This window comes from Prunus mume, linkage group LG3 (genome assembly GCF_029339155.1).
Source record: "Prunus mume cultivar Tortuosa linkage group LG3, ASM2933915v1, whole genome shotgun sequence".
NCBI classification, from domain to species: domain Eukaryota; kingdom Viridiplantae; phylum Streptophyta; class Magnoliopsida; order Rosales; family Rosaceae; genus Prunus; species Prunus mume.
In genome coordinates this window covers 18,800,826-18,945,004 of record NC_142700.1, presented here as the reverse complement: position 1 = coordinate 18,945,004, position 144,179 = coordinate 18,800,826, and the positions used below count along the sequence as shown (strand labels likewise).

Below are 144,179 nucleotides of genomic sequence, written 5' to 3'. Positions count from 1 at the left end.
TCGCCACTAATCTAGCTTTATATCTTTCAACGGATCCATATACTTTGAGTTTCATAGTATAAATACACCTGCTTCCTACTGTCTTCTTTTCATGAGGTAAGGGCACGAGTTCCCATGTGACATTCTTTTGGAGGGCTCACATTTCTTCATTCATAGCTTCTTTCCATTTTGGGTCTTCTAGTGCTTCAGTTACACTATTGGGGGCATATATGTCAGCCAACTGCTTCACATAGTGCACACGTGACTTTTATAATCTGCTGAGAGATATATAATTATTGATGTGGTATTTCCCTTTATCTTTAAGATCTGCTTCATGTTGTACTTGAGGTTTGCCACGGTTCTTCCATTCTATAAGCTGATATCTAGGCTCTATGCCTTCTGAAATCAAATCATGAAGGGATATTTCATTAGTGTTATTAGTTTCTGGAAAAGATGTTACCTGAATGATTTCCTTAGCAGGTGGTTAGTGCGGTACTTGAGTTGAAGCGGGCAAATTCTCATAAAATGGTTTAATTTCCTCTTCCTGATTTTGACAGCATGGAGACAACTCGATTAGGGGTGGTTGCGGTTCGGTAATCGCAATTTTTACTCAAACCGCAAACCGATCGACTATTTGCGGTTTGGTGATTTTTGAAAGTAAACCAACCGCGTTTTGCGGTAAACAGCAAAATTCGGTCGGTTACCGCGAATTAGCGGTTTAAAACCGCAAGTTCTCAAGCATTCACAAAAATATAAATTCACAACCTAAATAAATAAATACACAACCTCAATTTCTCAAACATATATAAATTCACAATCTTCTCAACTTCTCAAGCATTCACAACCTAAGAAAATTAAAGTTACAATTTCAAGCATTCCAATTAAGGTTAAACTTCTCAAGCATTCCAATTTCAAATTCTTTAAAGTTACAAACCAAAAGGAAAATGCAAAGCAAAATGAATTAAAGTTACAATCAAGAAGAAAAATCCAATTCAAAGTTAATTAAAGTTACAAATTAAAAGGAAAATGCAATGCACCAATGTTACAAACTAAAGTTACAAACTCAAGTGTTGGTGGTGAGTGGATTTGAAGAACCCCGTTGTGTTGTTTGAGCACCAATGTTATTTACAAATAAAACAACATAGTTTAGTACATTTTATTATAAGAAGAAGCATAAATAACATTAGCATAAATAAACTAATTACTTACAAGTTGTCTTATGTTCCATTTCCTTGTAGAATTCAACCTCATCATCCGTGCGGCTATACTTTGCCGTTATGTAACCGCAAGTTTTGAAAATCAAATATCAGAACTGAACCGCAAATGCGGTTCGGTTCTTAATACCGCAAATGCGGTTCGTTTATCGCGATTGCGGTTTCATTGTGTAAATTATCGGTTGGTTTTTGCTGTTTTTCGTTTTTCTCGATCATTTTCCTCGTATCCATTTTGGAGCAGTTCTCAGAGTTGAAGAACTAAGGAGGTGATAGGTTGCTTTCCACTAGCAACAGATCATTTTGATGCAGAGTGACATCCTGGGGAAAAGAATCGAGAATTGAAGCAGTGGTGGATTCTCGATTCTCCTCCTGGGCTATTGAAAAATAGAAGTCATGTTCCCAAAACACAGCATCTATGAAGGTGAAGACCTTTTGACTAGAAGGATGATAACACCCGTATCCTTTCTAATGAGGTGCATAGGCAATGAAAACACACTTTTCAGCTCGGGGATCCAATTTACTTCATTGGTGATCATGTAAGTGGACAAATACAACACAGCCAAAAACTCGAGGTTCCAGGTTTAGGGTGAGAGGTGTTTGGATATGGTGGTGAAGTATTTGAAGTGGTGTTTGGAAATTTAGGATACTAGAGGGAATCCGATTGATAAGTTATACTACAGAGACGACGGCTTTGCCCCAAAAGGATCATGGCATATTGGCACCAAAGAGAGGCATGAACGACTTCCAATAAGTGTCTGTATTTTCTTTCAGCCACCCCATTATGTTGGAGAGTGTAAGGACATGAGCGTTGATATATGATGCCACAATCTTGTAAGAACTGGTTAAGATCATGGTTGAGAAATTCTCCGCCATTATCGAGAACGAAGAACACTGAATTCTGGCTTGAAACGAGTCTCCACCATTTGATAAAACTGTTGAAACTTGGAACTGACTTCCCCTTTAGTTTTGAGAAGGGAAACCCAAGTCATGCATGTGCAATCATCTATAAACGTGATAAACCATTGCGCCCTTGCTGGAGTGGCAATTTTACCAGGTCCCCAAACATCATAATGAACAAGAGAAAACAGAACCAAACTCTTATTTCAACTTAATGGGAATGGGACACGATGGCTCTTAGCCAATTCACACGTATCACACTAGAAGTAGAGTTTGACCAACCTTGTCCTTATTATCTGGTGCCCAGTCCAAGTGATAGAGTTTGCCCTGTTGAGTACCATAACCAATGGTCTGCCTTGTGAAGATGTCCTGAAAAACACAAGGATTCGGCCAAAATGTTACTGTACACCCCAAAGGAGTAGTAATACAGAATCCAGATGTAGGGAAGTAGAAAGAGATAGAGAGCCCTCCCCAACCATAGGGGAGGGGGTACCATTAGCATTAGACACCACAGATAGAGTGGATGATTTGTGACTAATAAGTTGGCTAGGATCTAAAGTCATGTGATCCGTAGCACCCGACTTGATAATCCATGCGGATTTTTGAGATGACATATGAAAAGTAGAACCTTTGGTGGTGGCGATAGAAGCATGAGTCCGAGTAGCCGGGTCAGCTGGATTGACTACATTCTTCTTTGAGTCTACAATAAGGGGGAGAATCGTAGGGGTTCCTGACATTGCAGCGGAAGTAAGATGTGATATGAGAATGTGAGGAGTTGTGATTGGAGGAATTTGAATTGAGGAATTTGATGTAGGAATTAGATTTGAGAGGTATGTGTATAAGATTTGAGGGTATGTGTTTAGGGATTTTGATAAGAGAATTTGAGGAATTTAGATTCGAGGGATTTGGATTTGGGGAAAATATGAGGAATTTGATTTTGGGTTTGGGATTTGAATATGAGAAATTTGAGATAAGGTTTAAGAGGCAATCTAGGATCGATTGCTCTGATACCATGCTAAAATATGAATATGGTTTGAATACTTTGGGTTAAGTTTTATTCTTCTCCAAAAAGAGGTATAGATAGGAGTTTACATGAGTGCTTTACAAGGAAATAGATACATTTATACAATGATTTGTCAACTATATAGAACAGGAAAGTAAATCCCTTAGTTAATCAAGGAAATAAATCTCCTTGATTAATTAGGAGACTCACGTCAACATCTTTGTTCTTTTACTTTCATTTATTTTTATATTACTCCATTTACTTAAGTTTACAACGTAAATAAGGAAGTATACCCCCCCCAAAAAATTTGAATTCAAAGAAATATTCCAGAAATCAAATTTTCACTAAATCAAAAAATGAAAAATTAGTTCTAGTGCAAAATACTATTTAGGCTAAAAATCATGACTCATTAAGTCAATTATATATTTGATACTAAATAGCCAAGCATAGTTACGAAGGATGTTACTTTTTTTTTTTTGGTCGAATTAATGTTGCTATACTGTACACAAGCACACTTTTCTCATGCACTACTTGCCTGACTAAATAGTCAAAGAAGAGAAAGAATAATCCAAAGCATTATTCAATCACCAACGGACCAAGTATAATGTCTGCCGACAGTATCTCTTAAGCCTACCAGCACTAGAATGCATTAATTCCTAATACATTGGTAACAGCAAATTGAAGGTGCTGTTTTTTTAATCCAAAAAACAGCCAGCCCGGTCCTCCAATCAGCCGAAAGTTGCTTCCTACTTGATGTTCCACTTCACTTGGTTCCTTTGCTTTTTACAAAGATGACCCCAGCCATCATTTCCCACTTAGAACCTGACTTTAGACATCTCACACGCCAATTACTTTATTTACATTTGATCACCTAACACATTATGTGCCTCTTGACAATTCCAAGTGGTCACTTAACCAAAGTACAGGGATGGACCCAGGATTTCAAACTTGACTGGGCTAAATTTACCTTACATATAAACATACTAAGTAGATAGAAAACTCGATAGTATGATGTAATTTCATTGATAACAAAAAATTAATAATACATCTACTCAAGAGGGGAACAAAAGATTTGGATGATCCGACATTATAAAGTTAAAGTATAACCTATTGAAAAAGCAAGAACACCAAAATCAATTACAAATCCTATTTGATAATTCATAACTCAAAAACTGAAATTGATAAGCTCCAATTGTAAATCCCTAGAAAACTCGATAGTACGATGTAATTTCATTGAGAAAGAGTTAAAAAATTTCTTCTACTTTTCTTTCCTTTTTTCCACTAGCTGTGTGCATTCTCTTTTTTCTCTTTTTTTTTTCTCCTATGTGTTGTAGGCTGAAGCTTTCCCATTTATTCCCCACGTGCAAAGCAGTGCAAGCAAGGGATTCCTAAGAAGGGTAGGATATTCAATTGGATGGCTGGCTAGGCTATAATTTTTTTTCGGGTGGGTATTTTAAATATTCTCAGTACACACAATTTGCCTCAACTATGTTATACACTCCTATAAATCTTTTGATACATAAAACAACAACGGCAAAAAAGGGCCGTCATTAAGACATACAACGTCATTCCAAAATAAAAATCATGTTACATGTCAAGAACTATTAATAAAGGTTAATTGAAACCTTTTAGGACATCGACAAACCATGGTTGTCGCCTAGCAGCAAGTCACGGTTATCCGAGCTAAATGAGACGTTGTGAAAGAACCTATTTAAATTGGAATGACCGTGCAATTGAATCCTTCTCTTATGTCAATACTCCTTATTCACATTATTAGATCATAGAATCCGATTGTCAATATCCTAATGTGAATTATTCCTTTTATATGATTATTCTGGTAAGATTTGAAGACTTCTTCTTTCAAGTTTTATCCACTATTCTGCGCAGAAATTTACCACAATCATATCTTGGAGTATTCTCTCTCCTTTACTACGAGTAGAGATTCCTTGTTGCACATTCATTTGCTTACATAACTATATTGAGAATCCTGATGAGCACTTATAAGCTACGCCTAATTCAGCATGACCGTATAGTGCCCTCAAAGATTAACAACATAGCCACAAAAAATTTATGATGCCTCAGGTCTAAGGATTAGTTTGCACCATTGTAATTTATGAGTTCCACCTTGACATGTGAGTAAATACTTTCAGGTTGTAACTCATGTGTTGGATCGCGTTCAATGTACTTGTTCTTCTACAAGTACCTACGCACATATCCGTGTGTCTCCACACTTAATGACTTGAGACCTTGTCATTCCCTACATATAGAGACGATACTGTGTGTACAGGTCTTTGCAATCTCATATTCCTATGATCAGGGACATATTCAGGATTTAGGGATGATGAGAAGTCTCTAAGTATGCAATCTCATTACATAGCTCTCATATCCACTTGTGTATTCCTTGGACAATAGTTGTTCTACATATTGAAAGATGATATAAGATGATTTAATGTATAAAACAACATTTCTTGCCTATTGATAACATAATATATCTTTTATCAAAGATGTCCTTAACTCATCCCTAAAGCAGACAATGTCTTTTTGGCCTTGTACATAGAGGAAGGTAGTGTATTCCCTTCTGGAAGCAAATCTCCTTGAAGTATCAATAATTCTGTAAAACAAACATCACTCATCCCATGTTTTCTGTAAAGCAAATCTCCTCCGACGTCTTGATACATTTGTTTTGTGATACAAGTTATGTTTGAACAATTCGGCTGTTTGGCCAATTTTGTTAAGACAATTGCCCATCTGTGGCTTTCTATTGTAGTGAATTTGCGATCAGTTTGGTATTTTCATTGTATTCATATAATTGCATGCTTGCCGTAGATAGTGTATGATGTATCATTAAGGCGTAGTCGAATGCATAGGATAGAAAAGTAAATAATGATGCTGAAAGCAAAGGGTCCACAATTTTAACCGAATGTTGGTTTACTTGTAATAATATTTTAACCCAAGGGTGGCGGGTCGACAGATGCTAACAACTTCATAGGGTCCTTCCCATGAGGGGCCGAGAGTGCCTTCGGTAGGGTTTGGAGAGACTTTACGCAGAACCTAGTCCCCCACTTTGAACGATCGGTGTTTGACTCGGGAGTCGTAATACCGAGCTGTTTCTTATTTGTAGGTGGCATTTCAAAGCTGTGCTTGTGATCGGTGTTCATTATGAGATTCAGATTCAAGGCGAGCTGGTGCCCATTTTGCTTGGGATCGTAAGATGCCGTTCAACATGTGTGCGATTCACCTCCACCTTTGGTACCACGGTCTTTGAAGGCCGGAGAAAGGGGTCTCACTGTTGACCTTTGGTAGGAGTTATTGATGGCCCATAGTGCTTCCGGTAGTATTGCAGGCCAATCACCTTTGGCGGCTTCAAGCTTCTTTTTCAACGTCTTTTTGATGATTTTGTTGATGGACTCTACAAGTCCATTGGATTGTGGATGTGCTGGAGATGCAAAGAATATGTTGATGTTGAATCGGGAGCATAGATGCCTTTGAAGCGGGAGCGATCGAATTGCTTGCCGTTGTCTGTGATGATTGCGTTTGGTAGGCCGAATCGGCATATGATGTTCTTCCAGATAAAATGTTCAATTTTAGTGGCCGTGACTATTGCTAGCACTTCGGCTTCGGTCCATTTTGTAAAGTAATCAACGGCTACGACTGCAAATTTGAGTTGTCCCTTGCCCTGGGGCATTGGGCCGATAAGATCAAGTCCTCATTGCGCGAATGGCCAAGGGCTTGTTATCGGAGTGAGTGGTTCGGCAGGTAGCTTTGCAATGGAGCCGAAGCGTTGGCACTAGTCGCATTTTTGCACAATCATAACAGCGTCAGTGTGGAGAGTTGGCCAATAGTAGCCTTGCCGAACGGCTTTGAAGGCCAAAGATAGGGATCCTGAATGGTCACCACATGCACATTCATGATTCCGATCTTTGGCATGGCTCACCGAGCAGGTCTTTAGCGTCGTTCACATTCCACGTGTTATGACGTGAGTGGAGGGTCAGATATGGTACAAACAGACCACAAAAATCTCATAAATGTATAGATATACCACAAATTCCATAAGTATACGAATAATATAATATATATATAAATAATATCCCTCATGGACGTACCTCCCAGAGGAGACCTTCTCGGAGGTCTATCTCTAAGCCGAGGTGGAGCTCCTCCACGCCAGTGTCACCAAGATGTTCGAGAAGTATGACCATCTTCATGCCAAAAATGTTGAGCTAGAACATGACTACCGCATGCTGAAGCGTAATCTGGGAGATGAATCAGCCTGGGCTCCCAACATAGCCTTACCCAGAACCTAAGCGTACCCAGCCAAACCAGCCGAGCACTCCCACCACAAAGTGCCCCAATCCAACCTAAGCTCAGCAAGGGTAAAGGCCCTTCCACCCGGAGATGACCAAGTCGCAGCTCCTCTGCATCTCCCCACCGAGGGACCGGCCCTATGAACCAATGAAGGTCTACAGGATTACAGGACCGTATCTTAGACCGTCGACGGAACCCATTCTTATCCCGTTAATCTCGAGACAAAGGGTGACGACCTAGGCCCCCACCAAAGCCTACCCACCTACTACGGAGAAGGTATAGGGGACTTGGAGAACTAGGGAAAGATTACTCAGAAGACCACGAGTCTTATCACACCGAGGCGTTCTATGAACCTGAAACTTATCCAACCTCTAGCCACCCACACCTCAGACCTTCAGACCCGAGACTCTTCCTCATGCCGACTCAGCCATGAGGCTTCTCTTTGAGAAGGTCCGGCGCTGGAGAGCGAGCAGCAGAGCAACCACCAACCCTCTGGGCGAAGCCACGACTGGGCCTTTACCGAATGCATCTTTCATTACCACTAGGAGAAAGAAATCCAGCCCTCCGCATCGCCTTCTACACGCACGTAAGATCCTCTCACCCACATACATTCTTTCCAGTTTGCCCTAGGGTGCAAGGGCTTAACGACGAAGGCATGTGCCTCCTCTTCCTTCCACCCTTAGCGGCGAGCCTCAATTGGTTCTACAGCTGAATCCCGCACCATTAACACATTTGATCAAGCAAGCCTTCTGGACCATTTCATGATCCGCATCGATCGCCTCAACTCTCGGACGACCTGCATGTTTAGATAGGGTGAGGACGAGCCTTCGGAGTATGCACCTAGGTTCAGCCACAAATACTCCCGCTGCCCAGATCGATGATCGTGCCGCCTTAAGTGCTTTTAAGGGTGGTCTCCGAGAGTCCAACTTCTGGTACTTGGTGCATAACAACCCTTGGAACACATATGTTGAGCTAATGAAGCAGGCGATTCATGCCAAGGTGAGTACTTCAACTCCAAGCGTGGCCCAGCCACCCCAACAGTATAATCCTTTTGTCGATCCTCCACCTTTAGTACCCACCCGCCCCACCTCAACATTCTACTCCTCCCCATACCCTGTGGTGCCCAAAGACCCAAAATGAAGGATAGCTACCAGATAGCTTCAACAATAACAAAGTGGTAGACATGGCAACCACCACCACCCATGGAGGCAACCCACACAGAGGTGATCGGGCTCTACTCCCCTTCTCATCCAAGCCTAGGTTCGAGGTCTTCACCACCCCGAACACTACCTACAAGAATGTCCTAGTGCACGAGGCACCTATCATACCCAAGCCTCCCCCCTGGAGACCAAGCAGCAAGCCTATGCCTAACACAAGTGTTTTCGTCGCTTTCATCTGTTCGGTGGCCACGATACCGAATCTTGTGTTGCCTTGCGCAACATCATTGAAGGACTTATTCGTGAAGGAAAGCTGGATAAATACGTGCACAACCTAACACCCCCACCTACCCCTTACCAACGGCAGATCAACATGATCTCAACCATCAGTGGTGGTCCTACCATGGCTGGAACCTCCAGTAACTCCATCAAACATTATGTCCGCTCCACATATGCGCACTGTGTCTTCAAGATCGAGCAGGAAGCCTGTCAAGACACAAAAATCAGGTGGGCTCCCATCACCTTCTGCGAGGAGGAGGAGCATGGTGTCATTCTCCCCCATGATGACCCAATCATTATCCGCGTCGACATTTCTAACTACGACGTTGGGCGTATCTTGGTGGACACTAGCAGCTCGGTCAGTGTGATGTTTGCTGATGCTTTAATGAGCTCTAGGTCCCGTCTCAATATCTCAACCAAAGCATCACACCCCTTGTGAGCTTCTCCGGTGAGGTTGTCCAGCACATTGGAAGTATTCATCTCCCCATCTCTATTGGAGCTGCACCCGAGCGACGGTCACAGCTCTTTTCCTCATTATTGACGCCCAACAACCTACAATGTCATCCTTGGGCGCCCTGCCATGGCCCAAATGAAAGTTTTCATTTCCACACATATGCTACTGCTGAAATTCCCTACACCCTATGGCACAAGCACGGTGCGTGGCGACCAACTTGGCCCTTGAAGCTGCTATGCTTCAGCAGTGAGGTCCACAAATCGCCAACATAGGGGTGACGCCCTTGCAGAACTGTGCTCCACCCCACCTCGTGGCACCGAGCGACTGTAAGACCCTAGGGAGGAATTGTCACCCAACAGTCGAACCTGTAGAGTATCTTGAGCTAGTTATTCTCCATGATGACATCCCGGATCGGGCAGTCGGGATCGACACATTCCTCTCACACAGCCTTCTCTTTGATCTTGTCACTTTCCTCCGCCTTAACTCGAGGTCTTCGCTTGGTCATACAATATCATGCCCGGCATATCACCGACATCATCTCCCATCGGCTAAGCATTAATCCGCCGTCCGACCCGTTCGGCGCGTCGTGCTTATGACCCGTAACGGTATGAGGCCATGAGAGCGAGATGGATAAGCCGAGTACCATTGGATTTATCAAGGAAGTTGACTATCCCACTTGGCTGGCTAATGTGGTGATGGTCCGCAAGAACAAAAAGAGTCGACGATGTGCGTGGACTACACCTAATCTTAATCGGGCTGCCCAAGGATAACTTCCTTTACCTCGTATTGACCACCGGTGGTTGACGCCACACCGCCACGCCTCCTCGGCTTCATGGATGCTTACTCGTGGTACAACCGGATCTTCATGCACCTCAAGACCGAGCCTGCACCTTCATTACAAATCGTGGTCCATATGCTACATAAGGTGATGCCCTTCGAGCTCAAGAATATCGGGCTACTTATCGCTTGGTGAATAGCAGTCTCTTCGCTTCCACCGATTGGCAACACCATGGAGGTTTATGTTGATGACATGTCTGGTCAAGAGTCGCACTGACCAGCACATCCCTAACCTCTCTGCCATGTTCACCATCTTGAAGAAGTATAGAATGAGGCTCAACCCCACAAAGTGTGCATTCGGGGTGGCTTCAGGCAAATTCCTTGGCTTTATGATCAGCCAGAGGGGTATTGAGGCCAATCCAGAGAAGATCCAGGCCATCTTAGACATGGCGATACCCAAGACGGTTAAGGACATTCAGAGCCTTATCGGGCGTGTCGCCCTGACCAGATTCATCTCCAAGGCCACGATCGCTGCGCCCCATTCTTCAAAGCACTTAAGGGTAGCAAGCAGAGCATTACCTGGATTGCTAAGTGTGACAAGGCTTTCAACGGGCTCAAGGAGTATATGAGCCGGGCCCTTTATTGTCAACACCTGAGCCGAGACACCCTCATGATTTATCTCTCTGTCTCGGCTACAGCGGTTAGCTCTGTGCTCATCTAGCCAAAGGAAAGTGTTGAACACCTAGTGCATTATGTCAGCAAAGCATTACAAGATGCCGAGGTTCGGTACCCGGACATTGAGAAATTGGCATTCACCTTGGTGGTTTCGACTAGGCGCCTCAGACCATACTTCCAAGCTCACACCATACATGTCTTAACCAACCAACCGCTCTGGCAAGTGTTGCAGAAGCCAAAGACTTCTGGGAGGTTAGTTAAGTGGGCCATTGAACTTGGTGAGTTTGATATCCACTACAAACACCGCCCAGCCACAAAGGGCTAAGCCATGACTGACTTCATATCCGAATTCATCGAACCCCATGCTTTGACCAGTCCACAGATTACAATCGAGCCTACTCCTACCTCGAGCCAGGTCTACGTCGCCAAGAACGGCACCCTAGACCTGACTTAGCCCTTATGGACTTTATATGTGGATGGCTCTTCCAATGCCTAGGGATTTGGAGCTGGTCTCGTTCTCATCTCCCCAGACAAGGTTGTCCTTGAGCACGCCCTCCGCTTAAAATTCCAACCTTCCAACAATGAGGCCGAATACGAAGCACTTTTAGCCGGCCTTCGGCTAGCCAAGGAGATGGGCGCCAAGCAAATTCAAATATTCAGCCACTCACACTCGTTGTCCACCAAGTCAACCAAGACTTCACTGTTAAGGACGTCTCCATGACAACCTACCTCCAACATACTCGCCATCTGCTTATAACTTTCGATGCTTATCTTACAAGCCAGGTGCCACGCTTTGAGAACAACCATGCCGATGCTCTGGCTAGGTTAGCCTCGGCCATAGAGCAAGGCAGCGGCCGTAATACCCACATGGAAATCTTGGATCAGCCCAAAGACACGGGCACCGCTCATCTGCGCCATTGATCCCAGCCCCACATGGATGGACCCCATCCTTCAATTTTTGCAGAACTAGACACTACCTGTTGCTCATGCTGAAGCACGGCGTGTTCGTTATTGCTCCACCCTTTACCTACTCATCAATGGCGCCCTATACAGGCATGGTTTTAGCCTCCCCTACCTTCGGTCCTCCGGGAAATCCATGAAGGCATTTGCGGCAATCATTCAGGCACTCGGTCACTAGCGCATAAAACCATTAGGCAAGGATACTTCTGGCCCTCACTTCACACTAATGCCCAGACCTTCATCTAGAAGTGCGATAAGTGTCAGCGATTTGCTAACATCCCACAACTTCTAGCTGAGACATTAATAGCCATGGTCAGCCCTTGGCTATTTGCCCAATGAGGACTTGACCTCATTGGACCTATGCCTGAGGGCAAGGACCAAGTCAAGTATGCAGTTGTAGCTGTGGACTACTTCACCAAATGGGCTGAGGCCGAAGCCTTAGCCACCATCACTGTAGCCCGCATTGAAACTTTTGTTTGGCAAAATATCGTATGTCGCTTCGGCATCCCCAACACCATCGTCACAGACAATGGCCGACAATTTGACAATGCGAAGTTCAAACAATTTTGTTCCAACCCTCAAGATAAAGCTTTGCTTCGCCTGCCCAGCCCATCCTCAATCTAATGGCTAGGTTGAAGCCGTGAACAAGATCATCAAGAAAACTCTAAAGACCAAGCTTGACAAAGCTAAGGGTTGTTGGCCAAAGCTACTCCCAGAGGTTTTTTGGTCCTACCGCACCACCTTTCGTACCTCCACAGGAGAAACATTGTTCTCTCTTTCCTTTGGTACTGAAGCCGTGGCACCAGTGAAGATTAGCCAACCCACATACCGAACCTCTACTTATGAGGCCGAAGCCAATGACGAGCAGTTAGCCTTGAACCTCGACTTCATTAATGAGCTTCGTGACCAGTCCAACATGTCGTGGCACCGGTGCAGAATGGCAGTCCACATACCGAACCGTCACGTTCAAACAGCGCATCGCTAAGTATTATGACTCCCGGGTTAAACCCCGTGCTTTCAAGATTGGGGACTAGGTCATGCGCAAGGTTTCCTTGGCCACCAAGAATCATACTGAAGGTACCTTGGGCCCAACATGGGAAGGTTCTTATGAGGTTACCAAAGTCTGCCGCCCCGGCACTTATCAGCTTCGTGATACCAAGGGCAAGACCTTGCCTCATCCTTGGAATGCTGATCACCTTAAGTACTACTATAAGTAAACATACCTAGACCCTAGGACATTATGTTTTCTTAGACTTTGGTCTCGAGCCTTGACTCAACCAACTCTTGTACTTTTTGCCTTTCGGCACATATTTAATGAAACACCCGACTCTGGCTCATTCTCATCAATCACATGGTTATCATTTTGCTAGCACAATTGATATCAAATGACAACAAGTCCAATATCATAGCAAATCAAAATAACCTTGCCCCAGGCAAGGCAAAATGTTCATACATAAACAAAAATAAACATAAAGTGTTTTAAGTATATAGCTGAAATACATAAGGAAGGCTCTGACTCAGTCGAAGGGCATCCCAGTGGCTGGCTCACTCGGGTGCAACAACTGCATCATCAATAGGGGGACTAGGTGAAGGAGGCTCGCCACTCGTATCAAAGTTAATCTCAACCGAAGGGTTGAACCTCGTCAACCTTTCCTCCCAACGCAGCTGCATCGCCACCATCTGATCCATGACGTAACTACGCAACTCCTTTGAACTCCGAAACGACTCGACCGCTTCGGCTGGGGCAGCAGCTACCTCTTCGGCCCTCGACCGCTTCAGCTCTTCCATCTCCTTGGCCATCGCCGCTTTCGCAGTAACTGTGGTGTTCTTCTCTTGGATGGCCTCCTGCGCCTCCGTTATCTTGTCCTTGGTCATCTCATGGCGCCTCTTCAACCTTTGGATCTCCTTATCTGCCTTGGCCATATTCACGTACATCTCACCATAGGCCTGCAACACAAAGCATCATCAGTCAAAGGCAAACTAGAATGATAAGAGCAAATTCTTAAGGCAAGAAAACTTACATAGGCATGGGTAAAGAGCGTCTTCTGGGCCCAATCTGCATAGGAGGTGGCCGGGGTCCTCACTAGAACCTCGGGGTCACACTTCACACCTTCCAAGAAGATGTTCACTAAGGGAACCTCCTATTGATGCATGGCCATGTTCACATCCTTCTTCTGCCGACGTAGCTTGGAGAAGTCCTCCTTCTCTACCCCATCGCAAAACGCCCTTCATACCGGCGGGAGCTTCGACGGCGCCTGGTCAAAGGGAGGAAGCCTCGGCTCGGTCCCCATCACACTCTGGTGAGCTTCCTCCAACGCTCTCTTCTTTCCCAAAGACATTGGCAACCAGGCCTTCATCATCTCTAGGCCGCTTACACTCTGGGAACCTCCCTTCTCCACCTTCTTGGCCCGAGACTCCCTTAGCCGTTTTTGCATCTCGGGATCATCCAGATCCATAGCCACCTTCGTCCTTCCCCTTATGATACCTCCCACTGCACATCAAAAGCTAAGTTAGTCTCAACTACAAAAAGAATCATAAGACAATAAAAAACAGTGACCCAAGTACTTACTCTTTTGCAAGAGTCCGGACTTGTACAGTTCTTCTGGGAGACTAGGTTTTTGCACTCGCTCTGGGTATTCGACAACAGTGACCTCACCCTCTCAACCTCGTCTTCTCGCTCCTTGGAGATTGGTCCCCACTTCACCGAACCTGCACCAATCGTTAGATAGAACTCAGCCATTTACACTTGCACAAGCAAAAATGAAGAACCAAGAGTCAAAGCACAAGTAAAAACACTACAAAATAACAACTAGTCTTAAAGGATGGGGCTAAGGGCCTATAGACTGGAAATGGGTTGGAATGTGTCTGGAGACGGTCTTCCCTGGAGGACACTCCCAATCACCATAGGCTAAGCACCGTCTGTTCCTCCAAGACTTATGAGTACTGGGCTTATGCCCAATAAAATAACCCATCTCTTTTGCCTTTCGGCAATTGGCTTGTACCCAACCGAAGGTTCCCTGTTGCTTGGAGATTGAATACAGGTACATAAACTGCTCAAATGTTGGCTCCCCCAACCTAACCAACCACCAAGCAATATAAACTCCATACAGAAGAAGCCAAAAGTTGGGATTGTATTGCCCTAGTGCATACCCCAACTTGGCCAACATCATTTGTACCCAAGGATGAAACAGTAGTCTGAGGCCATGCTGGTACATATCTGTGAAGATCATCACCGAACCCTCCAGAGGGTATCTTACTACATCCGCAGCACTGGATAACCTCAAACCCACATAGGGTGGAACACAATAATCTGTCAAGCTCGCCAATTTTACCTCAGTAAATGTCCGAAGCTCCTATTTATAAAGTCCCAAGGGTACATAAGAAACCCTAGCACCCTTTCACCTTTCCTTTCAAAATCCTTGTACATGCAACATTTTGAAATTCCAATTTCAAGTTTTTCAAAAAAAAAAAAAACGGGCTAGAATTTGGAAAGACCTTGCCGAACGGCAAGGCCCAGGGAAACATTTTTGGGGGTCACAAAAAATTCACACCTTGCCCAAAGCTTTGCTGACCCAACTCCAAGCCTTGACAAACCCAAGCCCTTGAGAAAACTTGACTGAGCCGGCCCCAAAGTTTGACCAAAAGCTCAAGGACTCAGGTCCCTTGCCAAAATCACCAAGTCGGAAGGCCCATCTCTAAAACAGGCCCGGCTCTAATGCCAACGTAGCTCTCAGCCTTCCCAAGCTGAAACACCAAGGAGATCGGGGCCCACGGTCTGGAGAGACCCTTGCTCGCACTGTTCCGCCTAAGCCCAAATCCCACCTACCCTACCTAGCCCACGAAAACCACCACACCAAGGCCCGAAACCTGTGCCCGGGCCAGAGGTTGAGAGGCTCGGTTCCGAGCCACGTGCCGAACAAAGCAGGCCCAGCCTCCTCTTAGATCTTGCCGAAGACAAAGCAAGCTCCAAGGGGCTCACAATGGCACTTCAGAAAATTCAAAATTTTCTCTAGGCACCCACCACAACCTGAAGCTCACCACCTACCAAAACTGCAAATGTCCTACCGATCGGCAGGCTTGGGCTTAGACCCCTACCGAAGCTGGTCTAGGCTCACGACACCATGGCTCGAGTCACGGCTGGTTCACGAGACAAGGGTTGTACTGAGGTCTGCAAACCACATGACATCAAAAATCACCTTGCCCAAATCCACTTGCCAAAGGTGGACGACCCAGCTACCAAAGCCCAGCTTCAGTTCACACACAAAAAAGCCCAGCTCCAATCCTTCTTCCAAGATCCTGCTCAAATTTGAAACAACCAAAAAACCCACATCAAGTTGTGCATACATGCTCTACAAAGGACCTCAATCAACCCTTGCCGAACGGCAAGGATTGTACAGATAACGGAAGGCTTCAAAAAACACACTTACCTCAACAAAAGGCCCCGCCTCAAGAATTCCAAGTTTGCCTTCGCAGGAACCAAAGACCCAGGTCCTTGTCGAACGATGCCCAGCCTCAGGTCACGCATGGAATGGCCTAGCCCAAGGGGTCCACAAGATCCTTCTTGCCAAAATTTCAAGTCTTGCCTGTATCTACATCTGATAACGAGGCCAAGGACACCCACCCAGCTCCAGTTCACGCGGAGCCTCTTTCAGACCTGTCAAAGAATCCACAAACATAATATCATACAGGATGCTCAAAATGGCCTTGCTGAATGACAAGCTCCATGAAACACTTTTTTGAAGGACACGTACAATATACCTTACCAACAATAACGAACGGTATCAGCCCAAGACTTGGAACTAGCTCAAAACAGAGAAGTCACAGTTTGATCAAGACACCCAAATTGCAAGGAGAACTCAGTCCGTTGTCACGAGGCCCTGTTCACGTCCCGACCCGATCAAGTATGTCGAACGGCAAGGCCGAAACCCCTGTCCCGACGTCAAGATCACAAACACCAAACCTCCTTCTCCTTGCCGAGCTCACTGTCTAGCTTCAAGCCTTCCGTGCCAAAACAAGCCCAGGTCAGAGAGGTTCTGAACCAGCTCCAAGTGAGGCCTTGCCGAAGCTTGCAGACCTTCGGTCCCTTTCTCAAAGCCACAGCCCGACTACCATAAGCTGAACCATAAGGAGGCTTGCACTGAAGTGAGAGCCGGCCACCCTTGCCGAACGGCAAGGGTCGTGCGAAGACTAAGTAGGCCCTCGTAAATGAAACACCCTTGCTCTCCCCAAAGGCCCAGCCCCCACAACCCACACCGTGGCCTCGCAAAAACTCAGATAACCCCTGCCGTTAGGCAGGGAGAGTGTTGCTGAACTATTTCAGGGATATGCTCGTGAAGAGTTGGCGACTGATGAACTAGAGACCCAGGCACTTTTTCTTTCACCACAATTTATCCTTTCCCAAGCCTTATAGCCACAGCTCTAAAAAAAAAAAAAAAAAAAAAAACAAGGAGTCCCAGCTACTTCTTGCCGAACGGCAAGGGCTATAAGAATTTATTTATTCCCCTCTCACAAAGGCTGAACCCTAGCTTCAACATATATCACCACTGGCTTTGGCCCAGCCCACTCCGAAAAGCCCAGCTCATAGCTCCCATGCCTACACAAAAGGCCCAGCCTTTTTGACCCTAAGGCCTTACCTAGGCCCAAAAGTGGACCAGCTTCTCTGCCAAAACAAAAAGGGCCCAGCCCCTTGCCTCCCAAAATGAAGGCATGGTCGTGACCCGCTCTAACACCTGGAGGCCCATGAGCTATTCATTTGTTGAAACACTAAATTTCAAAGGCCCAAGGCTTCCAAAAAAAAAAAAAAAAAAAAGCCTGCCACACAGCAGGCATTGTGCAAGAAGAATAAGGGTTCACCATTCAAGGCCCCAGCCTCTTGCAACCTAGCTCCATAGAACCTAAACCCGGCTTCCTTGCCAAACACTTGGGTACCCAGCTACCAAATAGTCCTAGAAGCTCACACAGCTACCAAGTGTTGCCGCAACTTCTAGCTTGCCAACTTGGGGGACTAGGGAATCCCCTACGGCTCCCACTGAACCTGGAATGCTCGATCATGATTACACAAAAACTCACAAGTTCCCAACCTAGAAGACTACTGTTTACACCATAATCAACCGAGCATATCCAACCTCAAAACAACTAACACCAAGGTAGACACACCTTCTCCCCTGCCAAAGGAAGACACTCTTCTAAGGTGCCGAAGCTCCCGACTCTGGAGCTCACAAACTGCCAAACCTAATCTCCATGACACATGTCGCCATCGCAGCGACTTACACAAAGTTCCACATCGAAATCTACACAAACCTCCCACTTTCACTTCCCTATAAATAGGGAACAGTACCCTAGTAAAAACGGTAACTACTTTCTTACATTTTACTGTTACTCTGCTAAAGTTACCACTCTTAGCTGACTTAAGCATTGGAGAACCTTCGGCCGGCACTACACCGGTGTCCAAAGCTTAACGATTGCTTCTCCTATTTTGTCTTCTGTAGGCTAGCCCCTTATTGAAGGCCCAGACCCTTCTCCTGTTGAAGGCAAACCCCTTTTTCCTAAGTTGACCCTCTCTGAAAAAGAGCATCAACATACCCTTTTCGAGACAACCTATGGTTGTACTCGCATTTCTCCCTTCTCTGTGACTGCTCAGAATGCATAGCCTCAAAATCTGGGGATAACCTTGAAGCTTCAAAGGCATCCCATTCAGATTTCTCTATAAAGTTGTAAAGCTAAGAGGGCTCTTTTAACTTCTCCTTCTCATTTGCGAATGGAAGGATAAACTGCCTAGTTAAGGTAGACTTGAAGAAAGATGGGTTGGTTGTCATGGTTGTGCCTCCTCTTCCTGCTCTCTACTACTTGTTAATTCAACTCTACTTGTTCATCATGTAACTCTTCATCTTCTCTTTCTTTAGGGCATTTATGCCATCTCGAAGACAGCTCTGCTTTGCTTCAATTCAAAAACTCCTTTTTTATTGATACCCTTTACTCATATTCTAATAGGACAATTTCTTGGCAAAAAGGCAAGGATTGTTGCACATGGAGTGGAGTTACTTGTGAAAAGATGACAGGTCATGTGATCGGTCTCAACCTTGGTTCTGGTGGGCTTCAAGGCAATATCCATTCCAATAGCAGCTTATTCTCTCTTGGCCATCTCAAGAGGCTAGACCTCTCTTATAATGATTTCAGAGGTTCCCAATTTCCTCCAAGTTTGGTGGCTTTGTAAGTATGACTCACCTTGACATCTCTTACTCCAATTTCAGTGGCCCCAATCCTTTCCGAAATTTCCCACCTTTCCAACTTGGTTTCACTAATCTCTCGCAATATTCATTTTCAACTGTGAGACTAGATACTCTTAATTTTAACAGAATTGTTCAAAACCTAACCAATCTTAGGGAGCTTGTTCTAAACGAAGTTGATATGTCATCAGTTGTACCTGATTCCTTACAAAATCTGTCTTCTTCTTTGGAAACTCTTGAACTCTACTGGTGCCACTTGCAAGGAAAATTTACAGAAAACATTTTTCACCGACCAAATCTTTGACTCGTAGATTTAGGCTACAACTATAACCTCACAGGTTATTTCCCCAAGTCTAACTGGAGTAGTCCGCTCGAGATGTTGGATCTCTCTCAAATAATAATCTCAGTAGATTGGCATCATCCGACAAGAAATTTCAAGTCTTTGAGAGATTTGTCTCTCAGAAATTGCAGTTTTGTAGGATCATCATTTCTTGGTACCTCACACAAATCATGCGGTTGGACCTCTTGTCTAACAGTTTTGGTGGCCAAATCCCATGGTCGTTCTTTTTAAACCTTGAGAGACTCACTCACTTTTATCTTAATGGCAACAATTATGTTGGTCAGTTTCCAAAGTTGAGAGCAACTCGACATCGAACTCTTCATTATATGATTTTTCAAAACAACAACTGGTGGGTCCTATTCCTCGACACTTAACCGTGCTCCATTTATATGAGAACCAACTCAACGGAACGATACCATCGTGGTTAGGTAGTTCACCATCATTGGAAGAGTTAAGTAACCAACTCAGCGGTAATATCATTAAGTTCCAATCTCGCTCTTTGTCATGGCTTAGTTTAAGGGATTACAAGTTGGATGGCCTGATTCCAAGATCAATCTTTGAATTTTAAAAACCTTTGGCAACTTGATCTATCATCCAATAACTTGGGTGGCACTGTGGAGTTGGAAAATTTTTCAAAACTCCAAAGTCTTTATTGCCTTAATCTTTCCTTTAATAATCTATCCTTGAGCTTCAACCATTTGAGCAACAACACCTGGCCTCAACTTTGGTTACTAGATTTGTCGCCTTGTAACATAAGTGAGTTCCCATACTTTGTAACAACCTCACAAAATTTGGAAATGTTATACCTTTCCCACAACCGAATCCAAGTCGACATTCCCAAATGGTTGTTGGATTTGGGGAAAGATTCATTGAGTTATTTGGATCTTTCTCACAACTCTTTGACTGGCACTGTAGGACTACTTCGGTGGAAAGAACTCAAGTATCTTGACCTTCGCAATAATTCTCTCCAAGGAGAGCTTCCAATTCCATCACCTTCCACATCTTACTTTTTCATATCAAATAATCAATTCACTGGAGAGATACCTCCAACAATCTGCAGCCTGAGTAGCTTTCAAATCCTTGATTTGTCTAATAATAAATTTAGTGGCAAAATTCATCAATGCATAGGGAATTTCAGTCAGAGCCTCTCTATTTTGAATCTACGGAATAAGAAATTTCATGGCGTGATTCCTGGGACATTTTATGAGGGAAACGTTTTGAGAAATCTTGATCTTAATGAAAATCAGTTAGAATAGGGTCGTTGCCGCCAACTTTGCTCACATGTAGAGAGTTGGAAGTTCTAGACCATGGAAACAACAAAATTCAATACACATTCCCAAATTGGCTGTAATCTCTTCCAAAGTTGCAGGTTCTTATCTTGAGGTCTAACAAATTCTATGGTGAAATATGCATTCCAAAAACTAAGTTTGCATTCCAAAAACTAAGTTTCCATTCCAAAAATTGCATAACATAGACCTCTCCAAGAATCGGTTGAGCGGTCTTTTGCCAACAAAATATTTTGAACATTTGACGGCCATGATAAACTCACAAGAACATAGATTGAAATATATGGGAGAGGGCTACTATTAGGATACGGTGTAGTGACAATTAAAGGCATCAAATTTGAAATGGAGAAGATCCAGACGTTCTTCACAACTATTGATTTCTCAAACAACACTTTCAGAGGAGAGATTTCAGGTGTAATCAATAAGCTTAAATCATTGAAGAAGCTTAACTTTTCTCATAATGAGCTTAAAGGTACAATTCCACCATCATTTGACGAAATGAGCAATCTTGAATGGTTAGATCTGTCTTCAAACAAACTTGCTGGTGATCTTGCGGAGGAATTGGCAAATTTGACATCACTATCAAAGTTCAATGTTTCAAAAAATCAACTTGTGGGGCCCATACCTCATGGAAAGCAATTTGATACATTTGAAAATGATTCATATAGTGGAAATACAGGATTGTGTGGATTGCCACTTTCTAAAACTTGCAGTGCACATCAATCACCACCATCATCATTCCAACAAGAGGATAATTTGGAGCATGGGAATGGTTTTGATTGGAAGGTAGTGTTGATCAGGTATGCATCTGGTGTGGTAATTGGAATATCTGTGGGATATCTTGTACTCTCTAATGGAACACTAGATTGGCTTGTTAAAGTGGTTGGAAGAAAGCAACATCGTAGAACTGTGAAAATCACAGAGCGACGTGCTTAAAGAAACCATTCCAAAAGTTTATGCATTTTCATATTGTATATCATTTTTTATGAATATTTTATTATGTCAAAGAGCCAATAAATATGCATTAATTTGAAAAGAGGATCCTCTTTACTTTTATTAAATTAGAATAATTGCTTGTGCATCTTGTAATTTGTCAAACATAATTGACAAATCAATTCAATTAATACACGTAATTTGGCTCAACTATGTTATATACTCCTATAATTTTTCTCATTCCAAAAATACAAGGAAATGAAAAGAATTAAATCACTAAATAGCATGCATAATTAAGTTGTATTTGCCCACAAAACTGAGGGTACAATACGAATCAACTTAAAAATTAACTACGACCGTGCAATTGACAATTAATTAATCAATTTTGATTGAGGAGTTGTAGCGGTGTACATGTTTCTTAGCTCGATTGTTTGGATAAGGTGCGATGCTTTTTGACTGATTTTTTTGAGGTGGCAATGAAAAACAAACAACGAAAGTTTTGATACCTCTTAAAAAATCCAAACAATTTTTTTTCTCCTTATCCAAACTTTTTTAGGTCCACACACAGAATGTGAATCATATTTGGACAAGTTTTCACTAGTAGGAATTGGAGGCAAAATGTGAAAACCATTTGAACACACAGAAATTATACCTACCAAGACCAAAGACCAAATATCAAATCAAAGCCTGGTAACTAGTTACAATAATTTCCTAGTTACACCCATGTAAAAATATAGATGCTTCACCCTCGATGTCAATAGATTCCTTGCTGATTTTGCGGGAAACAAAGTCAAGTACTTGCCATCTTAGCACTGTGGAACTCGTGACATTGCAAGACAACAAAGCTTGCTATAAATATCGTCTCAAGTATTACATTTTGGAATTTTTGTTATAAAAAATTTGCATTAAATGGATGGAGTTCGAGAGACTCTATTTGAGAGAGAGAGAGACTATTGCAGAACATGTGACATTGTTGAATAGTTCAAAAGTTGTAAAAAGAGAAATACAAAAATTAATCCACAACAAGTGACTGTGTGCATGACATGTTTTGACAGTAAATTGAACAAACTTAAAAAATTGACCATAAGTCCTCATCTCATTACCTTCATATTAATGAAGTCTTTAATTTACTCAAAACAAATCTCGGTAATAAATTTGTGAAATATGTTGTGGAGAAACACAGTTCGAGTCCCAACAGTTGCAACACCTGGTGGCTAGCGCGACTCAGTTTGAGTAAGGATTAGTTGAGGTGCGCGCAAGTTGGCTCGGACACCGCATGGTACTTAAAAAATATATATATGTGTGATCCACAAATATTGCTAAAACGAATGAGGGAAAAAGGCACAAGCATTCGCAAGTATAGGCCAAATTGTAGCAATGGTCCCTAGACTATACCCCAACTTTACTTTTCATCCCTTCTGTTAATAAATTGTTACCGTCGTACGTTAATTATGCCTCCAGTTGCAGAAACCGTCCTTGCCGTCATCTCTGTCAAATTTTCCGTTTAATTTGAGGGCATATTTGTCTTTTCAAGTGGTAGATTGAACAAAGGCATGTCCATATCAGCAACTTCTCAAACTTATGGCGCTAAACTTGAACCCTAATGCCATGTCAGCCATTTCTAAAAATATTAAGGCATCTGGCGAAAAAAAATTACAAAGGGAAAGGAGAAGAAGAAGATGTTGCAGGGTTCGGGTAGCCGTAACACATGGAAGCTTTGCGAGTGTGGGGGAGCTATTAAAAGATGGACTTCATGGACATATTCGAATCTTGGGAGAAGATTTGAGGCTTGTGAGAATAATCGGGTAAGTCACTTTGTTTGGCATTTTGTGTTTTTTCTCTGGAATTTTGTGGTTTTTGGTCCATGGGTTTTAGATCTAATCCTGGATATGGAAAATTCTTTAGAAGAACAGAGGCAAAGGTCATTATTGGGAGTGGGTGGACGAAGAGATATGCCCACGAGGAAACGAAGTTCTTCCTGGGTTGCTAAGAAGAATGAGAGGTATGGAGCAGGAGCTGAATGAAATAGAAGAAGATAATGAAGGACTGAGAGATAAACTCAAAGCAATTGAGCAAGAAAACAAGGAATTGACAGCAACAGTTGGAAGACTGGGAAGGCAGAGAATGAAGATGGGTGAGAAAATTATGGTGTATTGACATAGAGGGAAACTAATGTGGGTGGGTCTGTTTATGGCATGGGTTCTTGGAGTCATGGTTGCATTGTTGATGATTAAGATCCTAAATTTGTCTGAAAAAATTCCAGAGAATTTATGATCAAATAGTGAAATGTGTAATGTAATGAGTTTGGTACATTTGTGCCCTTGCATAACTTCAATCCAAAGTTGGGTACATTTGTGCCATTTGCATAACTGGAATCCAAAGTTTGGTACATTTCTTCCATTTGTGTCATTGTAATGTGCAAGTGTATAAGAACATCCCTTAAGATAAGATATAATTTGACAATTGCATAACTTGATTCCAAAGATTACATTAATTCCAATTGCATACTCCAAATACATAACCAAATTTCAATCAGATTTCATGCTCAAAATATGCCCTCCAAATACAAAGTTCCAACCAATATCCAATGCTAGCCCTGGATAGCAAAACACCACATTGTTCAAAACATCACTTTCAAATTCCCACCTAACCAAAAACTCAAGCAATTACACATCAAAAACTCCAACCTAACCAAAAAGTCTAGCAATTACACATCATGATGTTTGGATTTAGGAACATAATCATGGTCTCCAAGGTCTAGCCTTCTTTGCAGGAGATTTATATCTAATGCCGTGGCTTGAAACTGGCTAAGGTGAAGATTGGCCAGTTTTGGGTGGTCTAATCCTCTTTGCAGGAGATTTAAATCTTCTATGTGGGCTTGAAAATGGTTGAGGTGAAGATTGGTCAGTGTTTGGTGGTCTTAAAACAGGTTGAGATGATGATTGCACAATGTTTGATGGTGATGAAAAGGATGAATCTCCATTGTTTGGGAAGGGCTGTGAAGCAACTAGTGTTTTCCTTTTTTCATTCTCATCTCCAACCTTCAACAACATATAGCAAAACAATATTAAAAACATAATTTGAAAACACGAAGTTATAAAACAATCAATAAGATGTCACACTTACTGATGAAGAGCTAAGTTGTTTGCCCCTTCCTCTACCACTACCCCTTATTGCACCTCTATGTACACCCCTTCCTCTGCCTCTTGCAGGCCCGCTTGGCTCATTAGATTGGTCCTACAATGAAAAAAACAAGATGTCAGTTATTGGGCCCAATACATATTGCATAGTAACCCTAATACATAAAGCTACCTCAACTACCTTAGTTACCCCTTGGTTGCTAGAATTGGCAGCATCTCCTTGTTTAAAGTGTCCTATTTTATTATGTCCTTCCTAGCCACAAATACAACACCTGATCTTGATAAAAACCCTTCTCAATTTTGCAAAGGTTGGAATGTAATTAGGTGGTATAGGATTTGGGGGGACTGGAGCAAGTACTTCAACCTCAAAAGGGTCTTTGTTTCTTGATTTCTTGGGTCTTCCAGGCTGGGTCTTGTAAGGAGGAGGTCTAATTGGAGGCAAATTTGTCTTCTTCCATTGATCAATGGATGGCACAGGGTGGACCATTGGATCATATGAGGTAGAGGTAAGTAGTTTGGCTATAACACTCATGTGCATAGTCAAACACATTTTCTTGTCTGTGGAAAATACAAGAAATTGCATGTGAGCATGGGATCCCACACAAATCCCATCTTCTGCAAGACCAAGTCTTTGCACTTAGATCCACAACAAACTCAACCCCATACATATGAGACACTTGGTATTTCTTCTCACCTGCTAGCCTAGGAATACATTGATGTGCTCCCTTCTTGTTATTCTCAATGATCTTCACTATTCTAGGCCCAACAGGATGTTTCCAAACCCTGCCAGCAATTCTTCTTTCACACATCCTCAACATTACATAAGTTCTAATTCTTTCAAGGAGTGTTAAAATGGACTTGTCTCTTGCTTCTAGTATGCATGAGTTGAATGTCTCACAGAGATTGTTCAATAAGATGTCACACTTACAGTGTTCATCGAAATGAGATCTGCTCCAATTCTTTGGTGGCCTTTTTAAAAGCCACTTGTAAGCTTCATTATCTTGCACCTTCATTTTCTCCATCTCTGCTTCATACCATGGAACAGTGATGGCCCTTGCTGCTGCCCATAATATGTTCTTTAAAAGGAGCCCAAAATGTTGCCATCTGAAGTTGCTATAAAGGTGCCTCGCACACATTCTATGCTGAGCTGTAGGCACAAATGTTTCAATGGCTGGAAGAAGACCCCTTTGCTTGTCACTTATGAACACCCAAGCAGCCCCATTCTCTATTTTTAAATCAACTACCAACAACTTAAGAAACCACATCCAAGAACTCTTATTTTCAGCTTCAACTACAGCATAGGCAATGGGGAACATTCCATTATTCCCATCAACCCCAACAACTGTTAAAACTTGTCCTGTGTATGGTCCCTTCAAATGGCACCCATCCACGCCAATGACAGATCTAAATCCCTCTAAAAACCCTTTCTTACAACCTGCCAAGCACACATAAATTCTCTGAAAAACAAGTTCACCCTCAACCGTGTCATTCTTAATTACAATTGTGCTACCATTGTTAGAAGATTTCAACTGTTCAGCATATAATACCATAACCTTGCATATTGCTCTAGGTAGCTACCTTCAATGACCACTCTTGACAACCTCTTGGCTCTCCATATTTGATGTTTGCTTACATTCATAGCATACTGTTCTCGCACTTCTGCTTGCATTGCTGCCACATCCCAGTTGGGATTTTTCCTAATTTTGTCTACAAACCTAATGGATAGCCATCTTGCATTGCAATACCCCAACCTGTCAACTCTAGTGCACTCATATTCTAAAGAAAGAGTCTTGATTGCAAAAGTGGGCTGATTCCTATCTATCCTTGAAGCCAACACAACAAATGGGCAATACTTGTGCCCAGCACAATTTGCTCTGACCCAAAAATTATCATTCTTCACAAACTTTATAGATTTGTCTTCCATAATTGCGTACTCCTTAATAGCTTCCTTCATTTCTACTCTGTCAGCAAACTGCATTCCTAACCTAAACTGAAGATTTCTGTGGTCAGTTTCTCTTCTAAATTGTTTAAAGTTTGGTAATTTTCTCTTCTTTATCTTCTTTGACTTCTTAGAGTTTTCTCCATTTCCTTGGTCATCCTCGGAAGTTTCAGCTTTAAAAGGAAGTGCATCAGTGTCTTCACCATCATCTGAGATAGCCCTTGTACCTTCATTAAGAGGCACCATTTGAGGATCAATGGTTGGTTCCTCTTCACCCACATTTGGTGGAACATTTGCTCTCTTTTTTGTTGTCATTCTAGGATCAATGTTTGGCATCTCATCATCAGTGTATTCATAATCACTGTCCTTTAACTCTTCATCCTCCTCTTTTTCTTCCTTTTCAAATTCACTACCATCATATTCAACTTCCACATTTTCCTCTTCATTGTCTGCTTCATTACCTTCAGATTCAACTTCCACATTTTAATCAACTTCCACATGTTCCTCTTCAGCCACATTTGCATACTCCTCAAAATCCAATGATGGCCATACCACTTCTTTTTTATTGCCAAGTGTGTTCTGGCTAGTTGGATCATGGAAATACAACACAACTCTTCTATTTGATGGAATGGTAGCAACTAAGTGTGCAATCCACCTATCATCTAAGACCTCCTTCACAACATCTTCTGCATGCACCCTATATATAGGAACACTTTGGGCTTGTCACCTTCTAGGTTATATCCACTTTATACCCAAGCTCTGCCCCAATTTTCTTCAAACCCAATAGTGAGAAATAGTCATCCACACAGTTGTCTGCAAAGCACACCTTCCCACCCTTATATACACCATTTTCCAACAAACCAAAATAGTGAAGTTCTAAAGTGCATAGCTCGGGTTTATCTAACATAAAAAACAACATTACTTTGGTTACAACATCTGACAGAAAAGCAATATTTTTGACAGCTTTGAAACCACATTTTCTTGTCTCAAACCAAGGACAACAACACAGGACCACACATATAGCCAAACCAAAGACAACAACACAGGACCACACATATAGCCAAACCAAGGACAACAACACAGGACCACACATATGCAAACAAAGCTTAAACCTATAAAATATTAAATGCACTAAGTTAAAGTTGTAGTAACTTACCATACTTTGGATGGTCTCCAGACCACCTAAACACTGTCCCCATGTGAAGTATCTCTGTAAACACTTTGTAAACACTGAAACACTATCACTTTCGACTGTCCCAAAACAGAACCCTCGAATCTTCAATAATGCACTAATACTTCCGACTGTCCCTTTCAAACATGGCACTTTCGACCACAAATCGCACTTTGAAACATCACAATCAAGAAACCCTACCCCCTTTTACCCTTTTGCCCTTTTGCTCGCTTTTTCCTTTGTTTGAAGTGAACTTTCAGTTTCAAAATCGCGAAACATGACAAGGTTTCACTTTCAACATTGGTTGAATCCTTTTAATGTCGAAAATACTTTTTTGCCCATGCCAAGTAGGACTTGTCCATGCCACCTCATCAAATTAAACGGAAAATTTGACAGAGATGACGGTAAGGATGGTTTCTGCAACTGGAGGCATAATTAACGTACGACGGTAACAATTTAACAAAAGGAGGGACTAAAAGTAAAGTTAGGGTATAATCCAGGGATCATTGCTACAATTTGGCCGCAATATATATATGTGATCCACATTGCTTAATGAGTAGGTGAGTGCGTAGATGCAACGTGGCCCAATACGAAGTGGTGGTGACTTTCAATTCAGCCGATACCCTCTCTCTCTCAACTCATCACACGACCAAACATGGAAGCCTCAGTCTCTTCCTTCGCACAAATGGCAACTCCAAGCACCTCCAACAACACTCTCTTAGGAAGAAGCTGTTGGAAAAATGAGTGCTAAATTGCTATAAGATAAACAAAATAAATACTGCACATAAAACAGGTTTTTACAAAAGGAGAATTGAATTAGAAGAACCTTAATTGAGTCGAGGCAAGTGTTGGACACTCTGACCTTAAGACGAATTACGCCCCACACTGGTGCTTATGGTTCACTAGTGTTTGCCTCCCAGGATTCAACGACTCCCCTCCTTGTGAAAAAGCATTGCAATTCACAAGGAACTTTGAATCAAATTATGCAGGAACCTCTCTTTATGAAAACTCTAATGCTCTCTATATATGAAAGTCTGTATGTAGAGAATTAAATTGAATTAATAAAATTGTAGGAGGATTGCTCTATTTATAGATTATGAAATACTCTTTCCAAAAAGGTATCCCAATCTGAAAAGGCAAACAATGCATCCCTTGATTTGAAAAGTTGTCACCCCAAACAATGCATCCCTTGATTTGAAGAGTTGTCACCCCCCCATTGAAGATGTCTTAACCCAAGGGTCATGTCTTTAACCCAATAAATTTTATTAATTTCCATTCAAATAGAAAAATTAATATTAGTTAATATTAAATTTCCAACAGAAGCCTTAACATCTCAAAGCATGCAAGCTTTGCCAGAAAACCATGCAACCAGAACCAGCAGCAAGCTATGAAAAAACCAAGCACAAAAGCTTGGAGGGTTGCAGCAATTCATGATGTTCCGGTTGTAGCGGATCCAACCCCGGTTGCCATCACTTGGCAAATTGTTGTTGGAGCCATAGGTATATTTTCATTCTTAAATTATATAACTACTGTAAATTCTTTTTTAATTATTGAATTTTGACTTATTTTTTTGGTGCATGGGCAGCTGGAGTTACACCTTTTGTGGTGGCTGGGATTGAATTCAGCAAAAGAATAGTAAGTTTTCCAGAGTTCATAATTCATTCATGTATGAGTTTTTTCCAATTAATCATTTATTTTAGTCCATATATAATATGGTACTGATAATTATGCATACATTATATATATTAGATAGCACAGAAAAGATGTGAGGTATGTGGAGGGTCAGGGCTTGTTTTGACCAAAGAAGACTAAGTCAAATGTCCTGGATGTGGTATGTGTTCAGATCCTTTGCTTTCAAGGGGCTGAAAAAATCTGTTTCTCATTATTATTTATAATTTTTCTGGATTGAACTCCTCTGTTTTTTTTGGTCAGGTTAATTCACATTCTTCTTAAATTTTTTTCCAGGTGGATTTCTCCCTTGGCAATCATGGAAAAGATTCTTTTCTGGCTAAGATTTTTTTTTCCTGCCCTTAATATATTTTCCATAAGGTTCGACATTGATGGCCATGATAAAATTACAAGAACATGAACTGAAGTATATGGGAGAGTACGAATATCAGGATACTGTGGTAGTGGCAATTAAAGGCTTCAACATTGAAATTGTGAAGATCCAGACTTTCTTCTCAACGATTGATTTCTCAAACAACACTTTCATAGGTGATATTCCAACGCAATTGGCAAATTTGACATCACTTGAAAAGTTCGATCTTTCAAAAAACCGAATTGTGGGGCCCGTACCTCATGGCAAGCAATTTGATACATTCGAAAATGATTCATGCAATGGAAATGTAGGATTGTGTGGATTTCCACTTTCAAAAACATGTTTTCTACATCAGTCATCACCATCACCATTGCAAGAAGAAAATGATTTGGAGCATGGGAATGGATTTGATTGGAAGATAGTGTTGATGGGGTATGCATCTGGGGTGGTAATTGGAATATCTTTGGGATATCTTGTACTTTCTAACGGAATACCGGATTGACTTGTGAAAGTGGTTGGAAGAAAGCGATGGCATAAAATCACACCGGGGTGTATTTGAAGAAATTGTTCCAAAAGTATATGTATTTTCATATATTGTGTTATTTCTTATCAATATTGTATTATGTTAAAGGGCCCATAGCATGCATGAATTCCAAAAGAGAATGCTTTTTAGTTTTGTCAAACTGGATTGCTCGTGCTTCTTGTAATCTATAGGGAAGGAGATTTGAACTCATGTGCATAATGGGAGCACATATGCTATATTTGCTTTTTAACTATGTTATATACTCCTATAAATCGTCTCAATATGAAAAAAAACAAAAACAAGGAAATGAAAATAATATTTATTAAATCACTAAACAGCATGCATAAGTACCCACAACCCAAAACTACACGAATCAAGTTAAAATGGACAGTTGACAGTTGACTAGGACCATATAGTTAAAATAAAACAAAAATATCATGTTTAGTTAGGGTTCACGGTAGCAATTAATCTCTCATTTTGCAAGTATAAGAATCGTAGCAAGCAAGCCTCAAAAAATTAATCTCTCATCTAGCTCATTTTGCAAGTATAGCGAACGAACTATTGAAAATAAAGTTCAACTTTAACTAAACTAGAAATATAAACAAGAAGAAGGAAAAATGACTACAAGACCTCTTTGCGCACTATTTCCTTTTACATGCAATTTACAACTAGCTAAGAATTTAGGTATTAAGAGCATGATAGTTGAGAGTGACTCTACCTTAGTGGTTCGGTTCATGCATACTCAGTGGGAGTCCTCAAAATTCCTTCTGTTTTTTAAATTATTTATACATGTCATCGTAAGGGGGGGAATTCGAACAAGAATGGGCTATGATAAGGTGTTGGTGCTCCACATTCTCTATGAGCCTTTTTTGATGTCATTAGTATTCTTGATGATAGGAACATGGCCAGTCCTGAGTTTTGTAGGTCAAGGGAGAGAGATTATTATGAGGCCCTTCTGTATAATTCACACTTTTCACATGAAAAAAACAAAATAACAAAGTTTTTCTAAATATATGCCTCTTTTATTGGTTTAAAAATACTTTGATTCAAAATTAAACATGCTAAATATACCATATTTGATGTGTGCCTCTTCTTATTCTCCTCCGTCATCCATCAAGTTGGACTATATTTTGGGTGATGTTTGGCAGTGCTTTGTGGATGTTGTTGCCCGTTGTTCTAGCCCAGAAGTTTAAGCGAAAAAAAAGAACAAAAAATAAGCCCACACAAAATGCCCCTTTTTGGGTGTCAGATTAGCTTTTCCGTATTCATTTGGACTTTATTTCTACCGTTTGATAATCATTTTATTTATTTTTTATTTTCACTTTTATTGAAAACTAAAAACATGTTCGGTAAAAAATTTCATTTTCAGTCTTTGAAAAAGTAAAACTAGTTTTCAAAATTACCCTTATTTTTAAAAACAACTTGAAAGTATTTTCAGTTGTCAGTTTAATTTTTTGTTTTGCCATCCTTTCTTTTTATTTTTTTTGTTCAAATTGGTACTATCATTAACCATGGTCATCCTTTCTTATTCAACAATTTCACATCACCACACATACATTTCACTCTAGTTACCATAAGTTGATATTTGGGACCTCCCGACTTGGATGTTGCTCAACTCTTGCATTTAGCCACAGAGCCAATTTGAGCTTCAAAACCTCTATATCCAAAATTCACCAAAAATTCATCATTACTCTAAAAAAATTCATCCAAAAATACTACGAACTCTTTGTAACATGCATTTCATTTTATGACCTCAAATTCCCAATTTGACCCCAAAAGAAATTCATTTCCAAGTTTCACATAGAACTGAAATCAGTTACTAAACAACTTTTAAAAAGTTTTTCGTTTTCAGTTTTTTTGAAAATTCAATACCAAAGAACCGATTCTAGAAACTGATATAATCATCAAATGGGCCCAAGTTATGAAGAGTATGGCTGAGATCAACTTCATGATGCATTCATGCTCTCAAAGCTGATCATTGAAGGTAATTCATCTTTGATTGCATTGCATGCATTGTAGTGTTCTCTTTTGCATGATTGGTCATCATTGTTTGTCACATGTTACTGCCACATCATTTATTTTTCACATGAGCTTGCTTCTGTTGCCAGCTGTAGTTTTTCTATCTTAACCATTTTTGTCCAATTCTAGCTCTTATCATTAGCTCACGAGTGTCTTTATTTTGTGATGCCCTAATTTATGTAAAGGGTGGCTAATGGTAGAGAGAATCCAACACTTTCATTACTGGATTGTTGAGATGCATCTCTTAGTTCTGCCATTTTCTTTGTGAGAGTGTTCATGGTTTTTAAAATGAGATTTTCAAATAGCTCTTGAAATCTGCTTCTATTTTTGAAATCGACTTCACCCATTAAGAATTTTTTGAGAAAAAACTTTTACAATGCATTTTGTACTTGGTGAGGCCATGGTTTTCAAATTGAGATTTCCGTATTGCTTTTGAAATCTGCTTCTGTTCTTCAAAAATCTGCATCTAGCATTTCATACACTTCATATGTTTAGATCTAAATCAGATTCTCTACTCTTCATTCTCTCTCCTCCTCGATTCCTATAAAAAAGACCAAAGTAAATAGACCACGCCCAGAGGGTGTTGGCCAAAGGCCCTCCGATGCCTAAGTTAGGTCGATTGAATTTAGGAGAAACAATAACTAAAAAAAGGGTACAAAGATGTATTTATGGTGAGAACCGGGTGGCCGGACCCGTGTGTGGTGGCCGAAGCCGTGTGTGATGGCCAAAGCCGTGTATGTAAAATATGGGGAGAGGAGAGTTGGCAGGACTCGACCCAAATTCCACCTCGAAATCCGTGTTGAACCCTATTACCCATCCGACATCAAACCAATGTCGAGCGCACTTATTAAAAACATCCCCTCTCTGAAACAAAGGGAAAAGGGGTTGAGACTTCTATTGAAATTTTGGCAAAATCTCTCTTGAAAAATGGGATTAAACAAATTTTTCCACCTGTATAAAAAAAAAAAAAAAACAGAAATAGAATACCAACTACCAACACACACAATGCAACAACACATCGATTTCAAAATAGGCTCCGTCCTTAACTTCAACCCTACACGGTCAATGTCATAGCAGTTTGAAAATCTCTAGTTAAACAACCAAAGTAAAACTTTCAAGAAATGGACAACAAGTATCCTACAATTAAGCTGAGGCACGAGAAGAGGAAGGCTACTCGTCAACTCTGCTTTGGGGGCACAAAGCAGAACATTACGAGTGAACAAAAAAGTTTTAAACATAAACAATAGCAAAGTACTAACCCCACCGTTTTAGCAAACGATGCCAAAACATGCAATTAAAACAATTTATGTACAATTGCAAGCAGTTCTAAGGACTCAGGCCAAAATCAATCATCATTCCAAAACGGGTTTCAGACTCGTCATAGCCACAAACACACTTTAACCACATCCATTCAGTAAAACTGGAATAAAAACAAGCATTTAATCTCACTCAAGTTTCAATCGGGCTTCAGGCCCACTAACATATTCAAAACCAAACTCAACAAAAATAATAATTTAATTCGCGGCTGCACCTAGGTGAAACCCCAGGCTACCTACGTACCTCTTTGTGAGGGATCAAGCCACACGTAGTTATTATGACATAAATGATCACAATTCAGAAACATACTGATATTGTCCAAGTAAAACCAACAATTAAATTTAGATTCATTCTTAACTTCAATTTCCACAAGGCATATAACTAAATATTTTATAAACTCCTTTCTTCCCATGATTCAAACTCAAAACCATTTCCATGTAGAAACTCACATGAACTATGCATAACTCTTTTAAAACTAATCGTTTTCTCTGAACTCAAATTATCTTTCCAAAATTATTTCTTTCCCACAACCATACCCTATCCAAGGCGTATATTGCAAAACAACACTATCCAAACATCATAACAATGATTACACCTATGCAGACCACTCACCATGCACATGCTCAAGAAACCCCAACCTGAAAACCAATCCACATATTTTCCCACCCAGATAAATATATATATATATAAATACACCCCATAACATCATCATGTACCAGAGGAAAACAATCTAACTGAGGGATTGTTTGACTAGAATGGAAGATTCCTCAATAACCATGTGGCTAGGCAACGAGGTGTCCAACCGGGGGACTACCACTCTACAGCACACACACCGGAAAATCAAGCGCCACGTGTGGCCAAACCAAATCATATCCTACGTGTGCAAACTACCTCGCCAAGGGTCTACGACACACCCGACAAAGGGTGCCTGGACCTTTACCACACGCCAGAAAATCCAACACCATGTGCGGTAAAGTGATAGTAACTAAGTGAGCCCACACGCAAGAAAATCCAATGCCACGTGTAGGTTACGTAACCAGGGAAGCTACATATCATAGTGCACATCATGTACCGGTGGAAAACAATCTAACGCGGGGATTGTTTGACTAGCTTGCAGGGTTTCAACTTTCTATCGTGCGTCTTGGGATGAGTTGTCCAATTAGGGGACTATCGCTCTACAAAACACATGCCGGAAAATCCAACGCCACTTGTGGCCATATCAAAGCATGTTTTACGCATGCAGACTGCCCCGCCAAGGGCCTATGACACACCCAACCAAAGGTGCCTGAACCTTACAACATGTCAGAAAATCCAACGCCACGTGTGGTAAAGTGTGAGTAACCAGCATCCAAAGGAGCCTACACACCGAAAAATGCAACGCCACGTGTGGTAACTAGGGAAGGTACATATGATGGTGAGATTCAGAAACCCATATGTATATATATATAATTTAAAATAATATACCCACCCTTAATTCAATTTTCCCAAATTCTCAATATTCCAAAGTACCCAAATATTTATTCATAGTATAGAAAAATAAACTCTCAAAAGCATAAATTCCATAAAGACCCAAAATATCATTAAAATAATAATCAAAACTTGCTTACACATGCAATTTCCATAAAATCTTTTAGTCAAACCCCATATCACCCAAACTATATACTTTAATAATAACCATAATGATAATTATTACATATTTTCTATAATTCTCAAGTCATAGTGTAAACGCCGAAACCAATCCAATAGCACATTTTCATAACTCCATTAACCAAATGCTAATTTCCAAACCATTCAAGTTTTCACCATCTGTTTGGGGGTGGTGAAAAATTCACCCAACACGAACACGAGCGGCCGGGTTATAGTCTATTACGGCTGGAATGGCTCGAGATTTGGAGAATAGGCTGCCGGGTATTGAATTGCTAATATGCGGCCGAGCTACGTGGCCAGGAGAATGGGCAAGGCTGCATGGCTGAAAGAATGGGTCCGGTAAGCAGCCGGATTTAATGTGGAGAATTCCTAGTGGGCGAGAATTCTTAGTGGCTGAAGAATTCCTAGCGGCCGAGAATTCCTAGAGGCCAAAGTGCTTTCTCAAAAAGGTGGCCAAGGTTTTTTCTTCAAAGGCCATGGTTCTTTCTCAAAAAGGTGGCCGAGGTCTTTTCTTCAAAGGCCATGGTGCCTTCTCAAAAAGGTGGCCGAGGTCTTTTCTTCAAAGGCCATGGTGCCTTCTCAAAAACGCGGCCAAGGTGTTTTCTTCAAAGGCCGTAGTGCCTTCTGAAAAATATGGTTGGGTACTTCCCTTTGCAAAATGTAGCCGGGCATATCCTTACAAAAGTGGCCGAATGCTTCCTTCTCAAAAAGTTGAGTCGGGCACTCCTTAAATACCTTGGTCGGCCACTCCTCTTACAAAAAGCTAGGCCGAGGTGAATTTTCTCCGTGCTCACCTTGGCGCCCTCCTCTCAAAACTTGGGCAAGCAAAGTTGGGCCAAGGGAGTTGAAGTTCGGCAAGAGGTATGTCCGCCGAATTCCCAATATTCGAATATTTGAGAACTCAAATATAGTCCAATGTAGGGCCAAACCCAACATCCAAATATTTGGAGTTTCCATACCACCCATCTTGGCGGATGGTCGACGGATGGTATGCCAACTCTAGAATTCTAAAAACTCAAGGGGCACAAGGTTCCACCTGATGTCAAGATGAAATCTCGGAGGTCAAGGCCCAAGCCACGGATTCACGCTCAAGATTTCCGGAGGTCAGTGTGCATGTGATGGAGGCCTCACAAGGAAACAAATCAAAGAGATTGATGATAGTTCAACATATACCAAAACATGAGAGAATCAAGCAATCAGAATATTTCCGCCAATGTGATCCCACGAATTCAAGGGGCTTCAAAAGGAAAGAGTTTTAAAAGAGTTGACATTTGGCCATTCAATGACCAGCCCATGGGCTGATGGATGCCCTATATAATCCTTACCAAACGAAGGCAGAAGAGACAACATCAGACAGACAAACTTATTTTTCATTTCGCACTTTTCTTTCCCTAGACTTAGGATTTTACTTTTCATGCACCTAGTGTAGCGAGTTCTTCCTTTTCTTAGTATAAGTTTAAATTCTCTTTCAATTTCTATTTTCTTGTCATTTAAATTCAAGTTTATTTCAATTGCTTTACGTTTCATTGTTATCGCACTTCAATTAAGTTTAATTTCAAGTTCATTTTACTTTATCGTTCTTATCGCTTTCATTTCGTTCTTGCTTTACTTATCGCTTTGATTCATTTTATCGCACTTTAATTCTCATCTTTATGTTATTTATTTTTCGCACTTTACTTAATGCATTTGTCTTTAAATTATATTTAAGTTTAAGCACCTTTACTTTACGCACTTGTTCTCCGTTTCATTACGTTTCACCTTCGATCTACATCTCCACCCACTCCACATCATTTGGTCGCTCACATAAAGCCTTGACCCGAGGTAGTGAAAGAACCTAGCCCTTGAGGAGGTTCCTTGCTCGGCCGAACAATCGTTTGATTAAAGTCAGATCTCGGATGCAACACATCCATCTACTCACATTCCATTCGAGCCCAAATTCGGGGCTTGGTGGTGGCACGCTCCACACTCAAAAAAGAAGAAGGACCAAAAGTTCCTTCCGTCGGCCTCCTCGGCCGAAAAGAGGGAAACACCATCACCTTCGAATTCTTGGCTCGCACAAAAATATTGTCATTCAACATCAAATCATGCATCAATTCACACCATCCCCATATCCTAGTTTATATCACACATATATACATACATTCCAATATTCTGAAACACAATGCACATTTAAAACAATTTTTCATTCACTACCTAATAATCGTAGTCGATTCCCAAGACTTGCTTTCACAAACATTCAATCAAATATGCCATAATCATATATTCCACAACTCCAAATGTTTCATAAACTTCAAATATTCATATAACATCCAATAACCACAAAATAACATAATTCACAAGTAAAACTACAAAGAGAGTTCATAATAATTAAATAAACACACGCATATCATACCATCCTTGAAAACAATGATCATTAAAACAAACACAAAGCTCACTCCGAGAGGGCTCTTCCTTTGGGTACGCGAAGTGTGGGTACCTCACTTCAGAGCATACACAGATCTAATTAATAAGCGTACCCAATAAAGAATTCTGACTCAACACTCAAGTTCTCGGGTCTCCAAGTGTGCTCAACCTTTAAGAAGGTTTATAAGGTCATTCTAATACTTTTCAAAAGGTTAAAGTACCTCAGAAGACTCACGATCGGCCAAGGGGTAAAACTTCCCTTATTGGTCAAACGTCCAGTGGAGCCAGTGACCTCCGATTTTTTATCTAAACGTTCTTACGCATTCAACACTATCCACTAAAAAAGTCCTGTAATTTTGGTCTCGATCGAGCGGTCGGATGTAAGCCAATCGCATGATCAGACGATGATTGCTTCGCCCACACTAGAACCATCGATTCAAAGTATCCGGGACTCCAATTCTCGATCTGCAAGTTCCCACACTATCGCAGAGGTACAGAGAACAACATATTTGAAATTAGGACCAATCCAACGGTCTGAACCTATCGAACTCGAATATTGCATATTGGGTGCAATATTCGTTCGACTGTCACATGGTAACCAATTCCAAATTCGAGCATATTTTCATGCTTAGGACGATAAGGAGAACATTGTAGAATGTAATGGGCCTCCACACAGAGGCCCACGCACGACCCATAGCCGCCGACAGTGAGTGGGTGTCTTGGGAAATTTCCGGCGACGAAAATTTCTCAAAACACCCTACAATACCTATACAAATACGTTCACTACACCTAAGGGAGAATTTTTGGTTCTTGGACCAGGGCCAAAAAATGGTCGGAAATGGGTGAAAAATAGCCAAAACTGTCGGCCCAGTATGGGTATGTAAATCATTCTCCAAAACTCCAAAATTAACCCAAACTAACTACATAAACAGGTAGAGCATAATGAGGGGATGAATTTCCATACCTCACTAGATGGATTTGGTGAATAGGCCAATGTAGGATGACTAAAAATGCTTAGAGGGGGGTGAATAGGCCAATTTAAGATTATAATCAATAAATAAAATAAACTTCGATAGAAGGATTGATATGGCTTATCAGTCATGAAACATGCAGATCATAAAGTAAAAGAACACGCATAGAATTATTGTACATGGAAGTACCTAAGAAGTACTCACACACTTATCCTAGACACAATCTACATAATGTTTACCGACTTCTTTGTAACCCAACTTCTGTCATGGGATGATCTTTCGACACTTCTTATGTTGAACGCAATAATGGTCACGATTGCTTCAAGCTCGCCAGATACAAACTGCCAAAACGATTTTGGTGCCCTCAATCGTATGAGTCACAGAACATGTAAATGAATGCAATATGAATGATGAAAGTATTTGATAAATCACCAAGTAAACATGGAACACTTGATGACTTATCTCAACTATATGCACAACAACTTTTCTTGAGAAATTTAGATGATCAATCAAAACATATGAAAGCTGTGTAAAAAATCAAGAAGTCACGCCATGTCTTTATACAGACATATTCTCCTTTTACCAAGGGAATTGCTTAAAGCCGAGAGATCAAATATTGCCTAAATAGATTTGATTCTTTTAAACAATAACGCCAGCTTACGCATGCTTTTCAATAACTTCCAATCTCATCAATTTATATAAGGAAACAATATAAACCAAGATGAAAAAAAATGAAATAAAATAGGACGTACTCTCCAAGTTAAAGATGAAAAAGGATATTTTAAGTTTAAACCAAAATAAGGTCCAAATAGTAAAATACAGATAAAATCTAATCCTATTAAAAAGAGGACTAATATAAAAGCATTTGAGTGAAAATAACTCCAGCTAGGAATCCTATAATAAATGCATGATTATGTCATGATTGACCTGAAAATCAAGTTTTTCATATCGATCCAGCCATACTTTGAAATCGGGAATTGAATGTGTTGCGACAAAACTTCCAGTAAAACATATTCACACACTAATTCCCAACTTATGCTAGAGTTTAGGAAATTTCACACTACTACAAAAAGTTACAAAGACGACTAGAAAAAAACGACGGTCTAAGTGAAAACCGTTGTTGTTTTTTAAAAGACAACGGTTTTATAAAACCACCGTGTAATAACACCTTAGACAACTAAAAAATGGAGATTCAAATGGCTGTTCCTAAAACACGACGTACCTAATTAAAAAACCGACGTCTTATTGAAATAGGATTTCCAAGTAGTAAAATCATGGCCAACAAATAACGGCGGAAGTTATGAACCGACCGACGTAGAAAGTAAAGACGATGATTTCAAAAAAAGCCGCCGTTTTACAGAAATTAACACGACCAAGTTTTCGTATAAGGCGCCGTATAATTACAAATAAATCCACGGCGGTAAAATACAAAATACCGCCGTATTAAATTAATGTACAACTACGGCAAAGATAAATATAACGACGTCTTTCTCGTATTTCTACAACGGTATCTTTAAATCTCACCACGTTAGGGTTTTCATTTAACGACGTATTATACAATTTAACGTCGTATTTATTCACTTTATACGTCATACATTATATTTAAACCGTCGTCTGAATAAGAATTTTTTTTAACAATTTATTTCTTGGATTTTGTTATCCTACGTCGGTAGATACACTTAATGACAACAATTGAAATAACCACGATGGTTTATATAGAAAACCGCCGACATAATCAGATTTTTCTGAGATCACAAGGGTTAGGAAATCTTACAAGATGGAACTCTGTTCCTCATCATAATCTTACCAGAAAGACAATATTTTAGAGTTTAATGATGTATGTGTATTTGTGTCTTTGAGATACACAACGCACATACACATTAACATCAAAAAAAATTTGACTGGCGGCCTCATTTGCAATCGGAGAGACTGTATCTACACAAACCTCCTAAAACTTCACGACGGCAGCCACAGTTTGCAATGACAATTTTTTGAAAGTGGTGTGTGTATGTTTGTGAATCACACAAACATAGATGCACACCCAAGGATTGAAATATGATGATATATCGGCGATATATCGATATTTTGAACTGTCGACACCGATATTGGGGGGTAAGGCCATATCTTCCCGATATCGACGATATATCGATAAGTGCGATATCTCCGATATTTTGCGATATTTCGATATTTCCCAATGCCCATAACAAAACCCAAAAAAATTCAAAAGTTTTGAAGCAAATTGAAACTGAAAAGATTTTTTGGAGGTATATGTGCAGTGATTAGATATATGTGTGAAGGCTTTTGGCAATATTCAATTCAAAAGATGTTTTGGAGTATGCATGTTTTAGAGTATGCATCAAAAGAATCTAGACCTAGTACTAACTCAAATGAATCTTATGATGACTATGGTTATATCATGTCGATTATAAACTAGATATGGAGCTCAAGATGATGAAACAGATTATGGACTTACTAGTTGGGTTAATCATAACTATCCCATATATGGGAGGACAGTAGGGAGCTCAGAGACATATGTGCACCATGTTCAAACATGGCTTACAAACTATTACATGACTTGGTATGATTATTGTATGAATCTAGATGGTTGATTGTTTGAACCTCATAGGAGCTCTTCATTTATGTAGTTGGACACTCGTCTAAATTGTAATTCAATGATAAACTATGGATTTATGCATGGTTTATTCATTCTAATCAACTTTTTATTTTTAAACTTTTCATTAACGCGTATTACATACCACTTATATTTCATCATATATATATATATATATATCTTATTATTAGTAAATTTTGTGTTCAATACATTCATTGACAATGTACATAACATCTATGAAAGTTTTACACTAAAATTATGTGTTTCAATGCCTATATCTTTCATTTTTGTTGATTTTTTCCCGATACCCAAAACGATAACGATATATCCCTCGAAATATCCAGTAAATTGGAGGCCCGATATTATTACGGCCGATATTTTAATCCTTGCGCACACCAACATTCAAACAATTGCCTCCTAAGAGATGAGGTGAGACAGAGAAAGGGGCAAGAAGAAGTTGAAACCTAATCGAATACTAAAACTGAAAGCACCCATGAAAAAAAACCCTATTTATAATTAAAAAAACCAAATCCACGTCGGTTATATTACACCTAACGATGTTTTACAAAAATAATCCACGTCGGGGAACAAATACATTACGTCGTCTTAGTTTTACTTAAGGCGACAAAAAAAGACGACGGTATAACAAAAAACATTCGTTGTTTTTATATTCGTATTTGATTTAAATAGTCACCCAGAAAAGAAACTTTACAAATTCTAGAACATTAATTTCCTCAGGAAAAAAAACTCTATTTATAAGACACTGTTTTTGAAAAATAAACTGAAAGAACAGGGGAAAAAAATTCTATTTATAATTATAAAAATAAAATTCACATCGGTTATATTACACATAATGACGTTTTAAAAACGAATCCACGTCGCGAAAAAAATATTGCGTCGTCTTAGTTTAAAAAAAGACGACGGTATAACAACAAACAGTCGTTGTTTTTATATTCTTATTTGATTTAAATCAGTCACCTAAAAAGATACTTTACAAATTCTAGAACATTAATTTCCTCGGGGAAAAAAAACTCTATTTATAAGTCATTGTTTTTGAAAAATAAACTGAAAGAACAAGGGAAAAAAAATTTTATTTATAATTGTAAAAATAAAATCCACGTTGGTTATATTACACATAAGACGTTTAAAAAACGAATCCACGTCGCGAAAAAAAATATTGCGTCGTCTTAGTTTAAAAAGCGTCGGTAGAACAGAAAACCGTCGTTGTTTCAATTTCTTTAACTGTTCTCTTTCTGCAGGACTTGGATAGTTCAAAGCATTGTGGTGAAGCCATCTGATTCGATTACTCAGGCTTTAGAGGCCATCTGAAGCCATTTCTATTCTTTATCACATTCTTGAAAACCCATCTTCTTCTTGAAGCTCTACGGATAAAGGAACATCTTCTTCACTAATGCCGATAACCCATCTTCTTCTATCACAAACCTGTGGATCTTCTTAGCCAAGAAAATCGAGCAGAGGCTCACATCGATCTTGAGTTTCCACAGAAGCGAACTTTCCTTGGCAGTGGAGGCCAGCTTGCATCTCTTTTGATGGAAAGTAAGGAGTATTGAAGCACTAAGTCTCTTATCAGGATTGACAAGCTTCCTCTTGTGGACATAGATTTGTTGGAGAGTAAGCTCCATTTCTCTTTAAGAAAGACATCCAAATTATTATCTTGAGATGTGAGAGAGAGTGTCGTGAGAGAGGAAGAACTTGAAACCTAAATAAAAACTGCTGAGAAAGCGACAAATTTATACAATAAATTTTTAAAACCCACGGCTGTCCTTACACAAAACTGCCGTCTATTTATAAATTCCACGTCGGTATATTACAAAAAAATGACGTATATTATAAAAATAAACGTCGGTAAATTACAAAAAACCGTCGTGTTAAATACTTCTACCATGACGCGAGATATTAATTTATCGACTTTTATTTAGGAGTTTACTACGGCGGTACCTACAACACTACTGTCGTATTTATTTACCACGTCCTAAGTTCAAATTATCGTCGTTCTATGTAAACCGCCGTCTTATTACTATATGGTTTGTATATATATACAACTTTTCGTCTACCTGACTTACACATGCACTGTTTCCAAACCCGAGAAAAAATTTCAATCTCCCAAAGAAAACTTTTCGTCTTTTTTCCTTGTCAGAGCACTGTCGAGTATCTCATCTTCTTTCTCTCGTCTTCATCGTCGTCTCTGAACTTAAACACCAAACTCTGAGAGAAAGCTTTCATTGCACGCAAAAAGTAAGCTTTCATTTCTCACTATTTTGTTGCTATTTTGCATGCTCATACGGTTTTTGTTTTGAAAATCTTTTTACCTTTTTTCTGGCGAAAATCATTTTTATTCTTTCCAAGTTTGATAAAATACACAGACAAAGAGGGAAAGTTTCCAACTTTGAACACAACTACTTCAACTAAATAAGACGACGGTAGCTTCTTATTTACATGGTTAAATATGTAGACCACGACGGTTCGTCAGTCGTCCTAGCGTCGTCTTAAAATTGATCTAAGTTGTTTTTAAAATGACGGTCAATTTTTTATTTGCTTGTTTAATTGCAGGTTTGATTTCTCTGAACCATGGTTTTCGTTTTTCCTAATTTGATAAAATACAAAGACAAAGAAAGTAGGGTTTGGTATCTTATATAGACAACGGTATCTTATTATTGACGCCGTGCGAATGTTCATACCACGACGTTATAATAAGATACCGTCGTCTATAAAAGATGCCAAACCTTTCTTTCTTTTTCTTTGTATTTTATCAAATTAGGAAAAACAAAAACCATGTTTCAGAGAAATTAAACCTGCAATCAAACATTCACAGAGAAAGAAAAAGGTTTTTGGATTCTTATAAAGAGGACGGTATCTTATTATATACGTCGTGTGAATGTCCATAACACGACGTTATATTAATATTTACGTCGTGTGAATTTGAATATCACGACGTCGTGTAAATATCACCGTAATAAGTTCTTATTACGTCTTCTTTAATATTGTTTCGTCGTTGTTTATGTACTCTCGTTTTAAACATTTATTACGTCTGATGTTATGTTATTGCGTCGTGTAAAATCTTATCATACGTCGTATTTTATAAATAACCATCGTTTGTGTTCTTATTTTTTTCCTGAAATATTTTCACTTGTAGGTTTGTTTTTTCTGTAACCATGGTTTCTCAAGCCCAAAGTAAGGACTCTGGCTCCAAAAAAAATGGAGGTAAGGAGCTTGGAATGGTAACTCCTCAAGACAAGCCCTTGAAGAAGATGAAGTTTGTTTCATCTGCTGAGACAGAACCAACCAGCACGACAACAATTTCGAGGATTCAAAGTCAGGTCGAGTATGAGCACAATGCCTCGTGTTGTGAAGAGAAAATTGCAGAAAATCAAGCCAGTTGTTGAGTACAATAAAGGGAAAGGATATGGCCCTGCACATCTTGAGATGCAGTCCTACATTGGTGTGTTGGCACGCTCGAGTCCCACTTGTGGACAAGAAATGGGCTGAAATCCCCAAGGATATAAAGGAGCAGATTTGGGAAGCCGTTGACATGACTTTTGTGGTAGGTCAAGGGGGCAAGACCTCGGTGTTATCTTCTGCTGCCAAGAAATGGAAGGATTTCAAGTCTACACTGACGAGGCATTATATCCTTCCATACATCAAGGAGAGTGAGAAATTAAGCCAACCCCCTGAAATATATAAATTCATAGAAAGCGAGAATGGGATGCCTTTGTAGCTTCAAGCGTTATCCAAAGAATTTGAGTCTGTGCATTCTCAACATTCACAGATTAGAGAGAAACTTGAGTACAATCATCGATTGTCTCGAAAAGGATATGCTGGTTTGGAGGATCAATTGGAGGAAACCATGCCTAGGGTAGAAATTGATCGATCTACCTTATGGAAGAAAGCTAGACAGGACAAACATGGTAACATCCCGGATCCAAAGGTGGCAGAAAAAGCAAAATTAATTGTAAGCCTACACACTCTGTTTTAAATTTGTTTTAAATTTTTATTAAACTGTGTATAATTCTTATTACGTCTTATGTTATATAATTCTTATTACGTCTTATGTTATATTTTTCTGTCGTGTGAATGATATTACTACGTCGAAATGTTTTAAAAAACGTCGTGAAAGATCTAAATCTGGAATCACAACTTTGTTTTCTGTAATTATAGCATAAGACATCGGTGGTTAATTTTTGCGTCGTGTGAATGATATTACTACGTCGAAATGTTTTAAAAAACGTCGTTAAAGGTCTGAATATGGAATCACTGCTATGTTTTCTATAATTATAGCATAAGACATCGGTGGTTTATTTATTGCATCGTTTGAAACAACTAACCACGTCATTATTTAAGTAACGTTGTTATAAATATATTATAATGTCGATTTCTATGTTATTGCGTCATGTGAAATTATATAATGCGTCGTTTGTTTATAAATAACCGTCGTGTGTTTTCTTGTGCTGACTTTTTTATATGTATTTGTTTTAGGATGAATTGCAAAAACAAGTGGCTGAAAGCAGTCTTAGTGTATCTGGCAGTAATGATGTGTTGACCTTGGCTTTGGGTCCCGAGCATCCAGGGAGAGTAAGAGGGGTAGGTGCTGGGATTTCCCCTAGGCCATTCTTCAATTTACCTAGACAACAGAGGGTAAAGTTTGCCGATCAATTGAAGGAAAGTGTAAGAATTGTCCTTCAAGAAGAGACTAAGAAGATGGAAGCTAGATCAAGAGAAGAGACGTTAAGGATGAAGGCTAGAACCAAGCAATTGGTAGAGGATGAGAGGGAACATTTACTAAGTCAGCTTTCCCAACTCATCCCCAATTTTGATCCAAACATGCTTAAACCAAAAACTAGCCCCTGTCAAAACCAAGGTCTAGAGCAAAGTCCCAAAAATCCAATGTCGACAAAGCAAGCTGTTCTGGGGCTGATGTGAGATCCCTACATTTAGAGGATGATACTGCCAAAAATGGGGAATAGCATGAAGAAACGGTAACATATCTGAACTTTGAATTCTCTATTTTTTTTTTAAACTATTAGACGTCATTATTATGAAGAAACCTGTCGTTTTAAAATCATACCACGACGATTTTGTAAATAAACCGTCGTTTGTATTTAAATACCACGTCGTATTTAGTTTACTTGTTTTACACGCCATTAGACGTCGTACTTTGTGGTTTTTAGACGACGGTTTTAGTCCTTACCGACGTAATAGACAAATCCCACGACGTTTATTATTTACCATCGTTTAATAATTTTAAGACGTCCATAATTCTTACATACCGTCTTATGTTATGCCTTACCACGACGTTTTGATTTAATTTTTTTACTTTTTGTACAATCTGTCTTATATATATATATATATATTTCTTTATTACTTAAAACAGAAATCTGGGGCTTTAGAAAATCAAGATGAAGAGAAGAAAGAAGAAAAAAAAGATGAAGAGAAGAAGGAAGAAAAAAAGAAAAAAAGATGAAGAGAAAAAGGAAGAGAAAAATGATGAAGAGAAGAAAGAAGAAAACCAAGATGAAGAAAAGCATGACGAAGAGGTATATTCTCATAACTTTGCCTTTTTTATTTGTTTTTCAAATTTCAGACGTCGATATTTTTCTTTAAACCGTCGTTTGTTTTCAAATTAGACGTCGGAATTTGTTTTCTATGACGTAATAAATTATTTAACACGACGATTTTTTATTACCGCCGTTTAAATTATTATCAGACGACGTTTTTTTATTTAAACCATCGTTTTTATTGAATTACCACGTCATTTTCTTTTGTTTTATGTCTTTAAACAGGGTAATGAAGTAGTTGATTATTCAAATGTGGAGGTGCCATCTTCCTTACAATCCCTTTGTAGTTATGTGGAAACGACACTAAAGCCACAGGGGAAGATCATGACCTTCAACATTGAGAAGGAGGTGTTTGGTGCAGATCGCAGTACCTTCGTCTTGCATGAAGATATTACACAGTTTGCAGGCATGGAAGAAATTGGGGCTACTGTGGTTGCAGTATATATGAGGTTTGTCCTTATCAAATAGTTAATTCACACTCAAATTTGTGTTTGAGAAAAAAAAACATTATAGCATAAGACGTCGGTGGTTTGTTTATTGAGTCGTTTGAAACCACTAACCACGTCGTTCTTTTTTTACCGTCGTGATAAATTAGTTATAACGTCTGTTTCTATTTCAGTTCGTCGTGTGAAATTGTATAATACGTCGTTTGTTTATAAATAACCGTCGTATTTTTTTGGGCTGACTTTTTTTATATATCTTTGTTTTATATATTTAGGTGCTTATATGATCGTTTGAGAGAAGCAAATATGTGCAGCATGGTTGGCTTTATCGACCTTGCTCAAGTTAGTGCCAATTGGGTCACTAAGCGATAGATCACAATTGTAACCGATCGACTTGAAAACGGATGGTGAACATATTTTCATGATGCCTTACAATCCAGGGTTAGTCTACTTAAAAGGATTTTGTTTGTATGATTTTCACTAACTGACCTCTATAAAACTGTTTAACTAATTTTGTGTCGTTTGAAACATCTAACCACGTTGGTTCTTTATTTATTGAGTCGTTTGAAACCACTAACCACGTCGGTAGTTAATTACCATCGTGATAAATTTATAATGACGTCGATTGCTACGTTATTACGTCGTGTGAAACTATATAATACGTCGGTTTTTATAAATAACCGTCGTTTGTTTTCTTGTGCTGACTTTTTATATTAACCGTCGTTTTTTACGTTAATTTTGTGCAGCCGTCATTGGGTCTTGTTGATTGTGAGAGCAAAGAGGGAAACCGTCTATTTTCTGGATCTTCTGCCTGGAAATCGTGTGGTTGATGAGGAGGCAAAAACATCGTGAAGCGTGCTTTAAAATTTATAATTCCCACATAGGCGGACCAGGCCGTAAAGCACCAATTTGGAAAACTCTGCCGGGCACACCAAAGCAACCCAGCAATGTCGAATGTGGGTATTATGTGATGCGCTTTATGAGGGACTTCATCATGGATCCTTCCTTGGAGTTTGAGAAGAAGGGAAAAACAAAATTTTCAGAAACATTTTATGTGGTTTTTTGTATTATCAACGACGGTCCTTTAAAATTACCGTCGTTGAATCGATATACTACGTCGGTTATGAAAAATAGCGTCGTCTGTGACTGAATTTCTTTTTATTTTGTAAAGCTTAATAATCATTGTTTATGGATTGCAGTTTGCCAAGGGAAAAGAGCAAGCGACATACCCCCAAGAAGCCATTGATGAAGTCCGAAATGAATGGGCAGATCTTGTTTGCCTTCATATGGAATAGAGGATTTTTGGAACACTTGATATTTTTATATGTACAAATTTTGTCTATAATATATAATGTACAAATTTTGTCTATAATATACATCCTTTTTTTCCCTGAAAATTTGTTGAGGTTTTCATAATTTAAAAGAAAAAACAAATTGCGTAACCGACGTGTAATAACTTTCCAACGACATAATTATGTCAAAAACCGACGTAAAATGATATTTAGACGTGATATACCGTTTCAACGTCCATGGGACGTCGTTTTAGTGAAAATTTCGCCATGGTTTCGCTTTTAAATGACGTCTTTTTTACAAGTGAGTCGTTTATTATTATTTACAACGTCGTTAATTACTTAACTCCGATGTGGTTTGTTGTTGATAAAAGAATATTTTATTATTTTTAATTCAAAATATTCAAAAAATAAAATAAAATAAATCAAAAAAATGCAACGTCAACTCTTATGAAGTCATTGATATATTTTCTTCCCCCTAAACCTAAAAAAAATGCAGTTTGAGTAATAAAAGTTTAAAATGACCACCCAAAATAAAATTGTTTTGATGAGTCATAACATCACTTATATAGTTTGATGGTTTAGGGTTTAGGGTTGTTATTTATTAGGGTTTAGGGTTAAAGTATAATTTTTGGGGTTTAGGGTTTATGTTTGTTATATATTAGGCTGTAAAACCATAAACAATTTTATAAAATTATATTTTACAAATATATAATTTACGGTTTTAAAGTTTAGGGTATTACTTTTACCGACGGTAATTGAGTCGTGGAATATTGAGTTTACGTCGGATGGTAAAAAATCCGTCATGGTTTCTCTTTTAAACGACGTTCTTTTTACAAGTGAGTCGTTTATTATTATTTACAACGTTCGTTAATTACTTAACCCCGACGTGGTTTGTTTTGATATAAGAATATTTTATTATTTTTAATTCAAAATGTTCAAAATAAATTTAAAATAAATCAAAAAAATGCAACGTCAACTCCTATGAAGTCATTGATATATTTTCTTCCCCCTAAACCTCAAAAAAATGCAGTTTGAGTAATAAAAGTTTAAAATGACCACCCAAAATAAAATTGTTTTGATGAGTCATAACATCACTTATATAGTTTGATGGTTTAGGGTTTGAGGTTTAGAGTTGTTATTTATTAGGGTTTAGGGTTAAAGTATAATTTTTAGGGTTTAGGGTTTATGTTTGTTATATATTAGGCTGTAAAACCATAAACAATTTTATAAAATTATATTTTACAAATATATAATTTAAGGTTTTAATTTAACGACGGTGATTGAGTCGTGGAATATAGAGTTTACGTCGGATGGTGAAACATCCGCCATGGTTCGCTTTTAAACGACGTACTTTTTACAGGTGAGTCGTTTATTACTATTTACAACGTCGTTAATTAATTAACCCCGACGTGGTTTGTTGTTGATATAAGAATATTTATTATTTTTAATTCAAAATATTCAAAATAAATTTAAAATAAATCCAAAAAATGCAGCGTCAACTCCTATTGGTTCAATAGACGACGTGGTTTCTTCAAAATAAACGGCGTTATGTTCAGTGTTTGAGTCATGGAATACTATATTTACGTCGGTTTTGGTAGAACTTTCGCCATGGTTTTTCATAGTTTTGACGACTTCTGTTTGATTTTGCGTCGTACATAGTTTTACCACGACGTCTTTAATGTAATAAGCGTCATGTTTAATGTGAAATTTTAACGACGGTTGTTTTTTCGGTCGATGTTTTAAAGAGCGTGCTTTCTAAAAATATTCACGGGATCTAAAATTTTCAGTTTTGGCTCTTAGTTTTATACTTCTAACCCTGAACCCTAAAATTTTCAGATTTCGCGCAACATAACATTTCGCTCTCTCACTTCATCTCTAATTCAAAGTTGGGCTCTCCAGGCTCTGTCGAATCCAAGTAGGCCATAATTTGTGAGCTCTGCCAACCTGTAAGTTCAAACCCTCTCTTCCCCTTGTAAATTCATTGAATGATATTACGTTGTCTTGTTAAAGGGTTTTAGATATATGTTTTGCGATCTGTTAATAATGTTGTTGGAGGTATGGGTTCATGGATTTTCTGTTTAATGTTTTCTTGATCACTCTCTGTTATGTTGAATAGGGAATGGATTTAATTTTGTCGGATCTTTTAATCACTCTCTGTTATGTTGAATTGGGAATGAATTTATTGTTTTCATGCTTAGTATATGTTGGTTTCATGCTTGGTTTCATGTATATGTTGTGTTCTTAATAGGGTTTTGGGATCTTGAAAATAAACTAGGATATCGAGCGTTTTTAGGCATACGACGACGGTTCGTCGTTTGTATTACTTATACACGACGGTGTTATTTAACTACCGTCGTGGTTATAATTAGACGACGTTTGTTGAAAATCCGTCGTCTATATATGTCAAATACGTCTGTTTTTGTTTAAAAACCGTCGTCTGTGTTATATATTACTTGCTATTAGAACTTTATATAATCTGCTATAGTGATGGTCATTACTTGTCTTTTCACTTTATTATATATAATAGGGTATAGTGTCGGAGATGGATAAGTCATGGATGCACTCGGATAGAAGATCAAAGGCATATGAGTTAGGGGTGGAAGCATTTTTGAACTTTTTTGTAGAAAATCTTCTAACTACAACACATATCCATTGTCCATGTGTTAAATGTGCTAATTTGAAATTGTTTGGGGTTGGAATTATAAGGGATCACTTATACTTTAATGGAGTTGGCCAAAGCTATAAGAATTGGACATTTCACGGAGAACCTTGGGAAGTAACTACTAATGCTAGTAGAAATGTTGAAGAAGATGATGACCATAGTAGGTACAGTTTTGTGTCTGAAGAAATAGAGATGGATGATAATGATTTTGGTGATTTTGGATCTGATCCTTATGAGTTTGCCAATGTGATTGGGGATGGAGATCAACCATTGTACCCTGGTTGTAGAAAGTACACGAAGTTATCGGCATTAGTGAAGTTGTATAATTTGAAGGCAAAACATGGGATGAGTGATGTTTGTTTTACAGAATTATTGATACTTCAAGGCGATTTGCTTCTAGAAGGAAATACAATACCGGCCTCTATGTATGAGGCAAAAAAGACTTTGTGTGCATTGGGGCTGAGTTATGAGAAAATGTACGCATGCCCCAATGATTGCATCTTGTATAGGAAGGAGTATGAGGATTCAACTAATTGTCCTCCTTGTGGTATCTCAAGGTGGAAGAAAGGCAAAGATTCAATCTTGAAAGAGGGTGTGCCAACGAAGGTGGTGTGGTATTTTCCTCCAATTCCAAGGTTTAAAAGGATGTTTCGATCACATAAGACAACTAAGAGTTTGACTTGGCATGCTGCTAGAAAATCAATTGACGGTCAGATGTCTCATCCGGCAGATTCCCTGTCTTGGAAACTTCTTGATGATAAATGGCTCGAGTTTGGTAATGAGCCGAGAAACTTGAGATTGGCTCTTTCATCTGATGGATTCAATCCCCACAGTTCTCTAAGTAGCAGATATAGTTGCTTGCCAGTTATCTTAATTACATATAATCTCCCTCCATGGCTGTGCATGAAACGAAAGTTCATGATGTTGACCTTATTGATTTCCGGTGACCGGAAATGATATAGACGTCTACTTGGAGCCTTTGATTGATGATTTAAAATCTTTGTGGGATGGGATTGGAAGAGTGTATGATGCACATAATAGAGAATACTTTACACTCAGAGCTGTATTAATGTGGACAATTAATGATTTCCCCGCCATGGAAACTTATCTGGTTGTGTTGTTAAAGGATATAAAGCTTCTCCAATACGCGGCGATGATACACCTAGTCACAGGTTGAAAAATGGCCACAAAATTTGTTACATTAATATTGGGCATAGAAAATGGTTACCAATCAATCATCCATATAGGAGGCAACGTGCAGCTTTTAATAGGAAATCTGAACATGGCACGCCTCCCGAGCTATTAACCGGAGAAGAAGTGTTGCATATGGTTGAAGATGGTGACAGAGTTTGTTGGAAGAAGAAATCAATATTCTTTGATCTCGAGTATTAGAAATACCTTCCTGTGAGACATGTCCTAGATGTTATGCACATTGAGAAGAATGTTTGCGATAGTATCATTGGTACATTGCTGGAGATCCCTGGAAAAAATAAAGATGGGATTGCTGCTCGATTAGATTTATTGAACATGGGGGTCAAAAGCTGATTTGCAACCCGAGTATGGAGAAAGACGTACTCGTTTGCCTCCCGGGCCTTGGAATTTGTCAAGATGAGAGAAAAGAGAGGTTTGCAATTCTTTCTATGGTATGAAGGTCCCTGAAGGTTATTCTTCAAATATAAAAAATCTTGTATCTTTACAAGATTCAAGACTTCTTGGCCTTAAATCACATGATTGTCATACCTTAATGCAACAATTGCTCCCTGTGGCAATTCGTTCTGTTTTGGAGAAGCCTGCAAGGTATGCAATAACTCGTTTGTGCTTCTTCTTCAATGTTATATGTGCAAAGACTATTGATGTTTCCAAGCTAGATAAGTTGGAAGAAGATGTAGTAGTTACTTTGTGTTTGCTTGAGAAGTACTTTCCCCCTTCATTCTTTGATATCATGGTTCATCTAGTAGTACATCTTGTCAGAGAAGTTCATCTATGTGGGCCAGTATATTTTAGATGGATGTATCCGTTTGAAAGATATATGAAAGTGCTAAAGGGGTATGTTCAGAATCGTACTCGTCCCGAAGGTTGCATTCTTTGAGCGGTATATAAGCTGAAGAAGCTGTAGAGTTTTGTACCGAGCATTTATCTGATGTTAGTACAGTTGGAGTGCCTTCAAGCCAAAAGATGGGAGTTTCAAAGCCATTATCAGGTTGCATAGTGAGCGTAGTTAATCGGGACCTGTTGAACCAAGCACATATATATGTCTTGGAGAATACGGAGGAAGTCCTACCTTATATCGAGTACATATGAGTTTTATTCTTTAAGTTTCCATTTTAAACTATTTCTTATGTTTATCTTATATGTTTGGGACCGTAATACTTGAATTTTTTTTTTCATGAAGGCAACATATAATCCACATCAAGACCGCTTATCCAAAATTTAGAAAGAGAACAAAGTGGCTGCAGGATAAACACAATAGCACTTTCATTCAATGGCTACGCTTTAAGGTATATGTTATTGAATAACATATTGGACTTTTAATTTTCTTCTTTCTATGTTAGATTGAATTAAGTTATGATTAATTTGCAGGTTCAAAGTGAACTTAATGAGGAAGACAATCATGGCGTATCAGAAAATTTAAGGTGGCTAGCAATTAGTCCAAACATGGCAGTGCCATTATATAGGAGCTATCTTATTAAAGGTATTAAATTCAACATCAAGGCACAAGATGATGTGCGGACAACTCAAAATAGTGGAGTTTATTTACTTGCACATACTATGCAAGTTGCTAGTGCCAAGGATAAAAACCCAATTCTCTCAAATATAGGTTTCTATGGTGTCATTCAAGAAATTTGGGACCTTGACTACCAAAAGTTTACAATCCCAGTCTTTAGGTGTGATTGGATAGATAGTACTTCTGGTCTTGTAGTGGACGAACTTGGATTTACCCTTGTAGATTTGAGTAAAATTGGACATAGGAATGACCAATTTGTTTTGGCTTCTCAAGTCAAACAAGTATTTTTTGTTGTGACCCGATGCATGGTGGTTGGTCGGTAGTGTTATCAATGCCTAATAGAGAATATAATGATGTTATTGGTGATGATGTCTAAGGTGATGTGAGAATTGAGTGTGAGCCATTTACTAGAGGGATGCCAAATGTTGACACATTTGATGAAGTGGTGGTTGAGTTAGGGAGTCAAAATATTCAAGATGGGTGTGAAGATATATGGGTTCAATGATGCTTTATGTAATTGGCAGTGTATGACATTAATTTTATAATATATTGTAATGTGATTTCTTCACTTTCATTATACAGGTTTTAGCCACAAAACAATCAGTACAAAAATTACTGGTTCCATATTACAAATACGACGGTTTTGATAAAAATGTGAAAAATAAACGTATGTTCTAATAAATAACGACGTTTTGGAGCATTCAACTACCGCAATATATTTACCGACGTCTTAAAGCAACGTAACAATGAAGAACCACGACGCTATTGTGAAACAGTTATCCAGGATAACACGTCGGACAAGCATAAAGAACCGCCATGTAATTCAAAATAACACGACTCCAATCCCATAATACCGACGTCTAAAAGACGAGATCTTTAACCTGAACGTTACAAAAGACGACATCGTCATGAATTTACCACGTCGCATGTTCTTTCATAAACGAAGTGAAAAAGGATGAATTTCACGACGGTATTTGAAGTCCATTAAATTTGTCAACGTTAAGATATATAAATTAGGACGTTAATTTTTTTAATGAAGACGTATAAATTATGAAACACGGCGGTCTTTTTCATGGTAATGACGTTGTATATAGACGACAACGTCTTTATAAATTAATGTGTCGTAATTAATGACCCCATCATTTTTTCTACATCGTTTATTTTCATATCCTGTCGTTAAAATTATTTTACACGGTGGTGGAATTAGAAACGATGCCGTTTCAGAGTCATTACACAACGATTATATTTCAAAATATGACATATAAATTATGTAATACGACTTTCATTTATTTTGAACCGACGTTGTTTATTTATTTCAACGTCGTCTCTGTACATACATGCGTCATAAGTAATGACTCTAACATATATTTCCACATCATAATTCATAGAAAAATCGAAGTGGAAAATTTATTTTACGACGGTTGTTGGAAATGTTGTGACGCAGTAGGTGTCAATAGCGTCGTCTATTATGTATGTAAAGACGTCATATTTCTATTTGTCGTTAAAGGCTTATTTAACGGCATTAAGTTTTAGTCCTCGTCGTTATATGTTTATCTTGCGGACTAATATAAAAGAGGACTAATATAAAAGCACTTGAGTGAAAATAACTCCAGCTGGAATCCTATAATAAATGCATGCTTATATTATGATTTACCTGAAAAGGGGAGAATTCGAACAAGAATGGGCTATGATAACTCAACACTAAAAACGAAATGGTTACCAAAAGTATAGGAAGAGATTAAGACTTGAAGTGAAGCAATGAAAAAGAGACGAATGATGGCATCAGGCATCTGAGGCTATTAAAATTGGATTAGGACTTCGTTGATATTCGTTCCCAAGTCCAGTGTTTCAAGTAGAGGCAACGAAAGTCGAGAGGGGCCTTTTTTTTTTTTTTGTCAAGTGGGTCCATTTGGTTGAGATGAATTCCAGGATTTCTTACCCAAATATCTTGCCTGAGAGTCGTTATTACTTATTTTTATATAAAGAAAATGAGTCGAAATTACTTATTCTTAATACATTACGATATGAAAGGCTTGCTTGAATTAATTTTAAAACTTCCATCAACATATAGTTACCCTTAATGGAGATTTTCATTGAGACACAAATTATGGAAAAAGAAATTGCTAGGATAGATTTCAAACGTATATATAAAGATAGAAAGCCACATATCTTATACATGGTATGATATGAGAACTAGTACAAAGATAAACCTTAAAATCCTAATTAATTATGATTGAGAGTTTTATTAACAACTCAACCAATACATTACATTAACCTTTATTGACAAAACAACCTCTTATTACCACATAATTAATTGAGAGTTTTATAGTACCTGCAATATCCACTAAAAAAGGGTTATCTATTTAATTCCCAGTTTCAGTCTCAGCAACACCAAGTCCTGGTTTTTCATGATGCCCTTGGCCGTGGCTATACTCTCCCAGAGACGGGGGCATGGGCACGGTGGGCGGGGGCGGGGTCATGTGACATGGTCTAGTATACGGATGGCATCTGGGAGTTGTTGTACTTAGTCGGCCTTTAAAGGGATAGGTATTACCCCCTGAAAGAAAAGTAGTAATCTATATAAGTTTAAAGAATTTATATCACTTTGACAAGCATAGATCGGCTTGTATTTTGTACGGAGCAAAGCCATGCAAACGGCAGCCTTGTAAAATGAACTTTAACATCGAGAAGATCATATGATTAAGAAATTATTGGGACTATTGGGACTATTAATTCACATAAAGGTAGAAATTAAGAAATTAAGAAATTAAGAAATTAATTCATATAGATTAAGAAATTTCATATGATTTTGTAAAAAAATAAAATTATTGGGACTATTAATTCACATAAAGGTAGAAATTAGAATAGAGCTACAGTTGGGTCTAGTCTAGGAGGGTAAAAGTGAGTGAGTGAAGATTAAGGGTTTGCTAATTACTATTTGCCCTTAATTTTTAAATTTAATATTAAAATTGTTTTATCTAGACTAGGGACATAATTCACATTTATACTCAAACCTACGAAGAAACTTCTCTTAAAAAATGGCATAGATGCCAATAAGTACTTAGTCTAATAGTACATTTGTTCTCAAGTAAAAATATGCATCTCAAATTTGAATCCCTTCCTCTCGGATAAAAAGAAATGGCATAGATACATATGTAATGTATATATTTCTATGATTTGAATGGTAAAGTTTGTGGGTTGAAAATGTGTTGAAATATTCATTTTTTAGGTCCTTTTATTAAATCATCCCTACAAATGATCAACAAATTTAATGAATGATATAGTTTATCTTTAAGGTCATTTTAATGTTTGCCGAAATTTTTTAGTTTGTTTATGTGATTTATGATTTGACTTGATTATTTGTAAGGATAATACAACACCCACGAAGAAAATAATATGAGTTGAGTAACATGAGTAGAGGTCATAAATATGAACATCCACATATACCCACACATAGATATATTTTCACAGATCGGTGGAATAAAAAATATAAACATACATCTCAGTTAAAAAAACAAATTAGAAACTCACTAATGGGAATTGCTGGCTTCGTAATTTCCGCTAGCTCACGAGCTGAGACCTCAGAGGAGATGAGGATCACAAGAGCAAACATAAAGTCAAGAAGAAGAAAAGACTTGGAGGATGATGCCATGTTTTTCTTAACAACACAATTAAGGTGAAGACAAGATTGTTGAGTGAACTTAATGTGGCTTGGCCTCAACCAATTTATAGACCCTTGATTGGGCTAAATTTACCTTACATATAAACATACTAAGTAGAAAGAAAACTCAATAGTACGATGTAATTTCATTGAGAAACAGTTAAAAAATTTCTTCTACTTTTCTTTCCTTTTTTCCACCAGCTGTGTGCATTCTCTTTTCTCTCTCTTTTTTTTTTTTTTTTTTTCTCCTCCTATGTGTTGTAGGTTGCAGCTTTCCCTTTTATTCCCCACGTGCAAAGCAGTGCAAGCAAAGGATTCCTAAGAAGAGTAGGATATTCAATTGGATGGTTGGATGGGCTATACTTTTTTTTTGGGTGGGTATTTTAAATATTCTCAGTTCACAAAATTTTGCCTCAACTATGTTATACACTCGTATAAATCTTCTCATTCCAAGAAAAAAACAAGGAATTGAAAAGAATGAAATCACCAAATAGCATGCATAAAAGTAAGTAGTATTTGCCCACAACTGAAAACTGAGGGTACGATATACGAATCAATTAAAACTATGATCAATCACACTGAAGCATGAAAGGTTCAACTTTAATAATTTAACTAATAAATAGAGAAATAACACCTGAATTTTGGGTATTTTTTCCTTTCAAATATCGCATAAAACTAAACTAAACATTCAAAGCACGTATAAAATTTATATATCATTTTTTTTAAAACTCATATAAAATAAAATAAAATAATTTAAAACAACTTAAAATATAAAAAAGTTCAAAAAACTAACAAAGTAGATTGAGAGAACATGGTGGTCAATTATTTATTAATATGAACAAGAGAGTGAGTGAGTAAAATTGCTGAGCTAAAAACAAAAGAATGCTCAATCAACCCAAAAAACAAACAAGGAAAGTTTTGATACCTCTTAAAAAATCCAAACAATTTTTTCTCCTTATCCAAACTTTTTTGCATTTTTGGTCTCACAATGTGAATCATATTTGGACAACTTTTGACTACGCAGAAATTATACCTACCAAGACCAAAACCAAAGACCAAAGACCAAATATCAAATCAAAGCCTTGGTTGCAAAATTTTCCAAAAGCTGCTTGCTTGCTTGCTGATGTACCAGTTACAATAATTTCCTAGCTAGCTAACACTGGGACCTACACCCATGTGACGATATACACTGGCAGAACCACACTAATGATTATAGTGGGTTGTAGCCTAGTGTGGTTTTTTAAGGAAAAAAATATAAAACCTATATATTGAACTTGTTTTCAATATTAGCCCAGTTATTAAGGTGTAAAAAGGTGCAGCTATACCTTCCCTTACTGGAAAAATCATTGTAGGTGCTTCAAATTGCCCCTTTACTCAAATGGTGGTGGTCCACTCCAAGTGTACAGATTACCTTACTTTCATTTTCAGCATTTAAGTAAATGTCTTTTGCTAAAATATGAATATGGTTTGAATACTTTGGGTTAAGTTTTATTCTTCTCTATAAGGAGGTATATATAGGAGTTTACATGAATGTTTTATAAGGAAATAGATACAGTAATGAATTATGATAGTATCTCCTAATTATAAAATGATTTGTCAACTATATAGAATAGAAAAGTAAATCCTTTAATTAATCAAGGAAATAAATCTCCTTGATTAATTAGGAGACTCACGTCAACACTCCTCCTCAAGTTGGTGCATATATGTCACCAATGCCCAACTTGGTAAGTGAGTCATGAAATACTCTGCCACAAATAGCTTTTGTTAAGATATCTGCCAGTTGATCTTCTGATTTTACGAATGGTAGGCGAATGATCTTTTTCTCAATTTTTTCTTTGATAAAATGTCTATCCACCTCAACATGTTTGGTTCGATCATGTTGAACTGGATTATGGGCGTATCGATAGCTGACTTGTTGTCACAATGCAACTCCATTGGCTTTTCTAGCTTAAAGCCAAATTCTGTCAAGAGTCTTCTGATCCATAATAATTCACAAACTCTGTGAGCCATTCCTCGATACTCTGCTTCTGCACTAAACCGAGAAACCACATTTTGCTTTTTACTCCGCCAAATGACTAGGTTACCTTCCACGAATGTAAAGTAACCTGAAGTAGAGCGTCTATCTGTAATGGAACCAGCCCAATCAGCATCTGTGTATCCAACAACTTCAAGATCTCCATTTTTTGAGAACATTAATCCTTTCCCAGAAGCTGACTTTAAGTATCTTAAGATCCAATCAACTGCATTCCTATGAGAAACACTAGGCGAATGCGTGAACTGACTAACCACACTCACAACATATGCAATATCTGCTCTTGTGTGTGCCAAGTATATCAACCTTCCAACAAGGCGTTGCTACTGTTCCTTATTGGTTGGTTCTTGGTCCATGTCTTCACACAACTTGTGATTCATCTCAATGGGTGTGTCAACAGGCTTACATCCAAACATTCCTGTTTCAGTGAGTAGATCCATTACATACTTCCTTTGCGACAGAAATATACCAATTTTTGATCTTGCTACTTTGGTTCTGAGAAAGTACTTCAGATCACATAAATCCTTCATCTCAAATTCTTGAGACAAATACTTTTGCAACTTCAGTTGCTCTTCTGTGTCGTTTCCATTTATGATTATGTCATCTACATAAACAATCAATACAATAAGTTTTCCTTCATCACACTTCAAGAACAGGGTGTGATTTGAATTACTCTGTGTATATCCAAAATTCTTCATAGATTTAGTAAATCTGCCAAACTATGGCCTGAGAGATTGCTTTAACCCATATAATGACTTTCTGAGCTTGCAAACTTGATTTTTCTTGTTAGGAGCTGAATTATATCTTGGGGGTAAGTCCATATATACTTCTTCTTCCAAGTCTCCATGTAAGAATGCATTTTTGACATTAAACTGATGTAGTGGCCTATTGAGATTTGTTGTTAGAGGCAATATGACTCTAATAATGTTAATCTTGGCTACTAGGAAAAGGTCTTCTTGTAGTCTATCCCATATCTTTGTGTGTACCTCATCGCCACCAATCTAGCTTTATATCTTTCAACGGATCCATCTGCTTTGAGTTTCACAATATAAATCCACTTGCCTCCTACTGTCTTCTTTCCATAACATAAGGGCACGAGTTCCCATGTGACATTCTTTTGGAGACCTCACATTTCTTCATTCATAGCTTCTTTCCATTTTGGGTCTTCTAATACTTCAGTTACACTATTGGGGACAGATATGTCAGCCAACTGCTTCATATAGTGCACACGTGACTCTAATAATTTGCTAAGAGATATATAATTATTGATAGGGTATTTCCCTTTGGCTTTAAGATCTCCTTCATATTGTACTTGAGGTTTGCCACGGTTCTTTCTTTCTGGAAGCTGATATGTAGGCTTTGTGCATTCTAAAATCAAATCATCACAGGATATTTCATTAGTGTTATCAATTTCAAGAAAAGATGTTACCTGAATGACTTACTCAGCAGGTGGTTAGTGCGCATCTTGGAGTGAAGCAGGCAAAATCTCATAAAATGGTTCAATTTCCACATCCCTGATTTTGATAGCGTGGAGACAACTAATCGTTGTCCTCTGGCGACCAGTCATTTTGAAGCAGGTTCTCTGTAGTTAAAGAACTAAGGGAGGTGACGGTTGCTTTCCACTAGCAACCGATCATTTTGATGCAGAGTGGCGTCTGGGGAAAAAATCGAGAATTGGAGCGGTGGTGGATTCTCGATTCTCCTCCTGGGTTGTTGAAAAATATAAGTCATGTTCCCGAAACACAACATCTATGGAGGTGAAGGCCTTATGACTAGGAGGATGATAACACCGGTATCCTTTCTGATGAGGTGCATAGCCAATGAAAACACACTTTTCAGCACAGAGATCCAATTTACTTCGTTGGTGATCATGTAAGTGGACAAAAACAACACAGCCGAAAACTCGGGGTTCCAGGTTTAGGGTGGGAGTGTTTGGATATGGTGGTGAAGTGTTTGAAGTGGTGTTTGAAAATTTAGGATACTAGAGGGAATCCGATTGATAAGGTATGCTGCAGAGACGACGGCTTTGCCCCAAGAGGATCGTGGCATATTGGCACCAAAGAGAGAGGCACGAACGACTTCCAATAAGTGTCTGTTCTTTCTTTCAGGCACCCCATTCTATTGGGGAGTGTAAGGACATGAGCGTTGATGTATGATGTCATGATCTTGTAAGAACTGGTTAAGATCATGGTTGAGAAATTCTCCACCATTGTCGAGCGAAGAACCTAAATTCTGGCATGGCGAGTCTCCACCATTTGATAAAGCTGTTGAAACCTGGAATTGACTTCCCCTTTAGTTTTGAGAAGGGAAACCTAAGTCATGTGTGTGCAATCATTTATAAACGTGACAAACCATTGCGCCCCTACCGGAGTGGCAATTTTAGCAAGTCCCCAAACATCAGAATGAACAAGAGAAAACAGAACCAAACTTTTATTTCAACTTAATGGGAATGGGACCCGATGACTCTGGGCCAATTCACACGTATCACACTAGAAGCTGGAAACATCAAGACTGAAAAATAATGATGGAAACAACTTCTTAAGATAACCAAGTGAGGCATGCCCAAGACATTTATGCCATAACCAAATTTTGTCTCTCTCCCCCTCAGAACAAGTTCCACTAGTTTTGAAAGCTTGACCAACCTTGAACTCATTATCCGGTGCCCAGTCTAAGTAGTAGAGTTTGCCCCGTTGAGTACCACAACCAATCGTCTGTCCTATAAGGATGTCCTGAAAAACACAATGATTCGGCCAAAATGTTACGATACACCCCAAAGTAGTAGTGAGTTGTGCAACATATAACAAGTTATGGTCCAAAGATGGAAGAAGTAATACAGAATCCAGATGTAGGGAAATAGAGAGAGATAGAGAGCCCTCCCCAATCACATGGGAGGGGGTACCATTAGCATTAGATACCGCAGACAGAGTGGATGATTTTCAACTAATAAGTTGGCTAGGATCTAAAGTCATGTGATCCGTAGCACCCGACTCGATAATCCATACGAATTTTTGAGATGACGTATGAAAAGTAGAACCTTTGGTGATGGCGATAGAAGCATGAGTTCGAGTAGCCGGGTCAGCTGGATTGACCGCATTCTTCTTTGAGTCTGCAATAAGGGGGAGAATCGTAAGGGTTCCTGACATTGCAGCGGAAGTAAGATGTGATATGAGAATGTGAGGAATTGTGATTGGAGGAATTTGAATTGAGGAATTTGATGTAGGAATTAGATTTGAGAGGTATGTGTATAAGATTTGAGGGTATGTGTTTAGGGATTTTGATAAGACGATTTGAGGACTTTAGATTCGAGGGATTTGGATTTGGGGAAAATATGAGGAATTTGATTTAGAGTTTGGAATTTGAATATGAGAAATTTGAGATAAGGGTTTAGAGGCAACCTAGGATTGATTGCTTTGATACCATGCTAAAGTATGAATATGGTTTGAATACTCTGGGTTAATTTTTATTCTTCTTCATAAGGAGGTATATATAGAAGTTTACATGAGTGCTTTACATGGAAATAGATACAGTAATCAATTAGGATAGTATCTCCTAATTATACAATGATTTGTCAACTATATAGAATAGGAAAGTAAATCCCTTAATTAATCAAGGAAATAAATCTCCTTGATTAATTAGGAGACTAATATCAACATCTTTGTCCTTTTACTTTCATTTATTTTTATATTACTCCATTTACTTAAGTTTACAATATAAATAAGGAAGTATACCCTCATATTTGGATTCAAATAAATATTCTAGAAATCAAATTCCCACTAAATAAAAAAATAAAAAATTAATTTTAAGTACAAAATACTATTTAAGCTGAAAATCATAGCTCATTAAGTCAATTATATATTTGATACTAAATAGCCAAGCATAGTTACGAAGGATAATATTTTCTTTTTTTTTTTGGTCGAATTAATGTTGCTATACTGTACACAAGCACACTTTTCTCATGCACTACTTGCGCCACTAAATAGTCAAAGAAGAGAAAGAATAATCCAAAGCATTATTCAATCACCAACGGACCAAGAATGCATTAATTCCTAATACATTGGTAACAGCAAATTGAAGGGGCTGTTTTTTTCCAATCCGCCGAAAGTTGCTTCCTACTTGATGTTCCACTTCACTTGGTTCCTTTGTTTTTTACAAAGATGACCCCAGCCATCATTGCCCACTTAGAACCTGACTTTAGACATCTCACATGCCAATTACTTTATTTACATTTGATCACCTAACACATTATGTGCCTCTTGACAATTCCAAGGGTCACTTAACCAAAATACAGAGATGGACTCAGGATTTCATACTTGACTAGGCTAAATTTACCTTACATATAAACATACTAAATAGATAGAAAACTCAATAGTACGATGTAATTTCATTCATAACAAAAAATTAATAATACATCTACCCAGGGGGGGACAAAATATTTGGATGATCTGACATTATAAAGTTAAAGTATAACCTATTGGATAAGCAATAACACCAAAATCAATTACAAATCCTATCTGATAATTCATAACTCATAAACTAAAACTGATGAGCTCCAACTGTAAATCCTTAATTGATAAATAAATCATAAGTCTCAATTGCAAATCTGTAATTGATACTAAATAAAATCCAAAAAAAATCTCAAATTTCAACATCAACAAATTGAGAGAAGCTTACCGTGCCTGACAAATATAGGAGCTTGGTTCTCTTCTTGAATTAAGCCTTGAATGTGAGTGCAACAACAACAAAAGTGTTCATTTACGTGTGCAAAGGTGCAATCTGAGTTTAGTGATAAAGTCAACAACTCTGAGAAACAGTTAAAAAATTTCTTCTACTTTTCCTTCCTTTTTTCCACCAGTTGTGTGCATTCTCTTTTTTCTCCTTTTTTTTTTTCCTCCTATGTTATGTAGGTTGCAACTTTCTCTTTTATTCCCCGCGTGCAAAGCAAAGCAGTGCAAGCAAAGGATTCCTAAGAAGAGTAGGATATTCAATTGGATAGCTGGCTGGGCCATAATTTTTTATTTTGGGTGGGTATTTTAAATATTCTCAGTATACACAATTTGCCTCAACTATGTTATACACTCCTATAAATCTTCTTATTCCAAGAAAAAACAAGAAAATGAACAGAATGAAATCACCAAATAGCATGCACAAAAGTAAGTGGTATTTGCCCACAATGAAAACTGAGCGTACGATATACGAATCAATTAAAAATATGATCAATCACACTGATGGCTGAGATCAACTTCATGATGGATCCATGCTCTCAAAGCACATACTGAAGATAATTCATCCTTGATTGCATTTCATGCATTGTAGTGTTCTCTTTTGCATGACTAGTCATCAATGGTTGTCGCGTGTTACTACCACATCATTTATTTTTCACTTGAGCTTGCCTCTGTTACCAGCTGTAGGTTTTCTTTCTTAACCATTTTTGTCCAATTGTAGCTCTTATAATTAGCTCGCAGGTGTCATTGTTTTGTGATGCCTTAATTTATCAAAAGGAATCACTACTACAAAAATTAAAATAGACACCGAGAATCCACCGTCGTCTAGAAGGTTTTTAAATGTCGAAATTGACCACTCTTTTGATACATAAAACAACGACGGCAAAAAAGGGCCGTCGTTAAGACATACAACGTCGTACCAAAATAAAAATCTATGTGTAATTAATATATAAACAGCGAAAAATGAAAATTTCGACAACCTTATACGACGGTTTTAGGAAAATAGGGACGTCTAAAGCGTGTTACATGTCAAGAACTATTAATAAAGGTTAATTGAAACCTTTTAGGACATCCACAAACCATGGTTGTCGCCTAGCAGCAAGTCACGGTTATCCGAGTTAAATGAGACGTTGGAATGACCGTGCAATTGAATCACTCTCTTATGTCAATACTCCTTATTCACATTATTAGATCATGGAATCCGATTGTCAATATCCTAATGTGAATTATTCCTTTTATATGATTATCCTGGTAAGATTTGAAGACTTCTTCTTTCAAGTCTTATCCACTACTCTGCGCAAAGATTTACCACAATCATATCTTGGAGTATTCTCTCTCCTTTACTAAGAGTAGAGATTCCTTGTTGTACATTCATTTGCTTCCATCATTTGCTTCCATGACTCTATTGAGAATCCTAATGAGCACTTATAAGCTATGCCTAATTCAGCTTGACCGTATAGTGCCCTCAGAGATTAACAACATAGCCTCAAAACATCTATGATACCTCAGGTCTAAGGATTAGTTTGTACCATTGTAATTTCTGAGTTCCACCTTGACATGTGAGTAAAGACTTCCATGCTGTAACTCATGTGTTGGATCGTGTTCATTGTACTTGTTTTTCTACAAGTACCTACACACATATCCATGTGTCTCCACACTTAATGACTTGAGACCTTGTCATTCCCTACATATACAGACGATACTGTGTGTACTGGTCTTTGTAGAATATTGACGCCCAATCAATGTTCCTATGACCAGGGACATATTCAGGATTTAGGGATGATGAGAAGTCTCCATGTATACAATCTTATTACATAGTTCTCATATCCACTTGTGTATTCCTTGGACTATGGTTGTTCTATATATTGAAAGATAATATGGGATGATTTAATGTATAAAACAACATTTCTTGCCCATTGATAACATAATATATCTTTTATTAAAGATGTCCTTAACTCTAACTATTACATAATTAGTTGGCTTTAAGGGCATATTTCTAACACCGGAGCCATGTGTGGTGGCATTTAACCGTGTGGGAGAGAGAAATTTGGGAGAACTCAGCCGCTAGGGAGGCCATTGGCTAGGAGAGAGAGAGAGAGAGAGAGAGAGAGAGAGAGAGAGAGGTCTCAGGTGTTTTAGGGTTCAGTTTTGGAATTACCTTGTGTGTTGAATGTGGCTATGTATTTATAAGGCTCTAGCCATCTAGGGTTTTTCAAAAAATATCTTCTTATTTGGAAGGAATATATTATTTCCCCAAAATGTAGAGATTGAGTCAATTATGGGTTTGATTAGGGTCAAATTCCTAATTGATGATAATATCCCCAAAATAAGATATTATCATAAGTTGGTGATATTATCTTTTAATTTGTGATTTTATTCCCAAATAAAGATAATATCTCATATTTATGATAATATTCCTATTTTTGGTATCAATTAATTGGCCAAATAAATGGGCTCAATTAATTGATCTAGGAGATATTTTTTTTGTCCATGTGGAGCCTTGTGATTGGAAGCCGGAATATTTGCTCCCACAATGTTAATATGAGAGTGCTAAAAGATTTAGTTGCCATATTTTAGTCTTTCTGAAAGCTTTGATAGCTCATGCCTCATGGGCAAACGGCACAGGGCTGATTTTTTTGAGGTGACAATGAAAAACAAACAACGAAAGTTTTGATACCTCTTAAAAAATCCAAACAATTTTTTTCTCCTTATCCAAACTTTTTTTGAGGTCCACACACAGAATGTGAATCATATTTGGACAAGTTTTGACTAGTAGGAATTGGAGGCAAAATGTGAAAACCATTTGAACACACAGAAATTATACCTACCAAGACCAAAGACCAAATATCAAATCAAAGCCTGGTACCTACCAAGGCAAAGTGTAAAAATATAGATGCTTCACCCTCGATGTCAAAAGTGCCCTGCTGATTTTGCGGGAAACGAACTCAAGTACTTGCCACCTTAGCACTGTGGAACTCGTGACATTGCAAGACAACGAAGCTTGTTATAAATATCAACGTCTCAAGTATTACATTTTGGAATTTTTGTTATAAAAAATTTGCATTAAATGGATGGAGTTGGAGAGACTCTATTTGAGAGAGAGAGAGAGACAGAGACTATTGCAGAACATGTGACATTGTTGACTATGTGCGTGACATGTTTTGACAGTAAATTGAACAAACTTAAAAAATTGACCATAAGTCCTCATCTCATTACCTTCATATTATTGAAGTCTTTAATTTACTCAAAACAAATCTCGGTAATAAATTTGTGAAATATGTTACGGAGAAACACCAGTTCGAGTCCCAACAGATTTGCAATACCGGTGGCGCAGACTCAATTTCGCGAGTAGGTAGCTGGAGTTACACCTTTTGTGATGATGTGTTCAGATCCTTTACTTTCAAGGGGCTGAAAAAATCTGTTTCTCATTATTATTTGTAATTTTTCTGGATTGAACCCCTCTGTTTTTTTTTTGGTCAAGTTAATTCACATTGTTCGTAAATTTTTTTCCAGGTGGATTTCTCCCTTGGCAGTCATGGAAAAGATTCTTTTCTGGCTAAGATTTTTATTTTTTCCTACCCTTAATATATTTTCCATAAGGTTCGACATTGATGGCCATGATAAAATTACAAGAACATGGTTTGTACCCAATTTTGGTAGATGGGCCAAAAATGGTCACACAATTTGAAAGATATTTTAAAAATAGAGTCAGGCCCATTAATACCTGTTTTTTCCGAAAAAAACCATCCTTTTCACAAATGGGCCTCTTTGATTGGATGAATAAAAAGGCCCAAGGTCAGGTCAGGAAAGTCAGACCCCTATCTCACGCTACACGTCAAAAATTGGTAAGTGTGTTTTCTGAACCCACATGGGAGGCCGAAGGAGGTTATCGCATTTAATGACGACTTGACCTCTTGCTCATCCAGCAAGAAAGCAAGTCGTACTAAAGCCCCCAAAACCAGAAGATCAAAATTGCCAGCCATGTTTTCAAGTACAGGAAGTCAAATCAAGAAAGCTCCGCAAGGGAAACCGACGGTTCTTGCCAAAAATCCTTCATCGTTCCCTCTACAAACTGGTTAAGATTAAAGAACTAGCAACTGACCTTGAACCTTAAGAGAAGGGTCTTGTCATAGTTTCTTTCATTACGAGTTCATCCACCTCTATAAATAATAAGGGTCTACTTCAGGAGAAGAGGACTCTCTCTCCAAAACCAGACGCAAAGTCTCCAAAAAACACTCTCAAGTTAACAATTTGCCTACTTTGTCATTAAGATAACCAGTTGATGAATCTCGTGTTTATCTCTCGTAGCTCTACCATATCCATGGTATGATTTTCTTTTAAAATGTATGTTGTTTCAATTCATGTAATCTTTGAACTGGATTGAGAAATTTCCAATCCCTTTTCTTTACTCTGCGACTCGAATTTAAGGATAATAAATGGATTAACCAAAGAATCTCCTGTTGTTTAATTTGAAGTTTCTAAGTAAGATATAAATTGCAGAGGACTCTTTGTGTAGTTAAATTTCAATTAGCCACTTAAGAAAGCGAGTTATGGATGATTTTAATACTAAAAATTGGATTCCTGCCCTTCTACTCTTTGAAAAGCCCAGAAAAGCTGATATCCGAGCCCGAAAAAGGATAGGAGCCTGAAAGATATATTAAAGAAAAGATAGGGAGCTGAGTTGGGACAGAATATTACATCACTGGGCCCGAACTAATCACCAATTTGGTCCGAAGACAAGAAAAATATTGAAATAGGTTAATAGAGCCCAGGCAGGGTCTTTACTAACCACAAACTTGGTCTTATATTTTGTCGCTTGTTCAGGTATTGCTCATAATTGTTATGTTCAGTACCCCCCCTGGAGCACAATGGCTTGGTAAGGAGTCCAGAAAAAAGACGCAAGATCCTTCAGCATCAATCACTCACCTCCATACCAGATTTATTGGGCTGGTTATAAATCCAATAGTGGCACGCCTACACAACAACAACAATCGGTATCGAGAAGAAGTGACAGATAGGGCCTTGATTGTGCCTGTTCGCTTATGACAAATCGATTCAACTTTCAATTTTGTTCAGAAATTGAAAGAATTCTTCTTGCGAGCCAAGAAACACCATCCGATCGAGGCATTGGTGTTGATCCAATGATTCCTCCTCGTCCCTCAGAGCTGAACTGACCCCTGAGGTTAGTAAAAGGACGAGAGACGGAAAAAAGGACCAACAAACATGAACTTAAGTATCTGGGAGAGTACGAATATCAGGATATTGTGGTAGTGGCAATTAAAGGCTTCGACATTGAAATTCAAACTTTCTTCTCAACTATTGATTTCTCAAACAACACTTTTATACGAAAGATTCCAAACGTAATCAGTAAGCTTATAAGTCATTGAAGGGGCTTAATTTTTCTCATAATGAGCTTATACGTAATCAGGAAAAATGACTACAAGACCTCTTCGCGCACTATTTCCTTTCTGGATTACATGCAATTTACAACTAGCTAAGAATTTAGGTATTAATAGTTGATAGTGACTCTGCCCAGTGGAAGTCCTCAAAATTCCTTCTTTTTTAAAATTATTTATATGTGTCATCGTAAGGGGAGAATTTGAACAAGAATGGGCTATGATAACTCAATACTGAAAACGAAATGGTTACCAAAAGTAGAGGAAGAGATTAAGACTTGGAGTGAAGCAATGAAAAAGAGACGAGCGATGGCATCAGGCATCTGAGGCTATTAAAATTGGATTAGGACTTCGTTGATATCGTCCCAAGTCCAGTGTTTCAAGCAGAGGCAAAGAAAGTCAACCGGGCCTTTTTTTTTTTTTTTTTTTTTTTTTGTCAAGTGGGTCCATTTGGCTGAGATGAATTCCAAGATTTCTTACCCAAGTATCTTGCTTGAGAATCGTTATGGGCGGGGGCTTGGGTTTGGGCGGGGGCGGGGTCATGAGACATGGTCTAATATGCGGATGGCATCTGGGAGGTGGCATACCAAGTCCTGGTTTATTTAATTCCCAGTTTCAGTCTCAGCAACACCAAGTCCTGGTTTTTCATGATGCCCTTGGCCGTGGCTATACTCTCCCAGAGACGGGGGCCTGGGCCAGGTGGGCGGGGGCGGGGTCATGTGACATGGTATCTTATACGGATGGCATCTGTGAGTTGTTGTACTTAGTCGGCCTTCAAAGGGATAGGTATTACCCCCTGAAAGAAAAGTAATCTAAATAAGTTTAAAGAATTTATATCACTTTGACAAGCATAAATCGGCTTGTATTTTGTAGCAAAGCCATGCAAACAGCAGCCTTGTAAAATGAACTTAACATCGAGAAGAAAAAATTTCATATGATTTTGTAAAAAAAAAAATTATTGGGACTATTAATTCACATAAAGGTAGAAATTAGAATAGAGCTACAGTGGGGTCTAGTCTAGGAGGGTAAAAGTGGGTGAGTGAAGATTAAGGGTTTGCTAATTACTATATTGCCCTTAATTTTTACATTTAATATTAAAATTGTTTTATCTAGACTAGGGACATAATTCACATTTATACTCAAACCTACAAAGAAAGTCCTCTTAAAAAATGGCATATGCCAATAAGTACTTAGTCTAATAGTACATTTGTTCTCAATGTTAAAATATGCATATCAAATTCGAGTCCCTTCTCCTCTCGGATCAAAAGAAATGACATAAATACATATATTTCTATGATTTGAATGGTAAAGTTTGTGGGTTGAAAATGTGTTGAAATATTCTTTTTTTAGGTACTTTTCTTAAATCATCCCTACGAATTTAATGAATGACATATTTATCTTTGAGGTCATTTTAATGTTTGCCGAAATTTTTTAGTTTGTTTTTGTGATTTATGATTTGACTTGATTATTTGTGAGGAAAATACAACACCCTCGAAGAAAATAATATGAGTTGAGTAAGTAGAGGTCATAAATATGAACATCCACATATACCCACACATAGATATATTTTCACAGATCGGTGGAATAAAAAATATAAACATACATCTGAGTTATAAAAAAATATATTAGAAACTCACTAATAGGAATTGCTGGCTTAGCAATTTCCGCCAGCTCACGAACTGAGACCTCAGTGGAGATGAGGATCACAAGAGCAAACATAAAGTCAAGAAGAAGAAAAGACTTGGAGGATGATGCCATGTTTTCCTTAACAACACAATTAAGGTGAAGACAAGAATGCATTAATTCCTAATACATTGGTAACAGCAAATTGAAGGTGCTGTTTTTTTAATCCAAAAAACAGCCAGCCCGGTCCTCCAATCAGCCGAAAGTTGCTTCCTACTTGATGTTCTACTTCACTTGGTTCCTTTGCTTTTTACAAAGATGACCCAGCCATCATTGCCCATTTAGAACCTGACTTTAGACATCTCACATGCCAATTACTTTATTTACATTTGATCACCTAACACACTATGTGCCTCTTGACAATTCCAAGGGTCACTTAACCAAAGTACAGGGACGGACTCAGGATTTCGAACTTAACTGGGCTAAATTTACTTTACATATAAACATATTAAGTAGATAGAAAACTCAATAGTACGATGTAATTTCATTGATAACAAAAAATTAATAATACATATACTCAAGAGGGGGGACATAATATTTGGATGATCCAACATTATAAAGTAAAGTGAAACCTATTGGATAAGCAAAAACACCAAAATCAATTACAAATCCTATTTGATAATTCATAACTCATAAATTGAAACTGATAAGCTCCAATTGTAAATCCCTAATTGATAAATAAATCATAAGTCTCAATTGCAAATCTGTAATTGATACTAAATAAAATCCAAAAAAAATCCCAAATTTCAACATCAACAAATTGAGAGAAGCTTACTGTACCTGACAAATATAGGAGTTTGGTTCGCTTCTTGAATTAAGCCTTGAATGTGAGTGCAACAGCAACAAAAGTGTTCTTTTACGTGTGCAAAGGTGCAATATGAGTTTAGTGACAAAGTTAACAACTCTGAGAAACAGTTAAAAAATTTCTTCTACTTTTCTTTCCTTTTTTCCACCAGTTGTGTGCATTCTCTTTTTTTTCTTTTTTTTTTCTCCTATGTGCTGTAGGCTGCAGCGTTCCCTTTTACTCCTCACGTGCAAAGCAGTGCAAGCAAAGGATTCCTAAGAAGGGTGGGATATTCAATTGGATGGCTGGCTGGGCTATAATTTTTTTTTTTTGGGTGGGTATTTAAATCTTCTTAGTACACACAATTTGCCTCAACTATGTTATACACTCCTATAAATCTTCTCATTCCAAGAAAAAACAAGGAAATGAAAAGAATGAAATCACCAAATATCGCATAAAACTAAACAAAACATTCAAAGCACGTATAAAATTTGTATAAAAAAAAAATTTAAACTCATATAAAATAAAATTCAAAAATTCAAAACAACTTAAAATATAAAAAAGTTCAAAAACATGGTGGTCAATTATTCATTAATATGAACAAGATAGTGAGTGAGTAAAATTACTGAGCTAAAAACAAAAGAATGCTCAATCAACTCAAAACACAAACAACAAAAGTTTTGGTACCTCTGAAAAAATCCAAACAATTTTTTCTCCTTATCCAAACTTTTTTGCATATTTGGTCTACACACAATGTGAATCATATTTGGACAACTTTTGACTACGCATAAATTATACCTACCAAGACCAAAGACCAAAGACCAAATATCAAATCAAAGCCTTGGTTGCAAAATTTTCCAAAAGCTGCTTGCTGATTTTCCATGAAACAAACTCAAGTACTTGCCATACTAAAAATGGCAACTAGTTACAATAATTTCCTAGCAAGCTAACACTGGGACCTACACCTATGTGACAATCTACACTGACGGAACCACACTAACGGCTACAGTGGGCTGTAGCCCATTGTGGTTTTTTAAGGAAAAAAATATAAGACCTATATATTTAACTTGTTTTCAATATTAGCCCAGTTGTTAAGGTGTAAGAAGGTGCAGCTATATCTCCTCTTATTGGAAAAATCATTGTAGGTACTTCAAATTTCTCATTTGCTCAAATGGTGGTGGTCCACTCCAGGTGTACAGATTACCTTATTTCCATTTTCAGCATTTAAGTAAATGTCTTTATCCTTTTACTTCCATTTATTTTTATATTATTCAATTTACTTAAGTTGCTATACACAAGCACACTTTTCTCATGCACTATGCCTGACTAAATAGTCAAAGAAGAGAAAGAATAATCCAAAGCATTATTCAATCACCAACGCACCAAGTATAATGTCTGCCGACATTATCTCTTAAGCCTACCAGCACTAGAATGCATTAATTCCTAATACATTGGTAACAGCAAATTGAAGGTGCTGTTTTTTTAATCCAAAAAACAGCCAGCCCGGTCCTCCAATCAGCCGAAAGTTGCTTCCTACTTGATGTTCCACTTCACTTGGTTCCTTTGCTTTTTACAAAGATGACCCAGCCATCATTGCCCACTTACCTGACTTTAGACATCTCACATGCCAATTACTTTATTTACATTTGATCACCTAACGCATTATGCGCCTCTTGACAATTCTAAGGGTCAATTAACCAAGGATAGAGTGGGGTGGTGGGGGAAGAGAGGGAGAGAGAAGAATTTCTGTGGACATCGTTGAACTGAAGACGCCTAAAGGAGAGGAACACTTGAAACCTAGTTGATCACATTTTGTGGACTTAATTTGACAAAAAACACTAAAAAAATATACAAATAAATCACCACACTTAATGACTTCAGACTTTGCCATTTCCTACATATAGAGATTGATACTGTGTGTATTGGTCTTTGCGGAATATTGACGCCCAATTAATATTCCTATGACCAGGAACATATTCAGGATTTAGGGATGATGAGAAGTCTCCATATATGCAATCTCATTACATAGCTCTCATATCCACTTGTGTATTCCTTGGACTATGGTTGTTTTACATATTGAAAGATAATATAGGATGATTTAATGTATAAGACAACCTTTCTAGCCCATTGATAACATAATATATCTTTTATCAAAGATGTCATTAACTCTAACTATTACATAATTAGTTGGCTTTAAGGGCATATTTCTAACACCGAAGCCGTGTGTGGTGGCATTTAGCTGTGTGGGAGAGACAAATTTGGGAGAACTCGGCCGCTAGGGAGGCCATCGGCTAGGGGAGAGAGAGAGAAAGAAAGAGAGGTCTCAGGTGTTTTAGGGTTGAGTTTTGGAATTACCTTGTGTGTTGAATGTGGCAATGTATTTATAAGGCTCTAGCCATCTAGAGTTTTTCAAAGAATATCTTCTTATTTGGAAGGAAGATATTATTTCCCCAAAATTTAGAGATTCAGTCAATTATGGATTTGATTCATCAAATTCCTAATTGATGACAACATCCCCAAAATAAGATATTATCATAAATTGGTGATATTATCTTTTTATTTGTGATTTTATTCCCAAAACTCTCCCTACCCCCCAACCGATCCCAGTACAATTTTTGTTTATGAATTTTCTCTGAAAGTTCATTCAGAGATTGGACTAAAGGCCTAAGGCCTATCAAATGCTTAAGGGAGGAGACAGAGAGTGAAAAGACAAGCAAAGCCGTGGAGAAGAATTAATGAGCAAATCAATGAAAATTAAGGTGCCCATTTTAACATGCAGAAATGTCTACGTATGTACCAAGACAAAAGACGACCAAATATCAAAGACTTGGGGCAAATTTTTTCCAATTAGATGACAAGACAAGCAAAGCCGTGGAGAAGAATTAATGAGAGCATGAAGAAGGGGGCAAAAGTCACTGGTGAAGACAAGAACGATTTTGATGGTCAATTTATGAATACTCATTCCCGGCTTCTTCAATACACAAATTTGGACAACTTGATTAGTATATGTTGCAGGTAACAAGTGGAACCCAAATTAGCAAGTCTATGAAAATTTAGGTGCCCATTTTAACACGCAGAAATCCCTATTTACCAACACCAAAGATGGCCACAAACCAAAGACTTGGTGCAAATTTTTTCCAATTATATGAACATATTACCAAAATAAAAAATAAAAACAAAAGAAGCGAGCTAACATTGGTGTAGCAGGCCTTCACCCTCAATTTCAATTATCAGCACTTCAAATTGGGACCTACACCTGTGTTACAATGGGACCAACTATGTGAAGAGGACACCCAATCGTTATACCTACGAGGCACAATGATGCTTGATTATCTTTAAAGATGATAAATTACTATTCATTAAGCTTGTTATAAATATCAACATATCCAGTATAGAATTGCTCACAACTATCTTATCACATAACTATATACTTTATATTTTTAAAGAAAGATGGGTTGGTTGTCATGGTTGTGCCTCCTCTTCCTGCTCTCTACTACTTGTCAATTCAACTCTACTTGTTCATCATCTAACTCTTCCTCTTCTCTTTCTTCAGGGCATTTATGCCATCCGGACGACAACTCTGCTTTGCTTCAATTCAAGAACTCCTTTTCTATTGATACCTCTCTTGAACTTGAATTACTCAATGGAACAACTCTTTATTCTAATAGTACAATTTCTTGGCAGAAAGGCACGGATTGTTGCTCATGGAGAGGAATCACTTGCGAAAAGATGACTGGTCATGTGATCGGTCTCAACCTTGGTTTTGGTGGGCTTCAAGGCAATATCCTTTCCAATAGCAGCTTATTCTCTCTTGGCCATCTCAAGAGGCTAGACCTCTCTTCTAATGATTTCAGAGGTTCCCCAATTCCGTCCAAATTTGGTGGGTTTGTAAGTATGACTCACCTTGACCTCTCTTACTCCAATTTCAGTGGCCCAATCCCTTCCGAAATTTCCTACCTTTCCAACTTGGTTTCACTCAATCTCTCGGAAAATTCATTTGTGGGACTACATACTGTTAATTTGAACAGAATTGTTCAAAACCTAACCAATCTTAGGGAGCTTGATCTGATTGAAGTTGATATGTCATCAGTTCTACCTGATTCCTTCAAGAATTTATCTTCTTCTCTGACAACTCTTGAACTTTCCTGGTGCAACTTGCAAGGAAAATTCCCAGAAAGCATTTTCCACCAACCAAATCTTCAACTAGTAGATTTAAGCAATAACTATAACCTCACAATTTATTTCCCCAAGTCTAACTGGAGCAGTCCCCTCGAGGTGTTAGATCTCTCTCATACTAGAATTTCAGTGGATTGGCATCATCTGACAAGAAATTTCAAGTCTTTGAGAGATTTGTATCTCAGCAATTGCAGTTTTGTAGGATCATATCTTGCATTTCTTGGTAACCACACACAAATCAAGTTGTTGGACCTCTCGTCTAACAGTTTCGGTGGCCAAATCCCATGGTCATTCTTTTTAAACCTTGAGAGCCTCGTTGAGTTGGATCTTAGTGGCAACAATTATGTCGGTCAGTTTCCAGAAGTTGATAGCAACTCGACAGGGATTGCTTCTTTGTATGATTTTTCAAAACAACAACTGGTGGGTCCTATTCCTCGACACTTAACCTTCCTCCGTTTAAATTGGAACCAACTCAACGGAACAATACCATCTTGGTTAGGTAGTTTACCATCGTTGGTGGGGTTAGAACTCGGAAGAAACCAACTCAGCGGTAATATCATTGAGTTCCAATCTCGTTCTTTGTCATGGCTTTTTTTAAGGAATAACAAGTTGGATGGCCTGATTCCAAGATCAATCTTTGAACTTGAGAACCTTAGGCAACTTGATCTATCATCCAATAACTTGAGTGGCACTGTGGAGTTCGAAAATTTTTCTGAACTCCAAAGTCTCAATCATCTTAATCTTTCCTTTAATCATCTATCCTTGAGCTTCAACCATTTGAGTAACGAAACCTGGCCTCAACTTTTGATTCTAGATTTGTCGTCTTGTAACATAAGTGAGTTCCCATACTTTCTCAGAGCCTCACAAAATTTGGACATGTTATACCTTTCCCACAACCGAATCCAAGCCGACATTCCCGAATGGTTGTTGGATTTGGGAAAAAATTCATTGAGTTATTTGGATCTTTCTCACAACTCTTTGACTGGCACTGTAGGACAACTTCGATGGAAAGAACTCCAGTATCTTGACCTTCGCAACAATTCTCTCCAAGGAGAGCTTCCAATTCCATCACCTTCCACATCTTACTTTTTCATATCAAATAATCAATTCACTGGAGAGATTCCTCCAACGATCTGCAGCCTGAGTAGCCTTCAAATCCTTGATTTGTCTAATAATAAATTGGGTGGCAAAATTCATCAATGCATAGGGAACTTCAGTCAGAGACTCTCTGTTTTGGATCTACGGAATAATAAATTCCATGGTGTGATTCCTGATACATTTTTGAAGGGAAACGTTTTGAGAAATCTTGATCTTAATGGAAATCAGTTGGAAGGGTTGTTGCCGCCATCTTTGCTCACATGCAGAGAGCTGGAAGTTCTTGACCTTGGAAACAACAAAATTCAAGATACATTCCCAAATTGGCTGGAATCTCTTCCGAAGTTGCAGGTTCTTATCTTGAGGTCTAACAAATTCTTTGGTGAAATAGGCATCCCAAAAACTAAATTTCCCTTCCAAAAATTGCGTATCATGGACCTCTCTTACAATCAGTTTAGCGGTCTCTTGCCAACGAAATATTTTGAACATTTGACAGCCATGATAAACTCGCAAGAACATGAACTGAAATATATGGGACAGGGCTACTATGAGGATACTATGGTAGTGACAATTAAAGGCTTCGAAATTGAGATGGTGAAGATTCAAACTTTTTTCATAACTATTGATTTCTCAAACAACACTTTCAGAGGAGAGATTTCAAACGTAATCGGTAAGCTTAAATCATTGAAGGGGCTTAACTTTTCTCATAATGAGCTTACAGGTACAATTCCACCATCATTTGGCGATATGAGCAATCTTGAATGGTTAGATCTCTCTTCAAACAGACTTGTAGGTGATATTCCGAAGCAATTGACAAATTTGACATCACTTGAAAAGTTCAACGTTTCAGAAAATCGACTTACGGGGCCCATACCTCAAGGCAAGCAATTTGATACATTTGAAAATGATTCATATAGTGGAAATACAGGATTATGTGGATTGCCACTTTCTAAAACATGTGGTGCACATCAATCACCGCCATCGTCATTCCAACAAGAGGATGATTTGGAGCATGGGAATGGTTTTGATTGGAAGATAGTGTTGATGGGATATGCATCTGGGGTGGTAATTGGAATATCTATGGATATCTTGTACTCCCTAACGGAACACCAGATTGGCTTGCGAAGGTGATAGGAAGAAAGCAACGTCGTAGAACAGTGGAAATCACACAGCGACGCGCTTGAAAAAACCGTTCCAAAATTTTATGTATTTTCATATTGCATATCTTTTCTTATGAATACTGTATTATGTCAAAGCACCAATAAACATGCATGAATTCCGAAAGAGGATCCTCTTTACCTGTGTCAAAGTGGAGTAATTGCTTGTGGATTTTGTAATTTGTCAAGCTGGCAAATCCATTCAATCAGTACAAGTAATTTGCCTCAACTATTTTATATACTCCCATATATCGTCTCATTCCAAAAAGTAAAAGGAAAGGAAAAGAATATTGTTAAATCAGTAGAGTAAATAGCATGCAAGTAGTTAGTCCAACTGAAAACTAAGGGTACAATATTCGAATTCCTTGACAATTTATTCGAATTTTATGTATTTTTATATTATATGTCATTTCTTATGAATATTGTATTATGTCAAAGCGCGAATAAATATGCATGAATTCGAAAAGTGAATCCTCTTTACTTTTGTTAAAATAGAGTAATTGCTCGTGCATCTTGTAATTTGTCAAACACAATTGACAAATCAGTTCAATCAGTAGTACAGGCAATTTACCTCAACTATATTATATACTCCTATACATCTTCTCTTTAGAAAAAATACAAGAAACTGAGGGTACAATACGAATCAACTTAAAAATTGACTATGACCATATAATTGACAATTACTTAATCCATTCTGGTTGAGGAGTGTACGTGGCATGCCCTTTAGGAGTGCAAGTACATCTTTCTCAGCTCGTTTGGAAAAGGTACGATGTTTTGACTGGTAGGAGTTGGAGGCAAAACGTGAAAACCATTAGAACACGCAGAAATTATACCTACCCAGACCAAAGACCAAATATCAAATCAAAGCCTTGGTTGCAAAAATTTTCAAAAGCTGCTTGCTTGCTTGCTGATTTTCCATGAAACAAACTCATCGCGTACTTGCCATACTAAAAATGGTAACTAGTTACAATAATTTCCTAGCTAGCTAACACTGGGACCTACACCCATGTGTTACAATAAGTGATTGTGTGGGTGACATGTTTTGACATCAAATTGGACAAACTTTAAAAAAATGGGTTAAATGCTAAAATGGTGTCTGTGTTTTACTACGTTGGCTAATTTAATTCCTATGTTTTCAATTAATTAGTCAATTTGGTCATTGTGTTTATGACTATTAGTTAATCTGATCCATTCCATTAAATTTCAGTTATTTTTTTAAAAATTATTTAAATATTCATAAATAAAAAAATAAAGAACTAAACAAAAATAGAAAAATCCGCCTCTCTCAGCCACCACAACCTTTTTCTCTTCCCTCTTTCTCCCCAGCAACAACCCACAACCCTGTCCTTTTTTTCGGTTGGAATCAAGTTTCATTGATAGATTAGGCAGTGCCAATTACAAGATAGTGGAACTCATAAAAATGAGTCCAAACAAATGCTATAGTAAAAGCCCACTAGAAATAAAACTCAAACATGCATAAAATCAACAACTGACATAAAGCCAGAACACAAAATTGACATAAAGTCAAGAGTACAAAACTGGCATAAAGCCAGAGCCAACCAAAGGCAGAAACACTACCAAACGCCAAAGTACCGCTACAGCTGCTTCCTTGAAGACCGAGACATCACCATCAGGACTAATGATGATTGAAAGAACTGCATACACACCGAAACACACAAAACAAATACAAACACTACAAATATGAAAAACCCTCGCAATACATAAATAGATTATCAAAGACTCAATAACTCCCACAAAAATGAAACCACCAAAGCACCTAGAGGGAAACAACAGCCAATCCAAGAACAAACCAGGGAAAACACTTCCCAAAGCCAAAGAAACCAACATCCTAAGCAAAGAAGGAGATGTAACAACCCAAGAATGGAAGGAGGTGGTGCAAACACCCAAGCAAGAGCTCTAAATTACATCTTCCATAGGGGACACGAAAAATCGTGTTTGGGATTAGTCGCTACAGGCCATGGGGGTCGATATATCCAAGAGGGAGATAGAGTATTTGAAGAAGGCCATATAAGGAGGGAGGAATTTAAAGGGAGCCGGGAAATTAAAAATAAAAAGGAAGATAACAGAGATTGAATGAAGGGGAAGATGGAAGATGAATGATAACAGAGATGGAATGAAGAGGAAGATGAAAATTGAAAGGGGTATCAGGGGAGAGGGAAAGAGGGGTAGTGACCACCTCCCCCCTTGCTGCATTGAAAGACTGAGGGTTTGAGAAAGAGGCCTGTCTATCCCTACCCCATCCTCTTTCTCCCCACCCAAAGGCCCAAACTCTAATCCATCCCACCCCTAATCTCTCTCTCTCTCTCTCAAAAACAGAAAAAGGGCCATTACCCCCAACCAACTCCTACCGAGATCTTCCCCAACCCAACATTGTGTAGCCATTTTTCCACTACTCCACTTGCTAAGCAGCACTTACCCTCCCTGACTACGCCCATCCTTCTTTATTTTTCAAGTTTTTTTTAATTTTTCTAGTGTTATGTTATTGATATATTTTTAGTCAATTCAATTTTTTTTTAATTAAAAAGCTTTATAGGTTTTCAAAAGAAAAAAAAAAAGATTATCATGTTCATATATAACGGCAATTTTAACAAAATAACCAAATTGAATAACGGTCTTAAACACAGGGACCGAATTTGCCAAATTAAAAAAACAGGGACTAAATTGGCCAACGTAGTATAACACAGAGACCATTTTAGCATCTAAACCTAAAAAAATTGAACATAAGTCATCAACTCGTTACTTTCATATAATTGAAGTCTTTAATTTAGTCAAAACAAATCTCGATAATAAATCTATGAAATATGTTATGGAGAAAAATAAATGCTTACCCTTAATTCGGACTTAATTGGTAAAATTATAAAACTATAAGATTATAATTATCAAAATTGAAATGACATTGAGGGAATTTTCTTTTGGGCAAAAACGAGGGAAAAAGGCACAAGCATTTGCAAATATATATGTGTGATCCACATTGCCTGCCTAATGAGTGGGTGAGCAACGTGGCCCAATATGAAGCGGTGGCGACTTTCAATTCAGCCGATACTCTCTCTCTCTCTCTCTCTCTCTCTCTCTCAACTCATCACACGACCATATATGGAAGCCTCAGTTTTTTCCTTCACACAAATGGCAACTCCAAGTACCTCCAACAACACTCTTAGGAAGAAGCCTTAACATCTCAAAGCATGGAAGCTTTATCAGAAAACTATGCAACCAGAACCAGCAGCTAGCTATGAAAAAACCAAGCACAAAAGTTTGGAGGGTTGCAGCAATTCGTGATGTTTCGGTTGTAGCGGATCCAACCCTGGTTGCCATCACTTGGCAAATTGTTGTTGGAGCCATAGGTATATTTTCACTCTTAAATTATATAACTACTGTAAATTTTTTTTTAATTATTGAATTTTGATTATTTTTTTGGGTGCATGGGGAGCAAAAAAATAGTAAATTTTCCAGAGTTCATAATTAATTCATGTATAATAATTAATTCTCCAACTAATCAGTCCTCCACCACAAGTGAAAACATACCCCGCGGTATATATATATATTAGATAGCACAGAAGAGATGTGTGGTATGTGGAGGGTCAGGGCTTGTTTTGACCAAAGAAGACTACGTCAAATGTCCTGGATGTGGTATGTGTTCAGATCCTTTGCTTTCAAGGGGCTGGAAAAATCTGTTTCTCGTTATTATTTATTATTTTTCTGGATTGAACCCCTCTGTTTTTTTTTTTTTGTCAAGTTAATTCACATTCTGCGTAATTTTTTTTTCCAAGTGGATTTCTCTCTTGGAAATCATGGAAAAGATTCTTTTCTGGCAAATATTTTTTTTTTTCCCTACCCTTAAACATTTGATAACCTAGTGGGTGAGTTTGGGAGTGAAAATATTAGACATGGTGTGAAGATATATTGATTGATTGATTGTTGTAATGTATGACATTAGTTATGCAATTAATTGTATGATATTAATTAATGGCTCTGTATGACATTAATTTTGCATTAATGAGTATTAAAAATACTGAGTTCAAGGTATAAAATACGATGGTCCAGTTAACAAATTGCAAAAACAAACATCTAAATCATAACCAATGTCCTATTTTAACAAACGACGTGGAATGACTATGCAAAAGACCGTACATAAATAAAAACTGCCATTTGAAAAAGAAAAGAAGTCGGTTAATGAAAATTCATATTACACGACAGCTAATAGATATTACCACCAACGACAGTCAAGATAATAATTCACGATGTAGATTTAAAAAATACGATGGAAAAGTGCTCCAATCGACAAATTTTAGGACAACACTACTTCTATTGATAAATAATTATCGTCGTCTAAAGCTTACAATAAAGGCAATTCAGTTCCATTAGTTGTCGTGAGAGCTCTTCTGAATGTCAATTAAATGACAACAATTGACGTCTCAGAGAATACACACGTCAATGAGGGTTTAAAAAGCGCTTTTCAAAAGGCCAACCGATCGTCAATTTCTATATCTTACCGACGTAGTAAGTTAAATAACAAGGATGATCAATTGGACACTACAGACGTAGTGAACAGATTAACCACGACATTTATTTACAATCCCCACCATTCAAACATTTATCCACGACAGTTTACTTCCATTGTACGCCGTGAAAGGTGTTTTTAATGACCTTTTTTTGAAAGATTCGGGTCGTGATTAGGGAATGTTACGTCAGTGGATAATAAAATTGTGTCATGTTAACCGCTGCAGACGTCAATATTTTCCAAAAAGCGCCGTCTAAGGTTGTCCAAGTCTCCATATTTCCTTTTTTTTTTTTTTTTTACCACCATCGTCATTCAGACAAGAGGGTGATTTGGAGCACAGGAATGGTTTTGATTGGAAGGTCGTGTTGATGGGGTATGCATCTGGGGTGGTAATTGGAATATCTGTGGGATATCTTGTACTCTCTATTAGAAACCCAAATTGGCATCGAAATTGAAATGGTGAAGATCCAGACTTTCTTCACTACTATCGATTTCTCAAACAACGATTTTAGTGGAGAAATTCCAAATGTAATCAGCAAACTTAAGTCATTGAAGGGGCCTAACCTTTCACATAATGAGCTTACAGGTACAATTCCAGACTCGTTTGGATATTTGAGCAATCTTGAATGGTTAGATCTCTCTTCAAATGCGCTTGTTGGTGAGATTCCAGAGCAATTGACAAATTTGACGTCACTTGGAAAGTTCAATGTTTCGAAAAACCGACTTGTGGGTCCCATACCTACTGGCAAGCAATTTGATACCTTTGAAAATAATTCGTATGGTGGAAATATTGGATTATGTGGATTTCCACTTTCCAAAACATGTGTTCCACATCCATCACCGCCATCATCATTACAACAAGAAGATGATTTAGATAATGTAAATGGATTTGATTGGAAGGTAGTGTTGATGGGGTATGCATCTGGGTTGGTAATTGGAATATCTATGGGATATCTTGTACTCTCGAACGGAAGACTAGATGGGCTTATGAAAGTGATTGGAAAAACACGATGGGGTAAAATTTTGAAAATTACACATCGGGCTGCGTGAAGAATCCAATCCAAAAACATACGTTGTTTCATATTGTATTATTTTCTTATGAATATTGTATTATGTGAAAGTTCAAATAATATGCATGATATCTTGCACTCCGGTCTATTTTTGTCAAAGTAGAGTAATTTCTCATGATCCTGTATATAAAAAATTATTATTATTATTATTGGCATGCACTTCTTACATTTTCAGGAACACAAAGGAAAAAAAAAACACAAACTTTTAAAACGAAAAAAGAAAAAGACCACAAAACAAATATTTTCCTCGAACCTCTAAGCAACCAAATGAAGGGCACACTCGAGAATTCCAAAAGGAAAACTACAAATTAGCGTATTTCTCTTTTCTTTTTCTTTTTTGTTCTGAACAAATTATAACGTATGTCAACAAATGGGTATCTCATAGTCAGCATAATTGAAGTACCATTGTTACTATCCATGCCTCGAATTAAAGTTAGAACCAAATGTTACTAAATTCACAAAAGTAAAGGTGCTTCCCATTCCAATTAGAACTTCAACTAAAAAGAAAAAAAAAAAAAAAAAAAAAACCTCAATTTCTGCATTCAAAAGAAAGAAAAACAATTGCCCAAAGAACAACCAAGTCCAGCAGCTCAAGCACAAGAACTAGTACAATGTGTTGTGCTTTTAACTGTGCTAAACCGGGATTCAAAAATAACCACACCCAGCGGATCCAGGAATTTTTGTTTTAGGGGTTAACATATAAAATGTCGAAAAAAATAATTTACACAAAAGAATCTCGTAAAAATGAAACTATAATATTATAATTCATAATTAATGGAAAAATCAACATTCCTCTGAAATTTAAGGGAGACATCAAAATTCCAAAACAAATTGGGAGAGTTACTACCAATAGAATTCGGTGGTGGCCGGTGGTTGGGGAGGTGGTTGGTGTGTGGGTGGTGGTGGTGGTTTTGGTGTTGAGGGTTAGGCTTGGGAGGAGTTTGTAAGGATAGGTTTTATTTGGGTTTGAAACAAATTTGGGGAGGGGGTATTGGGCTGCATAATATCTGCTGGCCCTCTTTCTTTTTAGTATTATTTTACTTAATTCACATGGCCAACAATTTACTTAATTCACTTTTTTTTTTCTTGCATTTCCATTTTTTTTAATAGATTGTCCAAGCACAAATGTGGTTCGGTGCTATTGACTAGGGTAAAAAAATTTCATCAATAACCAATGTTGGGATGTTGTGAAGAATTGTTCAAGACTCAAAATTATTTCCAAGGGATCCAACAATTGTGTTGAAATCAATGGCACACTAAGAATTGAGAAAGACTTGAAAATAGATGAAGCTGAGAAGGCACGATATGAAGCATATGCAACAGAAAGGCAACAGGCACAGCAATAAGACATAGAGAACAAAGAGATGAAAATCATGGTCGTGGATACGAGCCATATGTCTCCTGAAACAAAGTCCTATTAGAAGCTAAAACGAAGGGATCTTACGAAAAGAAAGCTTTTCCATGATGATGGACCTAGCAACACGGTTTGGTTAAATGATCAAAACCGATTGGTTAAATGATCAAAACCATTAGGTTGTATTGAAAGAGTTACCATGTGTATTAATTTGTCGTATTGTTTCTCTTTTATTGAATAAAGAAATCATTAAACAATATAGCTATTTATTAAAAACATTTCATGCATCAAAATAAACCCTAATTCGTTACAAACTACACACAAAACAAAGTATAATTTAAAATAAAGCATAATTTAAAACAAACCATTATTAAAAACAAAGCTTAATTCCATACAAAGCATTAACTTGACTTCATCCACCGTGATTGCCTTTCATCACCCATAAGTGTTCGATCAAGTCAAATTGATGTCTCTCGTGAACAAAGGAATATTTCATTTCCATATAACGGTCAATCATATGGTTGTTGTAATGACTGTCCCTAATCAACAGTTCGTGCTCCAGTGGTTCTCCATTTGCTCCCACAGGCCATTCATAAATTTTGGTCAATGTTGTGTTCATGGATCGGGTTCGAACATCTCAGGGGCACCATAATCATGCTCATCCTCCACAATCATGTAATGGAGGATGATGCAAGTCATCATAATTCTCTGAAGCACCTCTTCATCAAACATACGAGCAGCACCACTAATAATTGCATAACGAGCTTACAGGATACCAAAACACATTTCTACATCTTTCCTATAACCCTCTTGAAAGGCAGCAAAGTTTTTTTCCTTCTCCAATTAGGGATTCGGAATTGTTTTGACGAATGTCGTCCACATCGGTTAAATTCCGTCAGCTAGATAGTACCCACCCGAGTATACGGTATTGTTGATTTGATACATGATATGGGGGGAATGACCTCCCAGCACATTGTTGAATACCGGGGATTGACCAAGCATCGTTTTGAGATCCCGCAACTCAGAAAAAGACATGCCAAACCCAAGTATCGAATGATGCAACGGCCTCCAGAATGATACTTTGTTTTGCCCTTCCTATTCCCATAATCTCCTTACCAAGCAGTTGGGTAATTCTTCCACTGCTACTGCATGCAGTCGATGCTTACAATCATGCCTAGGAAACCTCGAGCCTCGGCTTTTTGTAGAAGCCTTTGGAGGTCCCTAGGCGTAGGTTTGCGGAGGTAATCCTTCGTGTAGATAGTTTATATTGTATCACAGAATCTAACCAAGCACTCTAGGATAGTTGATTTCCCCATCCTAGCAATCTCATCCACTTAGTCTGCAGATGCCCCATACGCAAGCATCCGTAAAGCAGCTGTAAGTTTTTGCTCCAGAAGAAGACCGAAAACCCCAATAGTATTGTATTTTTTGAACAAAGTATGTGTCGTAATTGCAAACATCATGCATGATTTTTTTTTAACAAATGGGGCTGCATTCTATATCTCTCTCGAAAATAAGAAATAAAATACAACGAATTTTGGATAAAGTAATCTTCCAAGAGATTCTTACCCCGAAAGTGCCTATGTTTGTCCATATTCGGGACACGACCATGGTGGTGTTGCCTTGATTGATTGAGCATACCCACCGCTAAAAACAACTTCATCCTCCTCTTCATCCAAGTCACGATCTTCTTCAACATGTCTGCGCATGATTTCTTCATCTTCTCGCTCTTGCATTTCCAACACCCTCCTCATGTTAGACATTTAGAGTAGAATATGTTTTTAAAAATATGAGAAATGAAAGGATAGAGAGGATATGGTGTGAGAGGTCTGAGTTGAGGGTGTAGTTTTATAGAGGGATTTAGAAGATAGAGATGAGACGTGGCTCAATTTTAGAGGGTAAAAATCTTATCTGAAATCTGAGATTAGAATTTTATAATAAATATCAACACGTGGCAACCAAGAATCTTATCTGAAAATCTTATCTGAAATTTGATATTTGAATGTTATAATAAATATGGACACGTAGAAACTGAAAATTTAATCCTAAAATTTAATCTGAAATTTGAGATGAGAATTTTATAATAAATAATGACACGTGGTAACCAAAAATCTTATCAAAATTAATCGTTTAAGTATTAAAAAAAATAGAAAATAAATTAAAGTAAATAGTAATTGCCATTGCCCTTTACCCATAGGGATGGAAACAAAATATACAAGGGCTACCACCATTCACGTGAATAGGGACAGCTCTTACCTTGCCCTTACCCATAGAGGTGGAAGTGCTCTTAGAAATCATTTTACAATGGGGTAAATTTGCCTTTAAAATTTTGAGAACAAGGTGGGTGGGGAAATAGAACATAGGGTGAAAATAATAGCACTCTTTAGTATAGGAACGGTCTTCATAGATGAAAAGTTTCTCAAAAGCCGAATTCAAAAAAATCATCCAATTTTGATCCTTTTGTTGACGGTATTTTTTGTATCATATCAGCAAATGCTCATGTTCCCTTGTAGCAAAATCCAATGAACATGCTTACGAATCATATGTTATTTTGCGGTAGACTGAGATCTCAAATAAGACTTTTAGTAGTTGATTATTTAACTCAATAACAGCTTTCACTCGTCTATACAACAATATAAGCGGAGCTAGTTAGGTTGTACAAAAAGCCATGTGTCTCTCTTCAGAAGGAAAAAAAACTTACCTATAACGGGGATAGCACTGTTTTGCTATCGCCAATAACACAATGACAGTGGAAAAATTATCCGACGTGTCACTGCGTTATTGGTCAGGGATAGTAAAAAGTGTTATCCCGTTACATGAGAATTTCTGTCCTTCTCTCTTATCTTACTTACACCAATACAATATTGGGTTATCTTTTTCTTTCCTTTTGGCTCTGGTTGTTTTTGTGCTATTGCAGCCAAAATATTACCCTTACAAACACTTCAAGCAACTCAACTGCAAACGAGATTCTTGCTTTTGCTCAGAAGAATGATTTATACGAATCCACTATCTGTACAATTCTACTTGCAAAATGATAAAGGTATGTTAACCAAAAATTAATTGCACAAAATACGATCTCAATCCCAGCATAATTATACAACCTTCAACACACACAATCCCAAGAAGTTAGCCCCAAGTGTGTTTCCTAGGTTAGAGACTTCCCTAACAAGTCTAGGTTAGAGACTTCCCTAACAAGCCTTGCCAACACTCCCCCTCATTGACGTATTTGAATCTTTCTCACAGCTTTTTCACTGGCACTGTAGGACATCTTCGTTGGAAAAAAAATTCAATTATCTTAACCTTCACAACAATAGAGCTTCCAATTCCAACACCTTCCACATATTTCTTTTCCATATCAAACAATCAATTCACTAGAGAGATGCCTCCAGCCATTTGCAGCTTGAGTAGTATCCTTCAAATCCTTGATTTGTCCAATAATAATGAGTGGTAAAATTCATTAATGCACAGGAGCTTCAGTAAGAGCCTCTCCATTTTGGATCTACGGAAGAATAAATTTCATGGTGTGATTCCTAAGACATTTTCTATGAGAAATGTTTTGAGAAATCTTGATCTTAATGGAAATCATTTGGAAGGGCCGTTACCGTCATCTTTGCTCACATGTAGAGAGTTGGAAGTTCTAGACCTTGGTAAAAACAAAATTCATGACACATTCCCAAATTGGCTGGAATTTCTTCCAAAGTTGCAAGTTCTTATCTTGAAGACCAACCAATTCCACGGTGAAATAGGCAATCCAAAAACTAAGCTTCCATTCCAAAAATTGCATATCATGAACCTCTTCCACAGTCAGTTTAGTGGTCCTTTGCCAACCAAATATTTTAAACATTTGAAGGCCATGATAAAATTATAAGAATAGAAATTGAAATATATGGGAGACTACTATTATCAGGACACTGTAGTAGTGGCAATTAAAGGCTTCAAAATTGAAATGCTTAAGATCCAAACTTTCTTCACAACTATTAATTTCTCAAACAACACTTTCAGAGGAGAGATTCCAAACGTAAACGGTAGGCTTAAGTTATTGAAGGGGTTTAACTTTTCTCATAATGAGCTTACAGGTACAATTCCACCCTCATTTGGTGATTTGAGCAATCTTGAATGTTAGATCTTTCGTCAAACGGGCTTGTTGGTGATATTCCAACATAATTGGCAAATTTGACATCACTTGAAAAGTTCAAAGTTTTAGAAAACCAACTTGTTTGACCCACACCTCATGGCAAGCAATTTGATACATTGGAAAATGATTCGTATAGTGGAAATGTCGAATTGTGTGGATTTCCAGTTGCAAAAACATGTATTCCATATCAATCAATGCCATCATCATTACAACAAGAAGATGATTTGGAGCATGGGAGTGCATTTGATTGGAAGGTAGTGTTGATAGGGGTATGCATCTGGGGTGGTAATTGGAATCTCAGTGGAATATCTTGAACTTTCTAATGAAACACCAGATTGGCTTGTGAAAGTGGTTGAAAGAAAGCAATGGCATAAAATCACACAACGGCGTGTTTGAAGAAACCGTTCCAAAAGTATGTATTTTCGTATTGTATAATGTTGAAGTGCCAATAATATTCATGAATTCCAAAAGAGGATCCTCTTTAGTTTTGTCAAAGTGGAGTAATTTCTGGTGCATCTTGTAATTTGTTAAGCACAACACTGACAAATCATTTCAATCATTACACGCAATTTGCCTGTGTTATATACTCCTATAAATTGTTTCATTACAAAAAACAAAGGGTTATTCGTAGCAATGGTCCCTCAACTATACCCGTAGTGACAGTTTGGTCACTCAATTCATTTATTTGTTGCAAAGGTCACTTAAGTAGGTGTTTTGTTGCACTATTAGTCCCTTTGTCAAACTCTGTTAAATTTTCTGTAAAAAATGAGGGTAAATTCGGAAATTCATTTTTCGGCCCTCTCACTCCTTCTCCCCCGTAGACAACTTCCTCATCGACTGCAGGTCCACTGTGGGCTCCACCATCGACAATCGCCTATTCGTTCCCAACTCGGCCAACCGCGACTCGTCTCTATCCTCCTCTACCCACTCAATCACACTCAGAAATGAAAACCCACCTCCCAATTCGCCCCAAATCCACAACACAGCTAAGGCTTTCAGGCAACCTTCCAAGTACAAGTTCCAGATTCGGGACGGAGGGACCCACATGGTACGCCTCCATTTTCATACCTTTAATTCTTTGAAATTCGATTGGAACAACACTCAATTTCATGTCTTGGTTAATGGGTTTGTGGCTTTGGCCGACTTTAGAGCCGAGGGTGTAGAAACCCCATGGTTATGGAGTTCTTGATTTGGGTTAGTACTGGAAAGCTTGTAATTGAGTTTTTCCTTCTAAAAAACCAAACTTTGAGTTTGTGAATGTGATTGAGGTTATATCTGCGCCTAAGGACCTTGTTGTTGATATGGCAAAGTTTGTGAGTTCTAATAAAGTTGAGGATTTTAATGGGTTAGCTAAGCAAGCGCTTCAAGTTGTGCATGGGGTCAATGTGGGGGGTTCTAAAGTGATCCCGTTTAATGATTCTTTATGGAGGACTTGGGTTACTGATGATGAGTATTTGGAACCGAATTCAGGGTCGAAAAGGGTGTATTTTGGTGGCCGAATCAAGTATCAGGATGGAGGGGCTAGTCGGGAAGTTGGCCCTGATAATGTGTATAACTCTGCCAGAGTGATTCATAGCACAAATGCTTCAATCCCCAAGGTCAAGGGTTGTGGATGAATTTTCGAATTTACCCTCATTTTTAACAGAAAAAGTCACAGACTTGACGGAAGGACTAATGGTGCAACAAAACACCCACTTGAGTGACCTTTGCAATAATAATTGAATTGAGTGACCAAACTTTAACTACGGGTATAGTTGAGGGACCATTGCTGCAAATAACCCAAAAACAAAAAACAAGAATGAAATATAGGGAAATGAATTTTTATTTTATTTTATTAAATCACTAAATAACATGCATAAAATTACTGGTATATATAATAAGGGAGTTGGGGGTGGAATTTTTGACGAAAATCGATCCGAATAAGCAAATCTACCAAATTGGGACCGACCGCACTAGGTCAGACCAGTCTCTAATTTAGCATCTTCTAAACCGTCGATGGATTCAGCAAATGAATAGTAAGTTTTCTAGATTTTATGAATTCATGTATGAGCAAATGAGTTTTTTTTTTTTTTTTTTTCCAAATAATGATTTATTTTAGTGTATAATATGGTATTGGGTATGTGGAGGGTCAGGGCTTGTTTTGACCAAAGAATACCTCAAATGTATGCTTCAGATCCTTTGCTTTACCAAGTTATTATTATTATTATTTTGGTAACATGGGGGGCAACGAGCCCAGCACAGCAACACCTAGGCAGCAACAAAACGATGCCTGGACACACCCATGGCATCAGCAAACAAAATATCCTTCAAGAAGTCAGGATCCGTCTCGAAGAGGTGAATCCCAAGACCAAAATTGATGCTCCTTGCAGACAAAAGTATCAGCATCAACATTCTGCCCACGGTAGATATGACTAATAGAGCAACGCCAATCCTTGTTGATCTTTGACTTGCAACAACATATGATGCTTAAAAGAGGATGAGTGGGAATGGTTGGGCTATTAAGCAAGGAAACAACATCACCAGAGTCACTTTCCACCTCAACATTACGATAGCCAGAGTCCCAGGCCAGAGTAAGCCCCCATAGAAAACCCCATAATTCAGCCTCAAGGACAGAGCCATTACCTAAGTTCACAGAGAAGCCCTTGATCCACTCCCCAGTAGCATCTCTTAGAAGCCCACCAGCACCAATGGAACCAGAAATAGGGCTTCTACTCCCATCAGTATTAATCTTGCAGGTTCCAGAGCTCGGGGGTTCCAATGCAGGAGAATCAAAGATTGAGTGGAGATGGTAGAGTTAGGCAGCACAGTAGTATACCACTCCAAAGCATAATGGAGGATAATTTGATGTGGTTCAACAGGCATCACAAACTCATGATCAAAAATACCTTTGCACCTCCATTTCCAGATAAACCACAAAAAATTAGTGAAAACCAGATGCCAAGGCAAACCGTGGTACACTTTCTTTTTGGACTGTAAATTTTTTAAGAGCCATTCCTCAAAATTGATAGAGGAGCAGTTAATCCCATCACAGGCAGGTAAGTAATTCCAAGTACTAAGGGAGTAAGGACAATCCATGAAAAGGTGAGCAATTGTCTCCATGGATATTTCAGATTATTGAGAAGAATTTGAAAGAGAGTGGCTCATGCATTGCACAGAATGCAGGTGGAAACAGGTTTCAAGTCACTCATATGTTTGGCAGGCAATATGCAGTTGATCTAAATACTCACTCATGCTCTTGTAGAAAATGGGATCTCTGTGGCATCCCATGTTGCCATGGCATGACTGCTATATCAAGGCAACAAATGAGCCTAATGACTTATGTGAATGAGGTGTATAAGAGAAAAGATTATGATAAGGCTTATAGCAATTACATTTCACCAATGCCAAGACAACAATTATGGAGGAAATCAGGGCATAGGCCAATTAAACCCCCACTGTATCACAAATAGAATGGTAGGCCAAAGATGGCAAGAACTAGACCTGTTGATGAGATCCCAAAGGTTGCCACTAAGCTTAGGAGATTTGTAATTGTAACCCATTGCTCAGTCTGTGGAGGAGAAGGCCATAATGCTACTAATTGTGGAAGGGCAAATAGCAATATGGGAAGAGGCAGAAGCAGAGGGAGAGGGAGAGGGAGAGGGAGAGGGAGAGGAAGAGGAAGAGGAACAACTCAGTCCATCAATCTAAAGAAAAACAGGTAAATGATGTGAAATTGTGATTAATTGTGATTCATTTCAATTGTTTTAATTGTGATTAATTTCATTTGTAGGCAAATAGAGGAGGGTTGACAAGGACTGCAGCCACTGCAAGCCAAATAGCTCCAACCAATATTGCTACCCAATCAAGTAGGACCAATGCTGCTACACAATCAGCTCCTTGCAATTTAGCTTCACAAGCAGGTTCAAGCAATGTCACTCAAAACACTTCCAGGCCACAAGGAAAAAGTTTCAAATCCCCTGCGCGCAAAAAGGGCAAGGTCATGGAGGTAAAATACATTGATGGATTAGGATGGATTTTGGAATGTAATTTTTAATACATGGGCTAGTAGATGTGTGTATTTTGAACAGATGGCTCTTTTTGGATGGATTTTGGATGATTAAGCAAGGTTGGAATGTATATTTTGTAGTAGAAGTTCCCCCACTGTATTTTGAACTGATGGTTATTTTGGATGGAATTTGGATGTATTTAGGTTGGGTTGGAATGTATATTTTGAACAGATGGCTTTTTGAGTGAATTATGTTTCTGTTGTAATTTTGGATTAGTGTCTTTCCTTTGCTTTTGTTGTACTATGTTTGCAGTTTATGAGTATTTTGCTTTGGCTTGTGCTATGCATGCAAGTATCCAATTTAAACAAGCTTAAAAGACAATTCTATGAAGTTGTGCTAAATTCAGATTTGGTCCAAACTTCAAACTTCATCCAGAAATTGTGCAATCTACATTTAACCTCAAAATGTACATTGAACCAAATCCAAATGTCATTGCATTGGTTAAGCCAAAACAAGGCACAAAAAGGCCACTACATTCAACCAAATGCCACTGCATTCGTTAAGCCAAAAGAAGGCACAAAAAAGCCACTACATTCAACCAAATCAACTAACCTACATTGAACCAAATCAAAACCTAACCTACTTTAACCAAATGAAAAGCTAAGTAATAAAACAAACAACAACAGAATCACAACCAAACAACTCAGCAGCAGCCTTCGAAATTTTTTCTCTCTGTCTCTTAGCTCTTGCACAATCTTCTTGTCTTTAACTCTTTTCTCTTCTAATGGTTGATTCGTCTCAACAATCGACATATGACATGTTTGGCCTGCTCAGACATTTTTGGGTCCTTCCAAGCCATCCAACAACAGCCACCACCATACTTCTCTCTACAACACACATATAACCTCCTCCCTGCATTTTCATCAGACCAACAAACAATGGTTTCAGCCTCAAATCCACAACGGCATTTATGCACCATATCATCCTCCGTAATAAAAGTGGTCGAACTTGATTCGGTAGAAGCTGCACGTCTGTTCCTATGCATCATATCTTCAACTGCAATTTCTTCTCTTCTTCGTGAAATTGATGAACATCAGCGATGTGAGAAGGTAGGAATGCTTGCAAATAAGGTTGGGTTCTGTCATCAAGGGTGGGTTCTGTGAAGAAGGGATGGTTTCTGTCGAATCTCCATATCTTAAACGAAGGCTTCATTCGAATAAAAGGGGGCTAAGGGCTGAGGATATAGAATGGCGATACTACCCTCATCAAATGCCTCACGTGCCTTTCATGTGGTGTTTTTGACGGGCATTTGGATGGAATTAGGGAAAAACTAACGGCAGGGGTGAAATTGGTGATTTCTTTTAATAAGAAGGCTAAATTGGCTGAAAAAATAATCCATGGGGGACATTTCGATAGTCGATATAGTCCAGGGGGGTTTTCGGATGTTTATCTTATGCAAAATTAATTCATCAAAAACACGAAACGAAGAATGTCAGCACAAATGATAAACTGTGATTAGTAGGAAAGTTGGAGTTCCTACTTCTAGGGAAGGAGACAAGTATTTTCCTTAAAAGTTTAGTTGTATTCAATTGTGACTTTTAAAAGGTATTTAAAAGTTTGGTGGTATCTACTTGTGACATTTAAAAAGTATTAAAAGTTTAGTGGTATCCAAAAAGTTAATGACTTTTAAAAAACTTATTAAATGAATGACTTTTGCATATTTTCAAGGCTAATTGTTAAAAGCAAAAGTCTTGCCAATATACTAATGACTCTTATCAACTCTATGAAAGTATTTAAGAATTTGTCAACTCTATGAAAGTCACTCGCTTAAAAAAGGTTTTTATAAGTATGAATTGGATACACCTCTTAGTTAGATCTGTCCTGTTAATAAAGTTGCTTTAGAATATCCCCATCAATTTGGGCTTTCTATTTAAAATGAACAAAGCGAAGCGAATCTCTTTTGTATTGCTTTGATGTCGTGTTGTGATATACACACACTCAAGTTGTATGAATCTACTCGGATGTAGATGAGGTGACTCATGCAGAGCTTGAAGAGCTTTCAAGCTGAGGAAGACACGTTTAGAATTATTCATAGACAAAGACAAAAATCTGCTATAGCAGCACTCCTTTGTTGATCAGTATTGTAGGCGCATTGAGGTTCTCAGTTTTTAATTTCTGGTGCTATACTGATAACAATGTTTTTCTTTTTTTCTTTTTTTCTATTGTATTTGTCATAGCAATTGTATTTCTGTGCTCTGTATTTCTGCACTCCCTCGTTCCTGGCTTCTTCAATATGCAATATTAGTTTGGACAACTTAATTAGTACATGTTGTAGGTAACAAGTGGAACCCAGATTAGCAATTAAGGTGCCCATTTTAACATACGGAAATGCCTATTTACCAACACCAAAGACAGCCAAAAGTCAAAGACATGGTGCAAAATTTTTCCAATTAAATGAACACATTACCACAAAAAAAAAAAAAAATGCGAGCTAACATTTGTGTAGCAGGCCTTCATCCTCAATGTCAATTGTTAGCACTTCAAATTGGTGTAGAAGCTAGCAAACATATGGACCTACACCTGTGTGACAATGGGACACCCAATCGTTACACTGGCTAGACTTCTGTTGTTTCCTTAGTCATGCTGTAACACTTTATGAGGCACAATCAAAGGCGAAACTACCCTATGGGCTACAGTAGGCTGTAGCCTAAGGAGGCTTTGGGATTAAATAATTACTACATCTCTAGACCACAATTAATCATATTACAAAAACACTCATTCTTTTACTGACCTATTGTTTAGACAAACACTCATTCTTTTATTTGGACATTAATGACCTGTTTGTTTACAAAATCCAAGAAGTAGAAACACCAAAACCTAGTATAAAAGTGATACAAAAATAATTTTTATATATAGACAATGGGCATTCTTAGGATGCAGTCCTTTTTTATGTTTTGAATCCAAATTGCGAATACAAAGGGGCGTGCAATGCTTTTCATGACGTAAAAGTTGGTCCCTTTTCTTTTTTAACTTTATGAATTTGCTCTGAAAGTTTATTCAGAGATTGGACCAAAGGCAAGGCCTACCAAATGCTGAAGGGTATAGAGACAGAAAGTGAAAGGACAAGCAAAACCATGCATAAAGCATACGAAAATAATTACTGCTGAAGGGTAGGAAAACCAAAACCGTGTAGAAAGCAGATGAAAAGAATTAATGGTGAAGGGTATAGAGATAGAAAATGAAAGGACAACCAAAACCGTGCAGAAAGCAGATGAAAAGAATTAATGCTAAAGGGTATAGAGACAGAAAGTGAAAGGACAACCAAAACCGTGCAGAAAGCAGATGAAAAGAATTAATGCGGAAGAGTATAGAGACAGAAAGTGAAAGGACAACCAAAACCATGCAGAAAGCAGATGAAAAGAATTAATGCTGAAGGATAGGACAACCAAAACCGTGTAGAAAGCATGTATAGAGACAGAAAGTGAAAGGACAACCAAAACCTCGTAGAAAGCAGGTATAGAGACAGAAAGTGAAAGAACAACCAAAACCGCGTAGAAAGCAGGTATAGAGACAAAAAGTGAAAGGACAACCAAAACCGCAGAAAGTGAAAGGACAACCAAAACCGTGTAGAACGCAGGTATAGAGACAGAAAGTGAAAGGACAAACAAAACTGTGTAGAAAGCAGATGAAAAGAATTAATGCTGAAGGGTATAGAGACAGAAAGTGAAATGACAACCAAAACCGCGTAGAAAGCAGGTATAGAGACAGAAAGTGAAAGAACAACCAAAACCGCGTAGAAAGCAGGTATATAGACAAAAAGTGAAAGGACAACCAAAACCGCAGAAAGTGAAAGGACAACCAAAACCGCAGAAAGTGAAAGGACAACCAAAACCGTGTAGAACGCAGGTATAGAGACAGAAAGTGAAAGGACAACCAAAACCGTGCAGAAAGCAGATGAGAAGAATTAATGCAACCTTGATCTCTTGGACCACAGGGGTCCAAGAGATTATGGTCAACCACCATTGGAGTTAATCCAATAGTTCAAAAAGTTTCTTAAAAAGAGTGTAAGAGTGAGTGAATCGTTGAATTTACATCCAACAGTAAATGATCACAAATCTCTTGGACCCCTGTAATCCAACAAATCGGGACTGAGAATTAATGAGAGAGTGTGAAGAAGGGGGCAAAAGTCACTAGTAAGTCGAGAACGATTTTGGTGGTCAATTTTTGCATACTTGTCCCTACGTGTTCAATATTTCGACAACTTGATTAGTACAGGTTGGAGGTAACAGGTGGAACCCATTTTAACATGCAGAAATGCCTAGTTCAATTATCAAACACTTCACCCTCAATAATGTCAATTATCAACAATTCAAATTGGTGTAGCAGCTAGCTAACAATGGGACCTACACCTGTGTGACAATGGGACAACTATCGTCAAACCTTACAATGATGCTTGGTTATCTTTAAAGATGATAAATTACTATTCATTAAGCTTGTTATAAATATCAACATATCCAGTATAGAATTGCTCACAACTATTTTATCACATAACTATATACTTTAGATTTACAAAGAAAGATGGGTTGGTTGTCATGGTTGTGCCTCCTCTTCCTGCTCTCTACTACTTGTCAATTCAACTCTACTTGTTCATCATCTAACTCTTCCTCTTCTCTTTCTTCAGGGCATTTATGCCATCCCGACGACAGCTCTGCTTTGCTTCAATTCAAGAACTCCTTTTCTATTGATACCTCCTCTCTTGAATTTGAATTACTTAATGAAACAACTCTTTATTCTAATAGGACAATTTCTTGGCGGAAAGACAAGGATTGTTGCACATGGAGTGGAATCACTTGTGAAAATATGACTGGTCATGTGGTCGGTCTCAACCTTAGTTTTGGTAGGCTTCAAGGCAATATCCATTCCAATAGCAGCTTATTCTCTCTTGGCCATCTTAAGAGGCTAGACCTCTCTTATAATGATTTCAGCTTTTCCCCAATTTGGTCCAAATTTGGCGGCTTTGTAAGTATGACTCACCTTGACCTCTCTCGCTCCAATTTCAGTGGCCCAATCCCTTCCGAAATTTCCCACCTTTCCAACTTGGTTTCGCTTAATCTCTCGCAATTTTTTTTTTCAAATATGATACTAGATACTCTTAGCTTGAACAGAATTGTTCAAAACCTAACCAATCTTAGGGAGCTTGATTTGGACTTTGTTGATATGTCATCAGTTCTACCTGATTCCTTCAAGAATCTCTCTTCTTCTCTGACAACTCTCAGACTCTTTGATTGCTACTTGCAAGGAAAATTTCCAGAAAGCATTTTCCACCGCCCAAATCTTCGACTCGTAGATTTAGGTAATAACTATAACCTCATAGGTTATTTCCCCAAGTCTAACTGGAGCAGTCCACTCGAAACGTTGCACCTATCTTCTACTAGAATCTCAGTGGACTGGCATCATCTGACAAGAAATTTCAAGTCTTTGAGGGATTTGTATCTAAGGAATTGCAGTTTTGTAGGATCCTATCTTGCATTTCTTGGTAACCTCACACAAATCACGCGGTTGGACCTTAGTGGCAACAATTTTGGTGGCCAAATCCCTTGGTCGCTTTTAAATCTTGAGACACTCACTTACTTGGAACTTAGTGGCAACAATTATGTCGATCAGTTTCCAAAAGTTGATAGCAACTCGACATTGATCTCTTCTTTGTATGATTTTTCAAAACAACAACTGGTGGGTCCTATTCCTCGACACTTAACCGAGCTCAATTTATATGGGAACCAACTCAACGGAACAATACCATCTTGGTTAGGTAGTTTGCCATCATTGGAGTGGTTAGACCTCGGAATTAACCAACTTAGCGGTAATATCATTGAGTTCCAATCTCGTTCTTTGTCACGGCTTAGTTTAAGTGCTAACAAGCTGGATGGCGTGATTCCAAGATCAATCTATGAACTCGTGAACCTTAGATGGCTTGATCTATCATCCAATAACTTGGGTGGAAATTTGGAGTTTGAAAAGTTTTCCAAACTCCGAAGTCTCAGTGCGCTTAATCTTTCCTTTAATCATCTATCCGTGAGCTTCAACCATTTGAATAACAACACCTGGCCTCAACTTCGGTTACTAGATTTGTCGTCTTGTAACATAAGTGAGTTCCCATATGTTCTAAGAATCTCACAAAATTTGGAGAGGTTATACCTTTCCCACAGCCGAATCCAAGCCGACATTCCCAAATGGTGGTTGGATTTGGGGAAAGATTCATTGAGGTATTTGGATCTTTCTCACAACTCTTTGACTGGCACTGTAGGACAGCTTCAGTGGAAAAATCTTATTTATCTTGACCTTCGCAACAATTCCCTCCAAGGAGAGCTTCCAATTCCACCACCTTCCACATATTACTTTTTCATATCAAACAATCAATTCACTGGAGAGATGCCTCCAACGATCTGCAGCCTCAGTATGCTTCAAATCCTTGATTTGTCTAACAATAAATTGAGTGGCAACATTCATCAATGCATAGGGAACTTCAGTCAGAGCCTCTCTGTTTTGGATCTACGGAATAATAAATTTCATGGAGTGATTCCTGACACCTTTTCTAAGGGAAACATTTTGAGAAATCTTAATCTTTATGGAAATCAGTTGGAAGGGTCGTTGCCGCCAACTTTGCTCACATGTAGAGAGTTGGAAGTTCTAGACCTTGGAGACAACAAAATTGAAGACACATTCCCAAATTGGCTGGAATCTCTTCCGAAGTTGCAGGTTCTTATCTTGAGGTCTAACAAATTCTATGGTGAAATATGCATTCCAAAAACTAAGTTTCCATTCCAAAAATTGCATATCATAGACCTCTCCAACAATCGGTTTAGCGGTCTCTTGCCAACAAAATATTTTGAACATTTGACGGCCATGATAAACTCGCAAGAACATGGATTGAAATATATGGGAGAGGGCTACTATCAGGATACTGTGGCAGTGACAATTAAAGGCATTGAATTTGAAATGGAGAAGATCCTGACGTTCTTCACAACTATTGATTTCTCAAACAACACTTTCAGAGGAGAGATTTCAAGTGTAATCAGTAAGCTTAAATCATTGAAGGGGCTTAACCTTTCTCATAATGAGCTTACAGGTACAATTCCACCATCATTTGGCGAAATGAGCAATCTTGAATGGTTAGATCTGTCTTCAAACAAACTTGTTGGTGATATTCCAGGGCAATTGGCAAATTTGACGTCACTATCAAAGTTCAATGTTTCAAAAAATCAACTTGTGGGGCCCATACCTCATGGCAAGCAATTTGATACATTTGAAAATGATTCATATAGTGGAAATACAGGATTGTGTGGATTGCCACTTTCTAAAACATGTGGTGCACATCAATCACCACCATCGTCATTCAGACAAGAGGGTGATTTGGAGCACGGGAATGGTTTTGATTGGAAGGTAGTGTTGATGGGGTATGCATCTGGGGTGGTAATTGGAATATCTGTTGGATATCTTGTACTCTCTAATGGAAAACCAAATTGGCTTGTGAAAGTGGTAGGAAGAAAGCAATATCGTAGAACTGTGGAAATCACACAATGACGTGCTTGAAGAAACTATTCCAAAAGTACTAGTTTATATATTTTCATATTGCATATCATTTTCATTTCTTATGAATATTGTATTATGTCAAAGCGCTAATAAATATGCATGAATTCCAAAAGAGGATCCTCTTTACTTTTGTCAAAGTGGCAATTGCTTATGCATCTTGTAATTTGTCAAGTTGACAAATCAATTCAACTTGGTCTCCATAGTTTCACTTTTTCTTTTATACAAGCGAAGTTAACTGCTCTTAATCACTTACATATAGTTCGGAAGGTGTGAGGTTTATACAAGAGGTCTTGATGTTATTATTAGTAAAATCACATATGGAAAATACTTTCACTCCTTACCATGTAAGTAGAAGCTCCTAAATTCCTACCAATAGCAATGTGGCATGTGTTCATAAGTTTTTATTTTTGTGTTTTTAATGAATTATTTTTGCATATGTGTCAAATTGTGATTTACAGGAAGGAGGAATATCTCATTACAGATAAAGGCAAGTAGTATCCATCACTTAGAGCCAGTTTGGCATTGCTATGTAGTAAATATAATCAATTTCAGATTTGCTGCAAGAGAAATCAGCTGTGAATGAAAATAGTTTGACGTTTGGTAAACTGGATACTAAAATTGATGTTAGTACAAAATTAAGTTTCTAAGAGCATCTCCAAGGGATATGTCAAATAAAAAACATCAAATTTGTATTTGACGGCCTATGTGGTAATTTAACATTATGGACAACTTCTTATTCCACCTGAACCGTTAAATAAAATTATTATTTTATTAAAGAATAATGAAAAACAATGAAAATATGGTAAGAGAAAACCATATGCAAGGTTGAAAACGTCACTTGTATACACAGCAGGCGGGGCCTATTCATTAAAAAACTCTCAATAATTGAAATAACGTCTTTGTTTCTTGCTGTCAAAATTGTCGCTGGTTCACAAGACGTTATTTACACGTCTGATATAGCACTTCAGGTGGATATGAGTTAGCCACCTTTTCTAGCCGTTTAGCACTCCACCTGGCTTTTGACAAATATATTTCTTAACAATCACACCCAAAAAATTGTTTCGATCATAAAATAAACAAGATATTATGTTGAAAGTTAAATATTTGTCCTTGAATGCTCTAAACTATTTTTGTCTTTGAAGTACCATGTTCCAAATCATATATCATTCACCCAAATGCCCCAGAAAACGATTCAGAGGAGAAAGTCAAGAAAATTCAGAAAAAAAAAAAATTAAACATCAAGAATAATTACAGCAACAAAAAAAAGGTACAAAGCATACTTGAAAAAGGTATTTATTTATTTAATAATTCAAGAGGGAAATGATAAACGAGTTCAGAGGAAAAAAAAGAAGTGGACAGAATAGAATGGGTGAATTAAAGATTGAATGGAATGAATGGATATGTGACGTAAATTGTAAAGAGACACAAGGATAGTATAGGTATTATAAAAATATTCATTAACCCACACCGGTTACCCACTTCTCCAAACTGCTGTATGTGGCAGCGATTTCCTCCAAAAAGCAGGTTTTTTCTCTTTAACCAAAAGGTATGGATATTCAAAACTGTGAAAGAAAATGATTATAACTCAAAATAAGTAATGTCAAACGAACACTTGTTATATGTTGTACTTTGTGAAGTTTTTGACATGGAACTTACATCAAACGTCGTGGATAAGTGCAGATCTTTTTTGCTTTACCAAGTGATTTTCAAGGGGTTGAAAAACTCCGTTTCTTACTATTATTTATAATTATTCGTGAAAAAAAATTCCAGGTGGATTTCTACCTTGGCAATCAAGGAAAAGATTCTTTTCTGGCTAAGATATATTTTTTTTCCTAGTTTCGGTACATTTTCCATAAGGTTCGAGTGGGGACGTTTTATTCAATTTTATGCTTCAACATAGAGCTAGGTTCTTCTGTACATTATAGGCTTTAAGCCCGCCATTGCACCCCAAAAGAAAGAGCCCACCATTGTAACTAAACAAAGGTTGTGTGTTCGGCGAAAAAGTCTACCACGTTGTGGCCAAGAGAAATGGAAAATTAACATTGGGATTTTGCAGTACATTTCTAGAGGAAGAGGATTTCTATTTTGCACTCAAACTGGTCTTTGGACATCCATTGAATTTTTGTCCAAATAAAAAATGGGGACGTGACAATTGAACTTGCTAATGAGGCTGTAACAAATTTTGAAAAATATTATTTATCTAAAAAATTAGTAACATAGTTTCTCTCTATTTTGATTGAAGTCATATGCGATATGGTCTCACGTAGAAAGTTCTCTTTAATTCAATTAAGGGATGATTGCCAGCTAACCACTGAAACTTTGTCATGATCATGAAAAATATAATCAAATAAAAACTACATGCCTAGTTCAAACGGGAAAGAGGTGAAAGAGAGGAAGGGAGAAGTAAGTGCTGAAATTCTTATCATTTTGTTCACCTTTCAATATCTGGTACTTTTTTTTTTTTGGTGAACAAAATTTAGGGGGAAGGGAGGCTACCCATCTCGGGGCCAAGACATACCAAAAAAAGGACTTACAAAGGAGGTCTTCCCCCTTTTTTTGGTTTTTACAAATTACCCACCAAGAGGAATTGTCGCCAACAGGACACGAACTTAGGCCTTGATAGCGAAGAAAATGATCCTTACCAACTCAACCAACCTTCATTCGCCAATATTTGGTACTTTGATTTGTTCATAATCATAGCTTTATTTATTGAATCAAAAGTTCAGAAGAAGAGAAAGAGTGAGGAGATAGAGTTTGAAAAGAAAGAGAACAGTGGGGATGAGTACAAAAGAGAAGACTGTCTCGTTTTATGTGCAAGAGTTAATGCTATTAATAAAATAGTGAAATCAGTTTTTGACAAATACATTTCAAGAGTTGGATTGTTGTACATCTAGAGGTCGTTTGGTATGGCGGACTGTCAAGAACTAAACTAAATCCTGAGATTGTCTTGAATTAGCTCGGATTATACTAAGTTTGGATTAATCTTGACCTATGTTTGGTGCTGCGTTGGACTAAGAAGCTGGATTGTGAAAATAGTGAAGACCTATGTTTGGAGTTATGTCGAAGTAAAAAATAATTATTTTAATAATAAAATTTAATTATAAATAAATAAAATTCTAATATGTATTTTAATATTTGATATTTACTTTTAATTAAGGATTTTGACCTAAAAATAAATAATAATAAAACAAATAAATTTTAATATTTTTTAAAAGCTAAACTATCTTAGACCATCTCCAACCCTTGGGGTGGAAACTCAAATTTTGAGTTTACCTTCCAAATACCATCTCCAACCCATGTATTTTGGGGGGTGGAAATTTGAGAAATCTCAAATCTTGGGTGGAATTCAGTCCCTTTTTTGCCTGGTGATAATTTTGTGGGCCCAAAATCTGCTTTTTAATTATTTTTTTCTGAAGCCATGTGCATAATGTTTCTTGGGCAGTTTGTTCTTTGTTTGGCGCAACTTTGTGCCAAAAATCTGATATTGCTGGTTTGTTTTTTTTTTTTTTTTTGTTTTTTTAAATATTCCAACAACTATATTTGTAATCAATAATCATGATTAATTTTAAGCAATCTCAACGGCAAAATTTAATGATTGTCGTTTATTTAAAAATGCTTAGATAATTTAAACACACTTACATAATTCAATGAAGAGTTCGAATTATTCCGGGCATACGTATGGTATTGTACTTATTTTTATTTTTTAAGTGAAATTCAATTATGTTTTGGAATTTTATTTTTTTTAGGTTAAAATGTTTAGAAAATTAAATCACGAGTGTTGAAACAAAAATAATGTCAAGAAAAATTAACAAGAAACAAAATTTAGGGGTTAATCATTCTTAAACAATTTAATAAAGTTGCGGACTCAAATTATGAGTCTACAAGGTTGGAGGAAAAAAAATTTGAGTCCTGAAAATACATGAATAGTTGTATTTTGGAGGGTGAAAATTTGAGTTTAGCCCCAACATGGTTGGAGATGGTCTTATCTCTTCTTCATTTTTTATCTTTTTTCTCCTTTTCCTCCTTTTCTTCTACCTTTCCTTCCCAGCCCCTTTTTTTTTTTCCTTTCTTCCTGTTCTCTTCTTCCTCACGACTTTTGATCCTTCCCTCATTTTTGCCTTTTTCTCAAATTTTCTTCCCTGCCAAAAACTCTTCAGTTGTGATTCTCTCACAAATTTCATCAATTCTTTCTCTAATTTTCTTCCTAATCACTTTTCATTACTCAATTTGTTCATATGATGAACGATTCAACTCAATCTCATGGCTCACCATCATCTTCTCCACTCTCTGCATCTGCCATGGCTGCTTCAACTATTGCGTCAATTTAATGAATCATGGCTTCTATTTGAGGCCCCCCAAAGTTGGAGCCCATGGTCGTTGCCTTCCGAGCTCAAGGCCGACACCGTGCGCTATTCTGATAGCCAAACAGAGACCCAAGCCTCATCGTCCCTGACCCACATGTACGACCAGAGCTTGGCATTCGGCGACCATTAGCAGCAGCAAGATCTCAACGCGATTACTGGGTTTCAAGATTTTTCGTTGAACTTGGGCTCGGAAGTGGAGGACTTGGCGTCCATTGCCTAGACTCTTGTCTAAGTGAAGAAGAAGAAGAAGAAACTGTATCGCGTTGGACTCGCATGTTTTGTTTAGTGAGCTCGCTATTGTGCCAACCGTGTTTCAAGCTCGCTATATTGGAAGAGCGAGCGAGCCAATTTTTGTACTGTTGGGCTATATAAGCTCATTTAAGTTAGTACCCTTAGGCCTTCTCCAACTCATGAAGGGCTAAACTCAAATTTTTCCCTTTAAAAATTGACTATTTGGGTTTTATCCAGACTCAAATTGTTTTTTCTCCCAACCCTACGGACTCAAATTTTAGGTCCGCAACTTTATTAAATTGTTTAAGAATTGTTTAAGTCTAATTTTTTTTTTAGGGATAACTTTTCTTCATTTAATCTTTTTAAATAACATCATAATTTAAATTTTTAAACAATTTGACCTAAAAAAAATTGAAATTTCATAAATTTAATTTTATTCCAAAAGTAAACACACAACATAAAAAAACACACAACATAAAAAAAACACACCACATAAAAAAAAACACACACAACATAATTAAAAACACAAAATGAGGATTGAAACAATTAAAGTTACTATTAGAATTGTTAAAATAAAAAAAAAACAGATTCTTTGAAATCCAATGGCTATTTGAGCTGGAAACACAATGTGTGTGGGCCCCAGCAATACTATTTGATTTTTTTTTAAAAGGAAAGAAAGCCCAACGGCTCTAGCTTGTGGTGCTAACATATGGCTTTAGCCAAAACCCATCAGAAAATGTCACCAGCGAGGTCTCACCAATTTTGAAGCACATGGGCTCTGCCACCTCAGGGGTCCAATGAATAGTATTGGGTCCAGGCAATACTTGGACCCATATTTGGGTCCAAATTTGGATATTCCCAAATTTTGGGTCCTTCATTTTGTTGAGTTGGGAAAGATTTTGGGGGATAATTTGGGTTTGAGTCCTTGCATTGGAGATGGCCTTACCTGCCAAATGTGGGTTTGAAGTACTATTTAAGGTTGTCCTGTCTACTGAGGCCTCCCAAACATGCCCCTAAAGGCTAAGAAAGCGTCTCAAAATGTGTTGTTTCTTGTATAAAAAAGAGTACGAAAGTACGAAATAGCATACATAAAATCCCATAATTTTTGGCTAGTAGCATTTTGGCCCTTTGCTGCTAGTGTATTTTTTGGGTAAATTATGAATACAATCCCAGAATTTTTAAATAAAAAATATAATAAAAAAACATAAAATCAATAGTATGATAAGTTAAGTTCGTGAATGGTACTAAGAATATTAATATATGAATCAACTTAAGATAGACAATTGACTGTGGCCATATAAATACAATAAAAACAACAACTGAATATCATCATACAAAAATTCAAAAGGTTCAACATCTACGTTTGCTATGCTATCAAAAGGATAAAATCTTTGATTACCTCTCCATTCTCCTTCTGTTTTGCAAGTATAAGAATCGTAACAACCATCATAGTTGCGCCAAAATATCATGTTTGCAAATTCACTCGCCACCCCGATTGCTAGACTGGCAATTGAGGACGATATGCCTCAAAAACAGTACTCTCTTTCCCAAAGTTTTAACTCTAGTCCAATCTTTTCGTGATGAATCAAGCTGGTAAATATGCCAATAACCTTAGCCACGATCGCGATGATAAAATGCCAATAAGAATTTCCCATCAGACTCAACCAGGTAAGAGAATATTGTATAGGATCGTATCCCTAAGGAGGTAGAACAATCCACCATCACCCAATCTTCAAGTTGTATATCCAGCTTACCCACTAATAACTCCATATTTGTGCTTATTTTTTATACCCTATTCCTATGATTTGCATTAGTTTCTTACGTGAAATTGGTTGTTTTGATGTATTTAGTGTGAGTTTTATAGGAAATCGTCCCAAAATTTCAGTTGGAGCTAAAAAGAGAAAAATATGATGAAAAAGAGCAAAGAAGGCAGAAATTTGGAACTCGTGAAACTGCCTGTGCAGATGGGTCAACTTTACAGATTTAACTTTATGTGCTCAGGAAGAACAAGATAATGTGCTTTATATGCTTGGAAGGCTCAGGAAGTCTAGTTTCTGGAGAATTTTACGGTTCGTGCTTTTGAGTTTTCTACGGGAAGTTACATCAGTTTTAGTACCAGTGGGTTAGTGCTGACATTATGCGCGAGTTTTGACAACTTAGCATCACAAGTTACCATTCTTGGAAAGCAAGCTTTTGAACGAACTTGGGCAGTTATGAGGCACCAAAATATTGTGTTAATTCAATTATAAGTTAGCTATTTTTGTTGGGATTGGTGGCGTTTGGTCTGGTCAAAGGAAATGCATCAAAAGTCAAATCCTAATCACATTAGGAGAACAAATTCCCTATTCTAGATGGATTTAATTCCTATCTTCTCTCCAAAACCTAGAAGCTAGCCATCTCCCAACTTTTCGCACAGTTTAATCTCTTTGAAAGGGAGGAGGCCTTGTCCCCTCCCCTTTCCCTACCATCCCTGGTTTGTTTCTCTCTTGAGGTTCAGGTCCGAAACTCTCTTATTGTGAGGAGTTGGTGATGCGTTGGAGCTTTCATGCTCGTTGCTGGGGCTTTATGCTTCTTTTCTGGGCCTATATGCCTCATTTCCGCTTTACTCCCCCATATCTCCCCAATTCCAATCCTTTCAGTGTTGTCCCATGGCTGTCCTTCGATCGGTTCCTGCCTTCCTCCTCTAGGTGTATTGGTGTATACGACTTTAGTAGAGATGGAGATTCTCGGGCTGATTGTTACTCAGACATCGATCCAGCAAAGCGAGAAATCGCAAACATCGTGGAATTTGTGTACAGCTACTGCTCAGGTGCTCGCACCACCTCTTTCCAGTCTCTTAGTTATGTTTCCCTTGCTTTGGTGCTGCTCTGTTAGTGGTTGGCTTGTGGTGGCTGATTTGTGGTGGATTAGTTTTTCCTTAGTTTGACGATGTTTTGCTTACTGAGTTGTTTTGCTCCGCTTAATCCAGCTAGTTTTGTCTAAAACAAGGGACATGATAAAGTGGCCTCATTAAAACCTTCCTAGGACAACCTCATGAGACAAACCCCAGAAGATGAAAGACTACCACACATCTCATAGACTAACAAGAGAGTCCCTTTCAGGTCACTTTGGAACATTACAATAAAAGAAAAAAATTTAAAACTGAAAACTAGCACAAAGACCTCCAACACCCACATGAGAGGACCGTAGAAACCCCAAATAGTAAACCCACATGAGAGGACCGTAAAACATCCCAACTGTCAAAAGGAAACTTCTATGAGCAAAATCGTAGTCCTTTGACACCCACACAAACTGCAAGGCATATATCATAGCAGAAACTAGGAGAGAACACATAGGAGGAACACAGAAACAACAATAAAAGAGGACCCCATGAGAAGCACTCCATTTCAACTCAGAACCTGACAAAGAAAACCTTATATGACTAAGCATAGTTCTTCTGTTGGCGCAGAGTAGAGAAAAGCACCACATCCCAACAACTACCACTAGCGTCGTTGTTGCCGCCGCCGTTGAAACATAGACAAAACATCAGCCACTAGGTATCACAATTCTCCATAGAAGAGACACAATCCAGCTTCACTACTGTCACCACCGCTGAGACAAAGGCAACACCAGCCACCTAGAACACTGCAAAAATAATCAAACAAAACAAACATACAAACAGATCTAGACTATCTAGGGAAGGGAATGGGAGGAGAAGAGGGGATAAGAGGAAGGGAAAATATGGGAGAAAAAGAAGGGGAGATGAGGAGAGGAAGGGGAAAATGGGTGGAAGGGAGGAGGTTGTCGGCAAGGAGAGAAGGGATCAGGGTTCGACTAGTCTTTTCGCCTCTCCACCCAATTTTGTTTATATGTTGATATCATTATCTGGGACAGTTTGTTTGTTCTTGTTTATTTGAAAGTACAGATTAGATAGCTTCTTTGGCTTCCTTACTGGGTTGCTTTGTTTGTTGTCATAGTGCCCTCCCTATTTTGGGTGAGGTCTTAAAATGAAGTTCATCTTCCAACCAATTTTTTTAAAAAAAAAAAAAAAGAAGAAGATGAATCTACTTGGATGTAGATGAGGTGACTCTGCTTGAAGAGCTTGCAAGCTAAGGAAGACATTTAGAATTTGTTGAGTAGCAGGTGAGATGAATTGGATTTTAAAAGAAAATTGTTGAATTGGATTTAAAGAGGGAAATATAAGAATTAAATCTCTACCAAATTAAGTAATATGTGATAAGTGTACATCCATTATTTCTTGAGACTAGTGTTTCTTCAAAGTTTTTAATATAATCTTTTCTATGTTTTATTTATATGCAGGTACTTGAGAAGAGCCGATGTTTAGGAATCTGGCTAGTGAAGGGAAGGCACGAGAAGCTCTTGCACACGCATAAAGTTAAATTTGGCTAATGAGTCGATAAACATGGCAAGTCATAAAGTTAAAGTTGCACCTTTCGTAAAGTTAAAGTTGCACCTTTCATTTCACCCAAAAAAAGTTGCACCCCCTTTCATAAAGTTAAAGCTATTTCCTTTTTCATCGAATCGACCGAAAATAGTTGAGAGTGATGCCCACCAAATGCCTAAGGGTAGCGACAGACAGTGAAAAGACAAGCAAAACTTAGTGGTGACTTGGCGCAAGTTTTTTCCAATTAGATGAATAAACGCAAGAAAGAGTCAGCTCAGGTGTTCATCATATCTTGTCAACAGAATATAGATACTGAATCATCTCAATTGAAAAAATCATATGTAATTACAAGGTGCAGTGCAATTGGCAAATTACCATCTTCAGCTGTCACTATTGGCAGGAATTCAAAGTCAGTTAGGAGCATTTTGTGGTCAAAAGAAAGCAGAACATCGAGCGGGAATTAATCCCACACTTTCTGGTGTGAAGACACTTCATAATATTTACCAAAATAATAATAATAATGATAATCATCTGTGAAAACTAACGCAGGCAGGGGACAACCTTATCGTCACACCGGCTGGACTTCTGTTGTGGCCTTAAATAAAAATCTAGTTCCCTTTTACAATTGTTAATTATCCTGTGTACATGACTTTGCTCTCAAAGTTCATTCACAGATTGTGACAAAAGGCCAAGCAAATGTCAATCAGCGTCAAGGCCAATCAAATCAAAGCTTTGTTTGCAAAATTTTCCAAAAGATGTTTCACCCTCAATGTCAACAGATGCTTGCTGATGATTTTGCATCAAATATCTGACATTACAGATAAATCACTGTTGACGAAACTTGTTATAAAATCAACGTCTCCATTATAGAGTTGCTCACAAATTTTTTTTTAGATTTTGAAGGAAAGATGGGTTGGTTGTGCCTCCTCTTCCTGCTCTTTACTACTTGTCAATTTAACTCTACTTGTTCATCATCATCTATTTCTTCCTCTTCCTCTTCTTTTTCTTCAATGCATTTATGTCATCCTGATGATAGCTATGCTTTGCTTCAATTCAAGAAGGCCTTTTCTATTCGTACTCTTTCCTTCTATTCTAATAGGACAATTTCTTGGCAAAAAGGCAAGAATTGTTGCGTATGGAGTGGAGTCACTTGTGAAAAGATGACTGGTCGTGTGATCAGTCTCAACCTTCATTTCGGTGGGCTTCAAGGCAGTATCCATTCCAACAACAGCTTGTTCTTTCTTCGCCATCTCAGGCGGCTAGACCTCTCAAGAAATGATTTTCGAGGCTCCCCAATTTCCTCCCAGTTTGGTGGCTTTGTAAGTATGACTCACCTTGACCTCTCTGACTCCAATTTCAGTGGCCCAATCCCTTCAGAAATTTCCCACCTTTCCAACTTGGTTTCACTCAATCTCTCCCAAGCTGCTGTGACACTAGATACTCTTAGCTTGAACAGAATTGTTCAAAACCTAACCAATCTTAGGGAGCTTGATCTGGCTGCAGTTGATATGTCATCAGTTGTACCTGATTCCTTTAACAATCTGTCTTCTTCGCTGACAACTCTTATACTCTTTCATTGCCACTTGCAAGGAAAATTCCCACAGAGCATTTTCCACCCACCAAACCTTCGACAAGTGAATTTAGGTTCAAACTATAACCTCACAGGTTATTTCCCCAAGTCTAACTGGAGCAGTCCACTCGAAAGCTTAGACCTCTCTGATACTAGAATCTCAGTAGATTGGCATCATCTCACCAGAAACTTCAGGTCTTTGAGATATTTGTTGCTCAGAAATTGCACTTTTGTAGGATCATATCTTGCATCGCTTGGTAACCTCACACAAATCATGTTGTTGGACCTCTCATATAACGGTTTTGGTGGCCATATTCCATGGTCGCTTCTAAACCTTGAGAGACTCGAGGACTTGGATCTTAGTAGCAACAATTTTGTGGGTCAATTTCCAGAAGTTGTGCGTAACTCATCAGGGATCTCTTCTTTATATGAGTTTTCAAAAGGGCAACTGGTGGGACCTATTCCTCGACACCTAACCAAGCTCACTTTATATAACAACTCACTCAACGGAACGATGCCATCTTGGTTAGGAAGCTTGCCATCATTGGAGGAGTTAAACCTCGGAAGCAACCAACTCAGCGGTAATATCTTTGAGTTCCAATCTCGTTCTTTGTCACAGCTTGATTTAAGTTATAACAAGTTGCATGGCCTGATTCCAAGATCAATCTATGAGCTAGTGAACCTTGGATGGCTTGATCTATCATCCAATGACTTGAGTGGAACAGTGGAGTTCGAAAAGTTTTCAAAACTCCAGAGTCTTGTTAGGCTTAATCTTTCCTCTAACCATTTATCCTTGAGTTTCAACTATTTGAGTAACAGCACCTGGCTTGAACTTAGGACACTAGATTTTTCGTTTTGTAACATAAGTGAGTTCCCATACTTTCTAAGAGCCTCACCAAACTTGGAAGCGTTATACCTTTCCCACAACCGAATTCAAGGCGACCTTCCCAAATGGTTGTTGGATGTGGGCAAAGAGTCATTGACGTATTTAGATCTTTCTCACAACTTTTTGACGGGCACTGTAGAACTTCGGTGGACAAATCTTCAATATCTTGACCTTCGCAACAATTCACTCCAAGGAAAGCTTCCAATTCCACCACCTTCCACATTTTACTTTACCATATCAAACAACCAATTAATTGGAGAGATTCCTCCAACTATTTGCAGCCTGAGTTTCCTTCAAATACTTGATTTGTCTTATAACAGATTGAGTGGTAAAATTCCTCAATGCATAGGGAACTTCAGTCAGAGGCTCTCCGTTTTGGATCTAAGGAAGAATAAATTTGATGGCATCATTCCTAATACCTTTTCTACACGGAATGTTTTGAGGAATCTTAACCTTAATGGAAACCAGTTGGAAGGGCCATTGCCGTTGTCTTTGCTCACATGTAGAGAGTTGGAAATTCTAGACGTTGCAAGAAACAAAATTCATGACACATTCCCCAATTGGCTGGAATCTCATCCAAAGTTGCAAGTTCTTATGTTGAGGTCGAACAAATTCCATGGTGGAATAGGTAATCCGAAAACTAGATTTCCATTCCAAAACTTGCGCATCATGGACCTCTCCAACAATCAGTTTAGTGGTCTTTTGCCAACAAAATATTTTGAGCATTTGACGGCCATGAAAAACTTACAAAAACAGGAACTGAAATATATGGGAGAACAATATTGTGAGGACACTGTGGTAGTAGCAATTAAAGGCATCGAAATTGAAATGGCGAAGATCCAGACTTTCTTCACTACTATTGATTTCTCAAACAACAGTTTTAGTGGAGAAATTCCAAATGTAATCAGCAAACTTAAGTCATTGAAGGGGCTTAACCTTTCACATAATGAGCTTACAGATACAATTCCAGACTCGTTTGGTGATTTGAGCAATCTTGAATGGTTGGATCTCTCTTCAAATGCGCTTGTTGGTGAGATTCCGGAGCAATTGACAAATTTGACATCACTTGGAAAGTTCAATGTTTCGAAAAACCGACTTGTGGGGCCCATTCCTACTGGCAAACAATTTGATACATTTGAAAATAATTCGTATAGTGGAAATGTTGGATTATGTGGATTTCCACTTTCCAAAACATGTGTTCCACATCCATCACCGCCATCATCATTACAACAGGAAGATGATTTGGATAATGTAAATGGATTTGATTGGAAGGTAGTGTTGATGGAGTATGCATCTGGGTTGGTAATTGGAATATCTATGGGATATCTTGTACTCTCTAATGAAAGACTGAATGGGCTTATGAAAGTAATCGGAAAAACACGATGGGGTAAAATTATGAAAATTACACATCGGGGTGCATGAAGAATCCGATCCAAAAGCATATGTTGTTTCATATTGTATTATTTCTTGTGAATATTGTATTATGTGAAAGTTCAAATAATATGCATGAATTCAAGTAATATGCATGATATCTTGCACTCCAGTCTACTTTTGTCAAAGTGGAGTAATTTCTCATGATCCTGTATATCACAAAAAATAATAATTATTGGCATGCACTTCGTACATTTTCAGGAACCCAAAGAAAAAAAAAACACAAAATTTTCAAACGAAAAAAGATAAAGACCCACAAAACAAATATTTTCGTCAAACCTCTAAGCAACCAAATGAAGGGCATAATCGAGAATTCCAAAAGGAAAACTACAAATTAACGTATTTCTCTTTCTATTTTTTGTTCTGAACAAATTATAACGTATGTCAACACATGGGTATCTCACAGTCAGCATAATTGAAGTACCATTGCTACTACCCATGCCTTGAATTAAAGTTAAAACTTGAATAATAAAAAATGAAAAACTAAAAAACCAAATGTTATTAAATTCACAAAAGTAAAGGTATACTTCCCATTCCAATTAGAACTTCAACCAAAAAAGAAAAAAATACCTCAATTTCTGCATTCAAAAGAAAGAAAAACAATTGGCCAAAGGACAACCAAGTCCAGCAGCTCGGGCACAAGAACTAGTACAAACTGTTGTGCTTTTAACTGTGCTAAATCGAGATTCAAAAATAACCACACTCAGTAGCAGATCCAGAAATTTTTATTTTAGGAATTAACGTATAAAATGTCGAAAAAAATAATTTAGACAAAAGAATCTTATGAAAATGAAACTATAATATTATAATTCATAATTAATGGAAAAATCAACATTACTTTGAAATTTAAGGGAGACATCAAAATTCCAAAACAAATTGGGAGAGTTACTACCGACAGGATTCGGTGGTCGCCGGTGTGTGGGTGGTGGTGGTGGTTTTGGTGTGGAGGGTTAGGCTTGGGAGGAGTTTGTAAGGATAGATTTATTGGGTGAAATGATATTTGAAACAAATTTGGGGAGGGGGTATTGGGCTGCTTAATATCTGCTGGCCCTCTTTGTTTTTAGTATTATTTTACTTCATTCACATGGCCACCAATTTACTTAATTCACATTTTTTATTTATATTTTCTTGCATTTTTATTTTTATTTTTTAAATAAATTATTCAAGTACAAATGTGGTTCGGTGCCATTTGTAACATCCCGACGCAATTTTAATTATTTTTTTAATTTAATTATGAAATTACAAATTGTCCTCTGGAGTAGGGTTATTTTGGTCACTTTTTAATCTGAAAGGATTTTGGGGAATTGAATGGCACCATGACATAGACTGCGTTGAGATGAGTTTGTAGACACATAGTAGGCTCAAATTGGAGTTGTAATGAAGAAGTTATGATCTACGGAAGTGGCACAATAGTAAATATTTCGAAGTTCAATTTTTAAAATATTAGATTCCTCTTTCTCTCTCGCTCTCTCTCCCCCTCATGAATCTGCCTCTCTCCACCTCCACGAACAACTGATTTCAAACGAGATATCTCTACCATCCGGCCACCAAAACCGGAGCCACAACTTGCAAACTCTTCATCTCTCTCTCCTCTTCACATTCATACCAATTTCCAGACTTGATTCCAAGCGATAAAACCAAAAAATTGAATGAAAGGGGAGGCCAAAACCCGCTGTTTCAAAGCCGAACTTTTGTGGGTTTTTCCGGCCGCTCCCAGTAGTGGTATCACATCCAAAATACTCCCCTACGCTCTCTCTGTAATTTCCCTAAAGGACCCGACCCAATTTCATGTAGAAATCATTGAATCCAAAGCCAAAACTTTCTAGGTTTTCGAAGAGAAAATCGTTCACTGCTTTAACGGGCAAATTAGTCTTCGACGCATATGAAACTTACTCCTCTTGATGTGCTTGATCATTTGGCATAGGTCTTGACCGACGGTTTGGAGATTTTCCGATCGGGGGAATTTACTCTAGGTACCCACGTGTTGCAGGTGTGTATGGTGGTGCGTAGGCCACTTTGTGGCGGGCCATTGGGTCGTAAAATGATCCTCATATTGTCCCGAGCACAACGGTATGTTCGAATTTGAATTTGGTTACCGTTTGACTATCGATCAGATTACGCATATTAGGTGTTATCCGGGTTCCATATGTTCCAACCGCTGGATCGACTTCATTTTCATATATGTTGATCTAGGCACATCTAGGATCGTGTAGAAATTCGCGGATCGCGAATCAGATCCTTAGATGCTTCTGTTCAATAATTCAAAGATTAGGTTAATAGTAACCGTCCGATCATGCCACAGCGAGTGATCCGACCGTTCGATTCGGACCAAACTTGCAGGACATATATAATAAACCATGTTGAACCCGAAGGAACTTTTGGATCGGAAATCAGAGGTCATGGGTCTTGCGGGCCCGGTTGACCAAGTTTGGGCAGTTTGACCCCTCGATTGACTGTGAGTCTTCCGATGTAGTTTTACCCTTCGAGGAGTACTAGAATGACCTTATTAATGTGTCTTATTTGAGTTATGTTAATTATGTTGGGATTATGAGATTGTTTTATAGTATCGTATGGAATTCTTTGATATTAGTTTGATAATTGAAGGTATGGAATGGATGAGCATGGAATACTTGATCAATGGGTTGTGAAAAAGTGAGTCTTGGGTCTTGGCTATGATTATTAGTAAATAAATGGACGTTTGTTTTTTAGTGTACTTCGTTCTTTTAATATGGAATTTCTTACATAATGAGTTTTGATTGAAAATTGATTCAATATGGGTTACTGAGGATATGGGATCTCTAAAGGCTATTATTTATGATTATTATTAAAGTATATGGAGTGGGTGATATCGGGTTATCTACGAAAATCTATGGTTTTAATTGTGGAATATAGTATTTTATGGAAATTAAGTATAAATAAGTTTTGATTAAGGAGATGATTTTCCCACTCCTTTTTTCTTCACTTACACTCCTTTTTATTTTATTTTATATTTTTTAATCAATTTTTTTCTTTTTTTTTCTTTCTCTTTCCTATTTTACCTCGGTGACAAGGCACCTTTTCCGTATTCTCTCTCTCCTGACCAAGCCCACCCCTCCTCATTTCCTCTCCCTCTTTTTCTCTCTTCCCCCCTCTTTCGTCAAAAACCATCCAGGTTTTTTTAAAAGTTTTGGGTTTGAGTGTGGCTATCGGTGGGGCGATAAGGTCGTTTGTGGTTGGCTCCGTTGGGGCAGTTATGGCTATTGGTAGGTGGGTGGCTATGTAGGGTGGGGCATGGGGGTGGGTTGAGAACGCTTTAATTGGTTGAGCTGAATCACAGAGTGTAAAGCTTCTTACTTGAAGCGAAAAACTTCAGACCCGAGCATTAGAAATTTCCCTTTGTTATCACTTAGCAAAAATGTTACAAGGAAGGACAACAAGTCAGAGACTTTTGAGAATTTGGTGGGAATAAAACATGATTTTGACTGATGTTGCTTTTGGAGATAAAAAAGAGAAAGTTGGCTTTGGAGATGAAAAATAAAATTTTGGTTTTTTAATTTTCAGAGAGAGGGGTTGAGAAAAGGAGTCGAGGGAGAGCGAGCCATTGATGTTGTTGGGGCTAGAGGGCAGTGCAGTGGTTGATTGGGTGGTAGTGGGGTGGTGGGCCTAAGTGTAGTGATGGGAGGAGGAGGGGTTTGACAAAGAGAGGGGTTGTTGGGGCTGGGGAAAATATTTTTGCCTTGTTTTGTAAAAAATTAATTTTAAAGAATTCATCTATCCATTGAAAAATAATATTAAAAATGAAGTGCAAGTAGGAAAAATAATAATATAAAAGTGAAGTAAGATAAAGGTAGAATAGGAAAGAGAACGAACAAAAGAGAACAAAAGTAATTAAAAAATATTTTTTTTAAAAGGGAATATAAGTGGATAAAATGGGAGTGAGAAAATCAGCTCCCTTTGATTACTATTTGAATTACTTGTGGGTCTTTATGGAATATGTGCTTGAGAGTTTACTTTCTATACTATGAATAAATATTTGGGGAAAATTGAATCAAGGAATGGAATATTATTTTTATAATATTTATATAAGGGTTATAAACCTCACCATCATATGTACATTCCCTGGTCACGATACCTACACTTGGCGTTGGATTTTCCGATGTGTGGGCTTCCTTGGAAAACTGTGGATATGGTTTGAGTATGTCGGAACCCGGGCACCCTTGACGGGTGTTATCGTAGACTCTTAGCAAGGTAGTCTGCATGTTTAAGACTTGTCACAGGTGCACGAATATTCTGCTATGCGTGATAGTGAGCCTAATCCCCCAGTTGGACGGGTCGTCCCTAGCCACATGGTTGTTGAGGATTCCTCCGTGTAGTTCAGCAAAACAATTCCCTTGTTGGATTGTTTTCCTCGGTACATGATGTGTACTATCATATGTAGCTCCCCTTGAATACTAATACTTGGAAACAGTGAACATGGATACTTGGATACATGGAAATGGATAGCTGGTTAGTTTGCGTGCATTGGACTTGTCACAGGCTCACAAGTATTGAGGATTCTGTTGTGCATGCTAATGACCCAATCCCCTGGTTGGACCGCTCTTCCCTAGCCACATAGTTGTTGAGGATTCCTCCATGTGGTCTAGTCAAACGATCCCCAGATTGGATTGTTCTTCCCCTGATACATGTTGATGGTGTGGGGTGTGTGGACTGAGATATATATATATATATATATATAAATATACATATGTACATACATACATATGTGTGTGTATTGAAATATATACATATATATATATGGATATGTTTTCCGGTCGTGATTCTTGAACGGGTGTTTCGTGAGTACTATGCACAGGTATGAACATCTGATTTGTAGTTTGGAAAGTGTTGTTCGGCAACATACGCCTTGGACAGGGTATGATTGTGGGAATGAACTGATAAAAGGAAAAGAACTTATAAAGTATTCAGTGGATGCCTTGTCGAAATTGATGTTGATATTTGAATCTAAATTTAATCGTTGTCTTTACTTTAAATAATTGTATATTATCTGAATGTTGAGTGTTGACTTAGAACTATGTATGGTTTGATCCCTCACAAAAGGGTATGTAGGTAACCTGGGGTTTAACCTAGGTGCAGCTGCAAAATAAATTGTTTGAAATGTGCTTGTATTGTTTTATGTGGGGAATTGAATTTTGGCATAAGAAAGGTCTTCTCTAAGTACTGTTTCATTAAGTGTTACGATTGTATGGACTTACAATGAGTTCAAAAGCTAGAATGTTTTAGAAAATGTTTGGTTATGAGGTTAGAGGCCATTGATGTTAATTGCATGTTGTTATCTTGTGCATGCTGCCGGTTGAGATTTAAAAATATTGTTGACAGGTTTAAAAATTTTGAGAATGTCCATTTTTTAAGAGAGACTTTGCCGAAATTTCAACAGAAAGTCTCATTTCTTTAGTAAGTGGGCCCGGTATCAATATGATGACAGAAATACCATAGGATTCATCCCGGGTTTCGAGGAATTCAGGGCGAGTCTTGTCACCATTGGCCAAGGCAAAAAAAGTTCATCAATAACCAATGTTGGGACGTTGTGAAGAATTGTTCAAGATTCAAAATTATTTCCACGGGTCCGCAGGTTGTGTAACACCCCGACTCCAAATTAATTTCCTTATTCGAAGTATTTAATTCTATGGGGGTAGGGGTATTTCGGACATTTTCTTATCTGGAGAGAGTTTGGGGCAATGACTGGTATTTTTGGATAGATTGTACTGAGATGAGTTCGTAGACACGTAGTGGGCTCGTTTCGGAGCGATTTTGGACAGTTTCAACGAACTTTCGGCCGCTCGTTCTCACACTTCCGGCCACCATTTTCTGTCGAACTTGGTATGCATTTCTATCCTTTCAACATGCTCTAGCTACTGGTTGTGGTATTGAGGATCAATTTCTGAGTTCTGAAACGTTTCTAAGCGATGTAAGTATTGGCCGGTTTCGGCCTCCGATTCCGGCCACTTCCACCGACTTTTTGAGTAGGTCCAAGAACAAAAGTTGCTCCATTGCATGTGATTTACCTAACTTGGAAGTATTGGCTAGCGGTTTGGAGTTTTTCCGACCGCCGAAAATCTCTTTGGGCACCCATATGCTGCCGGCACGTGGGAACAATGCCGGTCTGCCATTTTGTTCTAAAATGATCCTTGTGGTGTTCCGAGTGTAATGGGATTCTCGAATTTCAATTTGGTTATCGTTTGATCGTCGATCGGATATCACATATTGTGCGTTATCCGGGTTCGATATGTTCGGACCATTGGATCGACTCCATTCCAATATATGTTACTCTAGACCTTCCTAGGATCGTGTAGGAATTCGCGGATCGTGAATCAGAGCCCCGGATGTTCCGATTCAATAACTTAAAGTTTGCGTTTTGTGACAACCGTCCGATCGTGAGCGATCTAACCGTCCGTTTCGGACCAAACTTGCAGGACGCGGTATCCTAAACCTTGTGGAACCCTTAGGAACTTTCAATTTATCTCGTTCCTCGTACACTCTTTAGAAACCCGGGAAACTAGGATTTTAATTTAAAATTCTCTTTCGAAACGCTTTGTGTTAATCTCGTATTCGTATTCTGGAATAGGTACTCCAACCACGCATACGCAGCAGGCGAGACCTTCTCAGGGTCAAGCAGTGTGGGACTACTTATGAGTGGACTTTGTTTTCAAATCTTAAGCATGGTTTTATTGATGAAAAAATATTGCATATTGTTCTAAGTGGTATATTGGATATATTATATATGTGATTGTCAAATTTGATGTTCTTATAAAGCTTTGGCATTATATTTTGGGTTTTGACATATTTGAGTATCTTGAGTATGTATATATGGATTTTGAGAATTTTTATCTATAGAATTTTTATCTTGTGTATGGTACTTGGATTGTTGAGTTGAGATTGTGGAAAGGTTTGAGCATAGAATGTCAATTTGGAGTACTTTAAGCACTACCCTATGTACCTCCCCCGATTTTGGAACATGGATACGGAAACTTGAGATATTTGGAATTGTCGGAACCCGGGGCATCCTTGACGGGATGTTGCTGTAAACCCTTGATTGGGTAGTTTGCGCGCATAGGATTGGTCACAGACGTACGAGCTTTAAGTGTCTCGGCTGTACGTGCTGGCTGAGAGTTAGTCCCCCAGTTGGACGGCTCGTTCCCTAGCCACATAATGAATTGAGGAATTTTTGTTATGTAGACTCTGCCATGTAGACTAGTCAAACAATCCCCCGGTTGGATTGTTTCCCCGGTACAACCAGGTGTTGGTTATATTATATTATATATATACATATATATATTAGTATATTATATATTATTATGTATGTATATATATTACTACTCATTCGTTCTTGTTTCTCGGTGAGGATACTTCCTCACTGGTCGTACAATGGGTACACTTTCGAGAGTTTAGCTGTGGGATTTATAAGTTGTGAATGGTGGGTTTGTGAAGCGTTACTTATGGATTTCGAACTTGGCATCCGGCATTGTTTTGATGTGATATATATATACTTGATTATGATGGTTTTGGGATGCATTTGGATTTCTTGCATGGTTTTCTAACGGCGGGGTTATATTATGTTGGTTTACACTGAACTGAACTTTATTTTTATCCACTCGCAATTTTCTATTTTACGCCTGACCAAGAGTTGACCGAGCTCCGCATGAGCCGAATCGTGTGCCTCCGAATCTTGAGCCTTTGTAGGAACTCTTTCATCATTTCATTTCTGTTGAACTTTGTTCTTGTTGTAACTGAAATTCTTAGACATGCTCTGTTATCGCCCGCGTAGGGTGTGATTTGTGAGGCCGGAGGCCTTTGTTGTAAACTGTTTATTTGCTTTAAAGCATGCTGCTGGTTGGGATTGTTAAACTGTGAATTTTGAGCAGGTTGAAGTTTGGGAAATGTTCAATTTACAGGGGAGACTCTGCCAAACATACGAGCAGCACCCCTAATAATTTCCACATCTTTCCTATAACCCTTTTGAAAGGCAGCAAAGCTTTTTTCCTTCTCCAATTAAGGATTTGGAATTGTTTTGACGAATGTCTTCCACCTCGGATAAATTTCGTTAGCTAGATAGTACCAACCCGAGTATATGGTATTGTTGATTTGATACATGATATGGGGGGAATGACCTCTCAACACATCGTTGAATTCTGGGGATTGGCCAAGTACGTTACTGTCGTTTTGAGATCCCGCAACTTCGAAAAAGGCATGCCAAACCCAAGTATTGAATGATGCAACGACCTCCAGAATGATACTTTTTTTGTCCTTCCTATTCCCATAATCTCCTTGCCAAGCAGTTGGGCAATTCTTCCACTGCCAGTGCATGTAGTCGATGCTTCCAATCATGCCTGGGAAACTTCGAGCCTCAACTTTTTGTAGAAGCCTTTAGAGGTCCCTCGGCGTAGGTTTGTGGAGGTAATCCTTCGTGTAGAGAGTTTCTATTGCATTACAAAATTTGACCAAACACTCTAGGATAGTTGATTTACTCATCCTAGCAATCTCATCCACTTGGTCTGCAGATGCCCCATACGCGAGCATCTGTAAAGAAGCTGTAAGTTTTTGCTCCGAAAGAAGACAGAAAACCCTAATAGCATCATACTTCTGAACAAAGTATGTGCCATAATTGCAAACATCATGCATGATTTTTTTTTTTTTTGAACAAATGAGGCTACATTCTATATCTCCCTCGAAAATAAGAAATAAAATACAACAAATTTGGGATAAAGTAATCTTCCAAGAGATTCTTACCCCAAGAGTGCCTATGTTTGTCCATATTCGGGACACGACCATGGTGGTGTTTCCTTGATTGATTGAGCATACCCACCGCTAAAAACAACTTCATCCTCCTCTTCATCCAACTCACGATCTTCTTCAGCACGTCTGCGCCTGATTTCTTCATCTTCTCGCTCTTGCCTCTCTAACACCCTCCTCAGGTTAGACATTGAGAGTAGAATGTGTTTTGTAAAATATGAGAAATGAAAGGATAGAGAGATATGGTATGAGAGGTCTGAGTTGAGGGTATAGTTTTATATAGGGATTTTGAAGATAGAGATGACACGTGGCGCAATTTTAGAGAGTAAAAATCTTATATGAAATCTGATATTAGAATTTTATAATAAATATCAACACGTGGCAACCGAGAATCTTATTTGAAATTTGAGATTTGTATGTTATAATAAATATGGACACGTGGCAACTGAAAATTTAATCCTAAATCCAATTTTGATCCTTTTGTTGACGATATTTTTTGTATCATATCAGCAAAAGCTCATGTTCCCTTGTAGCAAAAATCCAATGAACATTCTTACGAATCATATGTAATTTTGTGGTAGACTGAGATCTCAAATAAGACTTATATAGTAGATTCTTTAAGAGATATTTAGTCATATACTTATCCTTAACACATAAAATATAAATAAACCCTATAAACAAACCCAAAAAATAACAACTGGCTCTATTTAATTTAATTATAATTATTAAGTTATTTTGATACCCTATTGAGTGTTTTGGGTTTTTTATAAGGTTTTGGGGTTGGACTTGTTTTAAGAAATTTATGGCAATTTTGTAATTTATAAGAAGTTAAAAGCCTCTTTGTTATGTTGTAAATGGACTTTGAGTGTGTTTCTAAAATCCATTTCATATAGGGTAATTTTGTAATTTGGGCCCCTATATTGAGTATAATAGTGAATCTCCCTTTATTTAACTCAATAACAGCTTTCACTCGTCCATACAAGAACATAAGTGGAGCTTGCTAGGTCGTACAAAAAGCCATGTGTCTCTCTTCAGAAGCTTTTCTCTTACTTACACCAATACAATACTGGTTTATCTTTTTCATTCCTTTTGGCTCTGGTTGTTTTTGTGCTAATGCAGCCAAAATATTACCCTTACAAACACTTCAAGCAACTCAATTGCAAACGAGATTCTTGCTTTTGCTTAGAAGAATGATTAATACGAATCCACTATCTGTACAATTCTACTTGCAAAATGATAAAGGTATGTGAACCAAAAATTAATTGACAAACTACAGAAAACTCCCCAACTTATAAGGTCATTTATGAGTTCATACTCGATTTTGGAGATATTTACCAGTACATACTCAACGTCGCGGAAACCTTACAATTTCCCCCTCCGTTAGTTACACTGTTAGTAAATCTGTTAAATGCTGATGTGACATTTGTATAACCTATTTTTTAATTGACCTGGGGTTCCACGTGGACAAAAAAATAATAAAAATTTTATTTTTTAAAATTATTTTTTAAAAAATTAAACATATTAAATTAAAATTTTAAAAAATAAATAAAATATTTTTTTTATTTAAACCCCGCACTTCTCTTTGTTCACCTCATAGTCTAAGTTCACCCTAACTTCTAATTCAAAATTTTCATAATTTCTAAGTAAACCCCACTGTCTTCCCAAACTACCCCTAAATACACACCAATGAGAAAAAAATAATTAAAAAAAACTCATTAACCTCACATCCCACACCCAACTTTCTCCTTCTGTGTGGTGTTATGTCGAGCAGAAGCAATCGGAGCCCTTCTCCGAGTGTTTGGTGCGGCAAGAGTTTTAGGCACCTCAGTCTTTTCTTGGTCCATCTCTTCTGAAACGACTCTTCTCATTTTTTTCTTGGGGTTCCATCAACTTCCACAGCCACACTAGGCTCAAGCCACCAAAGTTTTATCTCAGTTGTCCATAACCAAATGAAAACAAAGTGCATAATTAACACTATGAATTTAAGCACCTAAGTTAGTAATTACTAGAATCCTTAAGAACATAAATAAAATAAAAACTAATGCAACAAGAAAAAATAAAAAAAATACTTAATGTCACCTCTAAAAACCCATTTGCACAAATACAATTAACAATCACCAAGAAACCAGATGATAAGAACCCCAAAGAAAAGGAAAATGTAACCAAAACTTGAAGAAATACTGAACCAACTACTGAGGATCCTTTCAAATAAATACCAAAAAAGAATATTAAATAACCCAGATAACAGTAACGTCGGGAAAACAATTATAAATTCAAAAAAGACAAATAAAAAGATTACTCGGTGTCAAGAAGATAATGGCGATAGAATTACAAGTGATTATCTTTATGTCTTCATGAATGACAAATGAAAAGCAATCATGCGAGAGCTCGATGATTGCCTGGACTTTGCAAGCAGTGGTTTTTGTTTTTTTGTTGTTGATAGCAGTGAATTATGTTCTTAATTTGAGCAATCAGCAACCAAAGAAAAGAATAGGGTTTAAACACAATAATAAGTGGATGACCTTTTTTGTCTTTTAACTCAATAATAAAACTTAAGAGCTTAATGATTTAAGTATTGGAATGAACAAAGAAAAGTACGGGACAGCAACAGGGTGATCCGATTCACTTCCTTCTTCTTTATCTTCCTCTTCTCTGAAGCCACTCTTGAATCTGCGAGGAACATTGAGCAAATACCTCATCCTTCCAGTTCCAGTGGTCTTCCTTCGGATGGCCTTAACATCCAGTTGTCTATTTTTTTTAATACCGAAAAAATACAACACAAAGCCATAAAAATAAAGCCAGAAGAAAAAATCATAAAAAGGAAACATTTTCCTGGAAAATCATCGTCAAAATGAAAATTTCATTTTCTGGGTATTCAAAAATCCCAACAAAAATCAAAGCACATCAACAAATTTTCTACCAGATTCATATTATGACCAATAGAGATAGATTATGTAGCTAATAAAAGTGGTTTGAAGACATACATGTGACTGCCTCAAAGGTATACCACTATTGACTCTTCAGAGCCAACAGGGAGAGACCGATTCATCCATGTGGCTGCGTAGAAATTTGCAGAATATTATTGATTTCAATCCATTTGACTGCATGCTTCTTACTGCTTTTCTGTTAGCTTTGATCTTTATCTATCTATGGCTTTATTGGAGAAGGAGATGCCCTCCATTCTCTGCCCTTTCATTCATCTGTAGGGATGTGGACAAGCGAATTGTTTCTCGTCCAGATATTCGAGAGATAGGAGAGTATATTGCATAACTGAAGCTTGACCTGTAAGATTGAAGGGGAAACAAAGTGAATTTATTATATTTGAGGAGAATAGTACATGATTTGGTGTAGGCTAATAAGCCTCCTTAGCATATTGGCTTATTGACCACAACACTTGATTTAGAACATTTTGGGCTATTTGACCCTACACTTAGATTGGTGAGCTTATTGGCTCTCAACATTGCTTTCTTTGGGTAGCTCTTGGCTCCATTCGTTTGGGAGTTCTTTTTTGTTGACTCCGCCACACTTGTAAGCTGCATGCCTATTTATAGGCACCTTTGCCGACATCACCAAGTCCACCGACTTGGTTTCTTTTTCTTCATCCACAAGTGTGTGGCTTCATCTAGAATATTCTATATTGTACATTATTATTTTTGTGGCTATTGTTTAGCCATCATGCTCCACCCCATAATCTAGCAACATGAGTGCTCTTACTCTAGAAAGTTCTTCCAACTTCAATTCTCTTTGTCTAGCCGACATTGTATGTTCTCCACAACTCTAGAACCATCCTTGTATTTATGATTCTTCTAGAACTATGTAGAACACAAATGGACATTATTTTTCAACAAGCCAGAAGTGACTGCTAAAGTGCGGGTGATCGTTTCTGCTAACTAGGGATAAGCATGTTCTGGAGTTGTCTTTGGAGGCCCACTTGAATAGAGAAGATGAATTATTCGATCTGGCGATCCCAGCAAGGCTGCCGAAGAAATCACTAAACCCAGGGATGTCTCTTGCAAAGAAGAATTCGTAGAGAAGGCACAAGCTGAACAGCGACTCTTCTGCAAGTGGAAGCTGCAACATCCACACCTCACGCAGAGGGTGTGTGCAGGGGCAGAGCTAGGATTTTATATTTGAGGGGGCCAAAATGTTAAACACGAAAAGTTTTGTTGTAGATTTTTTTTGGCCTATTGAGTAAACTATTGCCTACAAAAGCACTAAATTGAAATGAGTGGTTTTCTTTCATAAATGTAGTATGATTTTACTTATATTCATATTGAAATACAATTTTGGTAAGTATTGATTTGTGGTGAGGGGGCCATAGGCTTAAGTATAGCAATTTTTCTTTGCATTTGTTACCACATCCAATATATACATTCAAAGGGATTAAATAAATTGGGGCCAAGGCCATCCTTGGCCTTAACACAACTCCGCCCCGGGTGTGGGTCTTGTTCCTCCTCTTACCAAAACTCCCTGTTCCTTTCCCTTGTGTTCATTTGTAGAAATCTAGGTTGGGGAAGAAATCTGGGGGGTAGAAATTGGGAGGAATGGGGAAGAAATCAGGAGAGAGAGAATCTGGGTAAAGTTTTTATTTTTAATTTTTAATTTAATATGTTTAATTTTTTTTAAATAATTTAAAAAGTAAATTTTTTATTAATTTTTTATTCACGTGGAAGCCCACATCAATTAAAAAATAGGTCCCACAAATGCCACATCAGCATTTAACAGTTTAGCTAACATATGGGGCAAATTGTAGGATTTCCGTGGAATTTAGTATGTACTAGTAAATGCCCCTAAAATCGGATATGAACTCATAAATAACCCTATAGATTGGGGGGTTTACTGTAGTTTGTCCAAAATTAATTGCACAAAATACAATCTCAATCCCAACATAATTATACAACCTTCTTCAACACACACAATCCCAAGAAGTCAACCATTTGTGTTTTCTAGGTTAGAGACTTCCCTAACAAGCCTTGCTAACACTCCCCCTCATTGACGAATTTGGATCTTTCTCACAACTTTTTGACTGGCACTGTAGGACATCTTCATTGGAAAAAATTCAATTATCTTAACCTTCGTAACAAATAGAGCTTCTAATTCCACCACCTTCCACATATTTCTTTTCCATATCAAAACAATCAATTCACTAGAGAGATGCCGCCAGCCATTTGCAGCTTGAGTATCCTTCAAATCCTTGATTTGTCCAATAATAATTTGAGTGGTAAAATTCATTAATGCATAGGGAACTTCAGTCAGAGCCTTTCCATTTTGGATCTACGGAAGAATAAATTTCATGGTATGATTCCTAAGACATTTTCTATGGGAAATGTTGATCTTAATGGAAATCATTTGGAAGGGCCGTTACCGTTATCTTTGCTCACATGTAGAGAGTTGGAAGTTCTAGACCTTGGAAATAAAAAAATTCAAGGCACATTCCCAAATTGGCTAGAATTTCTTCCAAAGTTGCAAGTTCTTATCTTGAGGACTAACCAATTCCACGGTGAAATAGGCAATCCAAAACTAAGCTTCCATTCCAAAAATTGCGTATCATTGACCTCTCCCACAATCAATTTAGTGATCCTTTGCCAACCAAATATTTTAAACATTTGAAGGCTATGATAAAATTACAAGAACATAAATTGAAATATATGGGAGACTACTATTATCAGGACACTGTAGTAGTGGCAATTAAAAGGCTTCGAAATTGAAATGCTGAAGATCCAGACTTTCTTCACAACTATTGGTTTCTCAAACAACACTTTCAGATGAGAGATTTCAAACGTAATCGATAGGCTTAAGTCATTGAAGTTGCCTAACTTTTCTCATAATGAGCTTATAGGTACAATTCCACCCTCGTTTGGCGATTTGAGCAATCTTGAATGGTTATATCTTTCTTCAAACAGACGTATTGGTAATATTCCAGCGTAATTGGCAAATTAGACATCACTTGAAAAGTTCAACGTTTCAGAAAACTAACTTGTCGAACCCACACCTCATGGCAAGCAATTTGATACATTTGAAAATGATTAGTATAGTGGAAATGTCGAATTGTGTGGATTTCCAGTTGCAAAAAAATGTAGTCCATATCAATCAGTGCCATCATCATTACAACAAGAAGATGATTTGGAGCATGGGAGTGTATTTGATTGGAAGATAGTGCTGATGGGGTATGCATTTGGGGTGGTAATTGGAACCTCAGTGGGATATCTTGTACTTTCTAATGAAACACCAAGTTGGCTTGTGGAAGTGGTTCGAAGAAAGCGATGACGTAAAATCACAAAATGGTGTGTTTGAATAAACCGTTGCAAAAGTATGTATTTTCGTACTGTATTATGTTGAAGCGCCAATAATATTCATGAATTCCAAAAGAAGATCCGCTTTAGTTTTGTCAAAGTAAAGTAATTTCTCATCCATCTTGTGATTTGGTAAGTGCAACACTAACAAATCAATTCAATCATTACACGCAATTTGCCTATATTATATACTCCTATAAATCGACTCATTACAAAAAACAAAAAACAAAAATGAATTACAGGAAATGAAATTTTTATTATTATTATTAAATCACTAAATAACATGCATAAAATTAATGATATATAATAAGGGAGGGGGTGGAATTTTTGACCCAAAACCGATCCGAATCCGGACTGATAGCACTAGGTCAGACCGGTCTTCGATTCACCGTCTTCTGAACCGTCGATGGATTCAGCAAATGAATTGTAAGTTTTCTAGAGTTTATGAATTCATGTATGAGCTAATGAGTTTTTTTTTTTCCAATTAATGATTTATTTTAGTGTATAATATGGTATTGTTGATTATGCATATTAGATAGCTCAGAAAAGATGTGAGGTATGTGGAGGGTCAGGGCTTGTTTTGATCAAAGAATACGTCAAATGTCCTAGATGCGCTATGCTTCAGATCCTTTGCTTTACCAAGTTATTTTTCGAGGGCTGAAAAACTCTGTTTCTTATTATAATTTTAATTTTTTTTTCTGCTTAGATCGAAAAACTCTCTGTTTTTTGTCAAGTTAATTGACATTATATTCTTCGTAAATTTTTATAGCAGGTGGATTTCTCCCTTGGAAATCATGGAAAATATTCTTTTCTGGCCAAGATACTGTTTTTGTTCCTAGCCTTAATACATTTTGCATACGGTTCAATTGGGCACGTTTTATTCAATTCTATGCTTCAACAACACCATCCGGTTCAATTGGGCACGTTTTATTCAATTGGTCAAGAGAAATGGAACATTAACAATGGGATTTTGCAGCACAGGAAGAGGAATTCTATATGCACTCAAGCTGGTCTTTGGACATCCATTGAATTTTTATTTTATTTTATAAGAAAATAACAATTATATAATCATCTGTAAAATTACAACACTAGACTCAATGACTTCTACCAAAAAAATTAAAAGTGAATATGTTGGGTACCCAAAAATGTACAACCACCAACTAACTCTCATTTCACCTCTTTGTCTAACTCCCTAATCCTTTGGCATGTTTGGTAAGTTAGACAGGACTGGATTAGATTAATCTATTTATATTATACTAGACTGATTGGGATATGATTGGATTTTAAACAGTTATTTAGTACAGTACAACACCGAAGTTGAGATTAGTTTGGACTACCATTTTTTCATTTTTATTTTTATTTTTATTTTTATATTCTCATTCCCAAATTGATTACAACAAAATTGATTTTCAATCCAAAAAAAAAAAAACAAATGAATTTCAAACTTCTAATAAGTCATCGCTCATCTTTAGACTTCTTCTTCTCTGCTACCTCCCTTCATATCTAAAAGAAGAAGAAGAAAAAAAAAATAACCACAAAAATTGCAAAATTAAAGAATATATATAAATAAAGAGGAAGAAGTTTTGAATCTTCCTTTCACCATTTTGTTTCTTCCACCATATGCCTTTCATCCAAGATCTGAGGTCAAGGTATTACATTTTTTTTAATGAAAAAACTGAAGCTTCTCATATCTGCATCAATGGCTTCAAGATTGAACTAGATATGACAGAGGAGAAGATATGGCAGAGGGGAAGAGAGAGTGGAGAAGAGATAAACCAAGAAGAGATAAAACCAAGAGAGTAGAGGAGAAGAGAAGAGAGAAGAAGAGAGAAGGCTAAGGCCCAGTTTGGAATTGCTGTCACTTTTAAAAAAAGTTGTTTCTGTAGTGCTTTGAAAATAATTAGCTGTAAAGTAAAGCAGCTTCATGTTTGGTAAACAATATTTTTAAAGTGTTGTTAGTACAAAAAGCAATGTCAAAACCGTTTGGTAAATTTTAATATAAAATTGTTGTAACTGTGAATAATGACTAAAATAGACATGATGTTAAAAGTGTTATGTACTAATCATGTGGTGGTAGTGGTAGTGATGGAGTGGAGGTAGTGGTGGTGATAAAGGTGGAGTTGGTGGTGGTGGTGGTGGTGGTGGTGGTGGTGGTGGTGGTGGTGGTGGTGGTGGCAGCATGGTGGTGGTTGTGGTGTTGGTTGTGGAGGTGGTAGTGGATGTGGAGGTTTTGGAGGAGGAGGTGGTTGTGGTGGTGGTGGTCGTGGTGGTGGTGGAGGTGGAGGAGGTGGTTATGGCTGTGGTGGCGGAGGATGAGGATGATGTGGTGGTGGTGATAGAGGTAGTGAATGTGGTGGTGCAAGTGGTGGAGTTGGATGTGGAAGTGAAGGTGGTGTTATTTTTTAAAATGAATGATGGTATTTTGGGAATTAAAAAAATTCATTAAAAGTTCATCTCATTTTTTGAAAGCAGCTTTGAAAAGCAACACAAAGCTCGCTTAAAAGTCTTGTCAAAAGGCTACTACTTTTAAAATAATCCGGATATTTTATTTTTACAAATACTTAAACTGCTTAACTTTAAAGTGAAGCAGTTTTTGGCCAAAAAAAACAATCCCAAACAGGGCCTAAGGAGGCGTGCTCTCTATCGATGGTCACTTCTAACGATGGGTTACAAAGCCCCTATTTTTATGGACTAATATACAAGATCCATATCCAGTCTGTTGTGCACTTAAAGCCCACCAAATAACTTACTGGACCCATATCCATTTTAATTGAATATATCCAATCCAGTCCAGCCCACCAAATAAGACCAGCTTACCATTTTCTCCAACTCCATGACCCCAAGTGACCTATACCTAGATTGTGTTGAAAGATTATAATGGAGTAACAAATTATCATCTAAAATAATTCTTATGAGAATAATACTTCTACGTTTTTGTGTACAATTTTAGCTTAGTTTCTTTACTTTGAAAAATTTATGGTTTCACGGCACATGCAATGAACAAGAACCACACCACACCCTCAAAAACTTGCGGTCACCTGAGACTGTACATCATGGACAATCACCTGAGAATTTCCGAAATTTATAAACTTTTGGATGTCAAAGAATGTTGAAACTTCATGATATAGGTGTCTAGGAACATGTATTTAGCGGTGACAGAAACAGAAATGTAAACTACATCAGAAGTTTAAGACACACTTCTAGACGGAGCTTTTGAAAGGGCAATCAATAGTAAAATATTGACAATAAAGTTTCACCTAAACACTGTTTTCATTGACACTGAGCCCAATTGACTTTCCTTTTGGTTATTGCCTTGTGTGAAATAATCCTAATCAATGTTCCAAATTGATGTCTTTCGTCAACTTCCTTTATATAATGTGGGTGCTAAAAGTCGCCAATAAAGAGAATATCACTCCGGTTCATCCCAGGGAATCAACTGATTTCCCCAAATCAGACTTGACAGATTCTTCCCCCCAAGATCAACGACATATTAGCTAGAATTGATTCATAACATATATGAGATTATTGTACTTACCATGTATTGCTTCTTTCTGTAAATAGACTTGAGAAAGTCTACTCTCTGTACATTATATACGGCTGCAATACATAAACCAAATCACTCTGGTTGATTCAATTACTCTCCTCCTCTATCTCTCATCTCCCCTCTCCCCCTGAACTCTGTTTCTTATATGGTATCAGAGCTCTTCAGAGCCAAAGCTCACGTTTTTCGATCCTACCCAATCAAATGGCAAACACACCCAAGTCTGGAGAATCAAGTCATATTGATATGACAAAACTGATTTCTGAAATGTCAAAGCTTGCCTCACCCCCATTCTCATTCCCATCCTTGCCCACCTCTTTCAACATCTCATCTCTGTTCCCAATTCCCATGGACAGAACCAACTATTTGAGTTGGAAATCACAATTTGAAGACGTATTGGAGATGCATGGCCTTGCAGAGGTCATCAAGAAAACCACAGACCCACCCAAAGTGCAAGAAGATGGCTCTGTGCATCCTGAGTTCGCCAGAGACAAACTGGTCCTGAGTTGGATCAAGGCGACTTCCTCCTCTTCCATAAAGATTCTACTCATCCCGTGTACCACCGCCTATCAGGCTTGGAATCTTCTGGGCAAGCGCCTCTCACCCCTTGCAGGTACCCGTGCAGCGGATCCTTCGAGACCAAATTCGCACCCTCAGGAAGGACAACACCACAACTGTGACTGACTACCTCAATCATGCCAAATCACTTCTTGATTCCCTCATACAAGCTGGTGCAACAATGGATGATGATGAATTCGTTAGCTATGTTCTAGACGAACTTGGACTTGAATACAAGGAGTTAGCCACCACACTCCACTTGCACCCAGATATTGGTTTTGACCAGTTTTATGATCTCGCTCTCAGAGAAGAACAATTACAGAAACGCATGTCGCTCAACGTGGCCTCAGGTGTTGCTATGGCTGCTGATCGAATGCCCAATGAGCGAAAACCTCATTCAAACTCCGCTGGTCGCCATCACAACCCCTGGCACGGATCTGGACGAGGACGTGGACGTGGCAGAAATTGGATTCAAGGGCACAATGGGCAAACAGATCCGTGGAAATCAACCCAAGGAAATTGGCCACAAGGACACAACACTCAGCCTCGCGACCAGCAGATTGCACCATCCGCCTCTTCTCACGCAACTCTTACAGATGGACGTCCACCACTCCTTCCAACACCACCTGGCAATTCTCCAAATACCTGAAGTCATTTGTTATCGGTGTGATAGGCCTGGCCACATAGCCCGTCAGTCCAGATCGAAGCCTCATGCCTACGTGGCTGAAAATGTCCAACCCGTCTCTTTCTACGATGATATGGCAAACCTCAATTGGTGTCTTGACTCCGGTGCTACCCATCACATGACCGCCCACACCGCTTCTCTACCGCATGCCCGACCTTACACAGGTACTGATACAATTGTTGTTGGCAATGGGAATCAGTTAGCAATAACACATATTGGCAATACTAAAGTGACCGGGTTACATAAGTCCTTACACCTTAATGAAGTGCTATGCGTACCTGCAATACGAAAGAATTTGATATCTATTCGTCGTTTTTGTCGTGATAATGACTGTTTCTTTGAGTTGGATGCTAATGGTTTTAATGTCAAGGACATCAAGACGGGGACGGTACTTCATCGCAGTAGTTCGATGGGCTTTATCACATTCAGGCAACCCCACATCTTGCTCGTCAACTTGCATTCTATGGAGAGCACACGACACAGGAAGTGTGGCATGCACGCCTTGGACATCCATCGCATTCAGTTTTTACAACCTTGTTGAATAAGTACCATTTACCTGTTAATGGTACCATTATCTCCAATAAAAATTGTCATATTTGCCCATTGGGAAAATCTTGTAGACTGCCTTTTGAATACAGACAGCTTCATGCTCAATCCCCATTAGCACTTTTACATCTTGACGTATGGGGGCCCGCGCCGGTCTCCTCAAATTTTGGATACCGTTATTATTTGTCCATTGTTGATGACCACACTCGGTTCACTTGGCTATATCCTTTAGCTAAGAAGTCAGATGTCTTTCCTACATTTATTACCTTCAAAAAGATGGTGGAAAATCGGTTTAGTTCTAAAATCAAGCAGTTGCAGGTTGATGGTGGGGGTGAATTTATCAACAAATTATTCCTCACATTTTTACGTGATCATGGCATATCGCATCAAATTTCTTGTCCCTACACTCCCCAACAAAATGGAGTGGTGGAAAGGAAGCATCGCCATATTGTTGCAATGGGTCTCTGTCTCTGGCCCATTATCGCGATTGCCTCTTAGTTTTTAGGTTGAAGCCTTCTCCACCTGCAGTTTTTCCGATCAATCGCTACCAACACCGCAGCTTGATAATCTGGCTCCCTATGAGAAGCTCCTTCACCGTTCACCGATTACAAATTTCTCAAAAGTTTTGGATGTACTTGCTTTCCCCACCTGGTGCCATACAACAAGCATAAGTTATCTTTTAAATCTCTTCCATGTGTATTTCTTGGTTATGACGATCACTATAAGGGTTATCGCTGTCTTGATCCTTTTTCAGTCGCATCTATACGTCTCGGAATGTGACCTTTGATGAAACAACCTTCCCTTACAAGCAGCCCCAGCTTCCATCTCCCTTGCACTCAAATGGGCTTCAACCTCTCTCTCTTGCCGACCAGCCCATATCTCTTGGGCCCTCTAATTCTCTGGTCAGCCCTTCTCCCTCATATCCCTCATCTCTTACTCCCACAGCCCATCACTTCCCTATTTCTTCTCGACCCTATCGCCTCCCATTCCTTCGACACCCCTTGTTCTCCCCTCTGTCCTCTTCTCTCAGATCCCCAACCCACACCGACCACTTAACCCAAATTGATCCTTCTCTCGTATCCAAAGATCCCCTTCCCCCTTTCCACCAAACCTCGCCGCCTTTCCACGTAACCTCATTGCCCATTTCCACGGCACCCATCACCGCCCTTTCCACGCACTCCATCGCCTCAATTTCCCTAGACCTATCCTTCGACTCTGACGGAACAACCCCACCCCTTACCCCACCTCCCACTTCTTCACCTCTTGACCCATCGATTTTCCCTAACTCTCCCGATACACCCAATCCTCCACAAAAATTCAAGAGTCTCCAAACCATTGTCCCATTTGGTCCAGAACCCAAACCCCTCTACTCTAAAACCAGCCCCCATCCCTTACCCCTTGCCCTTTCTCCTGAAGCTTCTGATCCCATGTCCCTTGAACCTACCAGCTTTACCCATGCTTCCAAACACAGCCACTGGCGCGATGCTATGCACGATGAATATGCTGCACTCATGAAGAATCAGACTGGTCCTTAGTTCCTGCCACCTCCCGCATGAATATTGTGGGGTGCAAGTGGGTCTTCAAAGTTAAACGGAGGGCAGATGGCTCAATTGATAGATACAAGGCTCGTCTTGTTGCCAAGGGTTTCAATCAGAAGGAAGGCTTTGATTATGCGGAAACTTTTAGCCCGGTGGTCAAACCGGCTACCATTCGCACTATATTGTCTCTGGCACTTTCCTACAATTGGCCTCTTCAACAATTGGATGTTCGTAATGCCTTCTTGAATGGGTACTTGCAAGAGGAGGTCTACATGAAACAACCCCCTGGGTTTCATGATCCCTCTCACCCTCAGTATGTTTGTTTCGGCTCCACAAGGCTCAGACGCCTTAAGCAGCACCTCGAGCTTGGTTCCAACGCCTTAGTGCCTTTCTCCTTGCTCAAAGACTTTGTTCACAAATACTGATGCATCGCTTTATTCGTCGCTCCTCTTCCTGCATGACAAAGTGTATGTTCTAGTGTATGTGGATGACATCATTGTTACTGGCTCTCCCTCACCAAGTGTAAACCACTTCATTGATCAACTATGTTCAACTTTTGACAGCCGCCGTATGGGTGAGCTCAACTTCTTCCTTGGCATGGAAATTAATCGGTTTTCTCACCATTTATTTCTCTCTCAGACTCGCTATGCAAAGTGGATTTATTGACCAGCCATTTGACCAATGCAAACCATCTCCTACCCCTTTGCCCTCTGACACTCGGCTCTCTTGTCTGGATGGTGATCCCTTGCCTGATCCATCCACCTATCGGAGTATGGTGGGTGGCCTCCAGTATCTTACCTTGTCCAGACTGATATTTCCTTCACACAACTGTCTGCCAGTTTATGCACAACCCTCGAACCTCTCATCTTCAAATTGTCAAGCGCATTTTTCGGTACATTAAAGGTACACTTGAGCAAGGTCTTATCTTCCATAAGTCCAATGATTTTTCCTTACGGAGTTTCTCTGACGCTGATTGGGCAATGGTTCTGTTGATGATCGCCGGTCTACTACGGTGCTTGTGTTTTCCTTGGCCCCAATCTTCTCATGGACTGCCAAGAAACAAGATAATCTGCTCGCCTAGTATCTGAAGCTGAATATAGAGCTCATGCACATACGCAGCCGAACTTCGCTGGTTTGGTTACTTGTTTCGTGAACTGGGCATTCCCCTTCGCTCTGCCCCCTGCATCTATGTTGACAATCTCTCTGCTCTCTATATGGCTGCCAACCCTATTTTTCATGCTCGCACCCGGCATATCGAGATCGACTACCACTTTGTTCGTGAATTAGTTGCTCGAAAGGCTCTTCGTACCTCCTATGTTCCTTCCTCTCATCAGCTTGCTGACATATTTACTAAAGGTCTCGGTCGTAATCGGTTTTCACTTCTAAAATCCAAGCTTAATCTCCGCGTTGCTCCGCTACGCTTGAGGGAGGGTAAAGAGAATATCACTCCGGTTCTCATCCTGTGGAATCAACTCGATTTCCCCAATCAGACTTGATAGATTCTTCCCCCCAAGATCAACGACATATTAGCTAGAATTGATTCATAACATATATGAGATTATTGTACTTACCATGTATTGCTTCTTTCTGTAAATAGACTTGAGAAAGTCTACTCTCTGTACATTATATACGGCTGCAATACAGAAACCAAATCACTCTGGTTGATTCAATTACTCTCCTCCTCTATCTCTCATCTCCCCTCTCCCCCTGAACTCTGTTTCTTATAGCCAACATGATTAGAGCTTTTGTCCTTTGGAGATATAGTGCACTGACTTTGAAGAGCTCCTCCCAAAAGCTCAAGCCATTAATAATTCAATGTTGTATATTTGTGGCAAAGATGTTGCCTTCAAATATTCTATCAATCTGTGAAGAGTACGTCGCAGAAAGGTTTGATTTCTTGCTAAACATTCTATCTTATGTCACTTCATACGCCAAGAAGAATGTTATTATTTTTACTTTCCTTTTGGCAGCATAGCTACTAGAATGTTTGATTGAGCAGAGTCCATTTGCAGTCATCAGCGCAGGAATTACTGATTTGACTTCCATTTTAAACAAACAAGTAGTTGATGACGGCACCTACCCTTAAGACCACATTATTGATTCATGCTTAAACCAAAGGCTTTAATTAATATGATATCATGATAGTGATTATGTGAGTGTTTATATTCAGTGCTGGAGAAGTTTATCCTTAGATGCACTATCAAAGGGCTCTCGATCTCAATCAAATTTTATTCCTCAGATGAATAGGTCAAGGTTTATTATATATTGGGAATTAATGCTCTAAAATTGCACCCGGGATGAATCGGTGTTCTAAAATAGAACATAAGGCCACTTGAAATGCTTTTTTGGTCGTTGGGTTTTACATGAAAATTTAATTTGGTCATTGAGTAAAAAAATAGGCCAAATTGGTCATCGTGTTTTCCAAAGTTCACAATTTATAGATATTTTGTTATCTTCAGTTAAGTGATGTTTTTATTTTTAATTTTTTAAGAATTAAGCACCTGCAGTTTTCTTCCTCTAACTCAACAAGTTAGGGTATATTGTGTTATTATGGTTTAACACATTGGGAAAAATTTTAGGAAGAAGATAACGAAATGCCTATAAATTGTAAACTTTAGGAAACATGGTAATTAATTTGGCCATAAAAAAATTCCCAGTGGCTAAATTGGATTTTCATGAAAATTCCAATGACCAAAAATGTATTTAGCCCATGCAAGTTTAGAGCATTTCCATGTATATGAATAAAATTTGAAACATCTTCTACTTGGTAACTTCTTCTCAGCCTAAATCCAAGAAATTGTTGCAATTCCATGTGCAGTTTTCACATTATTAAAAAGATAAACACATAATTGTAACTTGTACAGTATACAACTGGATGAGGGATGAAGACGAAAAAAATTCATGTCATAGAAAATAGTAATAAATTAATAATGAAGAAAACACATTCCGGTTATATTGCAACAGCATGATGTTCTGCCGACGTGATATATATATATATATATATATATATATATATATTTGCAGTTTGAACGCTGTGAAAACATTTAGTCCTCATTCGAAACCGCATAGAGATAAAACAAATATGAAAATAGAACGCAGCATTCAGCCCACTTTCCCCAATCAGATGGCCTTTGCTTTTGAAAGGGCCCTTGCCTCCCTTCCCAAGGAGTTTTGCACGTACGTACGTTCATTGTCATATAGTACATAAAAATCAACGCAAGAGGTAGACAAATCCTTATCTTGACCTAATCTTATCAATACCATAGTTATGTCAATCCTGCCAATTGCATGGTCTTCAAAGGCAGGCATCACCATACCTATTTTGTTTTTGTATGAAATCTAAAACGAACCGCCTTTGCTGCACAAAGTTAATTAATCAGTTGGTTAGCATATTAGTTAAGAGACTATTAAATAAAATGGTTCGGCAGGTAGCACTTCCAACCATCAAATTAGTTTTGAGTTTGGACAGAACGATGCGAAAAACACATTGTTGTATGTTTGGTTGCATTAAAATTTAGCATCGGTGTACCAACTCTATAAGTAAAGCACATGTCTGCTGAATAATAAAGCAAAGTTTTTTTTTTTTTTTTTTTTTTTTTTTTTTTTTTTGTGTGGCTTTTCAAAGGTATCCATGGTCTTTTCATTTATATTTAAATGTTGTTTAAAATTTACTTTTGCTACAGTTACTTTTAAAATTTTGTGAACTTTTACATTGCTCTCTTTGATCGATACGATACTCGATACCTATTGCATTGATTGATTATTTTCAGCCGCATGTTATATTTTTTTTATTTTCGAGTTATTGTATCAATATTGGGGTATATTCAATTCTAATTTTTAAACACTTTTATAGAGTTCAAAAGTCTGGAAGTATTCAATTGTGACTTTTAAATAGTATTTAAAAGTTAGACACTGCTGCCCTCCTTACCTCTGGAAGGAAGAATTCCTACTTCTTGCAAATCAAAGTTTGAGCCATATGCAAAAATTAATTCATCAAAAACACAAAATGAAGAATGTCAGCGCAAATGATAAACTGTGATTAGTAGGAAAGTTGGAGTTCCTACTTCCAGGGAAGGAGACAAGTATTTTCCTTAAAAGTTTAGTTGTATTCAATTGTGACTTTTAAAAGTATTTAAAAGTTTGGTGGTATCTAGTTGTGACATTTAAAAAGTATTAAAAATTTAGTGGTATCCAAAAAGTTAATGACTTTAGAAAAACTTATTAAGTGAATGACTTATGCATATTTTCAAGGCTTATTGTTAAGAGCAAAAGTCTTGCCAATATACCAATGACTCTTATCAACTCTATGAAAGTATTTAAGAATTTGTCAACTCTATGAAAGTCACTCACTTAAAAAAGGTCTTTATAAGTATGAACTAGATACACTTCTTAGTTAGATTATCTATATTTTGAAAAATTCAACGGTCTTGAGCACATATCTTATCTGTCCTGTTAATAAAGTTGCTTTAGAATATCCCCTTCAATTTGGCCTTTCTATTTAAAATGAACAAAGTGAAGCAAATCTCTCTTGTATTGCTTTGATGTGGTGTTGTGATATATACACACTCAAGTTTCATAAATCTACTTGGATGTAGATGAGGTGACTCATGCAGAGCTTGAAGAGCTTTCAAGCTGAGGAAGACACGTTTATAATTATTCATAGACAAAGACAAAAATCTGCGATAGCAGCACTCCTTTGTTATCAGTATTATAGGTGTTGACGTGAGTCTCCTAATTAATCAAGGAGATTTATTTCCTTGATTAATTAAGGGATTTACTTTCCTATTCCATATAGTTGACAAATCATTGTATAATTAGGAGATACTATCCTGATTGATTACTGTATTTATTTCCTTGTAAAGCACTCATGTAAACTCCTATATATACCTCCTTATGAATAAGAATAAAACCAAACCCAAAGTATTCAAACCATATTCATATTTTAGCATGGTATTAGAGCAATCGATCCTCGGTTGTCTCTAAACCCTTATCTAAAATTTCTCATATTCAAATCCAAAACCCTAAATCAAATTCCTCATTTTTTTTCCCCAAATCCAAATCCCTCAAATCTAAAGTCCTCAAATCCTCTTATCAAAATCCCTAAACACATACCCTTAAATCTTATACACATACCTCTCAAATCCAATTCCTACATCAAATTCATACATCAAATTCCTTAAATCAAATTCCAACAAACACAATTCCTCACATTCTCATATCACATCTTACTTCTGCTGCGATGTCAGGAACCCCTACGATTCTCCCCCTTGTGCGGACTCACGAAGCATGCGGTCCATCTTAGCGGCCAGGCTACCCGAGACTGTGCTTCCATCGCCCGCCACAAAGGTTCTACTTTTCATAAGTCCTCTCAAAAATCCGCATGGATTATCGACGCTGGTACTACGGATCACATGACATTTGATCCTGGCCAACTTATGAGTCGCAAATCATCTACTCCATTGGTGGTGTCTAATGTTAATGGTACCCCCTCCCCTATGGTTGGGGAGGGCTCTCTATCTCTCTCTAACTCCCTCACCTTGGATTCTGTGTTGATTGTTCCATCCTTACATCATAATCTCTTGTCTGTTGCCCAAATTACTATGGCTTTGAATTGTACTGTAACATTTTGGCCAAATCATTGTGTTTTTCAGGACATCCTCACAAGAAAGACGATTGGTTGTGGTACTCGGCTGGGCAAACTCTACTACTTGGATTGGGCACCGGATAGTGAAGTCAAGGTTGGTCAAGCTTTCACAACCAGTGTAACTTGTTCTGAGGGGGGAGAGAGACAAAATTTGGTTATGGAATAAACGTCTTGGGCATGCCTCGTTCCGTTATCTCAAGAAGTTTATTTTCCAGTCTTGATGTTTCCAGCTTCCAGTGTGATATGTGTGAATTGGCTAAGAGTCATCGTGTCCCGTTCCCATTAAGTTCAAATAAGAGTTTGGTTCCGTTTTCTCTTGTTCATTCTGATGTTTGGGGACCTGCTAAAATTGTCACTCCATCATGGGTGCAATGGTTTTCATGTTTATAGATGATTGTACATGCATGACTTGGGTTTCCCTTCTCAAAACTAAAGGGGAAGTCAGTTCCAGGTTTCAATAGTTTTATCAAATGGTGAAGACTGGTTCATGCAGTGGGTTCTTCGTTTTGTGACAGGCGTAGAATTTCTCAACCATGATCTTAACCAGTTCTTACAAGATCAAGACATCAACGCTCATGCCCTTACACTCCCCAACAGAATAGAGTGGCTGAAAGAAAGAACAGACACTTATTGGAAGTCGTTCGTGCCTCTCTCTTTGGTGCCATTATGCTTTGATCCTTTTGAGGCAAAGCCGCTGCTCTCTCTGATACCTTATCAATCGTTCCTCTAGTATCCTAAATTCCAAACACTACTTCAAACACTTCACCACCATATCCAAATACCTCCCACCCAAACCTAGAACCCTAGATTTTGTATGTTGTATTTGTCCACTACATAATCACTGGCAAGCAAATTGGATCAGGCCGAAAGTGTTATTTTCATTGTCTATGCACCTCATCAGAAAGGATATCGATGTTATCATCCTCTGATTCAGAAGGTCTTTACCTCTATAGATTTTGTGTTTTGGGAACATAACTTATATTTTTCAATAGCCCAAGAGGAGAATCGAGAATCCACCACTGCTCCAATTCCCGATTTTTTCCCCAGACATCACTGCATCAAAATGACCGGCCAAAGTGAAAGCAACTAGTCGCCCCCCTTTAGTTCCTCAACTACAAAGAACCTGCTTCAAAATGACAAGTCGCCAACAAACAGTGATCGGTCGCTAGAAGAAAACGATCCGTTATCTCCACGCTGTCAAAATTAGGAGGAGGAAATTGTGCCATTTTATGAGATTTTGCCCGCTCACCCAATACCGCACTAATCACCACCGAGGAAGTCATTCGTAACATCTTTTCAAACCGATAACACTAATGAAATATCCCATGATGATTTGATTTTGTAGGCATAAAGCCTACATCGCCTTCTTAAAGGAAGAATGTGGTAAACTTAGAGTACATTATGAAATGTATCTTAAAACCAAAGGGAAATACCATCAATAATTATATATCTCTCACCGGATTATCGAGTCAAGCGCACTTTAGAAGCAAATATCGACATATCCGTCCCCAACAAAGGTAACTAAAGCACTAAAAGACCCAAAATGGAAAAAAAAACTATGAATGAAGAAATGCGAGGTCTCCAAAAGAATGTCACATGGGAACTCATGCCCTTACCTCATGGAAAGAAGACGGTAGGATGCGTGTGAATTTATACTGTAAAACTCAAAGTAGATGGATCCGTTGAAAGATATAAAGCTAGATTGGTGACGAAGGGATACACACAGAGATATGGGATAGACTATGAGGAGACCTTTACCCCAGTAGCCAAGATTAACACTATTAGAGTCCTTCTGTCTCTAGCAGCAAATCTCACTTGGCCACTACACTAGTTTGATGTCAAAAATGCATTCTTACATGAAGACTTGGAAGAAGAAGTATATATGGACTTACCCCCAGGATGTAATTTAGCTCCTGACAAGAAAAATCAAGTTTGCAAACTCAGAAAGTCATTATATGGGTTAAAACAATTCCTCAGCATGGTTTAAGTGATTTACTAAATCTATGAAGAATTTTGGATATACACAGAGTAATTCAGATCACACCCTATTCTTGAAGCGTGATGAAGGAAAACTTACTGCATTGATTGTTTATGTATATGACATAATTGTAACTAGAAACGACGTAGAAGAGCAACTGAAGTTGCAAAAGTATTTGTCTCAGGAATTTGAGATGAAGGATTTAGGTGATCCGAAGTACTTTCTAGGAATCGAAGTAGCAAGGTCAAAAACTGGTTTATTTCGCTCAAAGGAAGTATGTAATGGATCTACCACCAAACAGAATGCTTGGATGTAAACCTGCTGACACACCCATTGAGATGAATCACAAGTTGTGTGAAGACATTGACCAAGAACCAACCAATAAGGAATAGTACCAACGCCTTGTTAGAAGGTTGATATACCTGGCACTCACAAAACCAAATATT

General features: G+C 38.1%; 3 protein-coding genes, 3 long non-coding RNA genes and 3 pseudogenes across 7 annotated transcripts; 7 read left to right on the top strand and 2 right to left on the bottom strand.

Moving 5' to 3' along the window:
• Window positions 1–13,242: 13,242 nt before the first annotated feature.
• On the bottom strand, window positions 13,243–17,128 carry LOC148918992 (uncharacterized; annotated as a pseudogene). The gene is made up of 6 exons (XR_016125335.1): window positions 16,456–17,128; window positions 16,125–16,351; window positions 15,793–15,993; window positions 14,267–14,406; window positions 13,719–14,188; window positions 13,243–13,644 (listed from the first exon to the last, which is right to left on the bottom strand). The product of XR_016125335.1 is annotated as an uncharacterized LOC148918992 (transcript).
• A 1,368-nt stretch (window positions 17,129–18,496) lies between these two features.
• On the top strand, window positions 18,497–21,486 carry LOC148918991 (receptor like protein 28-like; annotated as a pseudogene).
• A 47,534-nt stretch (window positions 21,487–69,020) lies between these two features.
• LOC148918987 (uncharacterized) lies at window positions 69,021–139,725 on the top strand. The gene is made up of 2 exons (XR_016124905.1): window positions 69,021–70,204; window positions 139,686–139,725. It is a non-coding gene; the product is annotated as an uncharacterized LOC148918987 (long non-coding RNA).
• On the top strand, window positions 75,629–84,248 carry LOC103326651 (receptor-like protein 7). Its single transcript, XM_089047970.1, has 3 exons — window positions 75,629–78,636; window positions 79,371–79,445; window positions 83,614–84,248. The coding sequence occupies exons 1-3, from the start codon at window positions 75,687–75,689 to the stop codon at window positions 84,231–84,233; spliced, it is 3,645 nt and encodes a 1,214-aa protein (XP_088904096.1). The 5' UTR covers window positions 75,629–75,686; the 3' UTR covers window positions 84,234–84,248.
• Window positions 81,577–82,649, top strand: LOC148918990 (uncharacterized). The gene is made up of 2 exons (XR_016125256.1): window positions 81,577–82,026; window positions 82,183–82,649. It is a non-coding gene; the product is annotated as an uncharacterized LOC148918990 (long non-coding RNA).
• Window positions 90,548–91,358, top strand: LOC148918989 (putative receptor-like protein kinase At5g24010 pseudogene; annotated as a pseudogene).
• On the top strand, window positions 98,262–101,455 carry LOC103326654 (receptor-like protein 7). The gene has a single exon (XM_008228898.3). The coding sequence runs from the start codon at window positions 98,307–98,309 to the stop codon at window positions 101,307–101,309; it is 3,003 nt and encodes a 1,000-aa protein (XP_008227120.3). The 5' UTR covers window positions 98,262–98,306; the 3' UTR covers window positions 101,310–101,455.
• Window positions 111,162–114,273, top strand: LOC103326740 (receptor-like protein Cf-9 homolog). The gene has a single exon (XM_089049279.1). The coding sequence runs from the start codon at window positions 111,206–111,208 to the stop codon at window positions 114,173–114,175; it is 2,970 nt and encodes a 989-aa protein (XP_088905405.1). The 5' UTR covers window positions 111,162–111,205; the 3' UTR covers window positions 114,176–114,273.
• On the bottom strand, window positions 125,497–126,532 carry LOC148918988 (uncharacterized). The gene is made up of 2 exons (XR_016124922.1): window positions 125,935–126,532; window positions 125,497–125,698 (listed from the first exon to the last, which is right to left on the bottom strand). It is a non-coding gene; the product is annotated as an uncharacterized LOC148918988 (long non-coding RNA).
• Window positions 139,726–144,179: the final 4,454 nt, after the last annotated feature.

What these genes read in the sequence shown, in the direction of transcription:
- LOC103326651 (XM_089047970.1), top strand. Translation starts at nt 75,687, where the DNA reads ATGGGTTGGTTGTCATGGTTGTGCCTCCTCTTCCTGCTCTCTACTACT. An exon ending in CCAGATTGGCTTGCGAAGGT is followed by an intron (nt 78,637 to 79,370) that starts GATAGGAAGAAA and finishes CTGGTTGAGGAG; the next exon opens with TGTACGTGGCATGCCCTTTA. An exon ending in AAGGTACGATGTTTTGACTG is followed by an intron (nt 79,446 to 83,613) that starts GTAGGAGTTGGA and finishes ACTCTCTATTAG; the next exon opens with AAACCCAAATTGGCATCGAA.
- LOC103326654 (XM_008228898.3), top strand. Translation starts at nt 98,307, where the DNA reads ATGGGTTGGTTGTCATGGTTGTGCCTCCTCTTCCTGCTCTCTACTACT.
- LOC103326740 (XM_089049279.1), top strand. Translation starts at nt 111,206, where the DNA reads ATGGGTTGGTTGTGCCTCCTCTTCCTGCTCTTTACTACTTGTCAATTT.